We start from the raw sequence: 126,260 nt of genomic DNA, 5'->3' as shown, positions 1-126,260 counted from the left end.
GACAGACAGAAAGAGGGAGAGACAGAGAGGCAGAGAAGAGAGACAGAGAGAGACAGGACAGAGAGATAGAGACAGGGAGAGACGGGACAGAGAGACAGACTGAGACAGAGAGACAGACAGAGAGATAGAGACAGGGAGAGACGGGACAGAGAGACAGACAGACAGAGACAGAGAGAGAGACAGAGATAGAGACAGACAGAAAGAGGGAGAGACAGGCAGAGAAAGAGACAGAGAGGAGAAGGAAGCAGATAGAGATAGGGGAGACGGGACAGAGAGACAGATGAGATAGAGACAGATAGAGATAGAGAAGGGAGAGATGGACAGAGAGGGAGAAGAGAGACAGACAAGAGAGATAGAGACGGAAAGAGAAGATGAGAAGAGACAGAGAGAGGTAAGAGAGACAGACAGAGAGATAGAGACGGAACAGAGACAGACTGAGACAGAGACAGAGAGGGAGACAGAGAGACAGACAGAAAGAGGGAGAGACAGAGAGGCAGAGAAAGAGACAGAGAGACAGGACAGAGAGATAGAGACAGGGAGAGACGGGACAGAGAGACAGACTGAGACAGAGAGACAGACAGAGAGATAGAGACAGGGAGAGACGGGACAGAGAGACAGACAGACAGAGACAGAGAGAGAGACAGAGATAGAGACAGACAGAAAGAGGGAGAGACAGGCAGAGAAAGAGACAGAGAGAGACAGGACAGAGAGATAGAGACAGGGAGAGACGGGACAGAGAGACAGACTGAGACAGAGAGACAGACAGAGAGATAGAGACAGGGAGAGACGGGACAGAGAGACAGACTGAGACAGAGAGAGAGAGACAGAGATAGAGACAGACAGAAAGAGGGAGAGAGACAGGCAGAGAAAGAGACAGAGAGACAGGACAGAGAGATAGAGACAGGGAGAGACGGGACAGAGAGACAGACTGGAATGAGAGAAGAAGACAGAGAGAAGAGACAGGGAGAGATGGGACAGAGAGAGGAGACAGAGAGACAGACAAGAGATGAGAGACGAACAGAGACAGACTGAATAGACAGAGAGAGGAGACAGATACGAGAAGCAGAGATAGAGACGGAACAGAGACAGACTGAGACAGAGACAGAGAGGGAGACAGAGAGACAGACAGAAAGAGGGAGAGACAGAGAGGCAGAGAAAGAGACAGAGAGAGACAGGATAGAGAGATAGAGACAGGGAGAGACGGGACAGAGAGACAGACTGAGACAGAGAGACAGACAGAGAGACAGAGACAGGGAGAGATGGGACAGAGAGACAGACAGAAAGAGAGAGAGACAGAGAGACAGACTGAGACAGAGACAGAGAGGGAGACAGAGAGACAGACAGAGAGATAGAGACAGGGAGAGACGGGACAGAGACAGACTGAGACAGAGACAGAGAGGGAGACAGAGAGACAGACAGAGAGATAGAGACAGGGAGAGACAGAACAGAGACAGACAGAGAGACAGAGACAGGGAGAGATGGGACAGAGAGGGAGACAGAGAGACAGACAGAGAGATAGAGACAGGGAGAGATGGGACAGAGAGGGAGACAGAGAGACAGAGACAGGGAGAGACGGAACAGAGACAGACAGAGAGACAGAGACAGGGAGAGATGGGACAGAGGGAGAGAGAGAGACAGAGAGATAGGAGACAGGAGAGAGATGGGACAGAGAGGGAGAAGAGAAGAGACAGGGAGAGAGGAAAGAGAAGACAGAGAGACAGAGACAGGGAGAGATGGGAGAGAGGGAGACAGAGAGACAGACAGAGAGATAGAGACAGGGAGAGATGGGACAGAGACAGACTGAGACAGAGAGGGAGACAGAGAGACAGACAGAAAGAGGGAGAGACAGAGAGGCAGAGAAAGAGACAGAGAGAGACAGGACAGAGAGATAGAGACAGGGAGAGACGGGACAGAGAGACAGACTGAGACAGAGACAGAGAGGGAGACAGAAAGAGATAGAGACAGACAGAAAGAGGGAGAGACAGGCAGAGAAAGAGAGACGGGGAAAGACGGGACAGAGAGACAGACAGAGAAAAACAAACAGCGGGGAGGGAGAGGGAGAGACAGAGACATGGAGAGATAGGGGGGCAGAGAGATGGGGAGAGACAGAGACAGACACAGAGAGGTAGAAACTCAGAGAGAGAGGGAGGAAAAAACAAAGACCCGAAGAGACAGACAGAGGGGCAGAGACTCAGAGAGACAGAAAGACATGAGAAGATCCAGAGAAACACACACAGAGAAATAGACATAGACACAGATTGAGAGAGACAAAAAGACAGAGACAGAGAAATAGAGAAAAAACAGGGACAGAGAAGAGAACAGAGACTGAGCCGGGCTGAAGGCCCGGCTTCCCTGTGAAGAAGACTGGACACAGGATGGAACGATATCAAGAACCCTGCTTTGGGAGTCAGTGGATCTGAGTTCAAATCCTGTTTCTGCTCTCTGGTTTATCACGGGTGATTTATGAATCATCACTTCTTTTGTATTTAAGAACTTGTTGAGCCTCAGACAAGTCACACAATCTGTCTGGGCCTTGGTCTCCTAATATGTAAAGGGAACATGGTGGGAGATATGACCTTTGAGTTCTCTTCCAGCTGTAAATTAACAAAAGCTGGGAATGAGAGCCCATCTTGGCCCCAGTTCTCTCCACATGGGGCCTCAGTTTTCTCATCTGTAAAATGGGCATGTGGCAGCCTGAGGAGAAACAGGGCAGATAGATGGGCACAGTGATTAGAGCCCCTTTTCAAGGAGAATAGCTTGAGTCAGAAGGTGAGACTGTGAAATGGAGGCCGAATTGTCTCTCTCTTTTTCTGTTTCTCTCTCTCTCTCTCTCTCTCTCTCTCTCTCTTTCACTCTGTCTCTCTTTCTCTTCTCTTCTCTTCTCTCTCTCTCTCTCTCTCTCTCTCCTGTCTGTCTGGTCTCAGGAGCACAGGCCAGGCCCATTTCGGGTCCTCAGCACCCTGTTCCATTTTTATCCACATACTCCAGACTTGGGAACTCGATTGGGGAAATCTTTCAGAGACAAGGAATCGGGTACTTCCCAAGGGAAGAGGCTGTTTCAGGAGGACTCCTCCAATTCCCCCAAAAGATCTGGGCCAGGACAAGGAGCTTCTGGAGCTGTCAGCCCAGCACACCTGGATTACCATGTTGAGTAATGGAGAATCATCCCGAGAGGCTCAAGACCTGTCTCGAATCTCAAGTGGCTGCATCATAGGTGGGCAAGTCACCGCCTTCTGAATGCTTTGACCCCCTATGAAGGCTCTAGTGGCAGAGAAGGTGTCAACCTGCATTAGCAAAGGAGGCTTCCTTCCTTCCCTGGGAGTTCTAATAAGAGTCCTGGCCTTCTCCGACTAGCTGAGGACAATGAGGCAGCAAAGTAGATAAAGCCCTGGGTCTGGAACCAGGGGGACCTGAATTCAATTTTGACTTTCACTAGCTGTATGACCCTGGCCAAGTCACTTCATCCTGTTTGCCTCAGTTTTCTCATCTGGAAAATGAGCTGGAGAAGAAAATGGCAAACCAAGGAAGCATCTTTGCCAAGAAAATCCCAGATGGGATCACGGAGAATTAGATGCGACTGAAACAAATTAACTATTGCCTTTTCTATATCTTTATAGTAAGAAATCAGTGACATCTATCTCCTAACATTCCCCTTCATGAGGAGGCAGTTGCCCCAGGGTCTCAAGGGCTTTGCTGAAGGGGTGCGTGGCTTGGCAGCAGCTGCTACTCCAGAGAGACTTTAGGAACAGATTTAGAAACAGAACAGGCTCCAAAATGAAAGGTCCTGGGTTCAAATCCTACCTTGGACATCTACTACCTGGGAGATGTTGGGCAAGTCATTTCTCCTTCCTGGCCTTTGATATAATGAGGAGCTTGGGCTGGATGGCTTCTGAGTCAATAGTCAATAAATATGTGTCAGTTATGCTGACCAAGGAATACAGATATGAATAAAAACAGTTCCTGCTCTCGAGGAGCTTACACTCTAACGGGACAAGACACACATAAAAGGAAGCTGGAAGGGGAGTAAGGTGAGCACAGGGCGAGTCCCCTCTCACTTTAAATCTGCGTTCTATGATTCTGTGACCATGTCTGCACACCAGCAATGACTCCATGATGAAAGCTCAGGAACTGGATTCAGGAAGACCTCAGTCACTTCCTAGCCCTATGATCCTCTGTCAGCCTCAGTTTCCTCTACTGTAAATGGGGATGATAATAGCACCAATCTTCCAAATTTGTCGTGAGAATCCAATGAGATCATATTTCTAAAGCATTTGGCCTGTGCCCCACTATGTGCTAAGGACCTACTGTGCTAAGCTAATTTATCCAGGTCCCCTACAAGCTCTATGGCTACAAATAAAAGCAAAAACACAGTCCCTACCCTCAAGGAGCTGACGTTCTAATGAAGGAGACGCCATGTAAATACTATGTAAGTGTAAGATGGGAAATCTCAACCGGACAGAAAATCCCAACCAGAAAGTACTAGCCATGGATGGGAGGGAAGGGATCAGGAAAGGCCCCTCTCGCCCACCTGTCCCCTCTCTTTCCTTTCCCTCAGGCCTGTCCAAGCCCGGCAAGGCAAGAATCCTAGTGCCCGGAGGACAGAGGGCCAAGGGTCATTTTCCCCTTGCAGCCAGCAGAATGGCATGCACCCAGAAGCATGGCCCCTCCATAACTTTTGTGAAGGCGCAGTGATTTCTGGATGGCTTGGCCCTTGGTTTCACATGGCGGGCTGCGGGAATTTTCTCTGGGTTGGCCTAGAATTGGGGAATGTCTGAGAACGTGACATTGAAAGCCCAGTGGTCTTGCATGAGAGGCCTGCTCCCCTGAGCTCTCTAGTTCCTTATCCATCTCCGGCAAAAGTCCCTGGGAATGGGAAGGAAACAGAGAAATGTCTACGTCAAGAAAAAGGAAAATAGTGGACTCGAGGCCATTCTCCCTGACCTTTCTTTACTTTCTAACAGGTCCACACCCCAGAGTAGCTGCCTTCCTCTCTCTCCGACAAACCTTTCCCTCCATCACCCTTTAGCGTCATAGCTGGGTCCTAAACGTGGGCAAAAACTCACCTCCCTTGAATTCAACTAAGGATCGAGCAAGCTAAAGAGAACACGTCCACAGTCATGTCAGCTTGTTCATCTTCCCCTTTAAAGGACCTGTGGGTTCCTTTGCCAGTGCTATCCCATTCTATGTCTGAGAACTTTCTATAAGATAACCTCTTCATCACAGTTATTACATTTCCATTCTCCTTAAACTCATCCCACTTGGCTCCTTCTTGGCAGATAATCTCACCTCCTGTTTTATTTTTTTAATTTTGTTAGCTTTTGATTTTCACAATATATGCATAGATAGTTTTTAGTCTTCACCCTTGTGAAAACCTTGTGTTCCAAATTTTCTCTCTCTTTCTTCCTACTTCTCCCCTAGATGGCAACTAATCCAGTCTATGTTAAACATGCAATTCTTCTATATATATTTCCACATTTATTATGCTGTGCAAGAAAAATTAGATCAAAAAGGAAAAAAAAAACAAGAAAGAAAACAAGAAGCAAGAAAATGACAAAAAAGGTAAGAATACTATATTCACTTCCTATTTTATTAAAAAAAAATGATGGCTTCCAGGTTCTCTTCTCTTCTCTCTTCCCATAGTATCACAGAATTAGGACAGAAAGAGACCTGGTTAGAGGTCATTTAGTTCTCATTTTATGAGAAAACTTGGGCCCAGAGAGGTCATGACTTACCCAAGCTCACCCAGTTAATAAGTGATGACTAAGTGACAAAGACTTTTAACTCCAAAGCCAGATTCTTTTCATGGTACCACATTGCCTCCCACACTATCTGAGAAGAAGTTACTCTTTACTCATGTTTAAAATCAATTCATCCAACTGTGTTCTTCCTACATCATCTTTCAATATTTTCTTCTCTCTTTCAAATATTTTCAATCTTTCCTTTTCCACTGGCTCCTTCTTCTCTGTCTGTTCAGGTCCCTTATTTGATCTTCTTATTCTGCCTTTTCATGGTACAATATTGCTTCCCACACTATCTGGGAAGAAGAAGTTACTCTTTACTAATTTTAAAATTGAACATGTTCAGGTCCCTCATTTGATCTTCTTACCCTGTCTAGTTAATATCTGATTTTCCTTATTTCTTTAACAATTTTCTTAAATAAGCAATCTATTCCCATTGCTATCATTACCAAACCATCCACTCTTTGCTTCCCACCCCACCCCCTTTATAACTTGGCTTCCATTCCTATTTTTCTGGAGCTATCAAGTTCAATAAGAATGATCCAAAATTATCTTCACTATTTATTTTCTTTGACCTCTCTGCACCATTTGGCATTATTCACCATTTCTTCAATGTTGAAACTCTTTATTACTTTGGCTTCTATGACATTACCTTATCTGGTTCTCCTCTTATTTCTCTGATCACTTTTGTTCTTGCTCTTCTTCCTCCTTTTACACCATAAAGTCAAGTATTCTCTAAAGCCCTTGAAGCCTTAGAAAAGAGTAAGACAAGTAGACCAGAACCCGGTAGTTCATGTCCATAATTCCCACTACCATGAAGGCTGAAGTCGGTAAGGGTCAATTAAGTTGGGAAGTTCTGAGCTGCAGCAGGGCTAAGGCCAACTGTGTATCTGCCCTAAGTCCAGCACCAATATATTGACATCCTGGGAGCATGGGAAGGACCAGCTGAGGAAAGATGAGAAAGCCCAAGTCAGAAAGAGAACGAGTCCAATCTTCCAAGGTTAACCACATGGATCAGAATCATGAGGGGCCAAATATTCTCGGCTCAGGTGAGACATAGAGACCCAGGCCCAAAAAGAAAATTAAGAAAATTGGTAAGAGCTGTTCCCCAAATCCTTAACAAGTGTAATGACCCCTTTTCTACTCTGAGGCTATTTGGAGGCAGCAGAGAAAGGGTAAACCTAGACTTCTGGTCTGGCTTTGGGGCTGACTCAACGTGCTGACGTAGTTGAACTATAAGTTTTAAAAAGGAAGAGAGACACATTTGACCTATTGGTAAAAGGTACAGTATAATTCTAGATTATTTGGTTTTCTGAGTAGTTTTTCTTATTATGTATTTCTGTATTTCTCTGTGTTTGTGTATCTCTTGAATTTATCCCTTAGAAAATAACATGTTGGGCTGTGCTGTAAGATGCTTGAGATCTTAGGCAAAGGATATCCAAAGGGCTGGGCAGGGAAGACTTTGTATTGCTTTGTATTCTCCCTGACTTTGTTCTCAACAACTCAGCCTTTGATGGTACCTTCTGAACATTAATCTATTTTCTTGGCTTTGCCTGTAAAGTACCTTGATGACATCCTTCTCTCATCAATCTCAACTGGCTTCATTGATGTTTTATAAAGAATTGTTTCAAAAATCTCTCTAGCCCTGATCTCTTCTTAGTGACCATCATGCACCTCTTCAGCTACTTTAATAGGCAATTTTAATGTCATTTTCCACTCAACCTGTCAAAACCCAGCCCATCCAAACTGGTTCTTCACCTCTCTTGCAGTTCCCTGGGGCCCAAACCTCTCAGTTGTCTGATTTTACAATTCTTCTATTGCTCCATTCTCTCAGTCACAAAGTCTAGCCTACTCTCCAAATCTACTCTTTCTCACCTCCTTGTATTTTCTATTCTAACTATCCCCACCCTGGTTGATATCCATAAGATTAAAAATATCAGCTATACTCTTTCCATTATAATCCATCTTACATTGTTGTTGTCATCATTTTCAATCATGTCCAAATTTTTGTGACTTCATTTGAGGTTTTCTTGGCAATGAGATTAGAGTGTTTGTCATTTCCTTCTCCAGCTCATTTTACAGATGAGAAAACCGAGGCAAATAGAGTTCAATGACTTGCCCAGGGTCACATATCCAGGATGAGTCTTCCTGATTCGTATCTGATGCTTTGTGTACTATGGTACTACCCCCTAGATGCCCTCCCTCTTACATACCACAGAAAACTCACCCTCTGAATCATAGTTTTGCTTACCACTCTAGTCAGATCCCAAATCTGGTCATTTCTACCTCTACAACTTCTCTCCACTCCTGGGATTTCAACCTTAGTTGGCCTAGAAAAATCTCCTCACCCTTTACCTGGACTCTGCCAAGGTCTTTCTGCCTTAAGTCTCTCCAGCGCCACAGTTGCCAAAGTGTTTTCCCTAAAACACAGATGTGTCCACATCATGACCCTGCTCAATAAACTCCAGTGGCTCCCTATTAACCCTGGGATCAAAGACAAGTTTCTCTCCTTAGAATTTCAAGCCCCTCAGCCCCCAACCCCAACAAAACTTCCCAGCTTTATTACATACTCTACTCAGGCCAAACAAGACTCCTTGCCACTCCTCCCGTATAGGATTCTTTTTCCTACCTTTGCACCTGTTGTCCCTTAGATCTGAAATGAACCTCCACCTCCTCCAATTCTTGTCCTGCTTCGGGATTCAGTGTCAGTCCTTCCTTCTACAAGAAGCCTTTCCTGATCTCTCCAGCTGCTAGTACCCCTTCCCATCACTTTGCATTTATTTGACATATGCCCCCCTCTACACGTGTTTGCACCCACATGTCCCAATAGAATGAAAGGTACTTGAGGGCAAATGCCATTTCCATTTATTTCTTTGCACCCCCATTCCAGGCCTTTGGTAACTGTGCTGCTGGAATATTGATTGATGGTGTCAGAAAACAGGTTTTTAAAATCTCTACAAGGGCTTCAAATGGCTCTTGACCAGATGTAGGACATATCTAAAAATGATTTTTCAGTCATTTCATTTGTGTCCAACTCTTCAGGACCCAAATTAGATTTTTCTTTTTTTGAGATTTTATTTTATTTTATTTTGAATAGTATTTTATTTTTTCAAAGACATGAAAAGATAATTTTCAACATTCACCTTTGCAAAACCTTGAGTTCCAATTTTTTCCCTCCTCCCCAAGACCACAAGCAATCTGATATAGATTGTAATAAGTAATTCTTTTAAACTTTTTTTTTTTTGCTGAGGCATTTGGGGTAAAGTGACTTGCCTAGGGTCACACAACTAGGAAGTATTAAGTGCCTGAGACCAAATCTGAACTCAGGTCTTCCTGACTTCAGGGCTGGTGCTCTAACCACTGTGCCACCTAGCTGCCCCTTCTAAACATATTTCTAAACTTGTGTAATTCTTCTAAACATATTTCCACATCCATCATGCTATGCAAGAAAAATCAGATCAAAAGGAAAAAACACTAGAAAGAAAAGAAAACAAGCAAACAAACAACAACAAAAAAAGATTAAAATATTCTGCTTTGATCCACATTCAGTCTCCATAGTTCTCTCTTTGGATGTGGATGATACTTTCCATCTCAAGTCTACTAGAATTGCCTTGAATCACGTCATTGTTGAAAAGAGTCAAGCCCATCATAGTTGATCATCACATAATTTTGCTATTATTATGTTCAATGTTCTCCTTTTTCTGCTCACTTCACTCAGCATCAGTTCATGTAAATCTTTCCAGGTTTTTCTGAAATAGGACAATAATATCCCATTACATGCACATATTATAACTTATTCAGCCATTCTCTAATTGGTGGCATCCACTCCATTTCCAGTTCCTTGTCACTACAAAAAGGCCTGCTACAAACGTTTTTCACAAGTAGGTTCTTTTCTCTCTTTTATGATCTCTTTGAGATATAGATTGGTTTTTCCTTACAAATGGTTTGTCATTTCCTTCTCTAACTCATTTTACAGAGAAAGAAACTGAGGCAAACAGGATTAAGTGACTTGTCCAGGGCCACAGAGGTAGTAAATATCTGAAGCTGGATTTGAACTCAGGTCTTCCTGATTTTAGGCCTGGTGTTCTATCCACTGTACTGCCTAGGTACTCTCTGATGCACCTCCTAGCTAGGAAGCTTATATTTGCCAGGAAATACATTGATCTGATCAAGAAATCATTAAATGGGGCAACTGGGTTGCACAATAGTGAGAGCATTGACCCTAGAGACAGGAGACCCAGACTTCAAATCCAGTTTCAAACACTTGGTAACTTACTAGCTGTGTGAACTCAAGTTTAACCCTGATTATCTCACCAAAAAAGTATTAAATAAAAAATAAAGATAGATGTAACAAATTACCCATGCCCATGAGCTAAGGCAGATGTGCCATGTAAACATAGAGTTTCTAAAAGAAACTCTAGAGGCTCTCATTTATCAGAAAAGACAGTATTTCTCCAGGAACCATGAGAAAATCCTTCAGAATTCCCAAGTAGTGTTACTGAAGATGACCAAACTTTGGGGGAAGAGAGGTACAGAGATCCTTTAGAGGGGCATGGTTTCCCTAGAATCAGAAAAGTTATGTGGAACACTCAGGATCACACCATTGGAAGGTGTCTCAGACAGGGTTTGGAGCAAAGTTTTCCTGGCTCCCAGTCCAGTGCACTACCCACTATGGCGTGCTTCCTCTACATAGCAAAAAATAACAGGTATGAAACAAGAAAGAAATCAGTAGCAAGTCCCATAATCATGGGTGACAAGAAGAGAAGTATGGTCTATTCATGGCCTCAGATATGCAAACATAGAGTATAGGTACTGGAAAAAGGAAGCTGAAGATCTTAATGCAAAGGGGTAAATTTGACCTCAAAAGTACCTTTACACTCCAGAATCTAAAAGACAGAAGGAATACTGGATGTCACCTAACCCAACCTGTACTTAAAAATTGTCCTTCAGTCTTAGTTCAATGATACTTAATAAATATTTACTGATTGTTGGTTGGCTGATAGATATCTCCGATTTCATTGCTGGACAGCTCCAATCATAAGGAAACTATTCCTTAAATCACAATTAAATTTGCCTTTCTGTGATTTCTGTCCATTGCTCTAAATTCTAACATGCAATAGAATGGGATTTAAGACTGGGTTATGCCGTATGAGGAGGATATCTTATTAAAATGGAGCAGATTAGATAAATGAGATGGTAGAATGGCATTATTTATTAAGTTATACTACTGTGAGGAAACCTATGAACTGAAAGGGGAACATTTGGCACTGAGCACTTAGAGGAGAACCAGTGGAGGGAGAAACTAAAATGATATTATGGTAGGAGTATATTCCAGACCACCGAGCCAGAAGGAGGAAATGGATGATGAACCCTGGAAGTGGATCATAAAACTGTCAAGGAAGAATGATAGAAGAGTGGTAAGAGACTACTACTACCCAGATATTTGCTGGAGCTTTCTCTCTCAAAAGCAGAGCAGCTGAAAAAAATGTTTGACTCACTTTAATAATAAGTTCATTCTTAGTGGAGGAAATAGCCCAGGGAACCACAATTCTGGTCCTGATTCTCAACAATAAGGAGGAAAGGGCTATTGAAATAAATTTAAAATGAATTTAAATAAGTGGCTAGAACCTTAGGGGAAATGATGGTGCTGTCTTGATTTTTTTGATCAAAAAGGATGAGAAAAGAAAGCAGAATGAGACAGATACCCTAAATTTGAAAAGAATGGATTCATAAGGTTCAAGGTCAGTAGAATACCACAGCTAAAAAGGCTATAAAGGAAGTCAGCTCAAGGTGGGTTTATGAGCAACAAAGATGGAATCATCGTTCACTGTGAGCCAACATGGTGCCATCAAGAATAAATCATTCTAGATTAATTTAATTTCCTTTTTTGATGTAATATTGATTAATGAATAAAGGGAAAGCCATAGACATAGTATTTCTGGATTTTAACAAGGCATTTGACAATCTCTCACAAGATTCTCACGGATGACATGGAAGAACATGGGTAGGATAGAATTTCCAGGTAGATTTGGAACTGGGTGATTAATGGATTGATGTCAGCCTCAGATGGATTCTCTAGTGTAGTACCAAGGGCTTTAGGCCAACCTCTATTCAACATTTTTATCAATGATTTTTGATGAAGGCATAGATGTCATGCTTATCAATTTTGTGGACAGCGTGAAACTGAGGGGAATAGCTGACATGTTGAAGGACAAGAAAGACTCTGACAGGTTAAAATGATGGGCTACATCAAAGAAGAAATGCGTTCAGAGAAAGCATAAAGGCCTACAATTAGATTTAAAAAAACATCCATTCAAATCTGGCCAATGACACTTACTAGGTAGGGCCAAGTAATTTAACCTCACTTAGCCTCAATTTATTCAACTATAAAATGGGGATAAAAATAGTATCTACCTCTCAGTGCTGTTGTGAAGATCAAATGGAATAATATTTGTGATTTGCTTTGTAAACCTTAAAATGCTATATAAATGCTAGATATTGTTAGTTATTATTTTAAAATGTGGAAAAAACGTAACTAGACAGCAGTTGATGTGAGAAAAGTCTGGAAATTTCAGTGAACAGAAAACTCAACAGAACCAGGGCATTTCCTAACTATATGACCCTGGACAAGTCATTTTATATCCTAATGCTAGCTAAGAAGTTATGGAGTTTGTGCTGACCTCATTCAAAAGTTATTTCCCCATTGAAGAGTCCCACTGAAATCACCAAAATCAGAGGCTCATTCTTTTCCCTAACACAAGCCAACAGTATGTCAGCCAAGAGAACTGGAGTGATGAGCGTGGCATTCTCAGCGAAAGGGGCCATGTTTCTGCTGCAAGCCTTCCCAGTCAGAACACAAGTGGGATATTTCATCCAGTTTTAGTAGAGTCATTTTAGGATGGCCATTAACATGCTGGGCGCTTCTGGGCAGGGTGACCAGGAGGGTGAGAGAACTCGATATTCTGCCATAGCTGAGATTGGCCAAGGAGGCTGAGGATGCGGAGCTCAGAGAAAAGAAGGATAGAATAAGTAACCTCAAGTGTGTAAAAGCTATCAGAAGGATGAGGGAATTTGTTATGTTCTTCTTAGCCTCAACAAGCATTTATCTAGCACCTACTGCATACAAAACAATGTGATCATCCGGGGATACAAAGAAAGAGCAGAACTGGGAGCAACTGGCAGAAAATAAAGAGGTTTTTATTTATAATTATGATAATAACAAAAATAACTAACATTTATATAGCACTATATGCCCAAACATTTGTACTGTGTTTTACAATTATTACCTTATTTGACCCTTGTTTGATATAATAATAATACCATATATATGGCATTTTAAGGCTTGCAAAGAGTTTTAGAAATATTATCTCATTTTATCCTTACAACAATGTAAAGAGGTAATAATTGTAATACCCATTTTATAGATGAGTAAAATAAGGCAAACTTGCATAGGGTCACAGTGCTGGGAAATATCAGGCCAGGAATACTTTCCAATAATTAGAAAGGTCCAAAAATAAAATCTGTCATCTCAGAACACGATGAGCTCTCTATTACCAGAGTTGCTCAGGGAAAGGAGCTGTGAAAGTTGTTTTGGCAAGGCAGTCAGGGTTAAGTGACTTGCCCAGTATCACACAATAAGTGACAAGTGTCTGAGGTCACATTTGAATTCAGATCCTCCTGACTTCAGAACTGATGCTCTGTCCACTGCAGCGCCACCTGGCCATCCGGAAAGCTTAAGACTTTTGGGATGTCTCAAGCTATAGAGTCATGAATCCCATAATAGCTTTAAAAGGCTTATTGGATCACAGTAGGGTCCTAAGCCGAAAAAAAAACTGGGTTTTGTGCCTTTTATCAATGACTCAATTCCATTCTGGGGTGGAATTTGGAGGCACAGGAAGGGAACACGGTTCCTCCAAGAAAGCATCTAACATCCTGACAATTGCATGAGATTTGAGAAGTTCCTTTGGCTTTTGTTCAGGATTGAGATACCATGGACCAAATTGGAAAGGGAGCTACATTTGGCATCAGAGAATATGGGTTCAAATACCCACTCTGCCACTTACCATTTGTGGAACTTTGGATAAATCACTTAATTGCTCTGCCTCAGTTCCCTTACCTGTAAAATATAAGTGTAGTATGTACTAGACAATCTCTAAATTAGTCCCTTTCCCCTCTAAATCTGTGCTTCTATTATCCAAGCAACTTGGCAAGGTGAGGAACAATAAGTAATGGTAACAATTCTTTGCTTACTTAATTATATACCCCTGGAAGTGAGTCTCCTAACTTCTATTCCATTTTCCAATTTGTTTAATTAATTTCCCATTGTCTATATTTCTATGCCAGAGGAGTCATCCGTCTTCCATCATAAATGCCTTGAAGATAAAAGCCGGGTCTGTTTGTACAGCCTCAAAGATAAATATAAAATAGACTTTGTCTATACACACATCTAATAAGGGAGGAAAGCTCTGGGTTCGGCCATCGTCTGGGTTTGGCCATCGTCTGGGTTTGAATCCTCCTTCTGACAATATTTAGCTGTGTGACCTTAAGCAAGTCAATTATATTTTCTGAGCCTGTTTCCTCATTCATTAAACAAGAGTAGTATTACTTTTAAGCCCTTATTGTCCTTTAGAGGGTGGCTGTAAAGAGACTGGCTTTTAAACCTTAAAACCCTGCAGAAATAAAAGTGTTTGCGAGGGCATCATGGTGACCGCGCTTGGTCTGAATGCACTCATGAGTAAATGTGTCTTCTCTCTTTTGTAGAGATGGAAAATGGCTTATAACACCAGACTTAGTTGCCCGCCCGTTTGCTTTGTTAAACTCCATCGTGTCCGATAATGATTTTACATTTTGATCAAGAAATATAATTTTTGTCACGTAAAACCATTGGAGACCAACTGCCGTAACTTGGAATTGTCTTCCCTGTATGGAAAGGCTGAGGGGAGTGTGTGGTAGTGCAGGAAACCTCAAACTTCAGGCGCAGTTACATGGGGCAGAGTGTGGGCTGAGGGGGAAGTGAGCCCCCTTTTAGATGCGCCATAAAAGCGGTGATGCTGGTCAGCAGAGAGCCTAGATGGAGGCGTAGGGACGGTGGTCACCTGTGCCCCCGATGGTTGGCGCCTTAGGCCAAACCCTCATTAGCCCATGTTCAGTTATGGCTCTGATCAAGGCTTACAAATCTCTGAACCTCCCCCCAAGGCCTTCATTTATATTCTCCCCACATCCCCAGCCTCCCATCGCAGTTTCAGCACGGCTAACACTTCGCACAGACCCACACTTAAAATCTTACCGACAACAAATGCCCTCGTGCAGAGCTTCGCCCTCTCTCCCACCCCCATCCCCTCCCCAGCGAGTGCCCCTCGGTGATTTCGTCATCACCCACATTCATCCGCCATGATGCAGCTCAGGTCCTCACTTTCCCCCTCCCCAACTTTCACGCTCCAGCCCCGGACACCCCCTCCCCGGACCACACCCACGTTGGCGGCCGCGTCCTGATCTGGGCCGGCGCCACGCTCCCAGAATGCTTTGAAGAGTCACGCAGACAAGGAGTTTGAGGTTATCGTCCCCACTCGTGCCCGAGCCCTGAGGGGGATGCCAGCCAGGAGGGGGCGGAGGTAGGGGGAGGACTGGCAGAGGGAGGGAGAAGGGAAGCGGCTTCCAAACTCCAGATGCAGCAGTTAAAAAGAGGACAGAGGCAATGATCCTTCAAATTGCCACATCTGTATAATCTGCCTTTTATTTTCTGCTTCATGAACCTTTATTTCCTATTATTTATTCACCTCCCCGCCCTCCCCTCCCCCTCCTCCTCTCCTCGTTAGCGGGCGACATGCTCAGATGGACCCTGCCAGTGTCCCAGCCCCCAAGCCCTCCTCCCCTCAGCATCCTGACCCTGGGGCCTGATGCACCTGCTCTTCGCAGCCCCGGCTCCCTCCCGCAGGGCCTGGTGCCCCACCTTGGGAGAGCTGGTGGGGATAGTTGGAAGAGGCTGGCCTGCTCTGGTCTCTCCAAGGATGGTTGCCACCACCCAGAAGTCCATGGCCAGGAACCCGAGCCCCCGGAGCTCCTTGGTCAAGGGGATACAACAATCTCATTCTGGGTTCCAATCTTGCCTCTGATACTTGCTACAATTAATTAAATTCATTGTGCCTCAGCTTACTCCTCTGTAAAATGGGAAAGGTGGAAGAGATGATCTCTAGGGAACCTTTCCTAATTAAAGCTATGACCCTACAGTAATGTTAATAATTTTCCAAAAGAGAAAACTGAGGCCGACTTGAAGTGATTTGCCTAGGGTCAAAAAGCTAGTAAGGGCCTGAGATCAGATTTGAACTCTACTACCTTACATCCCTCCTTGCCACCCTTCCCCCATACTCTGCCCATGTTCCCCTCCTTATATTCCCTCTCCATATTTCCTCCCCCTCTTCTCCTCACTTGGAATTTTAAACACAGAAGGTTAACGACTGGATCTGACCACTCTGGGTATAAGTAGATGGCAACAAACTGAGGAAAACAGAAGGGTGGTTGAGGGTAAGCTAATGTCTGAGAATAAGTTGGGTACATTCTAGTGTCTTTACCCTGAGAATGGTTGGAAATAGGGAAACTATGCATACTCCCCCTTAAACCCATTAAAGAGGTTCCTAGATATAATGGAAAGAATATTGCCTCTTTTTTCCACTAAAAAGACCAGGGTTCAAATTCTGCCTCTTTGGGATATTTTCAGTCAATAAATATATATTAAGTGTTCACCATATGCAATACCCTGTACTAAGTGATTATCGTTGTTGTTTTCTATTTTTCACTCTCACAGCAGACCGTGACATCAGGGAGGTGATGTCATGACATTCAAGCGAAGTGGATTTAAATGAGGGAAGACTGTGCAAGGTCACCTGCCTCCCTCCCTCCTCCAGAACCATCTAGGTCCAGGAGCAAGACGTAGGTCAGAATGACCGGAGATAGTCATTGGTAGAAATTAACTCATTAAAAATTAAGTACGTCAAAAGGTTTGGTCCAAAATTAATCTAGTTATCATTACAAGAGTTCAAAGAAAGGTAAAAAGAATAGTTCTTGCCTTTAAGGACTCATAGTCCAATGGAGAGACAAAAGGTTAATTACTGGGTTCACACAAGATATACCTTGCAGTTCCTCCTTGGTTTTCAGAGACTAGTAACAAAAGGGGTGACATCTTGACTAGCCCATTAATTGGATGTAGGTGAGACAGAGTTGCACAAAGTCTTCACCCTCTCTCTCCCAGACTCATCAAAGTCCAATGAGGGAACACAAGTCAAGATGACTGGCAATGCAGTGGATGTTCTTGATATTTTCCTTATCTGACCTAACTTTAAGGTCTCTATATTATTGTCTTCAGCTGCCTTCATGGCCATTGGAACAAATTGTGCTCATCTATCCACTCCTTAGAGGAAGTCTTCACGTGCTTGGTGTAAACACTCCCCTAACTCACAAAGCCATCAATTATCTTCTGTCTGATTTAGTGCATCTCCTGGGAAGGCTTATGGAATATTGCCACCATCCATGCTACATCTTCTTAGAGCCACACAGGGTAGATGGAAGGAATCTAAGAAGGGAAGGCATTAGCAGCTGGAAGGACTTCTGGAGTAGATCAGATGTGAGGTGAGTCTTAAAGAAGGTGAAAAAAACAAAGAGGCAGAATGAAGGGAGCAAAATCCTCCCAGAGGCGGGAACAGCTTGGAGATGATGGAGTTATGTTACAGGAAGTACAAGGAGGCTCATGCTGAGAGAGCCATAGAGTTAGGGGTGAAGAATAAGGGAAAGGTGTCAAGGGACCAAGTTATGAAGCTTTGAATGCCAGAGAACAGAGGATTTTACATTCAACCATCAAGATCAGAGGGAGATATCTTAGGCATTTAAATCCCTCTAACTCCCTGGAGGCCTGAGCTGGTTTTCCTCACTGGTCACTTTCCTCTTAAGTGATTTGCTTCATCAGTAAAATGAGAAGGTTAGACTAGATTACCCCCAAGGTCCCTCCTCAGTCTATAAGCCTATAATTTTAGATTTGGGGACTAGAAGGGACATTAGGAGACATCAAGGTCAACTCCAGAGAAGGAAGATGAGAGTAAGACAAAAGTTATTTGTGTAGGGTCACATAGATACTAAGGAGTCAAGTTAAGATTCAAACAGGATTAAAAAGTAGGGGGGCCCATCTAGGTGGGACAGTGGATAGAGCACCAGCCCTGAAGTCAGGAGGATTTGAGTTCAAATCTGGTCTGAGACACTTAACACGTCTTAACTGTGTGACCCTGGGCAAGTCACTTAACCCCAATTGCCTCAACCAAAAAAAAAAAAAAAAAAAAGATTCAAACAGGATTCTTCTGGCTTCAAACTATATATTCTTTCCAGTGTCCCACGATAATCCCCTTTTCCTCTCCCCATCCCTTCCTTATTCTTTCACTTCCATTTCTGGGAAATGGGAACAAGAAGGGAACATTATGAAATGACCAATTTTAGATCCGTCCATGGGGATGGACATTGAGTTGCAACAGAAGAGGAAATCAGACAGCAATGTATTATTATGGAATGATTGTATTTAAGAGCAAAGAGACACCTGCACTGAAGAATCCCCCCTAGAACATACTGAATAAGGAGGTGTCCAGCTTCTGCAAGGAGATCACCAAAGAAAGAAACAGCAGTATCTCTTGTGACAGCCTGTTGCATTTTGGGTCGGCTCCCAAAGGAAGGTTTCCCAACAAGCTCCAGTTTTCTTCTTTGCACCAATAACTTCTGGTTCTGTCCTCTGGAACCAAATGGGGAAAGAGTACTACATCTGTACTCGGAGGCACTGAGTTCAAATACTAGCTCTGCCACATATTGCTTGGGTGATCTTGGGCAATTCACAGCCACTCAGGGCTTCACAACTCCAAAAGAGGAAAAGGTTTCCTCTGATGATTGCCAAGACTCCCTTTCACCTCCAAATCTAGGATCTTATTCTGGGGAGGAGTCCTGTTCATTTCAATTCTGCCCGGTCTCTGCATCCTATCCTAACTTGGTTACCCAACTCAGGCACCGGATCATCTCTGGGAAGAATCTGTTGGCTTATACAGAATTATTGTTGTTACTGTTGAGTCATTTTTAGTCATATCTGCTTCTTCCAGTTGACATTTTCTTGACAAATATATGAAGTGGTTTGCTATTTTCTTTTCCAGTTTATTCTATAGATAAAGAAATTGAGGCAGACAAGGCAAAATGACTTATCCAGAGTGATACAGCAAGTAACTGTCTGAGGCCAGATTTAAACTCAGGAAGATGAATTTGATTGCAAGTTCAGTTCTCTATCCACTGTGGCTCCACCTAGCTACCCCCCTTATGTAGAATACAACTATTGTGTTTTCCCTTATGGGTGGCTCCTTCTTGGAGAACAGAGGGGATTCCTAATAGGTGTGAGAGGATCAGGAGTCAGCTTGATGAAAGCTACAACCACACTCAAAAGTCCCTACAGAGATCATCTCTGTTTCAAAAGCCTGGACTGGAATCTGCTCATCTGCTGCAATTTGCTGCGGCAAAAAACAGTTCATAATTTGTTGAATGGTCTAACTCAGCACCAAAGTAATCCACCCGGTTTTCTCAGGCCCACCTCCCCTCCTTGGGGCCTCGGGGGCAGGAGGAAGGGGAGACATGTGTTGAAAAATACATTCAACTACCTCTCCAGCCTAGTCTGGCATTTGCAGAAGTGGATGGCAAGATGCTCCAGGCACTGAACTACCTCATGTGCTTCTCCCAGCCATCCTGCGAGTGAAATGTTATCGTTATCCCCATTTGACAGCTAAGGAAACTGAAGTAATCAGAGGTTAAGTACCTTGCCCAGCAAAACACAACTAGAAAGTGTCTGAAGCTGGATTGGGGTTTTTCTAACTCCCAGACCTAGCACTCCTACATTGTGCTACTGAGCTTCCTCTGGGGGCCACTGATATAGCCATAAGATCCCTAGATTGAGCATCACAGGATACCCAGATCCTGGTCGCAGCAATGACACTAATTAGCTGTGATCTTGGGAAAATGACTTCAACCCTGGGCTCAGTTTTCTCATCTGTTGTATGGTACGGTTAGACTAAAATCAGCAATGATTGATAAAACCCAGGCTCCTTAAGGATAACTTTTTTTTTTTGCAATCTGCTTAACCCAGACATTTGTCCTATGTTTATTTGTTGACGTATAATTCATTGCATTCCCATAGCTATTGAGCATCTGCTTGTTTTCTCCCCATCAGACTGTGAGTTTCATGAGGGCAGAAACTGTCTTTAACCTCTTGTTAAATCCCCAGTGCTCCTAGCACATAGTAGGCACATAATAAATGTTGATTGGTTTGACAAAAGATGAAAGGGCTAAATTAAATGCCCTTTAAGTTTCCTTCTAGCCCTCACCTTTCATAATTCCATGACTTGCTGGGGAAATTAAACAAGGTTTCCTCCCTGACTCGATCAGTATTGTTTATTGTGGTGTGCATAGAATCAGAATTTCCAGGCAGAATGGTCCCCCTTTCTCATTTTACAGATGGAGAAACTGAGACTGAGAGGTCAATTGCCTTTCCCAAAGTCACTCAACTCATTAGGCTGGAATCTAGGTCTGGGAAGTGGGAGGGATGTTTTGTATTTCACCCTGCTGTCTCCACCCTCACTCCCAGTGGAGATCTGGCCCTGATTCTTAAGAACACCCAGCTCGATTGCTAATGGCATTATTATTATTACCGTAATTAATGGGACCTAATAACTCCCACAAATCTAGCCCATTACAGGATAATATGCAGAATCGGCCCCTTTCCCATATCGTTAGCAAATCTATGATCTGAGGGAGGGAGGGAAGTTGGGCAAATTGGAAACGGGGAATGAAACCGTTTTCTTTGATGTATATATTTAAAAAGAAAAGATTCATGTCATAAATAGAGGTTTTCAGCAGCTCTTGCCAGGATGCTGTCTTTCTTCCCTTCTCTCCCTTTCTTCTTCCTTTGCTGAAGAAATGAGGACTCAGTCGTACCCCATGCATCTATTTTCCAGGCAATTTATTTCCTTCTGCATATAAGGTGCATGAGGGACAGAGTGGGGGCGGATTATTTCATATAAACCGTTCAGCCGAAAGGCCTCTTGGGAGGTCGGTCCCCCCCAAAGTGGGGTCTGGAGCGGCGCTACCTCTGATATAGGGCAAGTGCCAGTGCCAGTGGTTGGTAATTTGGGAAAGCGGGGGCTCGGGATACGGAAGCAAGAGGGGAGATGGGGCGTGAGCTCCCCAGCTCAGTGTGCCCTCCAAGCCTCGGTCCTCCGCTGCCAGCGGCTCGGCGGCTCCCCGAGATTTATTTGCAATGAACACGTCGGCTCGTAATTGATGGCTCCTGGGGCTGGGATGGAGGCTAGGTGCGTGTGTGAGGGAGGTGCTCTTGTGGGGAGAAGGTAGGGGCGTGGGAAGGGGAAGCAGGGATTGGGAAGGAGGGGGATGGGAAGGCGGGGGCCGGGTTGGGGGTAGGAGGGGGTGCGTCAGTGTCGTGCTGTTTCAAATTTGATTTATCCCTAATGAGTTCTGAGCACATGGCTGCTCCCGGTTCACTCTGGGGGCCAGGGCGGCCCCCCGCAGGCCCATCCCCGCTCGGGCTCCGTGGCAACAACCGCCGCCCGCTCAGAAAAGAGCCAATTTCCACAATGCACAGTCCGTTTCACTCAAGGGGAAATCACATTTCCCTGCGAAAGCCTTAGGCGGCGAGTGCCACACTTGGGAAGGCTGGCGGGCTGCCGCCTCATCACAGATGGGGAGACCTGCCAGTCCCCTCAAATGCCTCCTGCCCCCCCCCCATATACACACATACATCCAATGTCCCACATCTCCCACTTAAACCACAAGGAACCTCCAGGAAACCCTTCTCCATCCAGCCCCCCAATAGTCTAGTATCACTGTGGAAAGAGCACCATACCTGTGCTCAGAGGACCTGGGTTCAAATCCCAGCTAAGGCTCATTACCTCTGCCTCCTCCATCAAGCCTCCCGATAACCTGTTATCACTGTGGAAAAAATACCTTATCTGTGGTCAGAGGACCTGAGCTGAAATCTCAGCTAAAACTCATTTCCTCTGCCTCAGTTTCTTCCCCTGGAGAATGAAGAAGTTGGACTAGGGGGTCTCTAAGCCCTAACCCTAGTCATCCCCCCTTCCTGTGCCTCAATTTCCTTCTCTAGAGAATGAAGATGTTGAAGTGAATGTACTCTAAAGTCTTTCTAGCTCTTCTAGCTCTAAAATCTATAATCCCATGATCTGTACCTCAATTTTCTCCTCTGAAAAAGGAGGCAATTAAACTAAAGTCCTCTTTAGTTTAGGTGCTTTGAAGAATCAAGTCCAAGTGCTTATAATTTGGGATCTGAGAACTGAGCAACATGGGAGCTCTGGAAGATTCAAATGACTAAAGGAAAGGGCATGGTCTGGAGATTGGCTGCTGGAAAAGGGGGCAAAGGAGTTTCTGTCACTTTTGTGCCCCCACTTTTTTTTTCCAAGAAGCCAAATTTCAACTGATTTGAGTTCTCCTTGGACTGATTCTAGCTTTTGGAGAGAGGCAGGCTGATGTTTCCGCATCTGTCCCGTAAGAGCTAATTCCAGCCCCGCACTCCCTCTACCTCCCCTTCATTCAGACCCCCCCAAACTTTCAATCTACATGCAATAATGGAAACCTCAGAAAATAAAACAGAAAGAAAAGAAAGAACTTCCTGAAGAAAGAAAAAAGAAAAGCATGAAATAAAGACCTTTCTTAGAGGATTGTTTTCTCAGCACATTGAATCTGTAGATTGAGAACTAGAGGGGACTGAAGGGATCACCAAGTCCAATCCCCTCATTTTACCGATGAGGAAATTGTGTCAATTTTGCATCCGTAAAATTTCATGAGATAATAGCTCCAGGTGAGGTACCTCAGAAGCCGCCAGGTTTAACCTTATCCTCACTTTACAAATGGGAAAACTGAGACAGCCAGAGTCTCCACTTGGACAACATCTTTTAAGAGTAAGGAGCAGCCCAATCCAGCTCCATTGAGTCAGTTAAGTGTCACAGTGGATAGAGATTGGGTTCAAATCTGAGCACAGACTCTTCTTGGATGAGTTAATTAACCTATTTCTCTCAGTCTCCTCAACTGTAAAATGGAGATAATAAGAGCAGCTACCTCACATGGCAGAAATGAGATCATATTTGTGAAGTGCTTAGCAAGGTTCCTGGCACATGACAAGCACTATATAAATATACATTCCCTTCTCCTCCTCTTCCTCTCCCTCCACATTCAGAGATCTTTGCCATTGTCTAATCCCTTTTTCCAGGGTCCTTGGGATGGGACAGCATGGGAGCAGGGGACACTTTTCTTTTTGATAGGTGGGAGGAGAAAGAAAAGTGCAAGGACATTTTCCAGGTCCCTCCAAAAGCAAGAAAGGTAAGGAAGCTAACCTAAAAGCTTGGGTCCAGTCTCCCAGCTTAATATCCCTTGTTTGGCCAGCTTGATCCTCATCTGTTCCCAAATTTGTGTCTTTCTGATCAGTGTAGGACCACGTCATCTCTTTCTAGCCCCCCACCTGGTCAAGGATTTTAAGTACCCTGAGATCCTATAGTCTGGGGAAGAAACAAACCCAGAATGGGCAGGTAGTTATGAGAATTGGAGAGAGGACAAAGAGAGCCAAGGGGAAAGAGGATGAAGAGGAGGAAGAAACAGCTTTTTATTAGGAAGGGGACCTTTCATCAGAATGAGAGTCTTGTCCAACATATATGGCAAGAAGACAACACATGACCATGTCCCTTGTCAGACAAAAGAGCAGTTATTTTCCCAAAGAACATAAATCCTTTTTAAATCTAAAAGGCTGGAGGACTGAAGCGTTACAGATGAGGAGAGACCCTGGGCCACTGTCCTAGAAGAGTGACAGTTTAAAGCGGAGTTACAACCATGTCAACAATGTCTGCCGCTCTAAGTTACGGGCTGTGGGCTCCTAGATTTAAAGCTGTAGGGAACTTGGGAGGCATTCAGTCGAACCTTCTTATTTTTGCAGATAAGAAAACTGAGGCGAAGCCAGAATCCAAACACCGGCTCCCTCCGGCTGAATCCAACCTGGCTCATCTGCTTGGACATAGATAAGGCTGAGGACCAAAGACCCCAATGTCACCAGAATGAGGACCATGAGGTGTCCTGGGTAGTCGTGATTGTCCAGAGATTTAAACCTCCCTAAATTTCCCAAATAATGCTTTGAAATTGTTCTAAGATGTAGAATCATCACGTATTGAGATAATTGAGGAAGGAAAGGATCATGGGGCTGATGGGAGTCCGGGAGTGAAGATCAGAGCTGTTGATGGCCAGGGAATAATTAAGATCATAGCTTCAGGGTCAGACGGGGGCCTCAAGGGACCTGGCCTCCACTTGACACACAAGAAACTGGAACTCAGAAAGATTAAGAGGTTTAGCATCAGAGATCAAGAGAAGAAACGGACCTCAGAAGCCATAGAGTCTGACCCCTTTGTTTTCCAGACAAAGCAGCTCACTCAAGACATTGAGGAACACAGACCTAGAACTCTGAAGGACCAGCTAGCCCAAATCCCTCATTTTACAGAGGAGGAAACCGAGGTCATGGAGGTAAGGTATCTTTCCTAAGATCATCCAAAGGCAGAATTTGAACACAAGTCCTGATTCAAAGTCAGTGGGTTCCTGGCAGATTACTAGGGCCTGCATTCTATCTTAACATGCTCTGGGATAGCCAGGGATGAGTATGCAAGGCAGGACAGGGAAGGACTAGGACCAAAAGGAGTTTTTCCCCAAATCCCAGAGAGCATTAAGAGACAGCCCCAACCAGTGTCAGAGAATTTGTATTTCTGCTTGGAGGAGTGGGAAACAGTGTCTAGGTGGGAGGAAAAGGAGAATGCTGGAGGATTTGGCAGGAGCTGTGGATAAAACTCTAGCCCACAGAGAGAGGGTCACCAGACAGAGTGGGGAGGAAGTGAGACAAAGGACAAGGTTACTAGCAGCTGACCTGGTGAGATCTGGGTTCTAAAGTGTGGTGGAGGATTCCTCCCCCTCCTAGAAGACATGGAACCCAGGACTCAATAACAAAGTGGCCTCAGAAAATGGGGACCACTACACTCCCCAGAGAGAAAGCCAGCAGCAAGGGGCAGTAGCCCTAGAAGGGATTCTAAAGCAGATTTTCCAGCTCTCCTCTCTTTTTTTCTTTCTCTTCTCTTCTTTCTGTCTCTGTGTATGTGTCTCTGTCTGTCTCTATCTCTCTGTATCTCTGATTCTGTCTGTCTCTGTCTCTGTTTCTCTCTCTCTCTCTCTCTCTCTCTCTCTCTCTCTCTCTCTCTCTCTCTCTCCTTCTCTCTCACACATTTCACCATTGTTTCCCCAATGCCTTTATCCTGATTAACTTGATCTTCCTTTGTGCTTCTCTTTCACAGCAGCACAGTCACAGAGACTCTCAGAGTGAGAAGGCACCTTTAAGCCAGCCCAAGCCTGAATGAGGGTCCCCTCCCCTACACAAGGGGCCACTGCCTGAAGACTTTCCATAAGAGGGAAGCCCCCTCCTCCAGGAAGCATCCAATTAGTCAGATTCTCCTTACCTAGATGTGGGATGCCACCTGTCTCCAGATCCCTGACTGGGGAGGGAGCTCAGAGTGGGCAGCTTAATGTGAAAAGGGGGACTGGACAGGACTGCTAAGGGATTGCTGGGAAGGGGAATTACAGAGCCCTGCTTTCTTTCTTGCGAGGCAGTTGTAATTAAATGCCTTGTTTAGGGTCACATACTCAAGTATCTGAGGCTGGATTTGAATTCAGGTCCTCTTGGCTCCAGGGCCAGTACTCTACCCAGAGTGCCCCCTAACTGGCACCAGAGATCTGCTTTCATTATCAAGACTTTTATTACTCTAAAGCAAGAGCAAGGTCTGTCCTGGGACCATAGCACACGCAGACTTCCGAGACAGTACATTACAGAAGCATAACTAGTCTGATTCAAGCAGGGCTTTCTCCCAGGGTGCTACCATCTGATGGGCAGGAGCCCACTTCATCCCTGTTTCAGCACAATTTTTCTTTGTATCTCCTGCTTTGCCCCTATGATCCAAGCCATGATCTCCAGCGTCCTATAGGAGCTACTGACTTTCCTTCCCAACCACATAAAGGGCAAAAGCTGGGACTGTCCCCTCCACTCCATCAAGATTACATTATCATACAGTGGGAGTGAGGGAAGCTGAGTTCAGATCCCAGCTCTGTTCCTGTCTGTGGGACAGGGATGAGCTACTGAAATTCCCTGGGTCTCAATTTCCTCATCTGTAAAATGAAGATTTGGACTATGTGATTTCTGTGATCTCTCCCAGCTCTAAAATTCTGAATCTGAGCTAAACTGTTCCTTGTGCTGGGTCTGGATCCTCAAAGGCTTTTGCTGCAGGTAAAACATTCCAAGTTCTGGGGCTGGTACCATTCCCCGCCCACCTCGCCAACCCTGTAGCCCATCCCACACAAAATTCCTCCCATGCTCCTTTCCCATAGCCCAGCCATTCCCTCCTCATACTCCCCTTCCTCTCCCACACTGGTTCCCATGCCCACCTCACCCCATGTCTCTTCTGTCCCATGCACCCCCCCCATCACTCCTCCTCCTCCTCACACTTGCCTCCCCTCCCACGCCTTCTTCCCAAGCATACTTCTCCCCACGCCTCCTCCTCCCCCTCATTTGCTCTCTAATGCTTTCTTTCCCAAGATCACCTTCCGACCCATCCACACCTTCTTCTGTCCTTTATTCCCAGGTACATTTTCCCCAAGTCTCCTCAGCTCCTGACCTATTTCTCATGGGCCATCCCTCATCTCCTGCCATCTTGAAACTCTCTTCCTCCTTCCTTCATCCTATCTGCCCACAAAGGCAAGGAACATACCCGTTCTCCTGAATTCCCTCTCCCCTCACTTTTGGGAGCAACCTGGGACAGGAGGAGTCATTTCAGGACTCTTCATTCTGAGCTTTGAGGGCTGTGGGCACATGGGGAGTGGGGGGAAAGCTGATAATTCATCTCTTTTATAGTCAACCTCAAAGACAGTTGTTGTAAAGCATCCCAAACAACCACCTTCCCGTAATTGTGGAGGAAACAGAATTCAGACTGCCGAATATCAACCTGCTCCTGCCTTGTAGAGGTTCTTGTACTCCCAGTTCCATAGAAAAAGGGTTCTGGCCCACTGGAGCAGGAAGGAATTATGATTCAAGCTCTCTGGGTACTGGCCAGGGATCCCAAAGTACCCTTTGGGTGGCAATTAGTATCAAACCCCTGTAAATGCAGAGGGATTCTTCACAGTCCATTGGAAGAAGATCTTTGGGTCACAAGAGGAACGGAGATTCAAAGTCCTGGAGCAAATCTAAGGAATAATGGGACCCCAGTGTCCCAGAGCGAGGATACAGAATCTCTCTTTGGGAGGTGCCATGGGGTATGTATGTTTCTGTGTGTACTACTCCCCATGCCCATGCTCAAAGGAGGCTGGGAGGCCACGGACCAGGTTCTGAGCATTGGGAGGGAGCCCACTTGGGAACTTTTAAAATCGCCCCCCCCCGCCTTCTCTGAGTATTTCCTTTGGAACTGAGTCTTGGTGGATGACCCTACCCCCTGCCCTTGACCTCCTGGCTCACTTGCTAACTGTGAAGCCCGATGAGTGCCGCTCCCCTTCTTAGGGCTGAGCCATCTGGGCAGATTCCATAGCCCCGTGCTTCTCCTGCATGAACCCCTGACTGTCTCACTGCTGCCAAGCCTGACTGGCATTCTCTACTGCCTCTCCTTCCCCAAGTGGAACACTGCAGTCACGGATGGAAACTTCACTCCGGTTGAAGCTCAACGGGGGCAGAAAAGGATCTTGGGAACTTGTTGGACCAGTTCTTCCCTTTCGATGGCCCGCCTTGGGAGCTTTGGGGCTAAAAAAAGTCCTGCTAACATTTTGAACTGGAAGGGACCAATCCCTCCCCTCTATAAATGATGCCACTGAGAGTTTAGGTCTGGGATCCCTCAGAAGGAGACACCGAGCCGGGCACAAACTCTCTGACACCCAATGCAGGATTTTCCCACAGCTGCCCCTGAAAGCCCTCTTAGGACCATTGATCAAACCCCCCTTGTGCAGTATACTCTGGAAGCACCCTGTAAGTGCCTGGAGACTTTCTGGGAGTCCCAGCTTCCCCCCCTTGGCATTTTATGGCTATTCACTGATTCTTCATCTTTCTCAACTGTTTCTCCCATGTTCTCCCTCTCTCCCCAGGACAACATGAGAACATTTTCTCAGGGTCTTCCGAGCCCCCCACCTTCCCCAGCCAAGCCAAAAGTCTGAAACAAAGAAGAATGTTTTATTGACTGATGTGGGTGGCAGGGGGGGTTGAGTGGTGTGTGTGTGTGTGTGTGTGTGTGTGTGTGTGCGCTTAGAGAAGCGTCAAGGAGGGAAGTCCTGCTGCTGCAGGGAGATAATTCATAAGGAGATAAAGGTCTAGGGATGGAAAGAGGGATCGAACTCAAGCTGAGCTTCATTTACAGTATTTACAGACAGACCCAATATGATGGGGGCTCCATCCATCCCCCTGCCCACCCCCCAGTCTAAGAGGGCATCTCTTCTTCCAAGGGAGTGTTTTTGTCCTTCCCAAGTTGGCCAGACCTCAGAGGGATGTCTCCCACATGGCACATTTGGGTTTAGGAAGGAGTGTGTGACCTAGGGATGCTGCATCAGTCTAGGAAAATGGATCCCAGGTGATTTCTGTCTCCCCGTGCACATGCACGTTTGACCAGAGGAGAACCTGCTTCTCCCATCACCCCCAGGGTTTCTGAGGGGACCGCTGGAGGAGCTTCTGGTCCGATCCTTTCTCAGCCTGGAGGAGGCCCGTGTCAGGCCCGGCTGGTGGCATCTGTCAAGGGGAGGATCCATGAGAAGAATACCTCATAGGATGCTTTAAGCTTTTCAAAGAACTTTCACTTTGGCAGAAGGAATGAAGGTCAGTGAAGAGCCTGAGGGTCTGATCAAGAGTGTCCCTCAGTCCATACCCATGAAATAAGGTATAAGGGGAGCCCAAGAAGATGAATAGGGGAGCAAAACAGTACCCCTCTCCTCCTTGCCCTTCTTCTGGGAAAGACAGGGTAGGAAGGAGAGCTGGGGAAGTCACTGGGAGGAGGATCTGCATCAGGGGAAGGAGGCAGGGATAGGCTGGGGATGTCTGCATGAATGCCCCAGGACCCCAAGGTAGCATCCCATAGAGTACAAAGCCGGGGGAAACCAAATCGATACACCATTGGAGCTGAGTTCCCTTCTACCCCACTCCTGCCAAGGACCCATCTTTCCACAATCTCTTGCCTTCCCCTTCTCAGCATCTCTCCTTTAATGGGGAGAAAGCCACAGTCCACAGTTTCTTTTCCTCCACATTTGTCTCTTTTTTTAAAAATGGGATGGTTTCCTTTCTCCAGGACTCCTATCTCATGTAAAGTCTTGGGGGACAGCTCGGCCTTCCCCAAGGTCATCGTGTCTTTCACGTTCCATTAAATTAACCACACAGGGAGTTGAAATGCTGGACTTGTGGTTATTTTTTCATGTAATAAATAAAGATTCCTTTGTGTGACTTCCTGGGGTCTGTCCCAGTCCGAATCCTCCTGCCGGCCATACGGTCGCTCCCGCCGTCCCCATGGTAACTACAGGTGGTCAAAGGCCGAAGCGGTGGTGGGAGGCGCGTTCGCCCTTGAGGTGGAACTGTAATAATATGGGGAACCTGGACGGGTTAAAAGAAATAACAAGATGGCTGGTCAGAAGGGAGAATTTTACCAGAGCCTTCCCTGCATCTGCTGACCTTTAAGACAGCTGAAGTTAAACATTTACCACCCCCCTCCTATCTGATCATCAAAGATTAACTCCTCTCTCCTCTTATTTCCTCTTCTTCCCAGACCTCACTACTGAATTTCTGGCAAGGGTGGGAATGTTTCTCCTTTTTTCTTCTTTTGACTTTTTTTTTTTTAGATAATTTTGAAGACCAAAGAAAGATCAAATCTGGAATTCAGAAGAACTAATAGATTAAAGATGAAAACACATCTGAATGTGGTCATCAGTGGTCATCAAGGACCTTGAAAACACGGCCCTAAGGAGGCGGAAGAGTGCAGGACAAGAATAGAGACTAGGTTTGTGGGTCTCAACCCAAGGATCCCACTGAATGCCAACATGGACAGCCCCGAGAAAGAGGAGGAATATTCCCAGATGAGCCACTGAGAGAAGACCAACCAAGCTGGAAGAGATCATTAGATTCAACCCTGCCATTTTGTAGATGAGTAAACTGAGGCCCAGAGAAGTTGGTACCTTCTGACTCCCCTAATTCAGTGTTCTTCTCACCATGTTATTCTTCCTTTTGCAGCTTTTCTCAACATCCCCTCCTTTCTTGACTAGCCAATCAACTATCTATCCTCAAAGCCTTAAACTGAAGGTGAAAAACCAGGAGGAATTGTGGAAACTGATCTAAGATTTTCTCAATCTCACTGCCTTCTGTTACTCTTAGAAACCCAGTAGTAGGTGGGCATGGTGGAAAGGGGTAGGAAGAGGCAGAGGGGATAGAGGCAGGACAACTCTTCTGCCTGAAAGGTCGAATGCACCTAAGTCTTAGGAGGATCTGATAAAGAGTGATCTCATTAGTAAGCCACGGATGGAAGGGCTTCAAGATGAGATTTCTTCACCTATGACACCCTCCCAAAGCCTGAATCCCAGGGACAGTGTGACAGTGAAGCCTCCCTCACATGGCACAATGAATCCCTCCAATGCTGGGTTCAGCTGCCAGCAGAAGCAATCAGAAGATCTGGAAGGTGTTCTGCTGATGCCCAATGAATCCAAGGGCCAGGGCTAGGTCAGGAGGAAAGTAAGTCTGGAGCCCATGCAGAACTTGGTCTATACGGCCTTGGCATTATGTGGGCATGAGGGCTCTGCCCCTTACTAGATTTACATTTTTATTCTCTTGGTTGTTTTGTACATACCGGCGACCAAAAATGGAGACTAGATTTGGGACTTCTCAGGTTAAGGAATTCCCAGATGAGGACATTCCCTCTACTGATGCAGATCTCCCCTTTTCTTCAATTTACAGTCTTAGAGAATTGTCATGGACATGAGGGGAACCTGTCCTACCCAGGGCCACACAGCCAGGACTTGAATCCAAGACTTTCTGGCTGCAAGTCTAGCTCTCCAGCCATTAAGTGGTATAATGACTGGGGTCTGGACACAAGAAGACCTGAATTCAAATCCAGTTTCAGATACTTCCTAGTCGTGGGATCCGGGATAAGTCATTTAACTTCTGTTTGCCTCAGTTTCCTCATCTGTAAAATGGGGGTTAAAAAGAACACCTAATTCCCAGGGTTGTTACGAAGATCAAATGAAATAATAATTGTAAAATGGCACATGTTGGCTATCATTATTGTTAAATTACACTGCCTATAAGTATATGTATATGCATGTATATAGATATGTATGTATTATATATAGAATATATATAAATATATTTTACACATGTAAATATAAAAATATATAAACTTATATATAGTATATAATATGCATATATACTTTATAAACTTTATATATATAAATATAAACTTATTTACAAGTACATATAAACACACAAATATATAATTACACACATATTCTATTGTATGATGTATGTATGGACACACTGCATACGTGTGTGTGTTGGGGGGGAGAGATCGATGCATACTGATTTCTAGATTTATTGTCTCCTTCAGTGGAAAGGAAGCTCTGCAAAGCCTAATGCTAAGGTCTGCTTCCTCATTATCTCTCTATTCCTAGTACCTCTCTCAATGTCCAGGACATAGTAGTTGATCGTTAAAAGTGTATTGGTTGATTAATGGATGCTTCTTCAAGGGAGGGACTCTGTCTCCTTCCCTTCAGCCCTTGGGTGCCACAACCACAGTTCGCGCCAACTGGAGGGAAATCCCAGCGGCAAACGGCCTGCCCCCTTCCCTGCCTCTGCCCCCTCTGTTCCCCCATCCCAGCATCTCTAAGGCAATCCCCTGCCCTCCCTGCCCGGGGAGGGGAGCCCTGGTTGGCCGGCCCCACAGATGGACACTTACTCAGCAGGCTGGAGTTGGGGAAGCGCCAGGCCTCGCTGTAGGAGGAGTAGGGGGAATGACCATAGGCGTTTCCAGAGTAGTCGCTTCCTGCTGGCATAAGACAGAAGAAGAAAGGCCTGTGAGGCATCTAGCTTGGGGGGTAGGGGAGGAAGGTCAATGTGGCTGAGTTCTAGGGAACAGGGTAAGAGTTTGAAGCTGACATCCTGAAAGGTGCCTTCCAGCTCAATCTAGGACCCGAGGATCTGGCGATTGAGTGCTAGACTTGGAGTCTGAAACTGGGATTCAGATCTCATCTCAGATACTTGTTAGCTGTGTGAGTTCTCGGTTTCCTTACATATAAAATGAAAGAAAGAGATTCAATGACCTCTTAGGTCTTTTCCAGCTCTAAATCTAATTTCTTGAACTTCCAGAGCAGAGAGGGCTGGAAGTTCCCTCTGGGAAGCTCAGGGTAGGGAGGGAACAGGGAGGAAAAGGTTACCAGCCACCTTAAAGGGGTCTCAGTTGCCTCAATTATAAGATCGAGTTATTCTAAGCCAGCTCCATTGGAGCTTTCTTTGAGGATCTCTGTCATCCTTCCAAATTTAAAGTTTTCTAATCCAGCCTCAGGACTGGTTTTCCCCAGGAGAGATGCATACTATACCTGGGAGAATTGAGAAAGATTGAGGCTTGATTATGGCGCGAAAAAATGAGAGGAGTCAAAGAATTTTTGAGCTAGAAGAGAAAGTTAGAAAACAAATAATCTAGCCCAATACACTCCACTCACACATCCATTTCACAGCTGAGAGAACGGAGCTCAGAAGAAACAATCAGGACTAGAATACAAGTCTCTGGAACCTCAGCAGCAGAGGGACAAACATGTAAAGCTGGAAAAGACCATGATCCAAACTTGTATTTTACAAGTGAGGAAACTGAGGCACAGAGGTACTAAATTACATGCTCAGGGTCACACAGCTAATAAGTGTCTGTGATACGATTTGAAGCAGGTCTTCCAGATTCCAGGTTCATCACTCTATCCACTCCATCCTTCCCCCAAGCAGTAGCACCAAGTCATAGACTATTCCCTGGATGCTCTGGGTACCTTGGATGGCTGTCTCAGAGTCCATCAATGCAGGTGTACCTCACTGTAAGCAGACTGACTATAGGAGGATCTCACAGATCTGAAAAAGACCTTGGAGGTCATCTCATCTAACATATGAGGAAACTGATCCCCAGAAGAGCCTTAGGGGCCATCTAGTTCAGCCCCACCGTTTTATCAATGAGGAAACTGAGGCCTGAATATCTGGGATTTCCATTCTAATCCTCGCCCCAAGTTTTAAATCCACCAGGAAGGAAGAGAGGGCAGAGATAAAAGAGACAGATGGAATCATGGCCAAACCACAACTAGAAGCCATATTAGAAATCATCTAGTACAAGACCTATTCATTTCACAGATGAGAAAATGGAGGCCCAGGGAAGTTAAATGATTTGCCAGAAGTGAAATAAAGGTAAGCAGTAGGGCAGGAGCCCAAGGCAGTAGTCTTGGCCCTGACCCAGAAGCAGGCTTCATTCACATGGTAGCCAAGGTAAATGATGGCTCAAATGCTATAATGGTACATAGAAGCCCTGGGAAAGGTCTGTGTGCTGTAAGACTCTTCAACTAATATAAGGAGGGTCCAGAATTCCTTGATTTGTGGAATTCCCCTTTGCACATCATTTTTCCATCGATGCAGATCAGCTGCTTACTTGTAATCTGTAGCCTTAGAAAGCTTGCCAAATACACTAGTATAGCACCATGGAGAGCGCACTACGGAGCCCCTTCCTTAAAAAACTACATTTGATGCTTGATGTGACCTTAGATAAAACAATTGATTCTTTGGACTCAGTTTACCCATCTGTAAAATGGGATGGAAGGACAGAAGAGTCAGCCTCCAAGGGCTCTTCCAGTCTTAATTCTATAAATTCACATTGCCATGAGCAATCAGAGGAAGGATCTGAATCTGGAGCTCATAACAAGGTCAACCCTCCATTACCAATTCTACTCTTACTCTCAAGCAAACAAATGCACCTAGCTTCTTACACAGATGGGTGTATAGTGGATACCTGGACCTCAAGATCAAATCTTCCTAACTGTGTGACTGGGTAAGTCACTTCACCACTCTCTGCCTCGGTTTCCTTATCTGTAAAATCAAGATAATAGTACTATCCCTAAAGGAGAAACACATAAAGTATTTAGCACCATATCTGGCATATAATAGGTGCTTAATAAATGCTTGTTCTCTCTCTCTGCCTCAGGGGATTTTTTTTTTTTTTGGTGAAAAATCTGAACTTTGAACTCAGTTGAATTATTTGGAAGAAGAATGGGCCCCATTATATTATAGCCAAAGTCTTTGTTTTGTGGAAAGATCCTTTAAACAACCAGCCCACACTTAGGTCTGATTGAATTTCCCAGTTTGCACACTGGACAAAGCAGAGAGGTATTACAGAGAGTTGAACTGAGTCAGAAGACCTGAGTTCCAGTCTCAGTTTTATCTCTTGTTGCTGTGTGACCTTAGGCAATTCACTTAACCCCTCTGAGCCCAGATTTCTTTATCTGGACATGAGGAAGTTAAGTCTAGGTAGTCTCTGAAGTCCCTTCCAACTCTAGAACTTTGCAGCAATGGACTTGTCAGGAGCCCATTGGTTCTGAACATCAGTCTATTGGATAAGGTATAGAGGGGCCACACCTAGAATGGTCTGGACACAGCACAGAGTATGTTGAGTTTACAGTCACTGAGAATAGGGACTGCTTCCTTCTTTGTCATTGTAAACCCAGCTCCCAGAACTGTGTCAGACACACAGTAGGCACTTATTATAGGAACTGCTTCTTCTTTGACTTTGTAAACCCAGTTCCTAGCACGGTGTTTGGCACACAATTGGCGCTTAATATATGTATTTTTATGGTCCATCTAGACCTAGCTCCTAACTCAGTATTTGGCACACAGTAGGCACTTATTATAGGAACTGCTTCTTCTTTGACTTTATAAACCCAGTTCCTAGCACAGTGTTTGGCACACAGTAGGCACTTATTCAATGTAAGGACTGCTTCCTTCTTTGTCTTTGTAAGTTCAGCTCCTAGCATCGTGCTTGGCACACAGTAGGCACTTAATAAATTCATGCTGATTGGTTACCTCTTTTCATTTTTTTTTAAACTCCTGCACCTGTAGTGCAAGGCACCTTGGGGGTCTTATGCAAAGAAAGGTTCTTCCCTTATGGCTTCTCTCACCAGGTTCGAGGTCAGAGCCCTGACTACCATCCTGGGATAATATGAGCCGATAACTCACCCACTTAGCCCCAGGTGCCCCCCACCTTTTCCCTTTGCCCAGGCCTGAGGAGTGATTCATAATTAAGAGGAAAACACTATGCTTCCTCCTTCCTTCCTCCTCCTCCTCCTTCTCCTTCTCCAGGCGAGCTGCAGAGGAGCGGGGGAGTGAGAAGCAGGGGGAGTCGACTGGAGCCCTGGATTGTGATTGAGAGGCCCCATTATCCACACTCTTAAAAAAAATAACCGAATCTTTTCCTTTTTTATCTTGACCAATCTCATTTCACGCTCCAGGAGAGGAAGGGAGGGAGGGAGGGAGGCCTGGGCCAGGAGGGAGAGAGGAGTCAGTATTCTGTATTTTCAACGGTGCATTAACCACATCGCCACGGTAACCAAGCAGCAACAAGTGCCAGCTCAGCAGGTTCCCAGAGAGAGTGCAACCTCCTTCCCTCTTTCCACTCCCTCCTCCCTCCCTGCCTCTCCTCGTTCCTTCTCTCTGTGTCTTGTCTCTCTGTGTCTCTCTGTCTGCCGCTGGTTTCTGTGTCTCTGTCATTCTGTCCTGTGTTTCTCTCTGCCTCTGTCTTTATCTCTTTGGCTCCATCTTTCTCTCTGTGTATCACTAGCTCTCTCTTATTCTTCTCTCCCTCCTCCTTCGTTCTCTCCCTCCCTCTCTTACTCTCCTTCCCTCCATCTCTCTCTCTCTCTCTCTGTCTCTGTCTCTCTCTCTGTCCTTGTCTCTTTCTCTCTCTCTTCTCTCTCTGTCTCCATCTCTCTCTATGTCTCTCTGCCTCTGTCTCTCTCTCTGTCTGTTTCTTTCTCTCTCTCTCTCAGCACAGGACACTAAAAGGCAGGCAGCCAGCAAAAAATTAACTCCTATCTAGAGAGGGACGGAGGGAGGGAGGGGGGAGCAGGTTAATGAGCAATGCTTTTGGAGGTGGGAGTCAGGGGAGCCAACACTGTGCTGTGCTGGGAGCGGATATGCAGCCTTAGGAGACCTATACCTATCTCTCTCTCTCTCCTCTCTCTTCTCTTTCCCTCTTCACATAAAGCAGTTCCATTTCCCTCCCTGGTGCCGAGAAGCACGAGAACACTTTTCAGTCTGACAGATGCCCATCTATTTTTAACAGGGTTTAGAGCAGAGGCCAGAGAGCTCTCTCCATCACTGCTTTCTGACAGAGCCATGGGTGGAGGGGGGGGCGGCACTGCAGCCAGCTAGGCATGCTCTTCCAGTTTTGCTTCCTGTCTGAGAGCCAGACTCTGACCAGGACAAAAGGAGGCAAACAGGGGGCACCTCCCATAATGATCCCTCCCACACCTCCAGACTCCAAAATAAGTGGCCATCACGCTCCTTGAGGAACACCCAGTCGGACAGGAGACAAGACGAAGGGATTTTTACAATTCATGTGTAAAAATCTATAAGGGACCTTGGAGATCGTCTAGTCATAGAAACATAGATCTCGAGCCAGAAGGGACCATAGAGGTCCTAATTCAACACCCTAATTCTACAGATAAGTAAACTGAGGCCCAGAAGTATTAGGGTAAGTTACAGGAGTAGCACATAGGAGAGCTGAGATCCATGTAAGCATGGATTCAGAGCAAAGATATAAAGACCCTAGGATCATCTTGAAGTTATAGATTTTAAGCTAAAAGGGGTCTTAGAGATCATTTGTTCATTCAATCATAGATTTACAGCTGGAGTCAGAGAACATCCCTCCTTTTAACAGATATGGAAACTGAGTTGGAGACAGAGAAATGAAAGAACTTCCCAGGTTCACAGAGAGCATAAAAGGCAGGACCAAGAGTCACCCTAATGTTCTCTAACTGTAAATCCATCTTTTCTGCCACTGTGCCATGCTGATCTGAATCCCCCCATGCACCCCCAATTCTAAACCCAACATCCCTTCCACTGAACCAAGGTTGGTCCCTACTAACGAAAGAGCTTCTATAGATCCCCTTATGCACAAGGTAAGTCAAATGTCTACTGCCAACAAGTGCAAGTTAGCTATTAGGAGATGCCAAGGCTGACAGGTAGAGACAGGATGTCCCAGCTCCTTCCATGTTGCCTGATCCCAACTGGGATTTGGTAAATACTTGGAAAAGAAAGGACAAAATGCTCTGGGAGCTAAAACTGGCCAAAGAGAAAAAGATGAGGGGAAAAAAGGAAAAAAAAAAAAAAGAAAACCCTTCCAAAGGAGAGGAATTCTGGAACTGCCCTTCAGTGCCCACTGACACCTGAGAGCTAAGGAAACTCTTTCTACTCCCAATGTTCACCTATTCATCATAAAGTCACCTCCCTCATAACCCTCGCACCCTGGTCCCCAGTCATTCTCCTACCTGCCACCATGCCGGCAATGGCAGAAGAGGCGTAACTGCCCTGGCCACTGGTGGGGATGTGGGGTGGGTATCCGGGCAGCGTAGGTCCCACCATCTCCCGCCCTGTAAGAAAAAGGGAAGAAAAAATCACCATCAGCCGGGGATTCAACCGATGCCACCTCCTTTTCTGGAGGAATCTAGAGCCATTTCTCCTGTGAGTTATTCCTGTCTCAAATACCGTTCCCCCATAGTCCTCTCTAAATCCCTTTCATGTTGCTTCCTCCATGAAGCCTACCCTGACTGCTCCTACCCTCACTGATGTCTCTCTGCTCTGAACTGGTCCATTTCATGAACTCTGCAATCATCATTTGGCAACTGCTTTTACACTATTGTCAAATAACATCATGAGCGTTGGCGTAATTACATCAATGAAACTGCAAAATCCTGGAGGGCAGAAGCTTCCTTCTCCTCATAGTGTCCAACATGATACCATTCATACAATACATCCTCAATCAATCAACAAATATTTATGAAGTAACTGATATGTGTCAGGAACTATGTTAGATTATAGAAATTAAAAGACAAAAATGAAAAGTCCCAGACGAAGCACAGAACCTGGCATGAATTTAAAAAGAACTTAATAAATGCATCATTGCGTTTGATTGATTCAAGCACATTTAAAAATAGAAACAAAGTGATTGGAAATGGGGGATGCTAGTAGTTGGGGAAGGGGGTGACAGGAAAGTCTTTATGTAGAGAGTAATACTTAAGCTGAGTTTTGAAGGAAACAAGGGACTTTGAGAAGCAGAGATGAGAGAGTCAATTCCAGGCACAGGCCGCTTCGGTAACTCTAAGCTCATGGACTCCCAGGTCTCTAGACTTGGGGCAGGCAGAAGCAGACAGTGGCTTGGTGAGGTAAGAATGGACCTCAGCATCGGGCTGGTACCCGCAGTCTGCAGTCTACTGCCACCCACTGTCATGGGGAGTTTGGAATTTACAGATATTCAGAGTATCCTGTAATCCTGTGCCCCAATGGAACTATTACAACATCAGGAAATACACATCTGTTTCTGAGACACTGAAAAGTAAACTTTATAAACAATGAAAGGTGAGAGCTATAATTTATTATTATTATTATTATTATTTTAATTACAGGGATCTCCTTAGATTTTATGACTACTGGCCTTTCTAAAAAGATACAGCACTGGTCAGTATCCCCGGGTCTCTTGCATTATAAAGCTTGTTTTTTTAAGTCTCTACCCCATAGGCATTGCCCATAATCCATCCCAGTTTCCAAGTTTTCCTTCCTTTATCCATCCCCTAACCATTCCTCCCGCTTTCCTCCCCTATCCAGGTCTTCCTCCCCTATCTCTAGCTTTCCAGCACCAGTGGTGCCATTCATGCCCTCCAACTCCTCCAAGAATGAGCATCTTGCTTCTATTCTAAATGTTTCCACGTCCCTGAGTGTTCTCCAGCACTTTAACTTGCCTTGACCATCCCCTGGGAGCGGCTGCCTCAGTAGCAGTCTCCCTCCCACCATCTGCCTCTGGGGACCCTTGGGAAAACATTCCCTCCATGGGTGGCTGATCACACAGGGTACTGCCCACTCGACTGATACTCCCCATGAAAGCAGATAAGCTGTTTCTTCTCCCTTTGCCTAATCTGAAGTCTCCATATAAACCATTCTCTTGCCCTAAAGCCTTTTGGGAACTAGGTACTATACCGTACCAGTGTATGATGGGAACTGAAATGAGGCAGTTTGTGTTTACACAACACATTGAAGTTTTACCAAGGGAGGAAGCATAATGCCAACAGGGAACCTCTGTAGGCTCAATTTCCTCGGCTATAAAATGGGAGTGTTGAGTTAGAGAACCAACATAGTCATTAGATAGAGCACTGGATTTGGAGTCAAGAAGATCTGAGTACAAATTCCATCTTGTATGTATACTTGCTAGCTGTGTGACCTTGGACAAATCACTTCTCTGAGCCTCAGTTTCTCCAGAGGTTGGATTCAATGACCTGTAGGGTCCTTTCTAGCTTTAAATCTATGGGGCCCCATCTAGGACTTAGCATTTATATCCTAGGACGTGACCTGAGGCTGAATAAATTTCTATGACCAGCCCAGGGACTCAAAGCTAATAAACATCAGAGCTAGGATTGATTCTCAGTCTTTTTAATCCCAAGCACCTGACCCATTCACTCTATCAGGCTCCCTTGAGTGGTATTATCTCCATTTTACAGCAAAGAACACTGAGGCTCAGAAAGGTTGTGATTTTTTCACAATCTCCTAGGTAGCAGGTGCCCACTTAACCCAAGTGTTCTCATTCTAAGTGGTGGGGGACGGAGGGAGACAGATCTTTTGGAGTCCTCAACCCTGGGTCACTGCACACTGTTCTGCCACAACGAAGCCCAGAGAAACTGTATTTCTTGTGTTGTCTCGGGCACGGACCCACAATACCCCTTAATGCCTCAAAGGCTCGGTCTCCTCCCCCATAAGAAGGTGATAATGTTCCTATTCTGGTTCACTCTTTCTAAGTGCTCTTTAGAAGTGAAAAAGCATTAAACAGACTGTTGTTGTGGCTGCTTATTTACACATGGTCTCCGGTCTCCAGCTCAGCCAAGTTCAAATTCAGGTAAATTCAGGGAAATGTGCTGCAAGCCAGACCTCGTTTGGAACAGTGAAGCCATTTTTCTAGAGAGACGGCCTGGAAATTAAGTTCTTGTAATACAAATCCAATTACAAATGCATTATTTGGCCTGCAACTTTAGATCTCTGGATGCCAGGTTTGCTTGCAACAGAGGCAATCTGTCATCGAACCTGGACCCAAGCAGGAGGTCTTTAGGTAGGCTCCTATTCACAGCACACAATGGTACTCACGGAAAGACATCAGAACTGGAAACTCTGCCAAGAAACCGAGTTTAGGTCAGGGTAGTGAAAAGAGTGAGACCTGGGGTAAGAGGCTCCTGGAGTCAAATCCCAGCTCTGACATTGATTGACTGTAGGACTTTGGGCAAACTCCAAGACTCAGTTTCCCCATTTGTAAAACTTAGATAAGGATGCTGACACTCTACGTACCTTACTTAGGTTTGCTGAGTGGAAAATAATATATTGTAAACCCTCAAATGCTACATCATTATTATCTACTTCACTTGGTAGTTTTGAAGATGAAATAATGTAAATGAAATTTATCTGGTGTAGTATAATAGAAATACAAGGATTTTTTTGGTTTTATTTTGTTTTGTTTGTAAGCTGAGCCTGTGTTTTATTGGAATGAAGAACTTCCCAATTTACCAATGTATATTAGCATCTGATCTGCAAGATAGAGACTTAAAAAAGTTGTCTGGGACTTTAAGAGGGGAAGTGACTTGTCCAGAGTAATAGTCGATCTAAGTTAGAGATTGGACTTGAACCCAGATGTTCGGGACCCCAAGGCTGGTCTCTATCTGTTATACCACACTGCCTTTAAATATACAGTATTATTATCATTCTTAGCACCATTGTTGTCATTAGGGTATGTTTTGAAAAAAATGGATAATGTGCCCCAAATGTAAATAAACATGATTGTTTTGACTGGAAAACTCAGACATTTTTCCCCCTAAATGAACTACAAAGCTAAACACAGAGATTCTTCTGGCTATAGCAACCAGAATAGAAGAGGATTACTAATGAGACAAAAGTGAGTGTAAGAATGAAGAATATATATTTGCAGACTGGGGAAGGAAGTACAGGTGCATGCGCTGGGGAGGAGGAAGTGGCTGATTAGGTAATGGGAGAAGATAGTGACTTGGAAAAAATAACTGAATAAGGCCTCAAGAGAGCTGGCTTCCTAACCCTAGATCCACCATTTAGCTGGTTTTTAGAGAGACAATGGATGAACCTCAGTTTCTGCATCTGTAACATGAAGGGGATGGGATAAACTGAATCCCAAGATCCCCTCCGACTCTGAGGTATTATTATTCTGTCACCTCCCTCAATCTTACACCCTTCATTAACTTTAATGTCCTCTTTCCTCATCATTCACGTCATCAGCATCCTCACCAACCACTGCTCCACCTCTAACTAACCTTGCCTATCTATAGCTCAAGATTTCAGTCTGCATTTTCCCCCTCAGGTCACAATTGGTGTTTCATCCATTCAGTGCACACTTCAGGACAGTTGGTTCTTCCAAAAAAAAAATGAATTCATTAGCTTTACTTCCTTGCAGATGAGGGCACTCCCTGTGTTTCTCCCGTCTTACCTCATCTACTTCTACCCTCTCATTTTACAGATGAAGAAACTGAGATCCAGAGAGATTGGGTCATAAAGAAGCGGCAGACTCTGGATGTTTCTCTGAGGTTGGGGTCCCCTTAGTAAAGACAGGAATTCTTAGTCTGGAAGTACTGGAAAAGATGCTTTGTTCCCCGATTCTTTTTCTCATGCAACAACAAAATGTTTTTTTTTTTTTTTTATCCTTCCTTCCTTGTCAATCTTATATAGAATTTTGAGAGCATAGATTCAGAAGCAGAAGCTACATTAGAGATTATCAAGCCTAATGTTCCCATTTTACAAATATGGAAACTGAGGTCCAAAGTCATTTCCAATAAGTGGAAGAATCAGGATTTGAATTCAGGGTCTTTTAGGTCAAATTCTACACTATATATAGCTTTCTACCTATTATACTATATACTAATATACAGTATATGTATATGTTATACATATACTTCCCCCAAGGAAAGGGAAGTAAAGACCTTAATAGCTTCCCACCTATTTCTTATCATAAATAAATATATATGCATATGTATTTGTTTATATATGTGTATGTGTGTATGTATATACATATGTATGGGTATGTATGTATGTATGTATGTGTATGTATGTACATCCTCTACATTCAAATCCATGTCATCTCTGTCCTCTGGAAGGAGTTAACAGACATGTAGCCCACTTGTGATTATTGGTGGATTGGAGGATTGCCACGGTCAACCAAGCCAACTCACCACATACTGCCTGAAATGACTGGGAGGTATCCAACAGAGAGAAGTCAAGGGGTGGTGATTGATTTAAACACTTCACTCTGCCCTCTTTGATGGATGCCCTCTAAGCACCTTCTTTAGCTTTCTCCAGAGGAAATGGAAACTTACTGGGAAAGTAAAAAATCTGTTTGATGAGATAACATTTCACTGAGATGAAGGAAGAAAGTAGCTGACTACCCCCGAGCCTCTCCCACCATCCAGCTCTTTTGCCTGGCAGTATCTCCCTCACACTTCCTCAGAGCCCCCACTTGTTAGCAATGGGTGGTTCTATGTCCTCTAAGTACTTCACATTATTATCTGAACATCTCTCGCTTCTCAGAGAAGAAAATGATTTCATGTGTTCCCGCATGCCCCATGTTGCTCACACGGTCTCTTTCCCTTCCAATCATTGGTTCCCCAGACCTTCTGGCAAAAGCCTTTGTTGTCTCCCATTCCCCAGAGTCTCACCATCTCAGTTAAAGCTGTCACTGTTGGAAAGTTAATCCTCACCAGTGGTAAGGGTTGCCCTTCCCAGAAGTTTTTGCATTTTGAAGGGGGATTTTGAAAGACCAAAGACGAAGAAATGAATTTCTGATGGTGGCATGAAAGCACCAGAAAGTCTGGAAGTTGAGTTTGGACAACAATTAGTCATAGATGTTGCAAAAAGGGTAGGAGACAGACAAAAGTAAAGCTTCCGATTTGGAGTTGAGAGATCTGGACTCAAACTCCCTTCTATTTACTATATTATATTTATATACGTAATTAGGCTTTGATTAAATTACTTGACATCTCTGGACCTCAAGGCAAACTAGATGGTCCTGGAGTCAGGAGGATCTGAATTCAAATTCAGTCTCAGACACTTATTAGCCATGTGACTTTGGCTAATTATTTTGTATCTCAGTTTCCTCAACTACAAAACGGAGGTAATATATCTACCTTGCTGGGTTGTTGTGAGGATCAAATAGGATAGTATTATGATGTGCTTAGAACTGCTCCTAACACATAGCAGGACCTTTATAAATACTCTTTCCCCCACCCCCATCCCCAGTTTCCTCCTGTAGAAAAATATAGAGTAATATTAGATCAAGGATTTAAGAATCCCTCTGGCAGGTTGGTGAAGTCTATGAACCCCTTCTCAGACTTCTATTTTTGAATGTATAAAATGAAATGTATAAGGTTACAGTAGAAGATGATTATGATGAAATATAGCCGTCAAAATTTTTTTAAAAAACAAATATACTGACTCCAATCTAAGAATCCTTGAAATAAATCATCTTCAAGGCCTTCTGTGTTCTGCATTCGATGATCTTGTCATATTTGAGAACATCTCTAAGAGTCTAGCATTTCTTATTCAAATATTTTTTCCCACAGGATCTTTTGTCCAATAGCCTTCACAGCTCATCCTAAGCTCTGCCCTCCTTAAAGGGCACAACCATCACAACTGAAAAGATAATCCCAGAATCCTCTTCCTCCACTCACTGTCAATATTTGAAGGAAAACTATTTGCTGCTTTACAGTTCCTAATCTATTGTGACTCATCACTTGGGCTAGTACAATGCAATCCTAGGCTATGCTATTATATATGCAAACAGAATCATCCGCCCATTGGACCATATCATGTTTCTTATCAGAAGGACATTTCTCCACTCCCCATTACACCAGCCCATTCCCTCCTAGTTTTCGGAGTTTTGCTTTTCTCTTAGATTCTCTTCCTTGTCTGATCTACACTAAATAACCTTCTCTGTTAACTTCATCCACTTTTTCAACATCCTCCTTTACTTCCACCGTCCCACTTCACACTGAACCATTATATTTCTTCCAAAAAGCCTTCAACACGGCATCGGGAAGAGAACGACGTTTCCAGTTGCCACGCAGGCAATAAACAAGAAAGGCACCAGGGACAGATGTTCATCCTGAGACTATTTGGAAAAACATGATTTACAGTGTCAACAACTGTGAGCTTACCCAGCTGTTTATGCTGCTGGGCTGTCTGCAGAGATTTCTTTCTCATGGAGATCTAAATGGGGCCAGCCCTCTGTGTGATGGCTAGAAATCTGGGCCAGCACCATCCCCTACCCTCCTTTCTGCCCTCCGTTCTACTGTTAATGAATTGTCCCTCATGTTAGAACTGCTCTCCCACTCCTCCTAAATTACTTTCATATCTTACATTTAGCTATAAGTGTATCTAGCAACTTGTGACACAGTGGATAGAGTGTCAGGCCCGTAGTCCGAAAGACTGCTCTTCACGAGTTCAAATCTGACCTTAAACATGTATTAGCTGGGTGACCCTGGGCAAATCACTTAAACCTGTTTACCTCGGTTTCCTCATATGTAAAATGAGTTGGAGAAGAAAATAGTAAATTGTTCTAATCTCTCTGACAAGAAAATCTCAAATGTGATCACAAAGGATCAGTTACAACTAAAAAAAATGGCTGAACAACAACAAAAATAAATAAATATAACTGTTTACTTCATCATTCTCTGCCCCTACTCACACTGTTTCATTTTACCTTCATATGTTCAAAGGCAGCCAGTTGGTGTAGTGAATAGAACACTGGATCTGGAACAGACCCAGTCTGCCTCGGTTTTTTCATTTATAAAATGAGGATAATAATTTCCTACCTCCAAAATTTCTTGTGAGGATTAATATTTGTAAAGCATGTGGCACAACCTAATAAATTCTTGTGCCTAATAAATACTTATTCCCTTCCTTTTTCCCACTGTCTAGTACTGCCTGGCACATAATAAATGCTTGATAAGTTTGTATTAAGTGGGGAGAATAAGTCTGGTCAAGGTCCCTGCCTCCAATTTCCATGCCCAAAAATGTTCCAGTGAACATGATTACACCCAAACCAGAAGCGAGCACCACTCAGCCCCTAGATTTCCTGGTCTGTGCCCTTCACAGTCTCCTGCAGATTTTGGGGAAAGGATTAGTTGGGCTGCCAGACTCTGAAATCAGGCCTGCCAGATGCCTCTTCTTCCTTAAGCCCTTCAAAGTGCTTTCCTTCCATGTCACACCTAACTTGACCTGGTGGGAATCATGGAGATGGGGCAGAGGTGGAGGGAGAAGGAGAGAGAAAGAAAGAGAAGAAGAGAGACAGATAGAGGCAGATACTTGGATAGATGAAAGATAGACAGACAGAGAGATACAGTCAGAGAGACAGACAGACAGATGGATAGATAGATAGATAAATGAGAAACAGAGGCACTCTGCAAGGAGGGGAGCAGGAAAGAAGGATCAAGACAAAAGACCTCCACAGGGGATGGTGGTTGACTGATAACCCTATGGACCCTCCCACGAAGCCCTGCATAAGCCCCCCAGGACCTCCCTGTCCATACCTGCAAGGAGGGCCTGGCCCGTGAACTGCCCATACACGGAGGCAGCATGGGGAAAAGCATTGAAGGATGGGACCGAGGCACCAGCTGGGGCCCCTGAGCCGACTTGCTGCAGATCCAAAAAGGCCGAGCTAGATAAAGAGGAAGGGGTGGAGCTAGAACTGGACCCATCGGGGGTTTCCTGCTTTATGGCGAAGGGTGAATGAGGATCTGCCGAAGGGAGGGAGACAAACAATGAGAGAGGGGTGTGAGATGAGGGGATGACAAGCATGCGCAAAACCAAAACATGAGATGCAGAGGGGACAGGATGTGTCCGTGGGGGGGGCCAGGGAGGAGGGCAGACCTGGGGCTCCTGCTCTCTCGGAGTAAGGGGGCCTCAGCATCCCGGAAAATGCAAGGCCATATCCCTGTCCCTCCTGCTCTGGGCCCTCCTAGGGGAGATGAGATGGGTACCATGAAAGGGGACAAGACAAAAACTGGGTCTGCTTCAGCACTCTAATGATCCTCCAGGTTCAGGACCACAGGTTAGAAATAACTTTCTAAACAGCGTCCAGCAGCCCTTATTCTTTACTGTGTTGGGAGGAGGAGACAAGCCATGGAGTGTGAGTGGCTGCACCCCTCCGGCTGAGCCGCGGCTACCCTGTCTGTCTGACACCTCTCCTGCACAGCCCTGGGAACCCTCACGGATCCTCCTCCTGCCTGACCCGCCTCCTTCTCCTGCAGCTGTGCCCCAGCACAGTCCCAGCCCCCATACCTGCCACCACGGGGTACGTCTGGTGAGCCGAGAGGTTGCGGCCAAGCGGTGTGTTGGAAGGAGTCAGCGTGGCCTTCCCATCGTCCATGGCACTGTTGAGCAGGGGTAGAGGATAGAGACCCTGGAGAGCAACAAAAGAAAAAGGTCATTCATCGAGAGCCCTGAAGATGTAAGAACCAGAGCAGCAGGATGAAATCTAGAAGTGAATCTGGAGATTCTAGACTTATCAACAGAATCATCTCCCACTCCCTCCTTCCCCGCCTCACCCAGTGCCCATAAGGCTTGCCTTCCTCACCTCCACCTTGCAGAAAATGTAGTTTTCTTCAAATCACAGTTTAAACCCCAACAACAGATTTGCCCCATTTTCTCCTCAACTTCAGAAATTGTTTTGTATTTACCTGGACTATGTTTTGTATATATTTTATCTATATCACCTCTCTCTCCTTTCTCCCCATAAGTTTCTTTGACTCTTTCATTTTTGTCTTTACATACACGACAGCTCCAGCTTAATTCCTGATATTTTTTAATATTATATATATATTTATTTTTAGATTATATTTATTTATATTATATATTTATTTTTATATATTCTATAAGATTATATATTTATTTTTATATAAGACTGTAATTTCCACTTACAATCTGTCCCTCACATGAAAAATAAAACCCTGATAGAAGCATACATAGTCCAACAAAGCTAATTCCCACATTGGCCATGTCCAAAAGTGCTTTTGTGGCAGGAGGTGTTTCATCTTCACTCTCCTGGATTCATGATTAATCCTTGCACTGCAAGGATTTTTTTAAATGCCTCTTTAATTTTAAAGTCTTTCAAAACTGTTTTCTCTCTCCTGTTTTTGTTATTGCATAAATTATTCTCCTAGGTCAACTACAGCAGGTGCTTAATGTTGAATTGCATTGAATTTCGATGAAAATCCATAAATGTGGCTTTTTGGGTTCTTCAGATTCTTTTCATCCTGTAAACAAGGCATTATCTCTTTTTCAAATAGGGAAATTGAGGCACAAAACAATTCAGTGGGACTTTGCCCATGTCACAAAGTCAGGAAATGTCATATTTACCACTCAAATCCTGATCTGACTCAAAGACCATCAATCTTTCCATCCCACTGTATCGCCCCTTAATCAACTCTATGACTGCCCTAATTCTCCCTATCACTTATATCTCTTCTTATAACTTCCTCAGATAGTCCTCTCTCCCCAACTAGGGAAAAACAAACTTTTAGCCTTTACTCTTCCCTATTGTCACTGTCTTGTCCAGACCCTAGCTTCACAGCTCCAATGTGCTTCCTAATTGTTAGTCTGGCTGGGGGGAAGGGGTGGCTCACAGTTTGTCTTTCCAGAAACTCAAGAATTCATCTTAATTTCTCTTGGTGATCTTCAATACAAGAAGCAAATTTGAAGTGCCGACCACTCAGACAATTCCAATTCTACTCCTCTCTCCCATCCCAAGACCCCAGAGAGTACAAAAGTGGTGTAGGGTTCAGGAATTTACTTAGAGCTAATTGTTTCCCAAGAATCCATCCATTGACAATACCCTGGGAGTCTGGGGTGGTTCTGAGATCCGTCTGCAGGCTTAGGTTTACTCCCAGTGTCCTGAAGCCAGTTGGATTAATGAGCCAAACATGGAAAGGATCAAATCTCAGGGACAGCCCTCAAACTGTACTTTTTTCTCAAGGCCTTGAGGTTGCCCATATGTGGGGGCAGCTCAGGTAAAGGATCAACTGAGGTTACATAGTAGATGAGTGCTAGAATTGGAATCAGAAGACCTACATTTGAATCCTGTCTCAGACGTTTACTGTGTGACCCTAGGCAAGTACCTCAATTTAAATCTCTCTGTGCCTCGATTTCATCATCTGTAAAATGAGATAATTGGACTCAGTGACCTCTCAGGTCCCTCTCAGCTTTAAATTTATTATCTTATGTTGTACTTTATCTTCCCTCCCTCCCCCAGGAACCTCAGCCTCTCTGTTTGGACACAGAGAAAGAGGCAAAGTTTTCTGGGGCATGTGACTCATTGTGGAATTCCAAGAATAAGTCAAAGAATTACAGTGTTGGCAAGGTTTTAAGAGGGAATCAAGTCCAACTGCCCCATCAACTTAGAAGGAGATTTTCTAAACTGAACCTTGAGGAATTCACTCTACAGAAAAGAAAGGGAGGAAGGGAAGAGAGAGGAAGAAAGGGAGAAAAGAAGGAAGGAAGGAAGGAAGGGAGAGAGGGAAGAAGGGAGGGAAGGAGGAAGTCTTGTTTTTAATGAGCTCCCATTTTGATGGGGTAGAAAAAGAGGAAAAAATTGTGTGAGCCCAAGATATATACAGAGCAGATGGAAGATAATTATTTGAGCAGGAAAAGTACTAAGGGGTGAGGGCAAGAAGGGGGATAATCAGACCTCTCCTGCAGAAATGAGACATAAACCACATTATGCATCAGGGCTTTTCTCTAGACTCAAGTCAAGATTAATTATTATCCTTAGTTTCCCTTAGACGTTTAGTGTAAATTTCAATAAGAGATTATTCAGCTTCCCAAAGAAATTCTTGGTTTTCATTCTCATCAGTCTTCATATATTCCTCTGCAGATTTTAGTACCAATATCTCTTGGAATACTTGGGATTTTTCTCTCAGAAAATAGGAATTGGGCCAAAAACTACACATACACACAGACACAATCACACACACTCACACACACACATATACACCACATACAGAGATTATGCACATGTAACTTCAGAACATCCCCAAATTCTTCAGTTTGGGAGACTTTCTAAAAATCCCTTTTTTAAAATTTGTTTTCATCCTCTCCAAGAGGATGTGCAGAAACAGCACTGCTTCTGGAGCCAGAAGGACAGAATTCAGAGAACCTCAGTTCCTTCCTTCATAAAATACAGAGAACCCCCAAGGTCCTTCATCTCTAGAACCCCAGATCCTAACTCACTCAGCTGCCCTGGTGGGCCTTTGGAATGCTAGATGAAGACCCTACCCAGAGACCTCCCCCTCCACCCACTCCCGCTGATGACACCCTGCCAGACACAATAAGAGCCTCCTACAGATGCACAGCTCCCCATCAAGTCACAAACACGTGCAAAGCTCTGTTGCATAACAAAACCTCCAACTGTGATGACTCCTAATTATTTTCACTGAAATTGTGTCTCAGAGGAACCGCGTCGCTTTCCAGTTGTGTCTTGGGCGCCTCCAGAAGCCATATTAAATCCTCCAGGCCGCCAGAACGCCATTGAGGGCGCTGAAGCAGACACTAACTAAATGGTCTCCAAGTTACAAATCTTCCCAAGGAAAGGGAGATTGGAGGGAAAAGGCCTACAGTTTAGGATTGGATTGGATGGAGCTTCTTAAAACCCAAAGCAGGGAAACGGAACAAAATATCTGGTTCTAGCAGGCTTTTTTTTTTTTTTTTTTTTTAAGTTTTAGCACATCTTGTGACCGAGTCTATTTGTTGCTCTCTCCCTCAACCTCCCTCACCCCCTCATCAATATTTAATCAATATAATAAAAAATACAAGATGTCTTAAAATTTTTTAACATTTTACATTTCTAACATTTTTTTTAGCTTAAAAGGGAGCCTTAAACTACATGAGGACTTTGGGGCACCTTGCAATAATTTTTTGTTGTTCAGTCATGTCTAATACATTGTGACCCCTGTTTGTGGTTTTCTTGGCAGAGATACTGAAATAGTTTGCCGTTTCCTTCTCCAGCTCATATTACAGATGAGGAAACTGAGGCAAGCAGGGTGAAATGACTTGCCCAAGGTCACACAGCTAGGAAGTGTCTGAGGCTGGATTTGAACTCAGAAATATGAGCTTTCCTAATTTCCAGCCTGGTATTCTATCCACTGCACGCCATCTAGCTGCTTCTTAAAATAATTATAAATGAACAATTTATCTTTTTTTTTAATCCTCAAAAAAATCAGTCAAATACTTTTCGTGGAGTCCAAATACACGAATGATTGATTTTTTTTTAATCAAATCAAGAGAATGTTTGGGATTGCATTCAAGCAGCTCTCCTGGTTCCTGGTATAAGGAACCATCACCAACTCCTCTCTTTCTCAATGTCTTTATTTATCAGAGCTTCTTCTGACCGGAGCCAGCTCTGACTTAGTGGCCAGAATGGACACTTCATCAGGTCTTCATCATTATACATGGTCTTTATCCCCAGACTGTTGGGGGCTGTGACAAGAACCTGGGGAACTAACACTCCTGGGGCTCAAGAGGGGATTTTGACTGGCACTGATCAGCCAAGCTGCCTCCTGGGTGACTGGCCATGGGCTTCCCTGGGGCGTTTTCCTTTCCTAAGCTATAATATAATATAATTGGTGGTTCCAAATTAATGTTTTCTGATAAATCCAAGAGTGTGCATCGCCATTTCTAGAAAAATGACTTTTTCCTCTTATAATTTGAGATAGTCCAAGTGATCAAATGAGAGAATGAGAGTGAAAAAATATGCTAAGATTCTTGGTTAATTCTGAGAATGAGTTGAGCTTATGAAAGGATGCCCTAAGATTCCATGTCAGCTCTGGGGAGAGTTTACATTCAGGACCTTCCCAGACCAGCAAAGGTTAAGGTGAGGAGGGAAAAGAAAGATTGGCCGCACATCAGACAAAGAAGTTATATCAGCAAGGGAAGAGGAAAGAAGTAAACAGCAGGAGGGCACCAGGCTTACAGGGGGACTCGAAGCATAGCATGGCTTCTCGTCCCCACACGGGCCATGATAGATGTGTGCATGTTACTCCAACGCCTGGCTTCTGCATCCACTTGTCTCCATTAGCTCCCCCTTCTCCTAGACCTTACTAGGCAAGTTGTCCGGGGGGTTGAGGCTGAAAAATGGAACCAGTCTTCAGGAAATGTTGCTTTGACAGAAGCCTTCCCCAGAGTCATGGCCGAGTTTCATTGGTTCTCAGTGGGCTGGCTGATGTGGGGCCCATTGTTCTCCTGCAGACTGGCTCATCAGACTTTCTCTCTCTCTTTTTCTCTATGTCTCTCTGTCTCTGTCTCTCCCTCTTTCTCTCCGTCTCTCTCTCTGTCTGTCTGTATCTCTCTCTCTGTCTCTGTCTATGTATCTCTCTCTCTTTCTCTCTCTCTTTTTCTCTGTGTCTCTCCCTGTTCCCCTCTCTCTCTGTTTCTCTGTCTCTCTCTCTGTCTGTCTCTCTTTCCTCCCTCTCTTTCTCCCTCTCTGTGTGGGTCTCTCTCTCTCTCTCCCTGTCTCCCTCTCTCTCTGTCTCCCTCTCTCTCTCTGTCACTGTCTCTCCCTCTTTCTCTCTCTCTCTTTCTGTCTCTCTGTCTCTGATTCTGTGTCTGTGTCTGTCTCAGTCTGTATCTCTCTCTGTGTCTGTGTCTGTGTCTGTCTCTATATCTCTCTCTCTGTCTCTGCATCTCTCTCTCTCTTTTTCTCTCTGTGTATCTCTCCCTGGCTCCCTCTCTATCTCTGTTTCTCTGTCTCTATCTCTCTGTCTCTCTCTCCCTGTCTCCCTCTCTCTCTGTCTCCCTCTCTCTCTGTTACTCTCTCTCCCTCTCTCTCTCTGTTTCTGTCTCTCTCTCTCTCCTTCCCCCCTTCTCTCACTCTCGATGCAGACCTCATTTCCCTCCATGGAGCCAATGACACCTTCTCTGCTGACTCGCTGATGAACATCCAGGGCTTCTTCTCAGACTTGCTGATAACCTGCTCTCCATGGCCCCCTCATCACAGCATCCACTGCTGGTAAAAATCGCTGATGCATATTCCCTCCCCAGCTGCAGATGCTGGCTCAGGCCCAGCTCCCCATAAAGCCACTGCCTACAATTCACTTGGTTACTGGTACCCCTCCCAGAGACTCAGTCAGCCCTTGATGGCTGGCTGCAGACAGAGAGACCCCCAATAGGCATTCTTTCAGCAGAATGCCAAGTAGAAGAAGCTCAGGCTCAAACACCGAGCTCACTTTCAGGGGAGGGAGAAGTAGAAATATGGAAAGTAGAATCAGGCTAGGATACCCGGGGCAGCCAGAAAACTAAGTACATGAGATGTCAATAAGCTTTTGGTCAGAGGATGGAGAAGAGAGAAGTTAATGGCTCTAAGGGCGTGCTGGGGCTGATTCTAAGGAGGGCAAAATGTTTTTCCTCCATGTTCTTAACCATATATTCATCCAAGATCCCAGGTCAGTCCCATAATTCACCCTGTCTCCCCTAGAATTGTTCTTTGGAAACAAAACTTTCCTCTAGGTCTCATCCTTCACTCCTCTAGTTTATTATTGTTGTTCCATTATATCAGTCATGATCAACTCTTCATTACCTCATTTGAGATTTTCTTGATAGAGATAATACAGTGATTTTCCATTTCCTTCTCCAGCTCATTTTACAGGTGAGGAAACTGGGCAAAAAGAATTAAGTGACTTGACTAGGGTCATATAGCTAGGACGTGTCTGAGGCCATATTTGAACTCAAATCATCCTGATGCCAGATAAGTCATCTTATCTGTTCTCAATGGCTTGGGTAGGCTGGGCCAAGCTAATGAAGGCCAGGCTAATGAAGGGATATAGAGAAAGAAAAGATGAACTGAAAGCTCTGGGGTATGGAAGTTGGGAGAGAGAAGTCTTGTGACAGTAACTGAGTGATGCAGCAATTATCAGCCAAACAAAAAGGGACTGGGAGTGAAAATGTGGATTCTTTCAGAGATATGTTAGTAAATAACTTAACAACCAGCTCTCCCTTCAAAATAATATACCTACACAGAACAATTTTTAATTTAATCTGAATTATTAGCATTTTTCATTTTTTCAAGTCTAAACAATCAATAACACAATAAGACAAGACGAAGAAGAAGACAATAACACAAGCCCTGATATGCAGTGTTTGCCCATTTCAGAGATGTAAATGATCACACTGAAAATTTCACAATCAGCTTTCTGAGTCTTAACAAACTGACTATCTTATAGTAGCTCTCTTACTAGTGACCTATCTCTAATAAATCACTGAAACTCTTTGGGCCTCACTTTCCTCATCTGTAAAAGAAAGAGAATGATACTTATCTTACTGAAAGGCAAGAGTAGGAAAACGTTGACTTAGAGTCAAGAAAATGGGGATTCAGGAATCACTAGGTGGCATGGAGCACTGGCCCCAGAGTCAGGAAGACCTGAGTTCATATCCAATCTCACTCCTTTGACACAATCTGTGTTAGCCTGGGCAGGTCACTTTACCTTAGTGCACACGTGCACACACACACACACACATACACACACACACACACATACATACAAGCAACAGAAAAAGATCTAGATTTTAATTCTAACTTGAACATTTAACTCCTATGTGACCCTGAGAAAGTCCTAAAATCATAGATTTGGAGCTGAAAGGGTCCTTGTCCACAAATTTCCATTTTATGGATGAGCAAACTGAGAGAACAAAAAGTATTTCCCCAAGTTCAGGAAGTAAATGGCAGGATTTGACCCAAGTTTGCTGACTCCAAACCCAGCTCCATTCCCACTGCACCATGATTTCTTCATTTGCAAAACGGGGGATGTTGGACCAGAGAGTATGATCTCATGATGCTCAAAGGATGGAACCTGGTAAGTCCTGGTTGGGAGTCAGAACACATGCATCCTGGTCTCTTCTCCATCACTGGTCCCTTGTATGGGTTATGAATTTAGCAAGTCAATCCATTTCCTTGGGCCTCAGTTTCCTCATATATAAAAAAGCAAGTAAATAATTGCCTGCCTGACTGAAAGTCAGTAGGAAAATCCCTGGATGGGAAATCAGAGGCATCAGAATCATCTCTACCTATAAAACCATGTGCCTGAAAGCCTCCCTCTTCTTATCTGTAAAATGGTCACATGAGATGACTGTGAAGGACTCTCCTTGGTAGAATATGTAGTCTTACACAGGGCATTCGGGGAACTCTAAAAGCAGGTATTTAGAGACATCTGCTAACATTACTGAGCTCTCAGGGTTGTTTTAAAAAAAAAAACAAGTAGTGTTTCTCATATGGTTTTAAAAATTATAAAAAGATTTTCATTATTGTTACTCTGTGTGATCACAGAGCTGGACAAAATGCTTTGTTGGGTACAGATAGCATAAGAAACAAGCCTTCAGGTCTAGCAGTGCTCCCTTCCCAGCAAGGCCCAGGGACTCACCTGCTCGCCTTTGGTGTGGCTGGGAGATGGGTAAGCCTCCGTGTAGTGTTGCCTCTCAAATGGGCAATCCAGCGACTCCAGGTGATGCTGGCTGAATGTGTCTGTCCTCAGGTGCTTTCGGGGGCCGCTCCCACTGCTCTGAGAGTCGATGCTCAGTCGGCAGCTGTCCTGGTCACCTGTGAACCCGGCATGGAGGAGAGGTCACCCAATTGCTCCCCCTATCCCAAGAGCCTCTCTAGTAGGAGGCAGTCCCATGCACCATCCAGGAACTCATCCTAATGTGCAAAAACTACTGACTTTGGCTTGTTGTATCCCCTTAGAACAGCATATTCACTGGTTTGAATGAGCATCTCCCCCCTAGGAGATGCTTAAACATAGTCTACAAGGGGGACACAGCACCTGTGCATTAAAGATGCCTTAGGAACCAGGTATCATACTATTGCTGCTTGATCTTGGGGAAGTGATTTCCCCTCTCTGGACCTCAGTTTCCCTCTCTGTTCAATGATTAGTTGACTACAAAGGGCCTTGTCAGCTTGGAGATTTTAGGAGTTGCCCATAATCCCATATCTGCCCTCTCTACACACAGTTGGAATGAGTCTGTTCCTTTCTTCTGAGGACTGGAGAAATTGGTATCATCAGATTGGTCCTTGTGGGCTTTAAGACCCCAGGTGAGAAGTGTGGGCTCCACTCTCCCAGTCATGGCTGTGGCCAATCGGCTTCTCCTGGGGACACTCCACCCCCCAGTTCCTCCCCTACTCTCCTACTTACTGTCATCCATTTTCCTCTTGCTTTCATTGCCAGGCTGAGCAATCCCCAAGAGCCCATTGATGGAGTAGGTCGAACCTAGCGAATCTGACTGTGGAGACTCTGGGGGTGTCACAGCTGAGCTGGGGACTAAAGGGAAAACAATACAGAAGACAGGATAAGTGTCAGCGTGATTCTCCAGTCATCTGGGCTGGGGAAAGTAAGACCCCTCAGCCTGGAAGGATAAAGGTTTAGAAGAAGGAAAGCTAAAATGTATAATCAACAGAACCAGCTTCTGAGTCAAGTCCTCACATAGGGATGTGTGATCCTGGCAAGTCATTTAATCTTTGAGTCCTCCCAGACAATTTTTGATGCTCTAAATGGCAGAACAGGTGATAATCTGTATTTCTAAAAGGAGTATGTTTGACCCAGTGATTTCATTAAGCCAATAAAATCATGGTCCATACGCTCCCTATCCCAAAATAAAAGAAAAAAGAAAACTTCTTTCATCTCTCAGCTCTGTCCACTCTAGAAAGATAGAAATCAATATACCCAATTTTATCACAATTCTGCCATGAATTAACTGTGTGATCATATTCAAGTCACTTCCCTCTCTGAGCGTCAGTAAAAAGGCAAGGTATTGAAGGAGGTGTGGGCTGAATTAGCCAGGAGGTTTCCTGCGAGCTCTAACAATGTCTGATTTTCAATTTGTCCCCTTCCTGGTCACTTTTCAGAATCCAGCAGGGCTGGTGACTTCTCCTGCCTAATGTGTAAATATATTTAGGTAGGGGCAAATGTGTGTGCATGTGTACATGTGAATGCATGTATGTGTGAGGACAGGAGAGAATAAGGGAGTACATATGTGTAACAGATCATATAAGTGAGAGGCAGAAAGCACGGCATATGGTGTAGAGTCAGGAAATCTGGGTTCTATTCCTTCGTCAAATGCTCAAACACTGGGCAAGATACTTAAACACTTGGAGTCACAACTTTGTCATTTATAAAATGGGGGTAGGAACCCTTTAAGTGCCCGCGTTAAAGAGCTCTGAGGAAAGGCTACTAGGAAAACCCCAAATTAGAAAGCAAAGGTTGAGTTCTGATAGCAATGCTGACTGACGGGCTGGACGTGGGGCTGCTGGTACTTACTCAGGGTATGTCCTGGACTCAGAGACTTGGAAGCTACACAGCTGTCCATGGGGAGGTTGAATGGCTGCTGTACTTTGGTCCGAATAATTCTATTGGGAAGAGAAATAGGAAGGTGTTGGGCACACTGGGGAGTCCAAAGCTGCCAGAGCCCCAGCTCTCAGGTGAAATAGGTGCACTATGGTGCACTATGGAGGCCAAAGTTGTTTCATGGGAGATAGTGAGCTCTTTCTGCAGCCCAGAGATGGAATGTTCTACTCTCCCAGAACTCCAAGGGGCAGCATGATCTCAGGAAGCATCCTAGTTAAATCTAGTTCTGCTCAGAAAAGTCACAACTTTTCTTTTCCTCTATTTTCCCATTTGTTCAAAAAAAACTTATAACCTCTAAGATCTCTTCTAGTTTTCATCTATGAGCCCATTGGACAACAGAAGCTGACAACTTAAAGAACACACCTAGCTAAAGTTCAATTGCTTAGCCGGCTGTTTCAAGAGACAGATCTTATAAAAAGCTTTTGTCGAGGCAACTAGGTCATCCAATGGATAAATGGATAAGGCATGGAGTCAAGGAAACGTGCATTCACATCTGATCTCAGATATTTACTAGGTGGGCAAGTTACTTAATCTCTCTTTGCCTCAGTTTCCTCATTTGTAAAATGGGGATCATAACAGCACCTATCTCATGAAGTTGAGATAATGATTATAAGATAACTAGCACAGAAAAAAATATACAAATGTTAGCTGTTATCATTATTGAGAAAACTAGTATCCATTTCATAAAGAAAGGGGATTGAAAATAAGTTCCCTCTAAGAAGAAAGAAGCAACCTCCAGCCAGGAGACCCCCCCAAAATCAAAGGAAGACAGAGGGAAGAGAAACTTCCCTTAATTCAAATCAATTTAACAAGCATATTTTAACTTACTTTGTGTTAGGCACTGGGTATTCGAGTTAAAAATTAAAGCATCCCTTTCCTTAAGTTTATATTCTACTAGGAAGAAACAACATGTCTGCTGATTAGTTTATATAAAAAGCAAAAACAAAGTAATTGAAAGAAGCAGAGGAAATGATCATCCGTGGAGAGTTTAAGAAAAGCCGGGAGAGGGAGGTGGCAGCTAAGCTGAACTCTGCGGCATGCTAAGGATTCTTATCTCAGCTATTCCTACCACCCCTGCATAGGTAATAGAAGAACAGTAGCTTTGCTCTCTGTGCCTGAGATCTACCCCCTGAGTCAGGTCCTGGCATCTGTCAGATGCCCACCATTTCCTCTCCCCAGCCCACTTCCTCATTTTAAATGGCCTAGGGCCAGTTCAGGAGCCTAAAACTCTATTATATGATCTGAGTGTGTGGAACTGATATGCTGAGGCCATTACCCAATTTCTGCCCTAAATCCTCCTTCCCCTCCTCAGAGCTGATTTGTTAGTGGCTCCCACTGTCCAGAGCTCTGTGCTTTTTTCCTTTCCTACCTGTTGATTGAGCTGACGCTGGGGACGGTATCATTGTCACAGACTCCTTCAGCCAGGAGCCTGTCCCGAATCTCCCAAGCAAACATGGTTGGATTTTGCCGCTTATAGTCCCCAATCTTCTCCACCACCTTAGGGGTGGCCACCTTTGGCTTCGAGCCCCCAATCACTCCAGGCCGGATACTCCCAGTCTCGTAGTACCTACTCCAATAGAGAACGCCAGAGAATTACCCAGTAAGCAAATGAGGACAGATAAGGTGGTGGGCGAGGGAGTGGGATGGCAGAAACAGGGAGAACAGGGAAGAGGGATGGCAGAGTTCAGTTCTTCCTGGCTTTATTCTGTCCTGTTTAGGGACTCTTGGGGAAGTGTGGGCTCATGAAACAGGCTTCCAAAGGGTTGGTTTTGAGAAAGCTTCAAAGGCTTAGCAGAATGAGTACTTGGTCTGAATTAGAAGAACTTAGTTCTAATTATGCCTCTAGTACTTGCTCCCTGTGCAACACTGGGAAAGCCACCTCATCTCTCTGAATCCCAGGTTTCCTCAGCTACGAATTTAGGACAGTTGAAGCACATGATCTCTAAGATCCATTTAAGTCCTATGAGGATCCCAATCCCTTGCTATCAACCCCAAGGTAGGATATTTATCTTTTTATAGGATCCTAGACCTGGAGTTAAAAGGGACTCCAAAGACCATCAATTTACAAAGAGGTCGAGTACTTTGCCCAAGGTAACAAGTATCAGAAGGGGGTTTGAACCCAAAATTTCTGGTCCTTTCCACTGCACCATACTGCTTTCCTTTTTTATTTTTTCAGGTGTCTTCCCCTGTATCTTCACTAGAGTTCACTCTTTGAAAGGGCTCCTGCACTAGATGGGAGGTTGGACTCATTTCCATTTATTCATCCGTGTGACCCTGAGCAAATTAATTAAACTCTCTGGGCACTAGTGTCCTTATCCAAATGAGGGGCTCAGACTAGATGACCTTTACAATCCCTTCTGGTCCTAAATCTATGATTCTGTGACCCTGTGATTTCTAACTTTCCTTCTACTCTAACATTCTAGGTTTCTTATGATATAAACAGAAGGCAGAAAAGGAAGCTATTGGAAATGTGATTTCACGTTATTCAATTAGCTTGGCTTGCATTGAGGAATTCATCACTTTTTCTCTCCAGATCTCCTTATTACACCTGTCCAGCTAGCCCAGCTCCCTTTGTGACCTGAAGGTTGACTTTTTCTGTGCTCTGCTACTCAACCTTTATTTTTCTCCCATTCTTCAAGGCTGGGCTTGACTTCTTATTCTCTAGGTCCCTGGACAAGCAAGGCCCTGTTCCCTGGATTCAGTGGTTTTTCTGAAAACTTTTAAATCCCAACCCACAGACAATCCCTAAAGAAAGACTTGCTAAAGAAATCCCTGAATTAGCCTCCTTTCTGTTTGTAGCACCTTTTCAAGTTCCTTCAAGTGGAATCCACTATCCATGGGTAATAACAACAACAACTGCCATTTATATATTGTTTTAATGTTTTCAAAGTAGCATATATAGCTATATGTACATACACATATACATAAATGAGCATACCTACATTTGTATTTATGTGTTTGTACATATACATATATTTGCATATATAAAATCATTGTATATTATATATGATTATTGTATATTATTGTATAATGTATATGTACATATGTGTATATATCCATATCTGTATCTACGTATGTATATGCCTTCATATTTGTGTTTGCTTATATTATATATATATATGTATATATAATATATATATTTGATCCTCAAGTCAATCCTATGAGGTAGGTGCTATTATTAATATTTTCTTTCTACAAATTAGGAAACTGAGACACAGGTCACATAGCTAGAATCTAAGGTGAGATTAAACTCAAATATTGCTGACACTAAGTCCAACAATAAAGCAATTTTGTATTTGCATCTTCAGCATCTTACACAATGTCTGAGAATAGTAGGTAGCTTAGTGTGATAAAAAAAAAAAATTAAGTTCCAAAGACATAAGTTCAAATACAGCTTCAGATACTCAATAGTTGAATGTGTCCTAAGGTAATTCATTCAATCTCTCTGAATCTCAGTTTCCTCAGCTATAAAATGGAGATAATTCCTATCTAAGGGGACTATTGTGGGGATCAAGTGAGATAATGTCAAGGTTTTGTGAATATTGGAATAAATGTTAATTATTACTTTGGCTTTTATTAATGCATTATTAAAATTCTTATTATTAAAACCTGGATTCCTCAATAAATTGGCTCCTGGGACTTCAAGCTCTGCTCTTTGATTTATCATAACTGACTTTCCCTAGCTTGTTCTACTCTCGAAGCCACCTACTCTTTTCATCTCAAAGCTGTGCTCTGAGCTCCCATCCCTAATTATCATGTCTCATGTCTTAAGGATCTAAGTCCTTCATCTGGCCTCTCTGTATCTCTGCTTAAACATTGTCAAGACAGGATAATAGCACATACAGAATGAAACTCCTTTGCCATCCCTCAGCCCTTACTCCTTCAGGCACTGTGCCAAGTAAAGGAGGTACAAAGAGGGGCAAAAACAATCCCTGTCCTCAAGGAGTTCCCATTCTAAATGAGAGACACAACATGCAAATAACTATGTACTAACAAGCTCTACACAGTGTAAATGGGAGATAATCTAAGAGGAAAATGGAGGGATCTAGGAAAGACCCAGCAGAAGGGTAGAGGGGATAAGAGGAGAGATCCAGGAAAGGCTTCCTGTGGAAGATGGAGTTTGAGCTGAATCACCATGAATACCAAGGAAACCTAAAGGCAGAAGAAAGAAAGAAAAGCATTCTGGGCATGAGAAATAGCCAGTGCAAATAGTTGGGGTAGGGGGTTGGAGTATCGTGTTCTAGAAACAGCAAGAAAGCCAATAACACTGGAGGAAAAGGCCTGGGAAGGGGTGTGCTGGAGTACAGGGCACTCAAACGCACTAGGCAGGAGAGGTGAATTTCGTGCTTACCTGCCCAGTATCTTGCTGACACAGCCGTGGCTCACCCGGAGCTGGCGTGAGATGTCGCAGGGCCTCACACCCTGATGAGCCAGGTCCACAATGCGCTGGCGCACCACCTCAGGGAGAGGCCGGCCGTTCACAAAGGCTCCACCCAACTGGTTCAGCCCCCCGTGGCCTAAAGAAAGAAGATTCCCCCCATTCCCAAATGGGTGGGTATTAGGGGGAGGAGGAGCGGGTAAGAGAATTGAATTTTCAAACAGCTTGCCCCCCACCCAAAGCTTATCCATTTGTATTTTGACATACGCCAATCATGTATGATGGATATCTAGCTCTAGTGTTCCTGCCAGACACATCTGGCATCTCTTAATCATACCCTCATCTCTTTAATCCCATCATGAAATGGACCATCCAAGAGAGATTTGCTGGCATAGGACAAATAGGAGAGAAGGCCGAAGTTGGGGGCTCTCGGAAAAGGGATGAGAAGGGATGCTTTCTGCCAAAATGCTGGAGCAAGGATAGATTCAGAGACAAATGGAAAGGTCTTATGGGGTCAAGGACACAATGCCAATCTCAGAAACATCCAATCCCAGAGTAATGGTTTTTAAATCAAAAGACCCGCGCAGCTAGATAGGGGAGCACTGAAGACTTAAATTCAAATATGGCTTCACACACTTAACACTTCCTAGCTATATGACCCTGAGCAAGTCACTTCACCCCAATTGCCTCCACAAATAAATGAACAAATAAATAAATTGAAAGACCTGTCTCTGTCATTGTTTATGTAACAGATAAATCAGTTCCCTGAGCCTCAGTTTCTTCATCTGTAAAATGGAGGGGTTGGATGAGATCATCTGTGGGGTCTTTTCCAGCTTCCTGGCTCTAAGGCAGAGAAAAAGCAAGTCCCTACTCTTTCCTTCTCTATTCTTTAGCTTTTAAGGCGAACAGACAGAAAGAATGCTGTCCTGGAAAACAATCAGGGGACTGAGTTCTCTCTAAGCTTCTGCTACTCATTCATTGTACAACTTTGTTGTACATTTTTATCACAGATCTATTATGATTATTATAAATATATATCTATATATGTGCTTTGCCTCCCTGAAACTCAGTATCCCCAACTATAAAATACCAGGGTTGGGCTAGAATTCAGGAGTTCTTTGCCTTTTTAAGACCCCTTTGGACTTCTTGATAGTATGGTGAAACCTAGGGACTTATTGTCAGATTAATGCCTTTAAATGTATATAATACAGAGATTATAAAAGAAACCAATTACATTGAAATACAATTGTGAAAATTTGGGTTAGAAACCAAGTTTGGGACTCTCGGTTAAGAATGCTTGACAAATAATCTCTAAGGTTCTTTCCACATCAGGCCAAAAGGACAACCGTCCCTGATGCTTATGTTCTACAGTGAAACCACTTGAGTACCCACAAGTCCATTCACATGCTGTATCCCGAAACCTATCCCTATTATTCTTTCCCTTCACAGAAGTAATATAGGCAATTTGGGGTGGGAGAGAAAAGAGTAGTACAAGACCTTTCTTAGATATTATCATGACCTAGAAGCTAAATGAGTCTCCCTGCTGCAGCTATTGCAAATACCCATCCATCTCCTCTGGAACCCTAAGGGATTAAGATAGTGGAGCCAAGATGCTGTTGCCTACACCCCTACCCTCTTTAAGAAACTGTTCTCTCTCAGCTCCCTCCTCCTCAGCAACACTAAGCTTTGCCTTTCCCTAAAATCTCCAGGGAGTTTTCTCAGCCCTCTAACTATAGTTTCTTATCCCTCTCTGAATACCCTTCCCTCCCTTTTCTCCATCTCAAAATCCATACTTCTATAGATGAACACTCCCCTTCACTAGCCTCTTGGATCCTAAAGCTGATTATTCATCCTGCCCTCTCCTTTCTCTGCCCCATTCATCTTGTTCTACAGCCAACGTGGACTCAAGAGAGATTTGAGTAGTTGGAACATTTTGGGGGGAGGAGAATGGGAGAGTGAGACAGGCAAGAGGAAAAGGCATTCATCTGCCCCAGGGATCAGCAGTTCTAGAAACTTAATAGAAAGAGCAGTGGGCTAGGAAATGGGAGTCTTTATTACTAGTCCTGGCTCTGTCATTAACAAGCCTTGTGGCTTTACCAAATCATTTCAACTCTCTCTGCGTCAGTGTACTCATCTGTTGAATGATGGTAGTGGGTGGAAGGTCAGCTATCATGGTCTCTTTAACAATGAGAATTTCCCTGTATTACAAAATTGTGTCATCAGGATCGTTGAAAAATGAAAAACTGATGATCCCATGATCAATGAAAGACACATGGCAAGTGAAAACAGGCTGCACCATATTACTGACAATGCCCTATAGAAGTAGTTGAGGAGAGGGACTATGGGATAGTGGAAGGAGAAGTGTTTTTGGTGTCAAAGGACTCTGCTTCAAGTCTCATGTAATGCCAGGGAAGTCTCTGGGTTGCAATTTTTTCACTGCTAAAATGAAAGGAATTGGTCTAGATAGCTTCTAATATCTCCCCTGATTCTAGATTTCTGATCATATTATATCATCAAGGATGATGGGAAAGGATGCAGTTTGGTCATGTAACAATGGTGACAGATAACACTCAAAAAGCCTGCGTGCTAGGAATTGACATGTTAAATGACAAAGTCAGGATCAAAAAAGTATTTTGACAATGTTGGGTCCAAGCTAAGAAGATAGAATTTAATAGAAATAAATGTAAACTATCTTATTTGGGTTCAAAAAATCAATTTCACAATAACAGGATAAGATTAGACAATAGCTAACTTAGAAAATATCTGGGGGATCTGCCAAGTTCACTATGAATGAACTGTGTGATATAAATGCAATCTTAGGATGCATAAAAAAGTCATGCTCTCCAAAACGAGGGCGGTGACAGTTCTGTTGAATTCTGTCTTTGTCAGACTCTCTCCAAAGGAGAATAAACAAGAAGGTAATAGGTCTTAGGTGCAAGCCATATGAGGATCAGGTGAAGAAATTAGGAATGTTTATGTGGCAGAAGAGAAAATTTTCTATTGACTAAGGAAGGTCACTATAATTTATTTCAAGTATTCAAAGGAATTCCCATGGAAAAAAAATGCTCCCCACCCCCAGGGGAAATCAGCACATGAAAGCAAACTGAAAAAGATGAAAGGAAAGAGAATTGATAGTTGGTTAGACCTGATGGTTTCCTAGGTCCCTTCGAAGGAAAAAAAAAAGGAAGAAGGCAAAGAGGAAGAGAAGAAAAAGAAAGAGGAGGAGGAGGAGGATGGAGGAAGAAGAAGAGAAGGAAAGAGAAGAAGGAAAAGGAAGGGGAAGAAGAGAGAGGAAAGGGGAGAGAAGAACCTCCAATATATTCAATGGAAATTAACCTATGCAAAGACATGGACAAGATTTCATAGAATAAGAAGGCATGGAAGGACGCCCATTAGCTAAAGAATATTAATGAGATCATGGATATATTCAGGGTCTAAGCAATAAAATCTAAATCACATCCTATTCCATTTCTGTGTCTCAATTCACCCAATGGGGAAAGTGGAGGGGGAGGAGTGGATGGGTGTAGGGGTTGTGAAAAAATCCTACCATCTCTGCTTGCCACAAGACCTTGGAACATCTATAGAGAATTCCTTGAAGAGACGAGAGAGAGAGAGAGAGAGAGAGAGAGAGAGAGAGAGAGAGAGAGAGAGAGCCATAGTACTATGTATTATGATTTTATGATCGATGAGAATCAATTCTAGTTCCTAACTGGACAAAATCAGGAGATTATTCTGGGGCATGTGGCCCACTTTTTTTTTTAGAACTCTCACAGCCTAACAATGGCATAAGTACGATGCCAACAATGCCATAGATCTAACAACTCATATTGACAAAGTGTTATAAGGTTTACAAGGCTGAGGCCTGGGGTTGGCCAGGTGGAACCATTAAATCTGATCCCAAATAGAGTACTGCATTCATTTCTGGGCATCATATTTTAAGAAAAGCGTTGGAAGGGTCTTGAGTCCATATCATATAAAGATCAGTTGAAGGAACTGGGAAGTTTTAGTCTTAAAAAGAGAAGTTGTAAAGGAGGAGGAAGGGAAAAGCAACAACATGATAATTATTTTCAAGTATTTGAGAGGTTGCCATGTGGGGAAAGAACAGGATTTGTTCTATCTGATTCTGGAGGTCAGAAAAGGAGCAGTGGGTGGACATTGCAAGGTCATTTTAGGCTTGATATCAAACAAAATTTCCCAATAATCTGACCTCTGTAAGGTGGAATGGATTGCCTTGGGAACAGGGTGGGGAGTTTCCTCTTATTGGAGGTCATTAAAAAGAAACGAGGTCATCACTTATTGGCTATGCTATAATGGGTTTATTTCAGGTTGGTCTAGATAGCTAGTTGAGTCCCTTTGAACTTAAAAATTCTGCAATTCTGTGAAATTCACGGCCAGGGACAAGACAGTAAGATTTCAGTTTGATGCTTTGTGATCCAATAACTTTCCTTGATAGAATTGGAAAGACATTGAGGGAGGGGAAGGAGAAAGAGAGAAAGGGAGTGTGTGTGTGTGTGTGTGTGTGTGTGTGTGTGTGTGTGTAGTTTCACAGAAGTTCTAGATTATTAAAACCACTTAAGTCCTATTTATAGCAGTGGGTGGGGAGCCAGACATCCAGTGCCCATTCTCACCCACTGACTTCAACAGTCAATTTCCCATTAAAAAAAAAAACAAGGGGCCTCTTTGATGTGGGCAGCAGGACAGGGGCGAAAATATCCCTGTCTAAATATGGAAAGCAAGGCATTCTGCCATCTTCTGGCAGTGCCAGCAGGTTGAGCCTTATGGCCATCTTTGGCAACATAGTGTAGGGGGAAGAACACTAGGCTAGGATTCAGAAAGTCAAGGTTCTAGTCCCTTCCCTGCCTCTAGCAAATCACCAAGCCTCAGTTTCTTTCTCTGTAAAAGAGAATATCAACCCTATCGACTTCACAAAGCTGTTATAGGATACAATACACAGAATTATAGAATCTCTGAGTTACAAAGGCTCTCAGAGGTCATTCAGTACCTGATCAATATAATGAATGTGATTGTGTGTGCTTTTTTTTTTTTTTGGAGGCAATTGGGGTTAAGTGACTTGTCCCAGATCACACAGCTAGGAAGTGTTAATTATCTGAAACTAGATTTGAACTTTGGTCCTCCAGTGCTTTATCTACAGCTGCCCAATTGTGTTTTTTTTTTTTTTAACTACTTTAGACAATGTAAAAACATAAGATACCAATAAACATTCATTTTAAAGAACTAAATGAAAGAGATAGTCAATATCAGGATCATATCAGAGCAGCATAGTATGCCAGACAGCTTGCTTTGAAATCAGGAAAACCTAAGTCCAAACCTAGCCTTTTCCACACACTAGCTATTTTACCCCAGGCAAATCACTTAGCTTTTTAGTATTCTAGGAAATACTCTTAAGACCGTACCTTGCATAGAAGATGAGATTTACTTTGGTAGAGGGGGAAACTCTCATCTGGGAGTTCCCAATACAAATGAAACCACATGTCCAGTTCCCCTCCAGCTCAGTGGCACGGTGGATAGAAAGTTAAACTTGGAGCCAGGAAGACCTGACTTCAAATCTAATCATGGACACTTAATTGTGTGACCCTGGCCATGTTACTTAAACCTCTGTCTGCCTCAGTTTCCTCATCTGTAAAATGAGGATACTAGCACCTACCTCCCAAGGTTATTGTGAGGATAAAAATAACATAAAATTTGCAAAGTGCTTTGGTTCCAGTGCTTAATAAATGCTTGTTTCTTTCCTTCCTACGTTCTTCTTTTAGAGCCAGAGCTAGAAAATATCTCATTAAAGCTGAGTTTCAAAGGAGGCTAAATGATGGTGAAGGTCACAGAGATGAGATTTGAACGCAGACTCTAACTCCAGCACTCTCTCTACCAGACCACACTGCCCACTGCCTTCCACCCCCCAGAGGAGCGGGTCCCAGGTGCCAGCTTGGAAAAACCATTTTGGGGGAGGGGGTGAGCCGGGCTCACAGTCAATGAAGTCAAAAGTGCCCTCAAAGCAGCAGGTGGACAAGTCAAAGAAAAGCTATTGGACTAGATGATCCCCCAAGATTCCTCCCGATGTAACTATGATCCTATGACTACATCTGGTCTTAATTCCTTGGTGGCCAACCTGCATCTGCCGATGAACACAAGGGGGCGCGAAGCAGCCACCAGAGCCAGCCATGGCTGAGACTCAGTCAAGCCTGCGATTGCTATATTTATCCGAGTTTCCGTGTAGCCACATCACAATCACTGCTGACACTCGTGCGGGGCCTTGTGATTACAAAGTTCCCGACGTGTGATTTTTTTTTTCACCCAAGAGATTGTTCAAGGTCACACACAAGTGGCAAAATCGAGACTTGAACCGTGGTCCTTTGACTCCAAGATCTATGTTCTTCCCAACCACAGACCACAGGGTCTCCCTAAAGACTCCTATAGCCGGATCCAAGGCGGATAATATGTGTGCATGTGGGTCTATGTAGCTATAAAAATACATACGTGTATATAGAAATACATTTATATATCGTATGTATACATATACACATATACTTGCACAAAATCCCACAGCAATAATAAAATACCTAATATATTTAGAGCTTTTTAATATTTGCAAAGTATCATCTATGTTTTCTCATTTGATCCTTTATAACAAATCCTGAGAGCTTTTCAGTGCCCCATTTTGGAGATGAGAAAACTGAGGCTGGAAAGTTAAATTAATTCTGAAGATCACACAGTTAGTCATTATCTGAGACAGGAGTTAAACTCAGGTCTGACTCCAAGACTCTTCCCGGCTAATGTCTAAACTACTTACTACCCTTCCAAGGAAGTAGCAGGGCTGAGATTAGTGCCCAGAATCCAGAAGGCTTCTGGGGTCCAACGGTCACCATATTCCTTTCTTCAAGGTTTTCAATAGAAGATTAGCTTACTTCATTTAGGTAGAAAGTGTTTTGGGTTTGGGGAGAGGGAAATATATATATATATATAATATATTTTTATATATGTGTATATACACATAATACATATATTTCCTCAAAACTTTCTACCACAGAAACTTTCTAGCATATATGTAAGTCTGGATGTATGTTACATAGATGTATACGTATATATGTGCCATGCCTGATCAGAAATACTGGAAGAGAAAAATTCAATAGCTATACCTAGAAAGGAAATCCCATATATCAATGGGGAGGGTGGGCTGGCTAATATCCAGCTTTAGCCTGATAATCTCATTTTCAAAGAAAACCTTCTCTCAGAAGTCATTGACCAGATCAGTCAGGAAAGATACAAGAAGGAAATAAAATTGACTGTTATTTGCATTAGCCATCAGATAGCCTACCTCAAACAGGAAAATGAACACTGGCTTATTTAAGAATCAGAAGACTTGACCTTAATCAAAGCATCCTGCTGTTTGCTAACTTCATGATCATAAGAAAGTTACTTTATTCTTTCTAGACTCAGTTACTTCATCTATAAAATGGGAGTAGTAGGCACAAATCCAATCAGATCATAGAATTGTAGACTATTAATTCTGACTGTGAGGCACCTGGCAGACTCCAGCACTGGAGTCACAGGATTTAGATACCTTAGAGAAGGACTAATCCAATGCCTTTGCCTGAAAAGTGACTTGCCTGAGTATGAAAAGAAAGATTTGGGTGCTCAGACTAAAAACTTTGGGATCTTCCCAGTAGCCCATGCCAACTAGAGACCATCATTCTGTTCATCCTTGGGGGGGTGGCACAACACACTGGATTATAACCATGCTGCTGCCTAGGGCCAGGGGCAAAATGGGGGGAGCTTTAGGGTGAATTATAAACAGGATCTCCATTCACTTTGTATAAAGACCCCAGAGATGGCCCCCCAGTCTGTCCCACCATGCAGTGTTTGCTTCCCTAAGGATCTGAAAAGCAAGCCAGGAGGGCCCAGGAGGGATTGCAGAGGAAGATTACCAAAATCTCTGCCTCCTTTGCCACCTGCACCAAGATCCCAGGACACAGGGCCCTACACAGGGAAAGAAAGAACAATACACAATGAGTCAGAACCATAGAGTCTCTTACTCCATCAGGTGTTCAAGCCCAGCAGAGGCAAAATGGCTGGCATCACAGCTGTGTGGACATGCCCTCTCTATTGGCATCTGCCCATCCACTCCCTCTACCCCACCCCAGGGGCCTATTGTCCTCAAGCTGGATGCCCTGGGGCCCTCCCCGTGGGACCCCACCCCAGACTATACTCTCTGACCACTGTTCCAGAGCTTTCCTTCCAACTTCAAAAAAAAAAAAAAAAAGTACCTTTCTAAGTCCCATCCCCTGAGGGGAGTTATCTGTGAATACACTAAGGACTAACCCAGGCCTCTGGAGTTAGCCCCTCTCCCCTAAGGTAGCATATTTACATTTTAATGGGGTCCTCCTGGAGATCTATCTGAGAATTACAGAATGTTCAAATTGGAAGGGATTTAAGAGGCCATCTAGTCCAAGCTCCCCATTTTAGATGGGAAGGGACCCAGAGAAATAATGTGTCATAGACACCAAAGAAAGACATCCAGCTAGCTGGATTGAAACCAAGGTTGTCCCTCCTTAACCCAAAAGGAAATGACAGCTCTATTTATTCCTGAAATCAGCCCCATTGATTCCATCTCTTCCTGGACACAATCATCCAGATGCTCCCCCCATTTTCTCTCCTTTTCTTTTCTCTTTTTTCTTTCTTTCATTTTCAATCCTCTCTTCTTTTGTAGTCTTTCTTCTTTTTAAAAAAATTTTGTGCTGTTTCATTTTCCCAGAATTCTCCAGGACCCAGACTTTTTTCTCTCCTCTATAACTCTTCCCTTGGTCTGTCATTTTCCTAAATAAATACCTTGGCCTTAGCTTCAACCTGTATCCCAGTAAAGTTTATCAGAATCTCTTGGTCTTTCCTCTTCACTAGGTCATCCCATTCAATCATTCTGGCATTTCTGAGGGCTCAAGGGGGTTTGATGATTTTCATCACACCCTCTGGAAAATGGGTAGAAAATAACGGTAGCTGAGCAGCCTGGAAAGCTGATCTCCCGGACTCCCGGGCTCCTTTGGCCACTGACTGGGTATGTAACCGAGAGAATGCTTTCTCCTCTTGGTACCCACTATATCTGGTGATGAGAGAAGAGATGTGAGTTAAAGAACAAAAGCTAAATAAAGATGCAATGTCAGTAAGGCAGCATTTATTAAGAATATACTATGTACTAGATATTGGGCTAAGAGCTGGGGTTACAAAAAAAAAGGCAAAAGCCAGTCCCTGTTCTCAAGGAGAACAATGAACATTTCACAATTTTAAGTCGGATTTTGGGAAAGACCAGACCAACCACCTTTGCCTCCCATGCTTTCCTCTGTTGAACTATTAATTTCAACAAATTTGACTACTGAGATTAAAATAGACTGATGGAACCCAAATGCAGGTTTGCAGTCTTCAGAAGCCCAAAGATTCAGAGTAAAGAAGGGGTTAGAATGTAAATGAGAAGAAGAAAAAGGAAACCAAACACTGTAATTTTAATAACCTTGATTGTCCTTGAACCATCTTTTCTTCTTTTGAGGGACTATGAGTGCAGAACACTGTATATACTATTAGGCTCAACTAATACATTGGTTAGTTTTATTGAAATGTTCTTTCTTTTTAAATTTGTTGTAACAATGGACAACTTACTGGGCTGGGCAAGGGAGAAGGGAATATTCTGAAATCGAGATGATATAAAAGAAAAAGATAACAATATTGAGAAAGTAGGAAAAATGTTAAAACAAAATAGAAGAAGTCAAGCCAATGCCCTATCCAAAAGCTGGTAAATCTCCTTGATAATAAAGATTGTTTTTATCATACAAGTTATGTAATATTGAATATTTTGCTCCAACATGCCCATGACTCCATAGTCTTCTTGATGGGGACATTTCATTCACTGATACATATCATAGCCCATCCATTCCTGCCCAGGCTCTATCTATACTTCTTGACTATATTCTCCCTTAGCATTATCTCGAGCACTCCCCCAATATATTTCCTTTTAAGTTGCTAAATTTCTGAATCCAAAATGTAATGTTTTAGAGGGGGAATTGTTGGAATACATCAGGATTCCACAGAACACAGGACTCGGTTTGATCTAGTGAATGGAAGGAGTCTTGAGGAGGGTGGGAAAGGCAGAGGGCCTGAGTTCAAATCTTACTAGTTGATTCTAGGAAGTAACAACTTTTCGGGGGACCTGAATTTCCTCATCCAAAGAATCATTGGCATCTAAAGGACCCTCCTACTTTTCTATACTCTTCTGTTCTTAGGACCTCTTAGTCTCAGTTCTTCCTCCACATAATGAAGGGGTTGGACTAGATTGGTCCTAAGGTCTCTTTCAAACTTAATCTATGATTTGAACATCTTAAGTGCTTACTTCCTATGTAACCTAGGATAAGTCACCTAATTTCCCCAGGCCTCAGTTTCCTCAACTATAAAATTAGTTTGGACTAAGTAGTTTCTGAGGTCCCTTAAAGTTCTACGACTTTGATTCTATGTTAATATGGTTCTAAAATCTTGTTTCAGTATTCTCTTTCTCTCTCTCTCTCTCTCTCTCTCTCTCTCTCTCTCTCTCTCTCTCTCTCCCTTCTTCCATCTCTTTCTCTATCTCTCTCTATGTATCTATATCTATGTGCATTTGTCTAAATCTGCTATCTGTCTCTCTCTCTCTCTCTTTCTCTCTCTCTCTCTCTCACACACACACACACACACACACACACACACGGCTCCAAGACAAATGGGATCAGTCTGACTCCCATCTCCCCATCTTCTCATGCGCCCTGTTACATTTCACAGCAAACTCTCTAAGACAGCACTAAATGTGAATGTGATGAATGCTCAAGCAATGCTAATGAACAAGCATTTACTGAGTACCTATGGACAACGCCATTGGCTAGATGTAAAAAAGTATAAAAAACAAGAATCCAGCATTACTGTTCTCAAGAATTATGGGATCATAGCATTTAGAGATCAAAGGGGCTTTTGTTCTCGTTCATTCTCAGTCATGTCTGACTCTTCCCCATTTCAGTTTGGAAGGTGGTTGGCAAAGATATTAGAGTGGTTTGCCATTTCTTTCTCCAGTCTATGTTATAGATGAGGAAACTGAGGCAAACAGGATGAAGTGATTTGCTCAGGCTCACACAGCTAGTAAGTGTCTGAGGAAAGATATGAATTCAGATCTTCCTGATTCCAATCCTGGAACTCTATCCAAGGTACTACTTAGCTGCCCATGGAAGGAGCCTTAGAGATCATCTAATTCACTGCCTTCAATTTACAGATGAGGAAACTGAGGCCCCAAAAGTGGAGTACTGCCAATGACAGAATAAAACAAAGCTAGGATTTCAATCTCAACAGATGAACGGATGAACTAGAGCATCTCAAATCCTCTAACTTTGGACCCAAAGAATTTCCAAGTCTAGTAGGGGAAAAGCAAGACTTAAACATGTGTGGAATTAAATAACAGCTCAAGATTTAAATAACAGTTCAAGATGGGCATAACCAAGATGTCTCAAGGCAGCATGTGATTAATGGCTGAGTGGGTGGCACAGACAGTGGGAGAAGAGGAAGGAGGAGAAAGCCCTGCAGACCAGCCAGACTGAGGAGGGAAAACATGATGGAGGAAGCATGCTTTAGGCTGCATCTGGAAGGCTGGGCAGGATCTGGAGAGGCAGAGAAGCTGTTCCAGGCAGAAGCCAACAGACAGAGAAGGGAAAGGTCAAGAATGAACTAATATGGCAGGAAGGGAGGATCCACCAAAGGAGGAAAAGAGGCTGGAAATGATTAGGAGAGAGAGCTCACCCACAGATTGGTACAGAGGATTCCAGAGTGGGTACAAGGCGGGAAGTTTTGAGTTTTGAGACCATCTCAATTGATATACAAGGAAACTGGGAACTGGAAAATGTAAATGATTACACAGGTAATACATGGCACAACCAGGATCTGAGCCCTTATCCCCAACTCTAAATTTACTGTACCATGATGCCTACTCATTCTGGGAAGAGCTCAGGGTGGTCCCTAATAATCAAGAAGGTAATCTACAATTATTGTTCAGTCACTTCAATCATGTTCTACTGTCCATGACCCCATTTGTGATTTTCTTCGGCAAAGATACTGGAACAGTTTGCCATTTCCTTCTTTCTCCAGCTCATCTTACAGATGAAGATGAAACAAGATGAAAGATGAAGATGAAATCTTACAGATGAAACAAATGGGGTAAAGTGACTTTCCCAGAGCCACACAGCTAGGAAGTGTCTTTAGATTGGATTTGAACTCAGATCCTGATTCTAGAGGCGGTACTCTATCTACAACACCATCTAACTGTCCAGATTATCTACAGAATCTTTGACTATAATACCAACCTTTGTCTCTGCTATATATAGTTCACTTCCCAGCCATCCCCAAATAACAAAAGTATCAGATCTTTCTGATCATTTACAAAATTATTTCATATGTGTATGTGAAATAATGTATATATTTATCTTTTCCACTTTGTAAATATTGATCTTGTGTGTATTGTCAGCCATGGTAGAATATAAACTTCTTGAAGGCAGGGTTTTTGTTTTGTTTTGTTTTGTTTTTTGAGGCAACTGTCTTGTAAAGAAAACTCTGAACTTAGAAACAGGAAGGCCTGAGTTCAAATTTCAGACACTTATTATCTGGGTGACTCCGAGCAAGTCATTTAACCTCTCTCAGTCCTCTGTTTTCTTATCTGCTTTAATGCAGGGAACAACAATAAGCCCCAATTTCACAGGTTTGATGTGAATGTCAAATGAGATAATAGATATAAAGTGTTTTGAAATCCTTAAAGAGTTATGCAAATGTTAGCTATAATTATTTTATTTTTGCATTAACATGTTGCCAACATGGTATCCAACATATTGCCCACACACAGCGTTTAATAAGTATTTGTTGATTGACTGGTAGTACTCACTTGACAATGAATGATTACATGAGGAATTGCACTTTAGATTGGGGGGATGGGGGAAACTTCATTTGCCAAACTAAGCAGTATGGACTTTATCCTGAAGGTAACTGGAATCCAACTGAAGGTTTCAGAGCAGGAAGAAAATCGTGTTTAAAGGAAGAATTGAAGAAAAGGTTTAAATAAGAAAGAAAGCAGCGGTAGGGTAGACTAGAGGTTGGAAGAATAGTTAGGAAGAAAATACAATAACCCAGATGTGATGGGGTGATGGCTTGTACTCCAGGGGTGGCAATAGGAGAGAAGAAATAGAGAACATTGAAAGAAACACCAAAAGAAAAGGATTGTGGCGAATGAGAAGTCAAAATCAAAAGTTTGGTTTGGGAAGAGGGGTTTTATTTTAGCACAAGTGACTGGGAAGATTATAAATGATGGCATCATCGACAGTTTCTAGGAGAACAATGTGGATTCCACAGTGAGACATATTGAATTTAAGGATACAACAAAACATCCATAGAAGTACAGATACAAAAGGAAGCAGTTGTGAATGTGGGATGGAGGCTCAGGAAAAATGTCAGAACTGTAGGTATAGATTCAGGAACTATCCTTTCAGAAAAATGTGAAAGTAGATTAAATCTTCAAGGAAAAAAATAAAGAGAACAGAAAAGCAAGGATATGGAAAAAGCCCTAAGTTTAAGGTTGGGGGAAGAAGCAGTTGGAGAAGTATTAAGGACACAAATAATGTATATATTTATCTTTTCCATTTTGTAAATATTGATCTTGTGTGTATTATCAGCCATGGTAGAATATAAACTTCTTGAAGGCAGGGTTTTTGTTTGGTATATATAGGGTTGTTTTGTATAAGGCTCCCCAAATGCCTCAACTCCCCCCCCTTCCCAGGTCTCATAATTGCTTAAGAACCAGGCACATATTTTCCAACCTAATGGTCATATTGGACAATGAAAAAGGTGGAGCTACTCTAATGCTAACTGGCAAATAAACCCCTCCCAGGGGTCACACCTGGAGCTCTCTCTTCCATATACACCCCCTCTGTTAAACAAACTCCCCAAGATCTTCTCCAAGGCGCTTCCCAAGGCAGTCCTCTGCTAGGGTCTTTGTGCTCAAATTGCTTTTACTGTGTCTCCTTTCTATTTGTTTGCTGCTTTCCATTCTTTCTTTCTCATTGTCTAAAACCCTGCCTTTAGAGTGTCTTCTTCTAAGTGACTAAATTTCCCATCTTAGTCAGAGACCCAAAGGAGAAAAAATCTCATCTCTTTGCTGAGAGGCTTCTCAGATTGAATGGGAAGGAGGGAAGGATTGAGAGGAGACATATCCTTCTTCCCCATTCCAGAAGAGCAATGGGGAAAGCCCTCAACTTGGAAGAGACAGGACCAGAGTTTCCCAGTTCTGTAATCTCCCCTATGTCACCCTAGGTGACTGACTTAACTTTTCTCTGTGTCTCAGTCTCCTATATAAAATGAATAGATTGGATTAGATGGCTCTTGGGCTCCTGTCTGGTAGATTTCCCACTACCACATGGGAGTGCTCTCTCTAGAACCTTTGATCAGGGCCTCTCCTCTCCCCCCAAGTCTTAAGGTAGGGTTTGAGAAGGAATTAGAACTTTCCCCATCCAAGGCTGTGACATCACTAGTTATTCATTTTTCCCTGGGTTGGGTCTGTGTGATTACATCAGCCCAGACTGCCTTCTCTACTCTGTGCCTCCCTGCTCATTGAAGCAAAACACGATTGAAGTCAGGAGTCCCAACCCAATGGCTCCCCAGCTCTCCATTCTGCTGCTGGGTTATATCTGGAACTGTTGCTTAGAACCACAGATGAATAAGTGGCCTTTCATTTATACTAGATCATGGGGGTCAGTTCTGGAAAGGTACCTTAAAGACCAATTAACCTGAGCACATAGCTCCTTCCCATTTTACAGAAAGGAGACAAAGGTGGAGAGGGACACAGAGTCTCACAAAACAGAGCACTGGACTTGGAGAAAGGAATTCTCTTGCTTCAGATGCCAATTAGCTCTAGGACCCTGGGCAAACAGGGCATTTAACCTTTCTGGACCTCAGTTTCTTCACTTGTAAAATAAAATAAAATAAACTCAATCACCTCCAAGGTTCCTTTCAAGTTTACTTCTATAATCTTAATGCTCTGTGACCATAGACAGCCAATAACAAAGTCAGAATACAAAGCAAGATACTCTGACAGCAAACCCCAAACTTTTTCCTATACATTGAGCCACTTCTTCATTGGAGAGGATGGCTCTTTGCTTTCCCCTCCAGTGTCTAGCACAATATCAGGGTGTATGTGTGTGTGTGTGTGTGTATTTGTATGGTTGTGTATATATATGATTGTATATATGTGTGTAGTTTGTGTGTATCTGTGTATATATATGTGGTTGTATATATGTGTGTCTGTATGTCTGTGTTTGTGTGTGTGGTTGTGTGTATATGTGTATATATATGGTTGTATATGTATGTATCTGTGTCTGTGTGTGTGTTTGTGTGTATATGTGATTATATGTGTGTGGGAGGAGTCCTAGAATCTCAGGATTGGGAGAAGCCTGTAAGACCATCTAATCCTAACAAAAACTAAGCAAGAATCCTTTTGAAAATGTTTCCAACAAAAACTTATTCCTGGGAATAGCAATCAGGAGAAAAAATGAGCTCAGGCCCCCTGGTCCTAGACGAGAAGAGTAAGGGTCTGGAAGCAGCATTGCTGATAGTAGAGAAGCCCAGAGAGCCAGAAGACAGACAGCTCCAAAAGGAGACAGCAGAATGTGGGGAGAATCCCGAGTTTTACGCCCCAGTTCTACCATCACGGGAAGCTCCTGAGCAAGTCTCCTCACCTGTAAAATGGTGAGATTGGACTTTCTGGTCTCTAAGAGGCCTTACAGTCGAAAACATGCTACAAGTCCATCACCCCATATCCTCCCAGCAGTGTGGAGTCCAAAGGATAGTGATCCAAAACTTGCCTCAGATAAACTTAGTAGCTTGTGACTTTGAACAAGTTGTTTTACATCTGAATCCCCGTTTCCTTATCTGTAAAATGGGAATAATAATAGTGCCAACCTCCCACTGTGTAAAGTGCTTTGCCAGCTTTAATGTGAGCCGTCATTATAGCTTACCACTAACTCTCCATCTCTCCAGAAGCCACCCTGCCTCCCAATCTCTTTTTGGTTTGTCTCATTTTCCTTGCTTTTACCTTTGAAGGGGCTCTTGCACAGCTTAATTCAGAATCACTCAATTTCAGACAAAAACCCTCAGCAGCCACCTATTCTGACCCAAACTCATTCTCCATTTTGTCTCTACTTTCCACTATTTTTATTTTTCCCTACAAGACTTATATCTCTCTATCTCTATCTCTGTCTCCCTTCCTCCATGTCTCCCTCCCTTTCTCCTTCCTTCTCACTCTCTCTCCCTCCCTCCCTCCTTCCTTCTCTCTCTCCCTCCCTCCTCCTTCTTCTTCCTCCTCTCTCTCTCCTTCCCTTCCTCCTTCCTTCTCTCTCTCTCTCTCCCTTCCTCCTTCCTTCTCTCTCTCTCCCTCCCTCCTTCCTTCTCTCTCTCTCCCTCCCTCCTTCCTTCTCTCTCTTTCTCCCTCCCCCTTCCCCCTCCTCTCTCTCTCTCTCTCTCTCTTTCTCTCCTTTCCCTTCACCCTCTCCCCCTCTCCTCCCCCAGTTCTCTGTTTCTGGATTTTACCCAATCCCCTCATTTGCCTTTGTTCCCATACTTTTCTCCTTTCCCAGCTCCCTCTCTGATTCTCTCCTCACTGGCTCAGCCCTTCTCTACTTCCATCTCTCCTCTCTTTCCCACAGCTCCCATCCCACCTAGCGTATATCACCTTCTCCAGCACTCTCCCTTTCACCTTCTGTCCTACTCTCTCCCCAGCTTCCTTGGCCAGCCATTTTTCCCTCCCTCCATAATCTTTATTGCCTGCATGACTGCTCAGGTTCTATATCCCATCTTCCCCTCAAAGGCATTCGCAGCTCGGCTGTTATTCTTGTATTAGCATTGAACCCATTAAAGCTAATTTGTTTGCCCTAATCTCCATTTATTTTTCCCTAGTTGATATTAGATTTCCTTCTCTATTGCTCCAGCATGATTTTCTCTTTGTCTTCCTAATGGTCTACCCCCCTCTCTCTTTCTCTATTAATCTGCCTTGGCTTCACCATGTGGTTTCAAGCCCTTTCTTTGCCTCCCCCAGCCCTTTAAATTAACCCTGTCGCCTCTGTCCCAGGAAGGGCCCCAATACAGTGATTTCTAAGGATGGAGCAGCTGCGAGTTTCAATGAACCTTCAAGCTTGGAATGAGAAGATGAGTCTTTTCTTTTTTTTCCCAAAAAACACCTGGGTCTCTTCACCTGGATCCCATCATCATCCTGTCTCAGAAACTTATTGCCTGTGTGATCTTGGGCAAGTCACTTAACCACTCTCTTCCATGATTTCCTCATCTGTAAAGTATAGGAGTTGGGCTTGATGGTTCCGAAGGTCACTTTCCATTCTAAATTTCTGATCCTATGGCTTTCCTATGACCTGAAAAACTCCTGTATATGATATCCATCCCTGTATCTTCTTTCCACAAAATCTGGTCATTGGGAAGAACCTTGACATCATTTAGTACAAAGCCCTGCCTGAGGCTTAAATTCCATCCACAACATCCCTGATGAGGGTAAATTATCATTAAGCTGGAGGCCCCCCTAGTTTGTTTTCTTTCTCCTCTCTCCCTTTCCTTTTCCCTCTCTCCTATTGTCTCTGTATCTTTGACTCTCATCTCTCTCTCTCTCCCTCTCCCTCCCACTCCCCCTTTTGTTTCTCTATTCTCCTCCATACTTTGTGTCTCTGTGACTGTCTCTGTGTGTGTGTGTCTCCATGTTTCTATCTCACCTCCCTCTCTCAGTGATTTTGTTTCTTCTCTCTGAGTCCCTCTCCTCTCTTTCTCTGTCTCTTGTTTCTTCCCCTCCTCTCTCTGTTTCTGTCTCTCAGTCAGTGTCTGTCTCTTTCATATATCTTCATTTCCATACCCTTGAGGAAGCTGGAAAATAGTTAAGCCCTAAAAAGCTTTTGCTTGTTTCTTTTATTCTGATAAATTCCTTGGGTCTCCATCTCCCCATCTCCAAAATCAAAGGGGTGGACGAGGATCTCTAAGTTTCTTCAAACTGGAACATTTTATGAATATGCAAGCAGGGCAGATGTCTGAGGTAGGGATTCACCTTGGATTCATGATCCTGCCTTCTCCTGATATATTGAGATTGTTGGCCTGGGTTTGACTCACTGCCCCATCACGACTGCCAATTTGAATGTATTTCCTAGATGGGGTAATAGAAAGAGGGATGAACTCGGAGTCATGAGAGCTTAGTTCAAATCCACACCTTTCTCCTTACTCCTTGTGTAATCATGGGCAATCACTTCAATTCTTTGAGCCTCAGTTTCCCAATATGTAAAATGAATGCATCGGACTAAACAGCCTTCAAAGTCTTTTTCAGCCAATCCTCCCCCACACCTACCCCTAGACTGACGTGACAGAGTTTCTCCAGGATTCCCTTGTGGAGAAAGAGCTCTGGGGCAATCTTTAGATTTAGTGACTTAACATCTAGGTTGACAGCAAAGTTTCCCCCACAATCCTGGAGAAATGAAATCTCTCCCAGTTTGGGAACCCTGAGTCTGGCAGGCTCCCTAGTGCTCACAAAATGTGTCTTCCTTATTTCTACTCTGGATGAGTCACTCCCCTTCATGACGGGCTCCATCTTCCCATGAAACTATCCCCTAGAAGTAAAAGGCATCCAGAGCCTCTATTTAATTTCCTTGAAGTAGGCAAGGGGAGAGAGAGTGCAGTCCTTCTCAGATGGCCCGACTCCCATCTCCCCTTGCCCACTCCAAGGGGAGACGGAGCTGACCAAAGCGTGTCTCCTCCCACCACCCCAACTTTTAATCATGTCTTGGTTTCTTGCAAGGAGGAACCTCTTTCATTGGAGGAGAGGACAGAAGAGAAGAGGACAGGAGAGGAAAGGACAGGAGGGGAGAGGAGAGAGGAGGGGAGGGGAAGGGAGAAGAAAGGAGAGGAAATGAGAGAAAAGGAGAGAGGAGTGGAGAGGAGAGGAGAGAGGAGGGAAGGGGAGAGGACGGGAGAAAAGAAAAGAGAAAGGAGAGAGGGAGAGGGGAGGGGAGAGAGGGGAGGAAAGGAGAGAAGAGGAGAGGAGAAGGGAAGGGAGGGGACAAAAGGGGAGGGGAGAAGAAAATAGGAAGCTAAATTTTGCAGAGAATTTTTCACACATAAGATCAATATAGAGTAGAAATTGACTTTAAAAATTGTCTAGGTAAGAATTATTAACCAGGGGGTCACATGGATCCTTGAGATCTATAGACCAACCAAGGGGTCTATAGATAGACTTCAGTAGACCCGTGAATTTGAATGGGAAAATAATTTCATTTTTAATATAATGGTTTTCTATTTAATCCCATTTATTTTATTTTAAAAAAACATTTTAAGAAGGGGTTCATGAAACCAAAAAAAAAAAAAAAAAGGATAAGAAACCCTGCTTTAATACAACACTTCTCCATTTTGTAGATAAGGAAATTGGGTTTTAGAGAAGCTAAACTACAGGCTCAGAGTCACCTACAAGAGCTGGGATTTAATCCCAGCTTTCCCAAATCCCAAACTAGGACTTTATACTAGGCAACACTGACTCTCAGGAATGACTCTCAGCAGTGACCAGCTGTTGGACAGGGGCACTTGAAGCTCATCTCCCCTCTACCACTTAAGCCTCCGTTCCCCCAGATATATTTATTACTAGGAATAATTCCAGGAATCCTGTGGCCAAATTATCCTCCTATCTTTCAATAGACATTCTGGGAACAAGTGAACAAAAGATCTAAAAAGAGCTACCTGGAGACTGGGTAGAAAAGTGCCTCAATTTCCCTACTGTGCTTGCTCCAGGCTTGAAAGTTCACGTAACTAGTGAAGGTAAAAAGCCTGGTTTCATTCCCTCAGAGTCTTAGCTTACAAAGTATGGGAATGGGATGTGTCCAAGACTCATGGAAATCTATGCTCAATACCACAATGAGATCTTTAACCTAGACAGAGAAAAGGAGGGTCAAAATTGTGGTACATTTGAAGCTTCTCCCCCAAGGTGAAATGGACTTTCTCTGGAAGTAGTAGGGTCAGGCACTTACTAAGTATTTATTCTATGGCAGGAATTATGCTAAACTAAAGACTTGCTAAAGGCACTCAAAAGCTCACAATCTAATAGGGAAAACAATTGCAAACAATTATGTTCAGACAAGCTATAGAAAAGGACAAATTGGAGTTCATCAGAAGAGGGATGGCACACTGTAGGCTTGCAAGTAGAGAGGCTGACGACCATTGTTCATGGATACTGATAGAGGGGGGTCCCTGCTCAGATACAGCTTGGACTTGATGGTCTTGAGGTCACAAGGTCCTAGATTTAGATCTGGAAAAGACCGTAGAGATTCCAACCCTGTCGTCTTTCAGATGTGGAAACTGGGACATAAAGAAATTAAGTCACTTGCCCAAGACCACAGAGCCAGGAAATATCTGGGGCATTTTCTGAATCTGTCTTCTTTTCTCTAAGGTCAACACTTTTTCTGTTTTACCACAGATTCTCAGGCTACTTAGAAGGTGATAAATCCCAAACTAGAAAGAATTTTAGAGATGCCCCTTTCACAGAAGTGGAAACTGAAGCTCAGATTATGCAAGGAAGGGAGACAACTAGTAAGTGTCAAAAGCAGGATTTAAATCCAGCTCTATACTGACTCTAAGACCTATACTGAAGACTTTTGGGCCACTGTTGAGTCTGTTATTCTCTGCACTTGTGCTAAGATCCTCGACTGAATTTATTTTATTTCTTTGAGTGTTTAAGTGCCTGCTCTGTATCTGATCTCATGCCCAGAGAACTAAGTGATGTGATATTTTTTTAAGTCCAATCTCTGCCCCCTAGGAGCTTACAGTCTTTGGGGGTGATAACCATTCTCAGTCCTAAAAGTACACAAATAAATTGTATTTCAAGACTAGTAGAGGCTGTGGAACGATATTGTGGGTTTGTCAGGTGTTTGATTATTGTAAGAAATGGGAGTTGACTGGGAACAATAATAGGAGACAGATGGGCAGGTGTGGGGGCAGGGATAGTGATGGGGGTGGGACTAAGGAGTTGGGATGGGGGGGAGGGGAAGAGGGATGAATTGAACGAGGGCAGCAGCTGCACTAAGCAACCAAGCGAAAATCAGTTGATGTTGATTTAAAGGTAGTTAGAGATCAAGCCAAGGGATGAGGAGAAAGAAGCCTCTTGTAGAACCCACGTCTCAGGGTTTCAGGGCCCAGAACTCTGAAGTGTAGTGTTCTGGTTTGGAGTCATGACATCTCCAGCCTCTGTGTGCAGCGCCTCCCCCAAAGCTGGAATGCAATCCCCCCTGATCTGCCCCCCACAGAATTGGAGCTTCCTACTGAGCCCTGCTCAGCCACCAATTCCTATCAGAAGCATTTCCCCACCCTCCCAATTATCGACACTTCCTTTGTTGCTTTAATAAATACTTTGTATTTGTGTGTGCCCTGTGTGTTTCTCCTTAGTAAAATAAGTTCATTGACTGTTGACATTGTTTTGCTTCTAAATTATAACCCTAGAGCTTAGTATATGATACATAGTAGACACTTAATAAGTGGTTATTGAATATACTTGAGTCCAGGGAAAAGGGCAATTCATTTTATGTTCAGAAGTGCTACAAAGTGTATTATGTTAGGAATGGAAGGGTGGGAAATACTTTGTATCTGTGTGTTTGTGTGTGCCCTGTGTGTTTCTCATTAGTAAAATAAGTTCATTGACTGTTGATATTGTTTTGTTTCCAAATTGTATCCCTAGAGTCTAGTATATGGTACATAGTAGATACTTAATAAATGCTTATTGAATATAGTTGAGTCCAGGGAAAGGGGCAATTCATTTTATGTTCAGAAGTGCTACAAAGTGTATTATAGTTAGGAATGGAGGTGTGGGAAATACTTTGTATCTGTGTGTTTATGCATAAGTGTGTTTCTCATTAGTAAAATAAGTTCATTGACTGTTGATATTGTTTTGTTTCCAAATTGTATCCCTAGAGCCTAGTGTATGATACATAGTAAATATTTAATAAGTGGTTATTGAATATAGTTGAGTCCAGGGGGAGGGGCAATTCATTTTATGCTCAGAAGTGCTACAAAGTGTATTATAGTTAGGAATGGAAGGGTGGAGAACAGTGAAAATTGTGTGATGGATTAGATTGAATTTTTTTTGACTCAATTTCAGGTTTACGATTTGAATCCCAATTTTGATTCTTACTGGCTTGGGGAAGTCCCTTAAACTCTGTGCCTCAACATCCTCATCTGTCAAGTGAGTGGATTGGACTGGCCAGCCTCTAAGTTTCTTTCCTATTCTAAACATGATCCTGGGACTGTGCCTGGAGGCCAGTTTAAAAGGAGCCCAAATTCTCCCCTCCCCACCATCACACCAGCACTGGGATGGGGGGGAGAGCTGACTTGTGGGCTGGAACAGGTAGGAGCAAAACAAAAAAGGTTGATGTGTCAATCTTCTGAGCTGAGAACCTGCCGCTAAACTGAACACCTATAATTTATTTACCTGTGTGTTTAACTTGGCTGACTTTGAATGTTGAGCTGAAATGACTCACCATGGAAAAAGTTCAGGGAAAAGACAAAAGGCCCAGACCACAGTCTTTAAATCAGAAAGTATGGTCTTTAGGCTACCTTTCATTTCTTAGATGGTCAAAGTACCAAAACTAACTGTGGAGGGGCTTTTGTCTGACATTTCCCTGGGAATCACAGAAAGTGATTTATAAGGACCAAAGAAATAGTGAATTTAAAAATGTTATGGCAATATATATAATCATGCCAGGAACAATAGGGCATAGTGTGTGTGTGTGTGTGTGTGTGTGTGTGTGTGTGTGTGTGTGTAGCCAGGTCCTGTTTACTCAGCATGATCAGGGAATGGGGAGTTCGATTTAATTGAGTGTTGTAGTTTGTATCATGCTTTCAACAGTATGCAGTAAATGTGAAGCTCTCTAAGGGCAGGTGTTAAGTTGCTTTTCAGTTTTATATTCTTGGGGTCTATTACAATGTCTTGTAAATAGTGGATTTTTTTAAAAATTTAAATAGTGGGTTTTAATGAACGGTATGGTATCTAGCTTTGGCCAATGGTGGCAAATTGGAAAACATTGCTCACTGCTTCACAAGTCAGAGGACCTGGGTTTAAAATGTCATCTTTGATACTTTTCTGTATGACTTTGGATGACTCTCATACTGTCCTAGACCTCAGTTTCCTGATTTGTAAAAGGAAGATTTGAACTAGACATCCCTTAAGGCTCCTTCCAACTTTAAAGCTATGAAAAATACTGATAATAATTATAATGCAATTACATAGAATTCTAGGGTTTACAAAGCACTTGCTCCATGATCACCCAGTGGGGTTGACTATTTCCAACATTTAAAATGTAGGGAAGAACTGAGCAGCCATCTAGTTCAACTCATGTACAAAAGGACCCCCACTATAACAAATGGATAAAGGACTGTCCAGCTTCTTTGAAGACCACCCTCCAAAAAGGAGAAACCCACAACAAGTATTATTATGTCTATTTTACAGAAAGGGAAGACAGAGATTTAGAATTCAGTAGCCAAGGGTCTAGGACCATGTTGTTAAATTTTCAGGCTATCTATACCTATATTTTCAGTTTCTGTACCTTGGAAATCAATAAACACCATGAATCAGGATTTAAATGATTGTTGATTGTCTAGACTTAAGAAAGCGATGAGAAAATGTTAATAATGCACATTAAACTTACAAGTATGTCATGTGTACATTTGCCTCCTCTCCCTCTACCTAGTTGTTAAACATTTACCAGTATTCCAGTGGTTAAGCCCCTGGCCCAAGGTCCCACAACTAATAAGTCCCAGAGTCAGGATTTCGAGTCAGGTCTTTTTAATTTCAAGTCTGGCATTCTTGCCTCAATCTCTCACTGTCTCTGAGATAGAAGGTTGAGCCTGTATTGACCCCAGGACAAGCTCTTGGAAGCCAGTTTCCAAGTATCCCCTTGATATCGGCCTGTTCCTTGCCTGTATCTATTTATCATGAAAGTAGAGCACAGAATGTACAGTTATTTGAACTTTCTGGTTGTCTAAGCTGCAGATAAATGAAGGTTTACTGAACATGTGTTTGGTTGAATAGATAGTTGGAAAGAGACGGTCATGGGGCTGTGTTAGACAAGGAAGGCTTAGTAAAGGCAGTGAGGGGATCCTTCCTACTTTAGCCAGAGTTTCTTCCCACTGAAACCCTCTGGATATCCTCCAGTTTTGGTGACAGGGTCAGAACTGGGACTATGATGTGCATGTCCTCTAGCACCCCAACCTACCACAGCCTTCATCCTGAAATGGAAGGACAGACAGGACTGTCGGAGGCTGCTGTGCTTCCTAATTGCCTACAGCCGTCCCTCAGTAGCCCTTTTTTGTGATGGACATAACACATGCCTATTTGACTGGTTGGCACTCTTTTCCTACAATTGGGATTAAACTATCCTGTTGTCTCTCTGTCAAGATTCTCTTCTCATCCTAACCTGCTCTCAAAGTACCTACATTTATTCCCATCAGTCACCTCTCCCAAGAGTCACCCAGGATTCCCCTGCGAAGTATGTCAACAGCCTAACGGATCACCCATCAATCAAACTCACAGTAGCTAGTTTACTATTATTCTTGCCCCAACCTCAAATCCACAATTGATTTGAGGGAGGGGGAGTTTTGCCATAGAGACTTCTGTAGTCTTACCCACCTATCCTGCCTTTCTCTGCCCTAAGTTCCCCTCCCCCATCCACCCACATGCACAGAGCCTACCTCTGCCACTTTCTCCTCCTCTCTTTGTGAAACAAATGCCAACTCCTCCCCTCCCACTGTGAACTTTCTGTCCCTAGAACAAGAACAGGTCAGGGCTGTTCAAAGTCCCAGAAAGGGCTGGCCAAGACAAGTGAGATCTCAGGAGAAGGGGCGGGGCCACTCAAGGAGAATGGACCTCGTGCCAGTCAACAAGAGGAGCTGTCAAGCCATGATGAACACCTGCAATCTTTCAGATGACCAAAACAGCTGATCTTTTGGATGGTTCAGACTTTCCTAAATGAGTGACTGGAAGGAAGGGAGCTATAAACCAATTCTCATCAAATTTTCTACCTCTCTGGGGCAGCTAGGTGGCGCAATGGTTAGAGCACCAGCCCTGAAGTCAGGGGGACCGGAGTTCAAATATGACCTCAGACACTTAACACTTCCTAGCTGTGTGACCCTGGGCAAGTCATTTAACCCCAGTGGCCTCAGGAAAAAAACAAAACAAAAGCAAAAACCTTTCTACCTCTCTCTTGCAAATGCCTCTTGTACTAAACTCCTTATCACTCAATATCAATCCAATGACAAAATAACAAATGCCCACTCACTATCACTCCAAAAACCTTTTAAATATAAAATTCACTAACAAAATAACCCGTTACCCTTTCAAGGCTCCTCAGTACTGAGCTGGCCAACCATTGCCAGAATGATGGTATTTAGAAAGCTGTCTCCTTTAATAATAGCTGACGTCAACAAGGGCTTGTTTTCCTCATCTGTAGAATGAGGTTGTTGGACTGGATGACTTCTGAGATCCCTTCCTATTTTAGATCTATGCCTCAAAGCAAAATGTCATAGGTATCACCTATTTTAAGAGGGGAAGAGGGGTGTCTGAACTTGACTTTTTTCTGTGTTTTGATGCTTATATGTTAATATCATTAGTTCCTTAGAAATCTTTTGTTTTATTTTATGCATTTAAAAAACTTTATGCTGAACAGGAGTCCAGTCACTTTCACCAGACTGCCAAAGCGGTAAAGAACTCGGGCTTTAAGCCAACTTCCAATACATCAGTTTGACCAAGAACTCCATGAATCAGTTAAATGTAAAAAACTTTATTCTGAGCAGGGGTCCAGTCAGTTTTCACCAGACTGCCAAAGGGGTAAAGAACTTCTGCTTTAAGCCAATTTCATATACATCAATTTGAACTAAGAACTCCATGAATCAGGCAAATGTAGAAAGAACTAATGAAATAACACAATAGGCAATAACAACTCATACATAATAACAATCCTCTTGGGTTAATAATTTATTTTCATATCCATCTCTTGGGCTGCAGAGAGAAAAGCACTTCATAAATCTTAAAGCACTTTAGAATTGTGAGTGATTATTTTCATCATCACATGATCCTCCCTGCAACCCTGTGAAGTATTCCAAGTCCTATTTTAGAGAGGAGGAAAACAATTAGGGGCTATATCACCTTAGCTACTGGGGATTCATGGCCTTACTATCATCACCAGACATTTTTGAAGTCTTCCTGTGTGCAAACTCCCTGAACTGGTGATTAAAAGAAGTCTTAAGAAATAATTATTTATATTCCAATAAAATCTTTCAGCTTTCATGGTCCTTTACTCACTAGGAATTCCTGGTCACAGAATCACAGACCTTAGAAACCCCTAAGTCCAACCATCTCATTTTACTGATGAAGAAAGAAAAGCTCACTCACTTGCCCAGGGTTACCCAGCTAGGAAATATACAAGGTTCAGTTTGAGCTCAGGATTTCCTACTTCTAAGTCCAAGACTCTATGCATTGTGCTACAGAGCTGCTCAAACATTAGTTTCCCCATTTTATGTATAAGCAATCTGAGTCTCTGAGAAGTTGAGTCACTTTCTCATGATCTCAAAGTTTCTAGGTCTATCCCTCTAACTACTCTACCTTGCTGCCTACCTCATAAGGGAGGATTTGGATCTTCCTAATCCCCATCCCCATTTCAACAATATGGAAGAGGTTTTAGTTGATCCACCTCCCATGCCCTCATTTACAAAGGAACAAACTGAGGTCTAGAAGAGGGACTTCCTTTCCATCTTTAAGTCCAGGACGCTAATGGCAAAATGGTAGCAAGCAGTCCTGAGGTTCTATGTCCTTTCATTCCAACTCAGTGCTTTCTAGATTGTGTCCTGCTCAAGTTAAGACTGGAGAGGAATATGACCTCCAGATTTCAGAAAAAGTGGGTCCTGCCTTCATCTAAATCTACGATCCTAGCTAGACATATCCAACAGATGCATTCTGCTAAAATTGTTTACCAGCATCTTAGCTACTCAGAAATATCCACAGTGCTCTCTCCTCAAGCCTCCCATGAGGCTGCCTAGAACAATAGAAAAAGTGATCTCTTTAGAACCAGCCAGCTCTGTCCCCCTCTACCTCTATGACCTTGGAGAATTACAGGATCCTCACAGAGCTGAAAAGAGCCTAAGAGGCCATCAAATCCAGCCCCCTCATTGATTTAATTAATTTTTATGTTTGTTCTGAACTTAACAAACACCAGAATGAGAATTTGTATTTACAGAGTAGAACAAAATAAGAGAATTGTACATGAAACTGCAGATCTCTATTATATACCTCTCTGGATTTTATTCCTAAGTGTATAATATGATCAACCTGCAACTCTCAAAGAGGTTCTGCTTTTCTGTATTTTCTCTAGCCTTCCTTCTGTTCTTATTTTTCCATTAACAACAACAACAAAAGAATTTATTTTCTCTCCTCTCCTTTTCTTTCTTTTTTTCCCATTCCCCCAGTGCAAAAAAAAAAAAAAAAATTACTGTTGTAAACAATAAAACCTATCTCAACACTACCAAACCCTTCTTTTATAATCAAAGGAATTGAGGCTCATAGAGGTTACAGGTTGCCCAGGGTCACACAGCTAGGAAAGGTTTGATGGGGTATTTGAACCTAATTCTGTCCTAATCTGAAGTCCAGTACCTTGTGCGATGATCCCCAACCCTTTTTACAAATCCCTTTCAATAGCAAAAAATTATTGTGAATCCCCATGAAAATGCCATATACTATTTGTAATACAATTATTTACTGCATAAGGTATCATTAAAGAAATTTTAGCATAAACTACTTTGACCTTTGTAGCAAAACTCAGAGACTTGGGGAATCACCAAAAGGTCACCACCTTACCATGTTTTTTTTATCTATAAATTGAAAGTATTGGATTAGATGGCCTCCCACTTCCCTTTTTCCTCTAGCTCAATGATCCTATTAACCTCCAAAGTCTGTTCTAACACTAAAGTTATGATCAAAGAATTTGGGTCACAAGAAATCAAGATTTTTTAAGAATCAATCTGTAAGTCTATATTAAGAGTTTACTATGTGCCAGGCATTATCTCAGCCCTAAAAAATAATGTATTAAAGATATGCTCGGAAAGAACCAAAAGTATATGTAACCAATAAATCCACCATTTAAAATTGTGAGAAGATAATAACACAGCAGAGTTTAGAGCTGTTGGCTGTACCACTTTGTGGAAACAGCAGTCACCTACAAGGAAAAAATATATATAAAGGAGTAGGAGGGTCTGGCAGAAGAGCTTAAAAAACAAGGGGTGCCAAAGATCAGAGTAAAGGAGGTTATCATCTGAGTGAGTGGGGGGATTTCCTGTCCATGTGACTGATGGCCCAACTTCTAAAAATATATGTGGATTGAATTTTAACTGGATTTGCTAGAGATAAAGTTCCAAAATGTAAATGTAGGTTTTAAATATGCTAATGTTTGCTCCAAAAAGACAATGAGATCCCGAGGGGACCTCCTAAGAAGGTATTGGAGGAGGAGAGGCCCAGATGTGGGTTCTATGCTAGGGATTAAGGGGAAGCATTTTAGGAGTTAGAGAAAGAAAAGAAGAGAAAGCTGTAGAGGGGTGGGAGGCTGAGCCAGAAGGGAGGAAAATAGTATTAGTGTAGAGAAGAGACTGGGGGAGTGACTGGAAGGGGGGAAAATACCTGTTGAGAGGGAGATTTTGAGCAGGGAGAGCTGAAAACAGAATTATTGGGGTGATTGTGCACCTAGAAAAAAATAAAGGTGGGTTGAGGAAGATTTCTATGACTGGACCAGAATCCAAAGAAATCCCTCAGGAAAGGGTCAGGAGACCTCAGAGGAATGAACAGAGCTCAGAACTTCTGCAACCTTCAGTTTAGGAGCTGAAAGGCAGGGGATAAGATTGGCTTTTGTGGCAGACTGATGTTAACTCCAGCTTCAGACACCTAAGTATGGTGAGGGATCCTTAGCAAGTTACTTAGTTTCTCTGATGTTCAGTTTCCTCATCTGCAAAATGGGAATAATAAAAGCACCTGCCTAAGAGGATTGTCTTGAGTGTCAGATGAGATGATAGATCAAAGAATTAAGGCTTAAAAGGATCCTAAAGGCCATTAATTTACTGATGAGGAAACCGAGGCCCAAGGAGGTCAAGTGGTTTGACCGAAGTCTCATGTATGTGAAATGCTTTGCAAACTGTAAAATGATATTGCAGTGTCATCTGCGATTGTGATTTATTAGGTGTTCTTGTGTCCGAGAAGAGATCATTTTCTCTCTGACAGCAAGAGATAGAATCAGAGCACAGAAAGAAAGGAGCAGGATTCCTAAATCATCAGATGACCTAAGAAAAATGGCAGCAAGGTGGGCTGTGGATGGAAATGGAGGGGCACTGGCAAGGAGACCCAGAGTGACCCAAGGACAAGGGCCAGAGCAGTGAGCCAGCCAACCTGGAAAAGAGGAGCAGACTGGTTAGGGTCTGATTAATGAGTGAGCTTGCACCAAGCTAGGCTGAGAAATGAGAAACTATGTACCCGTAAGTCACCTCTTCTGTGTATCATCGGTGCCGGAAACTTTCCTGATTGGTGCCAAGAGTTTCACACATAAAATGGCTGACTGCTTTCTTTACTAGTTTTATATACACGTGCGTGCATGTACATATATATGTACATGAGTATATACATGTGTGTATCACTTTTAGCTTGACCATTATCTGGAGCACTAGGTTTGGAATCAAGAAATCCTAAATGAGGGTTTTGGGTACATACTAGCTGTGTGACCCTAAGCAAGTCATTTTAATCTCTCACCATCTCTGTCTCTGTATCTATGTCTGTTTTTCTCTGTCTCTCTCCCTCCCTCTGTTTCTGTCTCTGTCTTTTTCCTCTGTCTGTGTGTTATGTGTGTCTGTCTGTTTCTGTCTATCTCCCCCTGCTCCTCCTCCTCCTCAATAGGACCTACCTTGAAGGCTTTTGTTCAGAAGAACAAATGAGAAAAGGTTTGAAAAGCCAAATTTTGCCCTGATGAGTCGATGCCAGCTGCCACTGCCTCAGGAGAAATCCTTTTAGAGCTACAAAGGGTAGTTATGGAACTTTAAAGCTGGACCATAAAAGAGGCAACAGGTCTTTTCACTTTCAATCTAAACATCTCTGCCTTAATTTTTTTCTCATCTGCCAGATGAGGAGTTGGATTCTCAGATGCTTTTTGGCTTTAATATTCTGTGATTTTAATGGGAAAAGAACTCAAGAAAAGACACACACACGTACAAATACATCATTGGAAGAAAACCTCTCCTCACAGACCAAATGTACAAAACAAGTATGTCCTTAGGTGGTCACAGCAGCCAAATGCTAGAGATTTAAGAACAGCCAAGGAGACTTCCATTTTGAGGTTTCACCCCAATCAGCTTCATCTTCCATTCCACAAAAATGAGGAGAGACGCGACTCCTGCCACAATGTTGACACTTTTCTTATCACCCAGAGCTTGTAGCCTTCACAAGAGGTCCTTGGTTCCTGGAGGACGGCTCTATCTCCCTTACACAAAGCACCTCTTAGAGCAACCCATCAATCAGAGTGCTTGGATTGTTGAGTCTGCGGAGCTGCCTTACAAGCTAACACCAGATAGAGCTACGATATCAACCCCAGATAATAACGATAGCCCCGGAATGTTTGACTTGAGGATTTCAGCTGAACACACAGCTTCAAGAAAATATGGTAAAAGTGGAAAACGTCACTATTTGGTTTTATGTAATCCTTTATTTCCTTGTATTCCAACTAAACAGATATGTATCTATTCCATCCACTGCCTGCTAGACATCTCCACCTGAATATCTTGTCCATGAAGATAATTCTCTATGGGAGTGCTTCTCCAAGTAAACACATCCAAAACAGAATTCATTGCTCTTCTGCCTAAATGCTCATTTCTCTCTAATTCTAACCTAAACTGCCTTATTTCTGTTGAGAACATCACTATCTTTACTCTTCTAGTCAAACAGTTCCCAGTTTCAGAATGATTGTCACCTGTTCCTCTCTCTCTCTCTCTCTCTCTCTCTCTCTCTCTCTCTCTCACACACACACACACACACACACACACACACACACACAAATTGTCAAGTCTTATTGATTCTTTCTTCTTACCATCTTCAGCATCTGTTCCCTTCTCTCTATCACCATGAGAGCTACTCTAGTCCAGGCCCTCATCACCTCTTACTGGATTGTTGGAAGAGTCTTTCGATGATGTTCCTATTCCTCTTCTATCCCCTCTCTAATCTATGTTCCATTCAAATGCCAAAAGGATATATCTAATTGTACCTAACTATATCATTCCACTACTCAACAAGCTTCGATTACTGCCCATGGATTTAAAAACTCCTCCATTCATAATTTAGTGCCCTTCATAATCAGACTCCAGCATCCATTCACATGCTATTGCATATGATTCTCCCCTCATGTACTCTCTATTCATATCCAATATCCCATTTTCCACCTCTGAACCATAAGTGAAAGGCTCTCCCTCTACTCCTTTACTTCTGGAAGCCCTAACTCCCCTTCAGAGAGTAAGATCAAGAGCCACTCCTTTCAAGAACTCGTCACTGATTCCCTCAGTTGATAGTGCCAATTCTGCCAATATATTTGTTTTGTGAACATCCTGTTTTTACTTATCTGGGAACACACTGTATCCTCCCATCAGAATGTAAGTTTCTTGAAAGCAGGGACTGCCTCATTTTTCTATATGGTTGGGATGTGAAGGGTGTTTAATAAATGTTTTCTGATGTATTCGTTGCTTTAAGAAACAGCACGGTATAATGATAATAAAGTTAGCCTTAGTCAGTAACATCTAAACTCAAGACTCATCTCTAATATACGTTGGCAGTATAACTCTGGACAAATTATTTAACCTCTCAGAGCCCAAGACAACTCTCTAAGAATTAGCAGAGATGGCTTAGTGGCTATTAGTGTGCTGGATCTAAAGTCAAGAAGTTTAGTCATTTTTCAGTTGTTTCCAACTCTTTATGACCCCATTTGAGGTTTTTCTGGAAAAGATATTTGCCATTTCATTCTCAAGCTCATTTTACAGATGAGGAAACCGATGTAAACTGGGTTAAGTGACTAGCCCAGGATCACACCGCTAGAAAGTATCTGAGGTTGGATTTTAAACTTAGGCAAGTTAGTCTTCCTACTTCAGGCTCAGCACCCTATCCACCATGCCAACTAGCTGCCTTTAAAAGTTCTAATCCAGTGGCAGATATGAGTGTCACCTGCAAGACCCTGGACAAGTCCCTTAATCTCTGTCTACCTCAGTTTTCTATGCAACAGCTCTCCAGTTTACTTTAGCTTTATAGGGTCTCCAATCCTCTCTACCTTCCAGGCACTATGTCCTGTCATCCAAATTCCAGACCAAGAGAAGTAGGGCTTGGATTTGAGGCTCCATTTGGGAATAAGCCTTTAAGTTCAGCTAGTTGGTTCAATCAATAATATTGGCCCTGGAGTTCAAATCTGACCTCAGACACGGACTAGCTGTGTGATTCTAGTCGAGTCACTTGAGCCCAGTTGCCTCAACAACAACAAAATCAACTTTCAGCTGATATTCATCTTCATTTCTGAGCTCCAAGACTCTCTGTCAGTCAGGTAACTAAATAACTAAAAGATGAGTGTAGGTAAGAGGTGCCAGTCACTATTATGAGAATTCTTTACCTATGGTCAATAACTATAACTAGTAAATTATGGAGAGTAGACATTTGGACTCTGATCTCCCCTGACAAGCCTCTAACTACAATGTTCCCTGCGTCATGAGAGCTTGAGGGGAGGGAGGGAAGAGGTGATGAGGCAGAAACAGAAGAAATGATCCTTGCTTCACAAAGAATGGACAATCTATGCAGACGACTTACCTAACACCCATGGGACGCTACAAGACTACAAATGAAGCAACCAGTCAGGTGGGTCAGCTGGGGAGTTCTGGGCTTGCTCAGAGAAAGGATAAGGGCAATGAGAACTGAGCACAGTGATCCTTCCTGTGCTTCATATCACCTAGGGATAGTAACACCTCTCACCCCCAAACAGGGTTGGCCAGTTCTAAACCAGGAAAAGAACAGACCCAAGACAAAAAAGGGCAGAGGGAAAAGAAAAGAAAGAGCATTTATATAGCACCTACTATGTGTTGGGTACTCAGTACTAAGGGCATTTACAAATCTCATTTGAATCTCACAACAATCCTAGAGAGTAGGTGCTGCTATCGATCCCCGTTTTTCAGTTGAAGAAATTGAAGTAAATAGGGGTTAAATGATTTATCCAAGATCTTGTAAGTATCTGAGATGGGATTTGAACTCCTATCTTCTTGATTCTGGAACCAGGGCTCTATCCACTGGCCCACCTAGCTGCCTTCTTGATAGACTTGACAAGTTAGGGAATAAATAGATATCCAGGATTGCGATGGAGAGCTGCCTTAGCCAGTTGGAGCCTAACTGGTTACTGCCAGTCCTTACCCAGAGCTCTGCAGGTAGCTCGAGTCCATTGAGCCATTAAGCAATTTTCATGGGGATGATTGGTCAATCATATGAAAATCAGCCAATTTCTACACTCCCTCTCCCATTCCAACTATTGTGACCTCTGCTGTTACTCAACAGTACCAGGTGAAAGGCCTATTTTGGTTCATACAGACCATCCCAAACAAGGGTTCTATTTTTCTGAAAGAGTAAATTACCTAGACCAGGCTAAAGAGGCTGTTCATCTTGAAGGGGATGAGGCTGAATCCTCCATGGCTATTTGTGATAAATGACCTTTGGTTCTCCTGCTCATCAGCTAGGTTGTTTGATTTGTTCATGCTTTTTGACCTGGATTTGTCTGGTTTTTTGTTTGTTTGTTTTTGCACTTACCACCCTCCCCCTTCCACTTCTCTTATGACTTTCTTTGGAAGATAGTATAGGAAAGGAGGTTCCCTGAACTTTTAATACCAGCTATTAAAAAAAGCTTCCCTTCAACAAATATAATGGGAAGAATCCTATTCTGAGAACCAAGTGATTTGAATTGGAATCTCAAACTCAATCTCCAAATTATTTTCCAGCTCTCAAACTCATGACTTCCAGAAAGAATTCACTATTTAATACTCTGGCAGCTCTCCACATTAACACACCACTTACCTCCAAATTTTATTCCATTTCTAGCTCGACTTCCAAGGTTTCTGCCCATGGCATTCCCTTCCCGATATCAAATTCATCCATGTTCTTATGCCAATTCTTGCCCCAGACTTAAACCACTCCTGATTTCACCATCAAAACTACAGAAAGGCTGGGTCTACTTTGTAAGTCAACTGTGACCAGGTATTTTTCCAACATGGAAAAAATAGTCCCTGCCTAGATTAGGAAAATTAATTGAATAAAAAGTGTACCAGGGAACATGCTGGAATAAGGTACAATGTTTGATCCTAGGTTTAGAACTTCTCTAGGAATACTCAGGACCATATTTTGAGAAATAAAATGCCTTAGAGATTACCTATACCAACCCATTATATCCCAGATGAGAAAACTGAGGTATGGAGATGTTTAGTAACTGACCCATTGGCACATAGATAATAAAGAGCAGAGTGAATATTCCAACCTAAGTCTTCTGAATACAAATCTCTGACTTTCTGTTATATGTCGGATAACATTTTGATGTGACAGATAATATTTTGTGGATGAGTAGGTATGATTGTTAATATTATCATTTACCATGATATTGTCGTATGCCATTATCATATGAGACAAAATACCATGTTATACCAATACTACAAAGATAATAATAATTATAATAGTTAATGTTTAGAACATGCTTTGAGATTTGCAAAGTGATTTACATATATTCACTGGATTCTTAGAATAAAAGGAAGGTGCTCTTATTATTTCCATTGAGAAATGATTTCACAATTGAAGAAACCGAGGCAAGTACCTTGACGAGAGTTACACAAGTAATAAGTTCCTAAATTTGGATTTGAATTCAGGTCTTCCTGACTCCATGTCCAGTGTTACATCCACTGTATCATCTACCTCACGTATTTTTGTGGCTCTCTAAGGTTTGAAAAAGTTTTAAAGCACATTGTCTCATTTAATCCTCATAATTTCCCTAGGAAGAAGGTACTGCTTTTATCTTTTTCTTACCTGCAAAGAAATTGAGGCTAGTGATTTGTCCAGTTTCATAGTACTTCTAGTAAGTTCAATGGATTCAGGGTAAGAAGACTCAAAATGTGATCAGTTAATCATTTTGGATAATAATTTACAGAATTATAAAGAATCATCTAAATAATAATCAATTCCCTAAATCTCAGTTTCTTTCTCTATAAAATGGAGTTAATACTTTGGTGGGAGAAAGAGAGAACCATCATTGAATGAAGGCTGCATTTGTAATACTTCCATCATAAGATTATTGATCCAAACCTGGAAACCATTTCTGATACCAACCAGTATAATCCCTTTATTTCACAGGTGGGATTACATGAGTTTTTGTGTGTGGTGTAGTTTAAACATTAAAATGCTGAGCTGGGGGTGGGATGAGGGTGGAGGTTCCCAACCTTATCCGGACCTATAAGACAAAGAGAAGTTCCTCAAGGGAATAACAGAATATTTGGTAAATACCTTCATTATTCTAGTGAAACATCTCCAAAGTAGTCATGTTAGTGGAAAAAACTTCATTTAATAACTTTATGATCCTCAAAAAATGTCATTATGTACCACATAAAATTCTTTATGAAAAATTAATATCTTTATCTTATTTCTTCAGCGTCGATGCCTGGTAAACTCTAGACTATATTTTCTTTCATATTACTTGTTGAAGAGAGCTATGGGGAGCCTACACATGGTCATGGGGACAGAAAAAGGTTGGAAACGCCTGTGCTAAGTCAATGAGGGCTATTAATGATGTGGGTCTGTTTATTGAATTGGGATTCCATTGTTCTGAGAACTGCCTTCATGTGACCACCCTGACACCCTCATACTAAATAGCCCTTTTCACAAGCTGGAAATCAGACATGGGAGGAGTGAATTTTGAGGTAGGAAGCTGACCGGGTGGGGTAGGGTGACCCCTAGTTTCATTGGTGACTTTTCACTAGCCTCTTCTGCAGTGTTTTCTTGCCCTCTCTTGCCCGGAGTTCCTTGTGTCCATTGTGAAAAGGACAGTCCCATGGCCCCTCAATGAGACCCCCTGCCACCCCTGACTCAGCAAAGCATAGATCATCAGGGAGGGCTAGAGAAGCCGAGGTCTTGGAAGGAGATCCGATTAAGTCATTTCCACCCTTACACGGGCCACCAGACCCTGCTCGGTCCCCAGACCTTTTCCTTAGGTTGGCTGGACAGCTACAATATGCTGCTGTGTGCTAATTAGTGCTAACTATTCAGGTCACTGGGAGGTCACTTAAGGAAAACAAGGAGAAAAGACAAAACTAATGAGTGATGTGGTTGGAGGCAAGGAAAGAAGGAGAAGAGAAAGAAAAAAGGATGTCCCTCTCTTCCCGCTGGCCCAAATTAGGCTGCTGACCTCACCTTGGGGAGGGATTTTCCACATGTGAATTCAACAATTATTTAACTGCCTACTGTGTGTCAGGCATTATGTTAACCACTGAGGATTTAGGGACAAAATGAAGACTCTTCACCATTGAGACATTTATATTCTCCTAGGGGTATATGTGTACAGATGGGTGAAAATAAGCGGTTACCACCTAGCAAGAAAACAACAAAATAAGCCAATTTGCTTTTAAAAAGTGATCTGGGTGGAGAGTCTTAGAGAAGTGGAGGTGTACTTGGGAAGCACACAGGGTGTTTAGGGCCCATCAATGGGGAAGGTATTGGTAATGCCTCCAAAGGCTACTGAGGCTAAGGCTCCTCCACTGGATCACAACCCAGCAACGGCCACATCTGGCTGCTTTTTGGACAACCAGGGCCCAGTCCCGGGAAGAGGACGTCCTGGAGTCATGCTTGACTTGTGACTCTGAAGATGCTTCTCAGCATCCACAGAGGATCATAAATTCAAGTCAGATTTGGGATGGAAGGTGAGATAATCGGGGAGGGGAGGAGGAGGAGGAGGGAAGAGAGAGAGAAATGAGGAGATGATGACATAAGGAAACTATATAATTTAAAAAAGGGAGTGGGGGCTCATCTAAATGGACTTGGTGTGTTAGGACATTCATGAAGACGATAACCTAGTTAATTGGAGCCTCTTTGCAACGTTTACTATTTCTACCGTAAGTCATTCCATCTTCCACCTTTGTGCCCACAAATTGGAATGCCCTTCCTTCTCCCTATTCCTCAGTTCCACATCTTAAAATCAAGTGATAGTTTCCTTCAAGGTTTAGTTTAAATGACATTTCCTGAAAGAGGCCATTTCTGACACTCAAAATTTGAAGTAGCAATGGGTACAAAAAATATACTTGACAAGCTAGACGGCAACTCCCCCAATCACATGTGGGTATTTGTTAAGTTGTCCAAAAGCAGAAGGAAATCTCATCTCCTATCATGGAACTGGCTAAAATATAGTTATCTAATAAACTAAAGATATCAAAGAATCAAAAGCCCCTGTATCAAAGAACTTCAAGGAGGAAAAAAATACTTTTCCTCAGAACAGGGATGGGCTGCTTTTCTTTCTACTGATACAGGCTGCAAATTTTGTATGGCGTGTCGGAAAGAGCTACTGGACTGACGTTAGAAGGCCTGAGTTTGAGACCCAGTTCTGCTACTTCTTGCTATATGACCTTGGTTGAGAGTGTCCTCTCTGATCTTCACTGTTCATCCATCAAAAGACTGGATAATCAGCAATGACAGTCTTAGAATCTGTGAGAACACAGGCCAGTGTATGGATATGCAAGTGCTTGGGAGGCAGCATGACCTAGTGGACGGAGTGTCAGACTTGGAATTAGAAAGAGCTGAGTGCAAATATTCTCCACTACTTGTGTGACTCTAGGCAAGTCATCTGATTTCTGTGAGCCCCAGATTCTTCATGGGTCAAATGGGGATCCACATCATCAGAAACCATCTAGTCAACCTTCTTGCTCTCATTTTAACAAGAAAGAAACAGAAAACCTCAGAAATTAAACCGCGTGACCAAGGGCATACCAGGAATGAGTATCAGGCGTAGAATTTGAACCCAGACTGTCTAATGCCAGGATCAGCATTCTTTCCCTGGTACATTGCAGTACTTGCCAAACGACTGTTGTTACATGAATCTACTGAGATAATGTGTGTAAAATGCTTTTTAAACTTGCAATCATTCTCTAAAAGAGTACTATTTCTCCCAGCATACTTGTCATAAACCACGGCCCAGGCACATAGTAGGTGCCTGTCATGAACAGATGAATTCCAAGCTATTTTCTTCCTTGAACAGACACTCCCTGCACCCCTAGTGGGAGACTTATCCTTTTGTCCCACAGAAATCCCCAGGTGGGGTTCCCCCTCTGGTCCTCCTTGGTTTTTCCATAGGAGCACGATCTCCAGAGAATTCTCAGGATTGGGAAACAGCCTTTGGGGAGAGATTTTTTTCAGTCTTTCCCCTAATGTCTGAACTTAAGCAAATGCATGAATAAACATTTAGTCTTGGGTGAAGAGTTGAACCAGAGTTGATTTTTGTTTTGGGTTTTACCCACATTGTTCCTTTTATCTCCTATGTTCAGGAGCCCGGGAGTGAAGCTTACTCAGCCCTACTCAAAACTCAGGACCTCACTTAATTGATAAGCAGAATTCCCTTAAAAGACAAGGTGCCCAAGATGGATGAGCTGGGGAAAGAGAAACCCAATAAGGTCAGAACCGGTTTCTTGGGGCCACACATTAAGGTCTGGATCCATTCTAAATTTAGTGTGAATTTCATTCCTCAGCTGTTCAAGGGGAAAGAGTAGGGTAGCCTAGTGGAAAAAATCAAATGTCCAGTCTTCTTTTCAATTGCCTCTCAATTCATTTCCCTTCACAGGTAAAGGAGATCTATAGCTGTCGTTTTGTCTATATTTAGAGGCTCGCTACCACCATGCAATGGGGGGAGCTGGGCTACCCATGCAGATCTGAAAATACCCTGAAACAAAGACATTCAAAGCTTCATTTTCACCAGAAAAAGAAGCAAAGCTGTGCAAAGGGAAGATCTTCTCCCTTAATTTCCAAAGCCCCCTTTTAACAGGAAAAAATACACCAAGAGGTGAATAAAAAATTTTCCATCAAAAAATAGTGAGATCATAGTTTATTCTGAAATAAGCATTCAAAGAACTTTTTCACCTTAAAATAAATAACTTTAAAAAAAAAGAAACAAAAAAAAAAACCTAGACAAATTCTAATTTTTTATGAGAACCAATTAATAAATGCTAATTCATTCGGGTATATCTCCATTAAATTACTGTTGGATTTAATTGCAGGGGAATTTTCCATTACTAAACTCTCCCTTGCTGAATTTTTGCATTATTTATATATTTTTTTCAGTTGCATTAATAGTGCAGTTGGTATGCGATATTATCTGCCATTTGTGCGCCTTAAAATGTTTCCTCATTCTTGCAGCTTCGTGTAATTTAGGAGAAGTCTCATTAAAAACCGAGAAGATTTTGTGCATAAATGATTGGAAAAGAGGCTGCCTGCTCTTAACCTGAAACAAGAGGATCTTTTCTGGTGGTTTTCCCCTCATTCCTAGGTGTTTTCCTTTTGGTTAATAGATGAAGGTTTCCAGTGCCAGAGCACCAAACGCTGGAATGAGCAGGAGCACGCATGTATACAAATCTGACCGTCGGCTTAATTAATGATAAAGACAAATAAAAACTAGAGTTCTGGCTCCAATCCCCTTAAACTCGGGCTGCATTGCCTTGCTCCCTTTCTCCAGGGTTACCAACAAGAAAGATCACAAACATTTCTGATCCTGCTTGTTTCAGTCTCTCACCGAGGTGCCTTTATTTGTGGATAAAAGACATGAAAACGTGAGCAAGAATTTAGTGGATCCAAGGGTGACTATTCGAAAACACGATTCTGATTTTCTTCTTCTTAGCTAAAGAAAAGCATATCTAGACCTTCCCTTTACTCCACACACCTATATATGCCTTATTTATGAAACGTCTCTCTCATCTCTCTTCCCTTTCTCTTGTTCCTCCTCTGCTTCAGTCTATGTAATCCCCCCCCCCTCCCCCGTGGTTGTCTCTTAGTTTATTTCTCTTTTTCTCTGAACTCTCTCTTCTGCTCTAAAACTTTTCTGAGACGTGAATGATTAAACCACATACTCCGAGGTTTTGGCATGAGAAGGCATGCCATGGTAAGGAAAATTTCACCTTCATACCCTGCTCCATCAATAATTACAGCAGGATGGTAACTAAAGAGTATGTCTTAGAACTGGGCTTTTGCAAAATAAAGAAAGACTTCCCGTTTGTTTCTCCTTGATCTAACTCTTAGTTTGGAGCCTGCCCTCTGCGTATTTTATCCGGGGAAAATTTTTTAGTCACTGTCGATTGATGTAACCTAGAAACACACTCCCTATCTATACAGAGGCTCATAAACCTTCAACCTGCTGTAAGGAAGTAATGGATGGGGAAGGGTGTAATATAACATTCTATTTCATTATAGTAATTGACGTTCTTTTAATGAAAGACTTCTTGATTAATCAAAATTCCTTTGGATTTATTTTCTTTCATTTAATCTTTTTCCTTTGCTCTTCAACAAAAGTACGGACTGAGGGGTAGTTGCTGGTAACTTAAAATAAATTAATCTTCCTCCCTATCCTCCCAGCCCCACAACAAATTCCCAACGAACGGGTCCAATAGACATCAAAAAAAGTGTCACTCAGAAATAATGACTTCTTATCCATCAAGATGGGTCATTAAAGTGACAAAGCCTCAAAAGATACTTATCTTCAAACTAATTCACAAGGTAGCTAAATTATCTCCTAATTAACTTTCATTGATGAAGGTGGGAGGATAGTCCGCAGCCTAAAACAAAGATGAATTGAAAAACTCCACTACGGCATTATGCTCCTTGAGGCTAGGTCATCATCCTTCCAGGGGAGCAAGCCTCCATTTCCAGCACCCGCAAGAGGCAGGAATAAAAGGGGGTGGGGGAGGGGGGAGGTCAGAAGGCGGGGAGAGGGGGGGAATTCTTCCCCAAAGCAGCTTTCTCTTCTTCCCCCGTTTCAGGTCTACGGGAAGAAAAAAAAAGCTCTACAGAAGTTTTTTTTTTTTTTTTTTTTTTTGGGGGGGGGGTTGCTTCTCTTTCCTGTGCCTAAACAATTGTTTTCGAAAGACTTTGATTGATTTAGCAAAGTTGGAGACGTAACCAAACTTTTAATGGGATCTCATCAGTTGATTGCTGAGCCCTATTTCTTCCCCAAACTTGCCCTTCCGTCCCTGCCTCGGGAAGACTTCTGGGTGAGAGTGGGAGCTCCTGTGGGTGCCCGTCCAAGTATCTGGAAACACTTGTCAGCTTTTCTTTGTTCTTTCTCTGGGGCGAAGAGGGGTGGGTTCCACGTGTGTAGTTTGGAAACTGAGGTAACGAAAAACTGTTCGCATCCCAGAGAACAAACTATACAGCTATGTTCCTAATAGTTCTGAGTCCTCTCCCAAAAAGGAAGCCACATGAACTGCCCTCAGAATAAATGGAAGAGTAGGAATCCTAAGGAGTTTGCGGGTGGCAAAAAAAGAACCCCCTTTTTTTTTTTAAAGAAAAAAGAAAGGATTGACATAAGATCTGACCAGACTGGACAGAGGCCTTCTACTTACGACGACTGGGAACTTTTCTGTGGGACTTGCATTTCAGGGATTGACGGGCTGTCGGACGGCCCCGAGGGCAGGGTCCAGAAATGCAGCCAGGTCTGGCCCGGCTTCTTTCGTTGGAAAAGAGGCTAAAGAGAGAAAGCCCGATTATCCCGCTCCGGGAGAAAGAAATCCTACTTTTCCTCCAACAATCTGAGATCCTTGGAAACGAAAGCATCTGGGGTGGCTGGCGAGGGAATATTAGTGTCCCCAACTTCTCCCCGCACACACAACACCCGGGTCCTGCAGACAGGAGAGAATCTGTGGCTACAAAAAGAGGGTGACGAACTTTAATTTCCAACCAGAAACTGGGAAAGCCAGCGGCTGAACCTGATCTACAAATAACCAAGAGCCCGTCCGAGTTGTAGGTTTAGGGAATGGATGTCGGAAAGGAGTAACTCCATTAAGGAGCTGGAAAAACAACACGATTAATATAAATCGTAATGGATTTTAGGCTGCGACGATTGGACACGGTTCGGTCCCGCTTTGTCAAGCTTTTCACCAAATTCAGCAAGAATTGCGAAGGGAATTCCCGCTCCTCTTTCCTTCCTAGCTCTCCTCTTTTCTCTATATTTCGATGATTCTTCCTCTTTCCTGTTAATCTTTGTCCCTGCGTCTCTGTCTCTATCTCTGCGTGTCTCGCATCTTTGCCTGTCTGCCTCCATCTCTGTCTACCTGTCTCTCCTTTACTCTGCTGCTATTTGGTCCTGTCTTTCTATCACGTATGTGTAAACATACAGCACACATTCTAGAAATAAAATATACATCTACATGCCCTGCTTATGGCACAGTTTGGAAGTATGAGGGATCCTATCGCCCTAGTCGGAAATGATCATACAAATCCAAGTCGGTAGAAAGGCTACGAGTTTATTCTCCCGGCCTGCTCTTTAATTTTGTTTTTAAGTGAAAAGGACACTGTGTATGTGTGTGGGTGTGCGTGAGTACGCAGATGTGTTCTGTAGTCGCCCTAATTAGAGAAGACATGAAACTACAGAGAAAAATGAAAAGAGGTAGAGCTTGGGACAAGATCGGCTCCTCGACTTGGGGTTTTCAGCCCCAGAGCCTCCAGGAGTGCGGGACAGGGGACACAAAGAACGGGCATCTCGAGAGGAGATGGTCCAGGTGGGAAGGCTAAAAGCGGAGAGGGCAAGGTAGCTCGCGGTCCTAAGGCCAATGCCCGGTTTCCAGGGCTCCGCGGCGGACAACGACACGACACTAAATGTATCACTTGGTTGTCCCTGGGATTTGGCTGAATCGACCCACCCAGCTTGGGCGAAACAGCTCCCGGAGAGTCAGTCCTATTTGCCCCTGGGCGCTGGTGCCAGTAAATTTCTCTTCTCCCATTCCAAGAACTGGAAAAGTCTTCCCAAATGATACAAACTAATTGTCTGAGATCACTTTAGAAAAAGAAAGAAAGCAAAGACTTTCTGAAATAAAGGGAAAGATTTCCCAAGAGTCCTTAACCTTCTACCCGTGACCACAAATCACCTGAATGACGCTGTCCCCCAAAGCTCCCTGTGGCCAGCCAGGGCTTAGGGGAGGGTAGGTGCTCCTGTGCCCCTGCCTGTCTCCTTACGGCAGAAACCCCTTCCTAAATCTGAGCCCGCGGTGGGGAAGGCCCCACGGCCCCGGACGCTGTTAGGCCAAAGGGAGAGCTCCGCTAGTGCCTGCAGGGCTAGGTACCGGGAGAGAGGGCAGCGTTCTGCTTCGGGTCAATCCGGATTTCGTTTGTAATGGGTCCGGGACGCTGCCCAGGGACGTCTCGCCAAGAGAGCAAGCTCTCCCGAGCCTGGAAAGACCGAAGTGCCCGCGCGGGGCTCGATGTCTGAGCGCAGTTCGCGGGGTACGGGAGAGAAGCGCCCGGAGCAGCAGTCTCCCAGCCCAGGGCAGCCTGGCGCCGAGGTGGGGACAAATAGAGATCTCTCGCACCGGGCAGCCACGGCGCTCGGCCTCTTTATTATAACAAATGTTCCGTTTACAGAGCGGGACTTCATATTCGCCCGGAATTAATCTGAAATATCGATTTCCTCTCACTTTGCCGGTCCAAATCGATAGCCCTGCGCCCTGGCCCCATAAATCGCCTTCGCGACTGCGGGCGCGGGCTCCATCTATCACTGCGGGCGGGCTCCCGGCCCTCCAGCCTTGGCACTCCTGGCGCCCCCGACTGCTGGAAACGCCCCACCCCCACCTCCGCGCCCCCCGAGTGGTGGAGGTGCAAAGCCCAGCGAGGTGGCGACTGACTCCCCCAGCGCCACCACCTGCGTTCCGCCGGCTCCCACTCTGTGGGCCCAGCATTGGACCGGGGACCAAGAGAGGGGGAGAGAGACCCAGCTGCATTTAGGGAGGATGGAGAGAGGGAAGGCGAGCCTAGGCCCGGAGGGCTGCAACCTGCGGTTCAGCCACGTTCCAGAGAGTGACCAGCTCCACGAGCCTTGGGGCGGAAGCCCTAGAAGGACCCCAAGTTTCGTTTGCATCAGACCCCTGTCCGGGCATCCTGGGACCCCTGCCGCCCTCCTTCTTTCTTCCTGTCCTCCGGAAGACATCCCCTGGCTCTGGCCTGAGGAAGAAGCCGTCTCTTCCTCCGGCCAGGCTCGAGCTGTGTGCCCGCTGCCTCTCTCGGGAGGAGTCGGGAGGGCACCCAGGGACCCGGCCAAGAAACTCGAGCGATAGAACCCCGTCCGGCCCGGACCGCCGAGAGCGAAGCTCTCGGGATGTCCCCGAGGCAAGAGGAGCTGTGGAGCCCGGAGGCGAGTCTCGGGCAGCCCGCGTCCGCTCCGTCCGGGCCAGGGGGTCACAGGACCTGCCCGTGAAGGAGAGGTCAAGGGCCCCGCCTGGACCGAGAGCACAGAGAGCCTCTAAGCCCAATTCCTCGGGCTCTGGACGGGAGGAAGTGAGCTCCAGGCGCAAGCCACAGACCTCCCGGCAGACGATCGGACGGACAGACTGACCGACGCACAAGCACACACGCGCCGCCAGTGCTCCGGGACTCGGTGCCCCGGGCCTCGGCCCCCGCCGCGTACCTTACCCGAGCGGATGGAGTTGTGAGGCATGGTGAGGGAAGCGGTCACGGCCCACGCAGAGGGTTCGGGGATCCCGGACACCTTGTTCCGACAGCACCGGCCTCCGTGCTGCTCTGCTGGAAAAATGCAATTGGCCGGCAATGAGCCCCGCAGCCCCTTCCCCTAGACCCCCTGCTCCCTGGTCCCGACTCCGGGTCTAATTCGGAGCCCAGATGCCCGGAGAGGATTTGGAGCCCGAACAGGACCATTGTCTCTCGCAATGCCCTGGTGAGCTGGACCAGCTGCGGGATTTGATGCGGTGAAGGCTCCTTCGAACTCTGACTCTCTCTGTCCTCCTTCCCCCTCTCCCTTCCATTCCCACCTCCTTTAACTTTAGCTCAAAAGCTTCCCAGAACCTGGTGCTGGCCTCAGGCTCCACTCGTTCCCTCCAGCCTGCCCTTTCTTACCTGGCCCGCTGCAGGCCCTCGGCTGTTTGGGTTCGCCTGGAAGGATACCCGGCTGCCCGCACCTTCGCTGGTTCGGAAGTTTGTTCCCATCCGCCCGGCATCACCGACCGGTTTTATCCCGCCGAGGCCCTGGGAGATGGGTCTGGCGAGGCTCGCAGGCCGCGGATTGGCTGGCTGGGTGCAGGGGGGCGCGGGGAAGGGGAGGATTTTGCAAGGGGGACATGGCTGAGTGGACTCAGGAGTTAGAGACATTCGCAGGAGCTTCTGTTTACAGCCTGAGAACGAAGCCGGAGACAGCTGAGCCCCCAACTGCAGCAGGCCTGGGTCCAGGGCTACTCGATCCCCAGAGGAAGGGGGCTACGGTGGCAGAAGGAGGGAAAACAGAGGCTAGGACTGGAGAACACCCTAAAGCAGTTCCTTGTGGGAGGAAAGGAGCAAATTGTCTCTCTAGAAGACTCAAATTCTTCTTCAATTCAGAGTTAGTTACTTTCTCTCCCCATCTTTGCCCACTAAAGGAGTTTTTGGGGGGTTTTTCTATCCCGTTTTTGAGAATTTAAAATTTTTTTTTCTAAGTCAGAAGCCTTCCCAGAGGCATAAAAGGAGGGGCAAAAATAAATTATAAGAACTGACTGAAAATGAGAAGGCTCAGTCTCCTCTCTACTGAGGATGTCCACTTTCCTTCTCAGTCTTCTTCCCCTATTCCAGTCTCTGATGACCGGGAACAAGAAGCTCTCTCAGGTTATCAAAACACACCATTAGATTATCGCCATTATTTAAATAACAATGATGATAATATTATTACTAATGATAAATTATTGAATAGGGAAGTTCCACCTACCATTGCAACTGCTTAGGCCTCTCAGTGGGGTTATCCTTGATTCTGCTCTTTGAAAAACAATGTGGACCCAAGGAGGACCCCAGTATTAGGCTCAGCTCAGAAATTAAGGGGAGGAAAGAGAAGCAGGCTGTACAGAAGGGAAATAGGGAATTCAAATAACTTCCAAGGTTCAAATGAGAAAAAAATTGTGAAAAGTCCTCAAAAATAATATAATTGAATAGGCTTACTAAATGCTCCACTTGGGGGAATGTATGGGGGGGGGGGTGATAAGGTAGATGGGTGAGAAATCAGTAATTCCAAGAAAAGAGAAAGGGCTTTCACTAGAAGGAAATGTTCTTATATAATGGAAAATATCTTGGAGTAGAAATCAGGATTCCAGGATTTCAGTTAGCATTCTTGAAGCTGATTAAACTAGCTCTAAAATACCAGGAAAGTCACTTCACTATGTGCCTCAGTTTCCTTCTCTATCAAATGAGGAGGGTGGACTTTTTAATATTTTCTGTGTCGTGGACTCCTCTGGCAATCTAGTGGAGCCTTCTCATAAAATAAAACACATAAATTTACAAAAGAGATCAGTTATCTTGAAATAAAGACGTACTTCTCCCACACACCCAAGTTCATAGATCCCTAAAAATCATCAGTGGACTCCAGATTAAGAATCCCTGAACTAGAGGATTTCTAAGGACTTTTCCATCTCTGAGATTCTGCAAATCTATATGTAAATGAGAGAAAAGGACAAAGGACAAAATGGTGATAAATGCTGCCTCCCTCCTCCAACTCTGCTACCCCCACCCTTACCCCAGCATTTCCCCAAACACATTATAGAGAGTGTGCACTATGCGTGGAGGTAATGCAGGAGGCTGAAACAGGCAGTGTGTGTGTGTGTGTGTGTGTGTGTGTGTGTGTGTGTGTGTGTGCTCGCGCGCGCAGAGGTGGTAAGGAGGTGTAATTCAGCAAGAACGTTCAGAGAAAATGAGAAAGCGACATTTCAGGGTGGGAAGGGAAGACCTGGGATTCATCCCTAGGAGGGAGACTGCCTCTCATGTCTTAGCACATGTACAGCTGCAACAAGAACAGGGTGGCAGAAACTCTGTACTGAAGGTGTCCCAAAAGCTCGGACACAACACAAACTCTCCCTGACCTGGTAAAAGAGGAAATACCAGGCTTTACTGGGAGCCCAGAGACCTGCAGGAATGACACAGCAGGTCCCAGACTGGCTCAGCTAGCTCCAACTGGTTCCTCTCTCTGCAATGCAGGAGGCTAGAAATAGAAGAGGAGAGGAGAGGAGAGGAGAGGAGAGAGAAAAGAGGAGAGGGAAGGGGGAGAAACACACACACACACACACAACCAGAGACAGAGAGACAAAGAGAGAAACAGAGACAGAGAGAGCAGAGACACACAGAAAGAGACAGAAAAACAAAGATTGAGAGAGTGAGAAAAACAGAAAATAGGGAAGAGAGAAAAACAGTAAGAAACAAAGGGAGAAAGAAAGAGACAGAGATGGATATGACACATGGAGAATTAAGGGGAAAACTGGAAAAAATCAGTAGGAAAAGAGTTTTTCCCCCAAAATGACTTCTTTGGTTCAATTAAAAATTGAAAACCCAAAACATTTCCCTTAAACTTTAAATCATCTCTAAACATGTATATATATGATAATTTTATAATTGCAATTTGGTGTTTTGAATTAATAAATCAACAAAGAGTCTTTTAAAAAAAAGAATAATTCTAGAAGAATAACTACTTCTAGATTTCCATTTAAAGCATTTTTTCCTTTATGGCTAAAAACATCAATACTTTGAGAATTTTCTATGCACAAGTTGAACAATTGATTGACTAAATCTTCCTAAACCCCCAAGTCCAAGAACCACTAAGAGCAATTTCAGACATATACTTTCTGTGCCTCAACAGAAATTCTTAAACTCATGGGAAGGTGCTCTAAGTGACTTGTTCTTCCCTGTTCTCCTTTTGGGCATACTAATTGGGACCATTAGCAAGGACAGTTATTCAGGCACTTCTTAATCTGCAAAATTTTAGAACATTAACATTTATAACAACAACTCACATTTCTTCTGGGCTTGGAATTTACAAATAGCTTTCTTCTTGAGGTGAGTAAGTGTCATGATGTCCATTTTGCACATTAAAAAAAAAAACGAGAAATAACAGCAAAGCACTTAACAATATAAACTAATTTTATTCTTAAGCAAACAGAGGTTAGATGATGTCTCCAGGGTCACATAGCTAGTAAGTACCTTGATCCAGGGATAGTCCTTTCTTCATTGTCCTACCTAGCTAAGTTCAGAGGTAAAATTATTTGGCCAGTGTGACGGTCAGGATTTAAATTCAGCTCTCTGACTCATCACACTTTCACATAGAATTATATGTGTAGTGCAATCCCTTTATTTTATAAATAAGGGAAGTGAGGTCAGAGGGATTAAATGACTAGCCAATGATGGGTACTAAAACCAATATACTTTCCATATCATTATGTATATCCTTAACATTTTGTTTTTTACAATTCATTTTATTGAACTTAGATTTAAAGTTATATACTAGGTGAATAAAAATTCCAATTGGCCAGTCAAGAAATATTTGTTTTGTTTTGTAGAGGGAATTGGAGTTAAGTGACTTGCTTAAGGTCATACGGTTAATATCAAGTGTTTGAAGCTGAATTTGAATTCAGGTATAACTGACTCCAGGCTTGGTACTCTATCCACTGTGCCACCTAGCTGCCCCTAAGCAATATTTATTAAGCTCTTTTGTGTACTAGATACTGTGTTTTGTGCTAGGGATTCAAAGATAAAAGTAAAAATCAAGTCAACAAACATTTACTACTTACCTATGTGCTAATCCCAGTGCCTTAAAGGAGCTCACATTCTATCAGGGATGACATATCAGTATAATATGTTTATATGTGCAGCATGGTACATTTATACAAAATGTACATATTTATATTGTAAGCTCCTTGAGGGCAGGAGTTATGAGGTTTTTAGATGATGAATTTCTTGAGGGAAGGAACTTTCTCTTCCTTTTTTTCCCCCATTCCCAGTGCTTGACACATAGTAGATGCTTAATAAATGTTTATTAACTGGTTAGTACTCATACAAAATAAATATATTTTAATTTGGAAGAGAATAGCAGCAGGTGGGGTGAGAGGTGGGAGTCATTAGAAAGGCTTCCTGCGGAAGCCTGATTATGTTTTAACTGAGTTTTGAAGGAAACTAAAGATTCTAGAGTAATCCAGAGGAGGCAGTGCACACCAGGCATGAGGGACTGCTAATGCAAAAATATGGAGATCAAACAGTTATAGAGTTTCATATATGCAGAACAGTAAGAATAAGTTTTCCACATTAAGAAGCTAGTTCTTTCCTATTTCTGACACCCAATATACTGGTGAGAGGGAACCACAACATGGTGGTTAGAAGTTCCAATTCTGTCTCTGACTTTCACTGGCTGTGGGACCCTGGGCAAGTCATTGTGTTCTCTCAGTCTCCAAAGCAAACTCTGCATGAGGAAAAAAGGGGGGGAGGGGAAATATGTTGATCTCTATCTGTAAAAAGAGTTTCCCTACACCGATGAAAACACAAGGCTGAGCAACAACAATACATGGTGACTACTTAAGGAATTAAGAATCCTTGCACTCTGCAATACACAAACAGGGACTCAGAAGCCTTAGTTTAGTTCTGACTGCTACTAACTTGCTTGGTAACTTATTGCCTCATTTCTCTGGGATTCAGTTTCCTCACCCTTAAAATACAGGATATCTGAGGATTCTAACACTAGCATTCTAAATCACTTAGAGGAATGGGTAGAGGATGAAGAGATCTCTTTAGGCTTCTGGACAAAAGAACCTTCATGAGGAGAAAGGTGCTTTCTTGGGGAATTGAAACTTAATTAATGCAGGCTCACCTAAGGGCTGTTCAGTCATTTGGATGCTTTCTACTATTTTCCAGGCCTATCTCCCCACCAACATACATCTTTTGGGGAACCTTAGCCTGTAACAACTCAAGCCCCGTTCATACCCGTTAAAAACCTAGATCAGCAGATCTCACTGGTCTGTTGTCTACTGTGGTGACCTGGAGTATGTTGTGGGACCCAATCTGCCTCCCAAATCTGTCTATGACTTGCCATAGCAATTCTCCCCTTTCCTATCTGGTATGTATTTCTGCCATTGGCTTCTCTCCTTCAGATTAGATAATAAAAGACAGATCAAGATTTCCAGAAGACCATGGGGCCAGGGGAGGGATTTCCTGTTTCTAGTTCAGGTTCTGACACTAGCTTTGTGACAAGGGGCAAGATACATAACTCTCTGAGTCTCAGTGTTTAAATATCATAAAAAGGAAAATTAGAATCCTTGAGGTCTGTAAGGTTTCTTCCTTAAAGAAGCAGCTAGGTGATCCCGTGGATAGAGTACTGGGTCTGGAGTCAAGAATACCTGAATTAGCATCTAACCTCAGAAACGTATTGGCTAAGTAAATCACTTAACTTTTTTTTAAGTCACTTAGCTTCTGCCTGTCTTGGTTTCTTTATTTGCTAAATGCAATTATAATAGAATTTACCCAGCAGGGTTGTTGTGAGGATTCAAATGGGATAATATTTATAAAGCAGTACTTTGCATACAATAGGCATTTAATAAATGCTTTCCCTCCCTCCCTTCTGTTTTCCAGCTCTGACAATCCATGCTTCCATTGAAATGAATATGCGGGAGGGAGATTGAGGAAAAAGAATCCTAGCACTAGCCCTTTCTCAGCAGTTAATTAGCTGGGATTAGTTTTTCAGGGAAAGTAGTTATCCTCTTCTAGATTAAGGAAGCCCCAGATAACCTAAGGGAATGAGATGTGGAACAAATGTTGGGCTTTGCATTTGTGTTTCTAACCTTTTTTGTATCTTAGAACTCTTTATGTTTTTAAATAATTAGAGAAAATGTTAAATTTCAATTCAGGTTAAATTTAAAAATAAAGATGTATTTTCTCCCCGTGCAAGATTATAGACTCCTTGCAATTCATCCTTGAATAGGCTATAGGAACTCCAGAGTAAGGATCCTTGGTGTCTTGAAGTAGAAAAATCCTTGAATTTAAGGTCAAAGGACTTGTTTGAGTTCTAATCCTGGCCATGGCTTCTACAGGTGTGGGAAGCAAGTAATTTCACCTATCTGGGTTAGTTTCATTATCGGTAATAATAATCTCTGCAATCCCTTTGAGTTCAATTCTGAATCTGGATAGAATCTGACAACCTTCTGGGCTTTAGTAGGAACTGCTGACCCCGGATAATGAGGAAACAAGGCTCAGTGCCCAAAGGGGATGGGGATAGGTGCTGGAGAACAAATACTACTTTCCTTATTTTGTCCAGGGACTGAACATACACACACACTCACACATACACAGAGAGAGAGAGAGAGAGAGAGAGAGAGAGAGAGAGAGAGAGAGAGAGATTCAGACCTCAGCAGCATTTCCCACTGGGGTCTTTTTTGACAGATTTTCACCATCACAACAGGGATGCCCTGGATTCCTGCAGTGTGCCCAAAGCCTAGGCAATGTCTGCCAGCTCTCCCCAGAGCCTCCAGGCTGCCAGGGCAGTAGGGATCAATCATTAATTTCTCCCCCAGGGTTGCAGCTGGCAGAAACAGAGAGGCAGGTCCTGGCAGGTGAGAGGAAAGGTGTGCTGATCCCCAGAGAGGCCACTGGAAAATGCCATCCATGGGCATATTTTTCAGCCTGTTGCTGACCTGACAGCAATCTGTAGCTCAGACTTTGTAACCAGGCTTTTTTCCTTTCCTTTCTTCTTTTTCCCTTCTCTCACTACTCAAACACATAAGCAGAGAGGATTTTGGATACTGTTGAGATTCTGTTTGGTCCTAAGGAGTTCAAAGTACTGAAGAGGCATCCTTAATAGGAAGTAGACAGCAAGGTGGAAGGAAAAAAAAAGAAGGGATGGGGGGGCAAGGGGAGTGGGAGATGAATAAAATGGAGGCAAGAATGGATAAAGGGGGAGGAAAGGAAACAAAACAAGGAAAAATGAAAGGAAAGCAGCATTTTATAGAGAAGAAAACCAAAATCTTTTTTTAAAGAGGTAAAATATTAAAACATAGATTTGAAAGACAGTGTAGTACAGTGGGAAGTTCAAAGGAACTTTGGAATCAGAGGACCCTCAACTTGAAGGCATTAATACCATTTATTTTACTACTTGTGGAGGTTTAGGCAGGTCACTTGTTATCTCTCACCCTTTGTTTCCTTATCTCTTGAATGTGTGGGTTCAGACTAGATCCTTGCAAGCCCCTTCTGTTGCTTGCTTGGCTTTTACTTTGTCTTCACTTCCATTTTCTGCATATCCCACCCTTCTCCTATCATGAGTAGAACTCTCTGGGAACATAGGGAGTGTCCAGAGAGATGTCAGATTGGAAAACTTTTTCCCCCTGCCATGAAAGAGCAGCTACCCCTCCCCAAAGAATGTTCTACTGATCCCCCTCCCTTCCTCCTTGACAGAACACCTGCCAGTCCAACCCCAGAATAACAGGACTCAGAACCCAAGAATCCTCCCTCCCTAGCCAACACCAAGGGCACTGGAGTGTGCTAACGCTCCTGACAGACAGCCACTCTTGGGCAGGCGCCAAAGGAAAAAACCCAAACCCACAGCTTTCGTCAGAGGCGAGATTCATTTTGTCCTCCATGGCCTCCAAGTTCCAGATGTTCCTGCTGTTTTATGCTTCACAGAACAGCTGGTTGTAACCCCTTACTCCTGAAGAGTTCTTAGGAAAGGACTACGGGCCTACTATGTGTCACCTACAGGTCTACCTAGCCATGTAGGGCTGGGAGATGAACCTGAACCTTTTACCCTGCAGGGAAGACCAGCTTATTGGACTTTCAGTATAAGGGCGAGACCTGAATAATGCTAGGCAGAAGATCTTTGGGGTTTGAAATCCTCAGTTCAATTCAACAAGCATTTATAGGGCCGGTTTTATGTTCCAGGTACTGTGCTAGACATTTATAGATCAAAACAAAAACAAAGCAAAACTCAGCCTCTTCTGTCAGGAGTTTACATTCTCCTGGGGCAGGAGGGCAGAAGAGACAGACATTTACATAGATAAATAAATGTGAAATATATACAGCATGAATACAAAATAACCAGACATTAGGCTAGGTGCTGATACAAGCCGATACAAATACAAGCAAGAAGGTCCCTCCTCTCATGGAGCTTTTGTTCTAATGGAAGAAAATAACACATAAAGGGGGACTCCATCGGGAGAAACAGGAGCAAAACTGTGTTGTTTCCCCCTGACCAGGATGTGACATGGAAATCTGTTGGAAGAGGAAGGAGGAAAACAATTATTAAGTGTGTGCCAATCACTATGCTAAGTGCTTTACAAATATCTCTTTTCATTCTCACAAAAACCCTCAGAGAGACATATTATTAAGACCCTCATTTTACAGTTGAGGAAATAGAGGCAGATTGAGTGACTTGCCCAGGGTCATGCAGGTTGTAAATCTGAGGTTGGAATCAAACTGAGATACCAAATCCAAATTCAGTCACTCTTTCCATTATTGACTCCAATCTGCAAAGTTAGAGATGTCTTCACCCATCCCAGATTTGCCTCAATAGCCTATTATGCACCACTCTTCTCTAAATTGATTTCAATTTTTTTAAAGTTCTTTGTATTTTTCAGCTCAAGCCAGCTCTTGATAGGGTAGAGGGGGAGGATCAGTGGTTAATAAATGAGTCTACTTATTCTGTCTATAAAGCAAAACTCTTTTTATTTGTCCTAAAGAGTTCTATTACATATCAAATCAGAGACTATCATTTGCCTTTCCTTATATCTGCAGTGCTTAGCACAGGGACTGGTACATAACAGCTGTTAATAAATATTTGTTGATTGACTGACTAAACTGTTCTACAAGTTGTCCTATGTAACCATAGAGGTGGCCACTGGAGAACCCCGGCAGGAGAGGGAATAGGGTAGGACCGAGCCCAGGGAGAGCTCACCAGGACTGTGTGAAGACCATGGCATTCCACCTGGGCTGTCATTTAAGATAGAGATCTTGAAGCAATCATGCTGAGGGAGGGATTATTGAAGCCCTACAGGGAGTCTGTCCCTTGACCTCCCTGTATATCTAATCGTTCTGTCTCCACTCCCCCAGCTTGGAGGAGAAGATGAGGGGTGCAGTGGTGGAGAAAGTCTCACTAGACTTTTCTATCTAAAACGGGTCGTGACAGGCTGAGAATAAATGGAGGACAACATCAATGGAGACCATTATGGGTGGTAGTCCTGGGGAGGGGAGGGAGCAGCATCTTGGATGGACAACCAATTCCTATCAACACCAACAGTGTTCAGATGCTTGTCTTCTCAGAGCCCCTCCAGTACTGACTGTTTCTGCTTTTTTATCATCTTTGCCCATTTGATGGGAACGAGATAAAACCTCAGAGCTGTTTTGATTTTCATTCCTCTTATTTTCAGTGATTTGGAGCATTTTTTTTTACATTGTCACTTATCTTTTGCCTCTTTCTGAAAATTAGTTCATGGGCATTGACTATTAATCTATCGGGGAGAGACTCGTGTTTAAAGTTCAAAGAAGAGGGAGAAGGGACAGAAAAAGGAGAGACTAGATGTAGGAGGGGGACTTTCCCAACTTTAGGAAGCCTCTGTTTCAGCATATTAAGTGTCTAAACTGAGAAACGTCCCCATTCCAAGATCCTGATTTCACCTCTTAAGAATTTGCTAAAGGGGGCCCATCCCTGGGCTTTTTACCAGTCAGAGTGATGCTGAGTCACATGGTTATAGGTTAGTCTCCTTCCAGTCCAGAATATTCTGTTTCTCTTTGGCAGGACTCAGCTGCCCTCACTAGGGTGATTGGGGAGAAAAGCAGAAGATGTACTGAATGAGTCAAAAGACCTTATTCCGGCTCTGGCTTTGCCCAGCTAGCTGTGTGATCTCTAGCTAATTACTTCATTTCTCTGGGTTTCAGTTCCCTTGACTGTAAAATGTGTATATGTCATGGAAGAGGATAGGACTTAATGATCCTTTTGAGTTTATACTGGTCCATGACTCTACAAGAGCATCATATTGTTGATGAAATGGCTCTTTCTTTAATGAACTTTCAATTACCAGCTTGGCCATGGATCTGATGGAGTCAAGGTGAGAACAGTCAGCCACTGTGTGTGTATGTGGCTGTTAATGTGAAGGCAGAAGTAGAAAGTTGATCTGAGACTCTTTTATCAGGTAGCCAGTGCACCGTGGATAAGAGTCCTAGGCTTGGAATGAGAAGAACCAGTTCCAATCTGGTCTCAAACTTACTAAGAAATGTGACCCTAAGGGAGTCTCTGCCTCAGTTTCTTCAACTGTAAAATGGGGATAATAACAGTAGAACCAGCTCCCAGGAATTCAATGAGACTATATTTGGAAACCACTTACTACAATGCCTGGCACATAGTAAGCACTATATAAAGACTTGTCCCTTAAATGAATGTAAACTGTTTGCATTTTTGTTTTTCTTCCTGGGTTATTTCTACCTTCTGAATCCAATTCTCCTTGTGCAACAAGAGAACTGTTTGGTTCTGCACACATATATTGTATCTAGGCTATACTGAGACATATTCAACATGTATAGGACTGCTTGCCATCTGGGGGAGGGGGTGGAGGGAGGGAGGGGAAAAATCGGAACAGAAGTGAGTGCAAGGGATAATGTTGTAAAAAATTACCCTGGCATGGGTTCTATCAATAAAAAGTTATTTAAAAAAAAGACTTATCCCTTTTCTTTCCTCCCCCTATTACCCTAGGTAACTGCATCAGCTCTTACTTTGTAGCTACTCCAGCCTGTGAGCTGAATTTATTGTGAACAAGAATTTAGTAAGTACTTAATATGTTCAAGGTGCAGGGGATACAATGACCAAAACAAAACAAAACAAAACAAAAAAAAAACAATCCCTGCTCTCCAGGGGCTTATATTCTATCACACACAAAGCAGATTCAAAGTAACCATGAGGGAAAAGAAGGCACTAGAGGTAGGAGACATTAGAAAAGGCTTCCTTTAAAAGGAACTGAATCTTGAAACAGGGAATCTAAAAAAACAAAAGTAAAGAAAAATCAAAGACAGGGAGATGAAAGGTGGAGAGTCATGTGTACAGAACAATGAGCCCAGTGTGAATGTATAGTAGAGTTCGAGGTGGTGAATGATATTTAAAGTTTAAAAGGTAGGAGACAGACAAATTGTATGGAGCTTTCAATTTCTGACCATTTAAATTTGATTGTAAAGATATTGGGGGACACTAAAGTTTATAGAACAGAAATATGACTGTGCTTTAAGAAAATAACTGACTATGTGTTAGATGGATTAGCGGAGAGAAATGACCAATTAGGATACTAATGCAATCATTCACATGAGGAATGATCAGAGCCTGAACCAGAGTAATGGATATGTGAGCTCTACAGACCTTGTAGTCATCAAGAATAGCTCCTTATCCAGGTCTAAATGAAAGTGCTTCATTTGTGAGGTCAGATGTCTACTAGAGTGCTGGGTAAGTGTGTATCTGCAAAGATCTGACTAGATAGGAGGATGCAAGAAGGAGTCACTGGCCCAGGACCCAGGTTCCAGGTTCATGAGACTTAGAAATAGAAAAGACCCTAGAGATCAATTTTTTCCACTTCACAGTTGGGGAAACTGAGGCCCATAGAAACTAAGTTGACTGAAGGGCACACAGTAGTAAGGAGCGAAGGGGGGATTTGAAACGAAGTCTACTATCTCTCAAATCAGCGAGTCAAATCACGATCAACAAAACATCTTGCTGCCCTTGAAAACACCATTAAGAAAATTCACTAATGTTTCTCCTATTTGCTCCTCCTGCCCCTTTTCTATCTGGGAATTTACTATGTTTCAGAGAGACCTTTTCCTAGACACCAGTGGTGTGGAATGGGATTGTAGAGATGATTGATTGTTGCATGTAGTGGGAGGTATACTGGACTGAAAACCAGGAGTCCTGGAGCTCTACCATGAACAAGACACGCAATAATAGTAACTCACATTTATTTAGCATGTCAAGGTTACTATGTAGCTGGGTGGCCTTAGCCATATCAATTAATCTCCTAGGCTTTTGTTTTCTTCTCTAAAATACAGCAGAGTGAAGAGGCCAGAGGCCTGGATTCCACTTTGGGTCCACTTTTGGGTCCACTTTGGGTCCTCTAAAATACAGCAGAGTGAAGAGGCCAGAGGCCTGGATTCCACTTTTGGGTCCAGCTGCTTCCGGAGATTGGGGTAAACCATGGGAAATTTACTGCCTTCAGAGCCTCAGTTTCTTAATCTTTAAAATGGAAAGATTAAGGTTAAATATTTACTCTGCTTGCATCTCAGGGTTATTTTGAAGATCTCATGAGATCTTGAAAGTGAAAACGCTAAAAACAAAAATGCAGTACACATTTCAATAGTTATTATAAGTACTGAAAGTCTCTTCCTGACCTAAAATTAGCTTATTTCTGAAAACAAGTACACTATTGGGTGCTTTTAAAAAATCATATATTTGGAAATGAGTGACAGCAGGTTGTAGGGAGAGAGAGCTGCCAGAGAGACTATAAGCTGCAGAAAGATTTGTATTAGGAGAGGAAGGTTCTTCATCAATAGTTTCCTCTTCCAAAGCAAGTGCAGGTTTAGTCCTATGTTCTATATAAGGAATATACTTGATAGAACATTTTAAAATAAAGCATGCATATTAACCACATCACTGGGTTCCCCACTCCATTCCCAGCTCCAAAATTCTGAGGGCTTTATCCACTGGTCTCTGCAGAGCACACTTCATATGCTTCCCATGATTCCTTGGCCCAAGTTAAGCTAGGAACTCATGTTGGATTGGTACATGGTCCTCATTGGCTCTGGTGACAGAGTTGTGACCTAGTTGACTAGAGACTGGAGATGCTTCCCACCTTCTGTGCTGGACCATGTTCTAGCCTTAGAGAAGGTCTCTAACCTGCCCCACTCCTCCAGAACAGAAATGCCCAACATATGACCCTTCCCAACTGTGGGATGCCAGATTAAAATGTAATTGGGAACTATTTAATAAAATAAACAATAATTCAATAAAACACCAAGAAGATTATTAAAACTAACTCACTACATAGCCCATAGGGATCCTTAGGTTCAGATTAGTGACCCCAATTTTTATGTGAGTTTGATGTCACTGCTCTAGGATCATGGCAGGTCCATTTCCTTGGTCATCATTGGTGGTACGGACTCATGGATTCATAGACCTATGGAAATCTTAGAAATTGTCAAATAATAATAAGAGTAGACAATAATACTGTCTTTCAAGATTTACAAAGCACTTTCCATTATTTCATTTGATGCTCATCACAACCCTGAGAAGTAGGTGTTATTAGTATCCCCATTTTATCGATAAGGAAACAGATTAGGAGAGGTTCATTGCCTCAGGATCTCACAGCTAGTGTCCAATACCAGCATTCTATCTACATGCTCTGCTACCTTCTCTCAAGTGTCTTAATGTACAGGTAAGGAAACTACTCAGATCATTTGATTCTACCATGACGCCTTCCTCTGCTGCTTCCCTAGGCCAAATTCTCCAAGAATTCCTGGGAAATTTTGAGTCCCGAAGCTCAGTTGTTTGACATGGCTCTCCAGCCTTACATGGACATCTCAGCCCTGTGTTTGGTCAGTAGAAGAAGGGAGGGAGCTTCCCCATTCTCAAGAGCAATGGAAGGAAACTAAATTACTTCTGTCCCTGATTGGGGGGTGCTCTCCACTCTTGAATACCAACAGCCCCTTGGCAGTCAGCTTTCCCTGTGGGCTCCATATCTCTGGACAAAGGTCATGGTACCTCCCCCTTCACCTCCTCCAAGGGACATGTGACCACTGGAATCACTGGGTTGGAACAACCAGCACAATCAGGTCATTGTGCTAAACATGGCGGTTGCTTGCCAAACCACACCCCATTCCAGGTGATGCCAGACCCTTTAAAGGGCCCACTCTTCAAAATCCCAGAGCTGGGGAGGATGGGAGTGGCCCAGAGGTCTCTTGAGTCACATTTGAAGCTCCTAACTATGCTTCCTGCCCGGACATTCTCTCTCGGGTTGTAGCCTGACTCCAGGTTCTGTTCTACAAAGGACTAGTCTGCCTCGAGTACCAAGACCCACACAAACACATATTATCATTCCCCTTACTGTTTAACTTTGAGTGGCATTTCTCCATTAGCCACTGTCCTCCAACCCTCCTGTCATCTAGAAAAAATAGCTGGTCCCTAACTTGGATTTCTCCAAAGTCCAAAGGTTCTCCTCAGGATCCATATCAAGTTCAAGACTTTCCACTAATCCACACTAGGGCAAGCCTCCTCCCTTTAACAATGGCTGCGGTGATTTATTTCCTTTCCAGTTAAGTGGTAAACTTGTTGAAGGTAGAGATCATAGTCTCTTAGCATTCCTTTATCTTACTAGGCCTGGGACAAAACTATACACTCAATAGGAACTTAAGTATTTATTGACTAGCTGACTGATGGAGTCACAATCCACAGATAATTTTGCGAATGTCTAGTTGCCTTCTGAAAAAGCTGTCTTGTTTATACCTTGGGAAGATATTGACATGTTTTTCCTTTTTTCCTTTTCCTTTTTCTCGTTCTTTCTTCCTTCTTTCCTTTCCTTTCGTTCTTTTTTCATTCTTTCCTTCTTTCTCTTTCTCTTCTTTTACTTTTCTCCTTCTAAATCCCTTCCCCTTCCTTCTCCTTTCCATCCTTCCTTTTCTTTTGTTCTTTTCCCTCCCTCTGTCCTTTCCTTCTCTTTTTTCTCCCCTTCCTTCTCTTTCTCTCTTTTTCTTTTTCATTTCCTTTCATTTCTCCTTTCCTCCTTTCCTTTTGGTTCCATCTTCCTTCCTTTTTTTCCTGCCTTTATTTTTTTGTCCTATTTTCTACTACTCCCCCTTCCTTCTTCTTTTTCCTTCCTTCTTTCTCTTTCTCTCATTTTTCTTTCTTTTCCTTCCCTCTGTCTTTCCTTCTTCCCTCCTATCCTTCCTTCTCCTTCAATCCTTCTTTCCTTTCTTCCTTTTCTTTTTTCCTTCCTTCTTTCTTTCCTTCCTTCCTTCCTTCCTTGCTTCCTTCCTTCCTTCTTCCTTCTTTTCTTCACAATGGACTTGAAGTTAGGAAGATCTAGGACCAAATCTCACCTCCTAAACACTTGCTAGATGTGACCCTGGGCAAATCACTTAAACTCTCTCAGCCAGTAAAATAAGAACATTAGCAACTTCCCCTCCTCAAGACTGTTATAAGGATTAAGTACTCCTTATGTAAAGTGATTTTTAAAATCTCAAAACATTGTATAAATCCTATTATTTTTCTCTCCTTCCTTCTTTCCTCTTTTCCTTCCCCCCCTCCACCATTCATTCTTTCTCCTTCCTTCCCTCCCTTTGAGTTGGAAGGAACCTTAGAGGAAGTGCAGTCCCCTCATTTTACAGGTGAGGAAACTAAGGCACAGAGAAGTCTAGCCTCTTGTTCAGGATTTCACGATTAGTTAAATGCCTGCAGGAGGATTTGAACCTTTATCCCCCTGACTTCAAGTCTAGTGCCCTATGAATTGACTTTTTCTCAACATTCTGGTGTCCTTATTTCACGTTACTTAAATAAGTGAAGAATAGACAATTTTATTTATTTAGAAAAGTTTCTTCTAATTTGCTGGATTGTACCTTTGTATCTTTACATGTCAAACATGGATGTAATGGAAAGAGAGATTTAGCCCAGACTCCTTATGTGACCTCAGGAGGACTAGCATCTCTGGTGAGGGAGCAGTTCACCTTTTATATCTATCTGGCAGGGAACTCTCACTTGTGGCTCCAAAAAACTATAGGATGTGCAATGGCCACACTAGTAAACTGTCTCAGCAGACGGGCTAAATGAGATTGACGGTGGCCAACAGGTCTCAAACTCATCGGGGACCTAGGTGGTATCTAATGGAAGCATTCCTCTGGTGGAATGGGTAGACGAAGACAATTATTCCACAGCCAAAAAGGCAGCTGAAAGTAGGTGCTTCGGAGCACTTAGAGCCTAATCAGACATCAAAGGCACCGAGATCACCCACTACATCCCAGGCCTTGGCCATCTATCTTGATTGTTGTCTTGCCACTGGACCCTGATGGCTCTGGAAGGGAAAGCAAGGCTGATGACTTTGTACAATTCACTTAAATCCAATTCCCACTCATTAAGACATCATCTGTGATATCCTCGGTCCCCTTTGAAAATGGATGAACGACAATGTGATCTCATCTACTTATCTTTTGGCCTCAGTCTATTTATCTGTCAGGCATAATAAAACAAGTACCATTACACAGTACTTTATAAGATATTTTTATTGAAACTGTCCCACAAATTTGACAAATTATTCTGATCATTTGACAGATGCTGAAAAAGACACAGAGCAGTTATGTGGCTTAGTCATTATACCCCGTTTCCTTTCTCTTTCTTCATCGTGAAATGTAATGTTGGGATGATCAAGTCGGTGAAAATTAACTCCCTAAGATTTCGAGTTGTGGAGGGAGTTTTTATCACCAGGAAATTCTTATACTAACAAAACCACAAATTTGGTACCTCTCCCGGTACTCAGTGTAGTGCCCAGAACAGAGTGGGTGCTTAATAAATGCTAGTCTGCCAACCACTGTGGCGTACCACCCACACTCACTTCAGCCCAGCTACCACAGTCTCCCCTGCCTCCCACAGTCCTGCCATTTCCTCTGCATGGACAGCCCTGGACTTGGAATCAGAAAACCTAGACTAGTCTCAGCTGGGGGCAATTAGATGGCAGAGTGGGTCCAGTGCCAGGAAAACTCTTCTTCTTGAGTTCCGCTCCTCCGGATACAGGTGAAGGTTTGGAAGCAAAAGCAACAAACCCAAAAATCAATGACAAAGACAATAAGAAAATCACTATTATTTTCATAATAATTTTAGTTTGGACTCTAACCATAACCTATGGCCTGAAAAACCATTGTAATTCAACTACAAAAACGAATGACCAACCTACGTAAAACGCACCCACTCATACAAATTATTAACCTCACATTTATTGACCTCCCGGCACCCTCCAATCAGGATGACTTAACCCTGTCTGCCTCAGTTTCCTCCTTTGTAAAATCAGCCGGAGAAGGAAATGGCAAAACAATCTAATAACTTTGCAAAGTACACCCCAAATGGGGTCATCAAGAGTCTGAAAAAACTGAAATGACTCAGCAGCAACAACAGCAGCGACATTAATCTTGGTTATTTACTAGCTGGGCTAGTCCCGGGCTGTTTTTAGTACAGGAAGCAGATCCTAAAAGACGAGCTTGTGACCTTGAGTGAATGATTCACCCTTCCTCAGTCTCGGGTCCCTCGTCTGAAAAATGAACTGGCCTTGAAGTTCAGTGCAAAAAGTCAGAGGACCTGGTTTTTTTTCATCTCATCTCGAGTCTTTTGCTCTGCATGATGCTGGTCGAGTCTCTTGCCTGTTTCTTCACCGTCAAATGAGAGAATTGGCTGGGATTTCTAATGTCCCTTAGAGCTCCGGATCTGGGATGCTACAGGGCTTAAGGGCTGGCCAGGAGACACATTTCAGGGGATTTCGTGAATTTGGATGAGAAAAAAATATATATTCTTATTTTCACCGACTTCTAATTGAAATTTAGCATTTCTTTCCATTGAAAAAAACATCATTGTGGAGAAGGGCCTGCCTGCCTGCCTGCCTGTCAAAGGGGTCGGTGAGACAAAAAAAAAAAAAAAAAAAAAGTAGAGGAAGCTCTCGGGATCCCAGATGACCACCGAGGGGGCCGTTACTAGGAGGAAGGCCTCCGCTTTCTAAAGGCAAAGGTTGGGGAGGGGGCGTGGAGAGAGCGCGCCTCCTCCCACGGGGCCCGGACTTCCTCTTCCCTCTCCTCCCCTCCCCCTCCCAGGAAGCGAGGCTGCCTTGCTCCAGTTCCCCCCTCCCGCTGCCTGGGCCTCCAGGTGTCTTCTTTTATTTTTTCTTTTTTTTTTTTAGCCTTTTTTAACGATATAACATGGTAACTTTTTAACAATTTGCCAAACCTCTTTTCCAATTTTCACCTCTTACCCCCCACCCCTCCCTAGATGGCAGGATAAAGATTTAAATATATTAAATTTAGATAACAATAAGTATACATGACCAAAAATTATTTTCTGTACAAAAAAATCAGACTCTGAATTTTTACAATTACTTGTGAAGGAAATCAAAGATGCAGGTGTGCATAAATATAGGGACTAAATTCATTGTTTGGTTTTAGTCATCTCCCAGGTTTTTTCTGGGTATAGTTAGTTGTTCATTACTGCTCCATTAGAAATGATTTGGTTGATCTTGTTGCTTGGCCTGATCCATCAGGACTAGTCATCATCTGTATTGTTGTTAAGTATATAATGATTCTCCTGGTCCTCATTTCCTCACATCAGTTCGTGTAAGTCTCTCCAGGCCTTTCTGAAATCATCCTGTTGGTCATTTCTTACAGAACAGTAATATTCCATAATTTTCATATACCCAGGTGTCTTCTTTTAATTAAAAGTATTTAGCCTTCCGCTACATTGGCCCTCATTTGCATGGAATCCTTCCCTTTATGCAGCCTCATTATCAGAACAATCCAGGAGGTTAACGGAGCATCCTCGCGCCGAGGCCGGGGCCGTGGGGGCTGCGCGCCGCGTGCGCTCTCTCCCCCGGGCCCCGCCAGGCGCGGCAGCCTGGCCAGCTCCGGCGTCACGGTGCCTCCCCACGGGACGGGAGCGCGAGCGGCAGCAAACAGAGCGCGCCGGGCGAGGAGCCAGCCCCGGCAGCCCCCCTCCGCGGGCGGAAACCGGGACGGACGGGGAGGGGGGGGGGGGAGCGGGGCCCGCCTTGGCAACTGCGGGGAGAAATGCAGAGTGAGGACTTACTGATGATGAAGTTCAGGAAAGGCCTGATTTGGGGATGGGGAAACTGAGGCCCAGAGAGACAGAGTGCTTGAGGTCGAGTCGCCTAGAGAATGAGCCTTAGGTATGACGAATCATCCCTAAATTTACATAGCACTAGAGAGGACTCGGGGAAATTGAAGTCGGAAATACCTAGTTTCAAATCTCTTCTCAGACTGGTTGAGTGACCTTGGACAAGTCTCTTAACTTCTTTTGGCCTCAGTTTCCCCATCCGTAAACGAGAATTGGACTCCGTGGTCCCTAAAGCCCCTCTAGTATTCTTCATTTATGTACATTAACTCATTTCTAGCCTCACAATCACGCAGGTAGAGGGGACCCGCGGTGTTATCCTCATGCCTCTTTTACAGAGGAGAAAACTGAGGCTTGACAAACTCCCACACAAATTTTTGGAAAGTCGATTGGGTGTGAAAAGTGCTGGGTTTGGAATCGAAGGAGTAGATCTAGAATGGAGTAGCTGGATCCAGAGACCCATCCCGCTACTTACTCTCCCAGTGACCTTAAGCAAGTCACTTTCCCTCCGTTGGGATTTCCAATCTAAATTTAACCCCAATTACCTCAGGGGGAAAAAAGTTTATTGACTGACTACACCATTTTACTTCTCAGTAAAACTATTAAATTCTTTGGATGCATTAATTTTATAGTTTCTTGGCTCCCCGAGGTTTTATCAGCAGATAGTGACTGAGTCATCTATTTTTGGATACCCTCCCACTGCAAAGGCAATGGCCTATATTGCATATACAAATAAGGGTAAGGCTTAGATCTGTGAGGGAACTACCCAGTGTGGAAGGTCCCTCTTCCAATGCTGCTTGTCACTCTTACTTTTATTTTACAATTTACAGCTTTAGGGAGTTGCCCAGAGCAGGGCTTCTTAAAGTTTTCCCGACAGACCCTTTTTCAGCAGAGAAATTAAGTGTATATAGGTAAATAGGCATACAAATCAAAGCATCCAGGGCCATGGCAAGTAGTCCTGATCTAGATCTTGTCACTGGACCCAGATGGCACTGGGGGAGAAAATGAGGCTGGTGATTTTGCACAGCCCTCCCTCACTTCCATCCAATTCACTTGCCTGCTATGGCACCACCTCCCTGACGTCATGGTCCTTTTTCAGAAATAAGAACAAACTACAAATCAAACGTTTATTGATAACAAATCAGAATTTTGCAACCTCCACCTTAGGAGATACCTTGTGGAGTCACAACCTACAGTTTAAGAATCTGGGGCTTAGGAAACTGGGGGTTAAGGATTTGTTCAGTTCACAAAACCAGTATGGGGCAGAAGTAA

At 43.4% G+C, this 126,260-nt stretch overlaps 1 protein-coding gene across 6 annotated transcripts; it reads right to left on the bottom strand.

The window, feature by feature from the left end:
• Window positions 1–28,334: 28,334 nt before the first annotated feature.
• PAX8 (paired box 8) lies at window positions 28,335–106,327 on the bottom strand. Of its 6 annotated transcripts, none has more exons than XM_031949882.1 (12): window positions 106,229–106,327; window positions 105,788–105,895; window positions 60,925–61,090; window positions 57,943–58,143; window positions 56,487–56,575; window positions 55,365–55,490; window positions 54,597–54,772; window positions 46,474–46,594; window positions 45,723–45,929; window positions 37,413–37,514; window positions 31,802–31,891; window positions 28,335–29,454 (listed from the first exon to the last, which is right to left on the bottom strand). In XM_031949882.1, exons 2-12 carry the CDS (start codon window positions 105,810–105,812, stop codon window positions 29,378–29,380), a joined length of 1,380 nt encoding a protein of 459 aa, XP_031805742.1. In that variant the 5' UTR covers window positions 105,813–105,895; window positions 106,229–106,327; the 3' UTR covers window positions 28,335–29,377. The 6 variants fall into 6 exon arrangements, with proteins under 6 accessions (XP_031805742.1, XP_031805746.1, XP_031805744.1 ...); XM_031949886.1 differs by having other exon boundaries at window positions 105,788–105,898; window positions 106,229–106,326; XM_031949884.1 differs by having other exon boundaries at window positions 31,802–31,888; window positions 105,788–105,898; window positions 106,229–106,323.
• Window positions 106,328–126,260: the final 19,933 nt, after the last annotated feature.

This window comes from Sarcophilus harrisii, chromosome 2 (genome assembly GCF_902635505.1).
Source record: "Sarcophilus harrisii chromosome 2, mSarHar1.11, whole genome shotgun sequence".
NCBI lineage: Eukaryota > Metazoa > Chordata > Mammalia > Dasyuromorphia > Dasyuridae > Sarcophilus > Sarcophilus harrisii.
The sequence above is the reverse complement of the archived record's forward strand: the minus strand, read 5'-3'. Positions and strand labels throughout refer to the sequence as shown.

What these genes read in the sequence shown, in the direction of transcription:
- PAX8 (XM_031949882.1), bottom strand. Translation starts at nt 105,812, where the DNA reads ATGCCTCACAACTCCATCCGCTCGG. An exon ending in CAAGAGGAAAATGGATGACA is followed by an intron (nt 54,773 to 55,364) that starts GTAAGTAGGAGA and finishes CCGGGTTCACAG; the next exon opens with GTGACCAGGACAGCTGCCGA. An exon ending in CATTGCCGGCATGGTGGCAG is followed by an intron (nt 31,892 to 37,412) that starts GTAGGAGAATGA and finishes GTCTTATGCCAG; the next exon opens with CAGGAAGCGACTACTCTGGA.